Genomic DNA, 144,179 nt, shown 5'->3' on the forward strand with positions numbered 1-144,179 from the left:
TTTTCTGTCTCTGAACTTTTGTACTGGTGATTCTACATGCCAGGAATACACTCCTTTCTCATCTTCAATCAATCAATCAATAAACATTTATTAAGCACCTACTACGTGCCAGGCACAGTGCTTCTTCTAAGAATGCTGCTCAGCTCAGGTGCTACCTGACCCTGACACAAGTTTCTAAGACTATGATTTATTGACAGGTAGAAATCTACATCAGTGAAGAGAGTTCCCATGCCAAAAATATGTCCTTGACACTGGTGTGTGTGCAGAGCACTGTGCCAGGCATCATGGGAGACACTAGTTCCATTCTTCCTTTCCAAGTTTCAAGCTCTTCCAACTTATCTAGAATATACTCCCTCCTCACCTCTACCTCTTCAATTCCCCAGCTTCCTTTAAGTGCTACCTCCTATATTAGGTCTTTCCTTATCATCTCAGTTGCTAATGACTCCCTCAATCCCAAATTATCCTGTATATACCTTGTATTTACTTTTTTTTAATCTACTGAAGTATGTGTACAGTATATTGTTTCCTCTGAATAGAACATAAGCTCCTTGAGGGTAGGGCCTGTTCCATTTCTTTTTTTTGTTCTTGTATCACCTACGTCTAGGACAATGCCTGGGTCATAACATGTACTTAATAATTGTTCATTAATTGGTTATTGAGAGATCAATAAAAGATTAAATGAGACAGGTTACTGCCCAACATTCTACAGTCCTTATGTAACAGTAGTTACCTCAAAACCCTCTTTCACATAGAAAACTATGCTGTTTCTAACAGACAGGAAGAAACAACTGAAATATACACTCTTAAAAAGTCAAGTGATTTAGTATATTAAACATTTGGGTCATGAGTACATTTCTAAATGGGTTAAGTAAAATGGCTAAAGGAATCTTTTCCAAAGAGTTAGGAATTATTTACTAAAACACTAGCATAAGCAATCTTAGATAATTTCATTCAATGGCATACTTCATGAGGGAACCAAAATCCTGATATAGAAGCAACTACTCTTTATAAATCATTAATACCATCCTAAAATCAAGTCAATACTTGACCAAATGCCACCGCAATTTCCTCCACGTCAAGGGAACATGCTGAGTAAGGAGACAGCTACTCACTTTCCTCTGAATGGAAGTAACTTGCTGAGTCAACAAAGTGACAGTTATAATTCTGGCAAACAGAATAAAAAGAAATCAGAATAAACAAAGCATTCTACCTATTAGCCAAGATAGACAAAAGATAAAGGTTTATGACCAAGAATAAGCAACCTATAAAGCTAAGTATAATCCTACAGGAGAAGAAGTGGACCTGTAATGGGGGAAAAACAGATTTTTAAGGATTCCTGATGAGAAAAAAAGAAAAGCAAAAACAATAGCTAAGTGGAAGTTTTGAAGTGAAAACACAGGTGTCAAGAGAAACCTAAAAAGGTTGTTCAGTTGTATCCAACATTTCATGACCTCATTTGAAATTTTCTTGGTGAAGATACTGGAGTGATTTGCCATCTCCTTCTCCAGCTCATTTTACAGATGAGGAAATTGAGGCAAACAGAGTTAAGTGACTTGCCCAGGATCACATAGCTAGTAAGTATCTGAGGCTGGATTTGAACTCAGGGAAATGAGTCTTCCTGACTCCAGGCCTAGCACTCTGGGCATGCAACTAAAAACAAAAAAATGAAAATAAAAATACCAACAAAACATTCAGAAAATAAAAAAAGAAGGTAACAAAATTGGGAGCAACTCTCTTAAATTTGTAAGTAAAACTAGAAACTAATTTTTAAAAAAGGAAAATAAAATAAGTTAACTCATCTAATCTTACTAAAAGAGAAATCTGATGACAAAGATATGAAGGAAATGGATTCAAATATATAAAAAGTCATTATCCAATAGATAAATAGTCAAAGAATAGGTAATTTTCAGAGGAAGAAATCTAAGCTATCACTATCCATATGAAAAAATGCTCTAAATGATTATAATTGGAGAAAAGCAAATTAATGTAACTCAGGTACTACCTCATACTCATCAGATAGGAAGTTGAAAAAAAAACAAAAAGGAAAATATAAAATGCTGGATGGGCTATGGGAAAAAAAAACAAGGACTTAAATGCATTGTTGGTGAAGGTGTGAACTAATCCAGCCATTTTGGAAAGCAATTTGCAACTATGCCCAAAAACCTATTCAATTGGAAAATCAGTGTGCCATAAGAAATGACAATGGGGATGGATTTAGAGAAACTTGGAAAGACTTACATGAAGTAATGAAGAGTGAAGCAAGCAGAACAAGGAAAAGAATTCATATGACTTTATATAACAGTATAAGGAAAAGAATTGTGAAAAGACTTAAGAATTATGATCAGTACAATGACTCATGCCACTCACTTCCTGATGGAAAGGTGCACTAGAGGTGCAGAGAAAGATATATTTTCCAAATGGCCAATGCATGGATTTCTTTTGTTAACTGTGCTCATTTGTTATATGGGAAGGATTTGTTTGTTTTTAATGATCGAGAATTAGAAAAGGGTAGAGAGGGGTTAGTGATAATGACAACCCCTCCCCTAAAAAAGAAAAGAAGGAAAAAAAATAGAACATCATTGAGGCTAAAGAAAAGAAATTTTGAAGGAAGACACAGACAAATAGGGAAGCTTTGAAATTAATTTGTTGAATTTATTTTATACTTTAAAAAATATGTTGCACATAATATAGATTCATGGTTTTATGTATAATTTTTTTCTATTGTTTTTATGGAAATGTCCACAGTCAAATTCTGAATGACAATAAAGAATAAAATGGAAAATTAAAATAAATTATAAACATCATCACTAAGTCCTCCTTTTGTTCACCTTTTGGAGTTACAATTATGTAGCCTTTCCAAAGTAGCTCTAAACTCACAAAGACTCAAATTCGTATCTTAGAGATATTACAATTATCAGTATTCTTGTAGTTCATTTTGACTTCACTTTGAGTCTTCCTGGGAAATATCAAAATATGGTTCATTTCTAGAATTTACATATTGCAAGGACCAAGTTAGCTAGTTGTGGAGCATAGAATAAGTTTATTACACACAGCAAAACAAAACACAGTAGGCTCTTGTATTAAAGCCCACGGTCAATAACAGACAATCAACTGATAAGCAGGTCCCCTTCTTCCTCAGAGGTAGTTGCACCTCACTTGTCTCCTACTATTTTAGGGTCAATATCCAACCCCCTGAAGTGGGGGAAAAAAATAGAATTGCTAGGAGGGGCAAGAAATTTCTCCCCCATAGGTAAGCCTATGGTCTCCAGCAACTTATACATTCACTCCAGATGTAAGCCCCACCCTAGGGTTGAGGTTCCCCCATTTCCCTGCCCTCAGGGAAACTCAGACTTCCAAGAGATTTGACTCCCCTCTGCTATATCTAAAGAGTCTATCTGACTCATAATACCAGAAAGGATCAAGGTCTCAGTATGCTCCTCCATATCATGATTCTGTGCCTAGTTGTTCCTAAGTTGTCTCTTGTAGGGCAGGTAGGTGACCAGACCTGAAGTCAGGAAGACTCATCTTATTGAGTTCAAATGCAGCCTCAGACACTTAGTACTGTGTGACCCTGGGCAAGTCATTTAACCCTGTTTGCCTCAGTTTCTCATCTGTAAAAAATGAACAAGAGAAGAAAATGGCAAACCACTCCAGGATCCTTGCCAAGAAAACCCCAGATGAGGTCATGAGGGATTGGATACAACTGAAAAACAACCGAACAACTGTCTCTTGTAGCTCATGGACTGAATCTAGAATTCTTTAACTTGGTCTAGGATCACCTCTTCTTGTTGTAGGAATCTGTCACTATGATGTTGCCACCCTACCTGGCATCTGCTACCTCCATCTGCTGCTGCTCTTACCTCTGTTGGTGCCATCAGCTTCCCCTGCCTCAAGAAAGTATTGCAGCAAAAGCCTCTGGCTAATTAACACTGCCTACTCTTTTTTTAGGACCACAGTCTTGCCCACTATTGTTGACTAATGGCCTCCAAGATGGTTATGAAGAATTATCCATCCAGACTGAAAGTCCCCAACATTCATATCTAGCTAAGTTAAAGTAATTAACTTCTATTCACATCTTCCCTATGTCAGGGCTCAGTCAGTGTGCTCACATTATCAGCTCCTCACACTGTCTTCTAGAGCAGGAAGAAAATACTCATACCTTTAATTTTATTTTCCAGTTCCCATAATTTCTTCTCCCCTCCCCTCGACCCTTCCCTTCTGACATCCCCAGTGACTAGGGGCTAAGGCAAGCAAGTCATCTTGCATCAAGGATTAAGGTACTGCAAGAAATAATGTTAAGGACAATTTTGAAGAAACCCGAGAAGACTGTATGACCTGATATAGAGTGAGGTAAGTAGAACAAAGAGAATTATTTACCCAGTAACAACATTATAAAGACAAGCAACTTTGAAAAACTTAAGCATTCTGATCAATGCAATGATCAACTGTGATTCCTACTAGCTACCTCTTGATCAATGTTGTATTTGTTTTGTTTGTTTATGAATATTTGTTAAAAGGGTTTCATTTTTAATGGTGTTGATGGTCTGAGTGAGAGGAAGAGAAAATAAATGTTTACTAATGTTTTTAAAAAGGAAGAAAAAACCTTTGCATCTTAGAGAAGCTTCAAGAAAATATTAAAAACACTGTACAGTAAAAGGGCAAAGTTGGTGGTAGCTGCTTGCAACTGAGAATGAATAAGGCTAAAATCCCTATTGCATTTATTTTTCATTGTATCTCTGCTTTGCTTAAGAACATTTGAGGTTTTCTTGAGATGCTAGCGTATCTTGGATTCAAAAATAAAAAATTAAAACAAAATTAACTAGAATAAGAAAAAGCTAGCAAATTGTAAATATCAAGTATCTCTTATAAAAGTCTGATATCAAAAATAAATAGCTAAGTAGCCAGACAACATAAAAGAATCATTTTTAAAAGAAATGGAATTTTTAAAAAGTCTACAAAAAATATTCTAAAATACTAATAAGGTATTAATAAGATAAATGAAAAGTAAAACAACTTTGATGTCTAGCCTCACATCAAGTTAGCATAGATGATAAAGGAGAAAAATAGTAACAGTAAAAGGAGTTATAAGGAGGTAGAGACACTAATATGCTATTGGTAGAGTTATGATTTGGCCCAACCATCATGGAAAATAATTTGGAATTTTTCAAGAAAAGTTGCCCACATTTATACCCTGTGACCTAGTAGTCTCACCACTGGGAATATATCTAAGGATCTAAGTAACAAAAAGGAATTTCCCATATATAACAAAATACTCAATAACTCCATTCTTCATAGCAAAAAAAAAAAGTTTTTAAACAAGTACTCATTGATTGTGGAATTCAAACTTTTTTTTAAATAACTGAAAAGTAAATATTGTGGTGAATCAACAAAGGTCTTTCATCCAAAATTTAAGTGAGAACTCCATCATTCTCTAAGTAGGACCAAAATAACAAGATAATTTGGGAGGAAAACTGAAAGAAAAAAAGGTGAGTAAAAAATCAAAGTAAAAAGTACATTAATAAGGTGATTTACTATCAGATTTAAATCAGGAAATTATAATAATAATATGATTGAAATTAACTGTTCAGTAATCAATAATCATTTCCCCTTAGCAAATGACCAAAATAAGGAGGATTTTTAGGTGAGACTTCATTTATATGTCAAATATGAAAACTACCAGATGAAGTCCAAAGAAAAAATGACAAAGAAAAATTATAAAAAGCAGACTCTGTGACCACACAAACTAGCAGGGCTTTTCCACAGGGTAAATTTAAGAATAAAAGATAGAGGTGGGGTTTAGATAATATGTAAAACAAATGTGCCAGGCACTCTTTTTTTTTCTATAATAGCTTTTTCTTTTTTTCCAATTATATGTAAAGATAGTTATCAACATTCATTTTTATAAGGTTTTGCATTCCAAAGTTCCCTCTCCTTTCCCCAAGACAGCAAGCAATCCTTTTTTTATGATCTCTTTGGGATAAAGACCTAGTAGTGGTATTACTGGAATAAAGGGAATGCACAGTTTTATAGCATTTTGGGCATAGTTCCAAACTGCTCTCCAGAATGATTGGATCAGTTCAAAACTCCACCAACAATGCATTAAGTGTTCCAGTTTTCCCACATCTTCTCTAACATTTATCATTTTCCTTTTCCATCATATTAGCCACCTGATAGGTGTGAGGTGGTACCTCTGAGTTGTTTTAATTTGCATTTCTCTAATCAATAATGATTTAGAGCATTTTTTCATATGATTATAAATACCTTTAATTTCTTCATCTGAGAACTGCTTATTCATATCCTTTAACCATTTATCAATTGAGGGATGTCTTGTATTCTTATAAATTTGATTCAGTTCTCTATATATTTTACAAATGAGGCCTTTATCAGAAACACTGGCTGTAGGAATTGTTTCCCAGCTTTCTGCTTTCCTTTTAATTATGGTTGCATTGTTTTTGTTTGTGTGAAACCTTTTTAATTTAATGTAATCAAGATTATCCATTTTGCATTTCGTACTGTTCTTCATCTCTTGTTTGGTCATAAATTCTTTCTTTCTCCATGGATCTCTCCTAATTTGCTTATGGTATCATCCTTTATGTCCAAATCTTGTACCCATTTTGACCTTATCTTGGTATAGGGTGTGAGATGTTGGTCTATGCCTAGTTTTTGCCAAACTATTTTCCCAGAAGTTTTTGTGAAACAGTGAGTTCTTATTCCAGAAGCTAGAGTCTTTGGACTTGTCAAACAGTAGATTACTATAGTTATTTACTACTGTGTCTTGTGGATCTAATCTATTCCACTAATAGCTAGTACCAAATAGTTTTGATGATTGCCACTTTATAATATAGTTTTAGATATGGTACAGCTAGGCCACATTCCTTTGCATTTTTTTCCATTAATTCTCTTGATATTCTTGACCTTTTATTCTTCCAAATGAATTTGCTATTATTTTTTCTAGCTCTATAAAATAATTATTTAGTAGTTTGATTGATATGGCACTGAATAAGTAAATTAATATAGGTAGAATTTTCATTTTTGTTATATTTGGTTGGCCTACCCATGAGCAATTAATATTTTTCCAGTTGTTTAGATATGACTTTATTTTTGTGGAAAAGTGTTTTGTGTTCATGTTGTTCCTGGGTTTGTCTTGGCAGGTAGACTCCCAAATATTTTATATTTTCTACAGTTATTTTAAATGGAATTTCTCCTATCTCTGGCTGCTGGGCTTTGTCATAATATATAGAAATGCTGATGATTTATGTGGGTTTGCTTTATACCCTGCAACTTTGCTACAGTTTTCAATTGTTTCAAGTGGTTTCTTAGTTGATTCTTTAGGATTCTGTAAGTATACCATCATATCATCTGCAAAGAGTGATACTTTTGTTTCCTCATTATCTATTCTAATTCCTCCAATTTCTTTTTCTTCTTTTATTGCTAAAGCGAACATTTCTAGTACAATACTGAATAACAATGTCGATAATAGGTATCCTTGTTTCACCCCTGATCTTTTTGGGAATGCTTCTAGCTTATTCCCATTATGTATAATGCTTGTTACTGGTTTTAGATAGCTACTGCTTATCATTTTAGGAAAACTCCATTTATTCCTATGCTCTCTAGTGGTTTTATAAGAATAGGTGCTGTGTTTTGTCAAAAGCTTTTTCTGTATCTATTGAGATAATCATATGATTTCTGTTAGTTTTGTTGTTGATATGGTCAATTATGCTGATAATTTTCTTAATATTGAACCAGCCCTACATTCATGGTATAAATCCCACCTGGTCATGGTGTATTATCCTCATGCTAAATTGTTGTAATCTCTTTGATAATATTTTATTTAAAAATTTTGCATCAATATTCATTAGGGAAACTGGTCTATAATTTTCTTTCTCTGTTTTGGCTCTTTCTGGTTTAGGTATCAGCACCCTATTTGTGTCATAAAAGGAATTTGTTAAACTCCTTCTTCATCTATTTTTCCAAATAGTTTATATAGTATTGAAATTAATTGGTAGAAATCACTTGTAATTCCATCTGGCCCTGGAGATTTTTTTCTTAGAAGGTTCATTGATGGCTTGTTCAATTTCTTTTTCTGAAATGGGGTTAAGTATTTTATTTCCTTTTCTGTTAATATGGGCAATCTATATTTTTGTAAATGTTCATTCTTTTCACTTATATTGTCAGATTTATTGGCATACAGTTGGGCAAAATAGCTCTAAATTATTGCTTTAATTTCCTCTTCATTGATGGTGAATTCACCGTTTTCATTTTTGATACTCGTAATATGGTTTTTCTTCTTTTTTTTTTTTAAATCACCAAAGGTTTGTCTATTTTATTGGTTCTTTTTTATAAAACCAGCTCTTACTTTTATTTATTAGTTCAATAGTTTTCTTACTTTCAATTTTATTAATCTCTACTTTGATTTTCAGAATTGCTAATTTGACATTTAATTGGGGATTTTTTCTTTTTTTTTCTTTTGATTTACCAACAATCAATTGATTGGGATTTTTAATTTGTTCTTTTTCTAGCTCTTTTGGTTGGATGCCCAATTCATTGATCCCTTCTTTCTCTACTTTATTCATGTAAGCATTTAGAGATATAAAATTTCTCCTAAGAACTGCTTTGGCTGCATCCCATAAGTTTTGGTATGTTGTCTCATTATTGTTATTCCCTTTGATGATATTACTGATTATTTCTATGATTTGCTGTTTGGCCCACCCATTCTTTGGGATTAGATTATTTCATTTCTAATTAGTTTTTAGCCTATCTTTCCATGATCCTTTGCTACATGTAATTTTTATTGCATCACAATATGAAAAGGCTGCATTTAATATGTCTGCCTTTCTGTATTTGATTGTGAGGTTTTTTTTGCCCTAATACATGGTCAATTTTTGTGTAGGTGCCATGTACTGCTGAGAAAAAGGTATACTCCTTTCTATCCCCATTCAATTTTCTCCAGAGGTCTTTCATATTTAACTTTTCTAAAATTCTATCCACCTTCTTAACTTCTTTCTTGTTTATTTTCTGATTGGATTTATCTAGTTCTGAGAGGGGGAGGTTGAGGTCATCCACTAGTATAGTTTTGCTGTCTTTCTTCCTCACTTAACTTCTCTTCTAAGAATTTGGATGCTATTTCACTTGGCACATATATGTTTAGTATGGATATTACTTCATTGCCTATGGTAGCTTATAGCAAGATGTAGTTTCCTTCCTCATTTCTTTTAATTAGATCTATTTTTGTTTTTGCTTTGTCTGAGATCAGGATTGCTACCACTCTCCCTCCCTTTTTTTTACTTCAGCTGAAGCATAATATATTCTGCTTCAGCCTTTTACCTTTATTCTGTGTGTATCTTTCTGCTTCAGATGTGTTTCTTGTAAACAACATATTGTAGCATTCTAGTTTTTAATCCACTCTGCTATCTGCTTCTGTTTTATGGGAGAGTTCATCCCATTCACATTCACAGTTATGGTTACTGTGTATTACCCTCCATTGTATTCCCCCCCCCATTTATACTTTTCTCTCTCCTTTCACCCTGTCCCTCCTCACCAATGTTTTGCTTCTGACCACCACCTCCCTCAATGTGCTCTCCCTTCTATCAGCCCCCCCTTTTTCACACCCCCTTCCCTCCTACTTTTTCCTTCCTTTCTATCAGCCCCCTCTTTCTCTTTTCTTTCCCCTTTCTCCTCTTACTTCCCTATAAGGTAAGATAAATTTCTATACCTAATTGAGTGTATATGTTATTCCCTCTTTGAATCACATCTGATGAGAGTAAGGTTCAAACAACACTAACCCCTTCCTTCTTTCCCTCTACTGTATTAGGTCTTTTGCACCTCTTCATGTGATGTAATTTAACCTATTCTGCCTCCTCCTTTCATCTTCTCCCAGTACAATCCATTTTTTACTCTTTAATTTTTTTATATCATCACCTCAAAGTCAATTTATACCCATATTCTCTGTGTGTATACATATTATATTACATTATATTACATTATATTATATTATATTACATTACATTACATCACATTATATTATATTGTATTATATTCTGTTCTGTTCTGTTACGTTAGGTTACTTACATTACATTACATCATATCATATCATATCACATCACATCACATCACATCACATCACATCACATCATATCATATCATATCATATCATATTGTATTATATCATATTATATTAGTTATATTATATATCCCTTCTAAGTGCCCTAATAAAGATACAGTTTCCAAGAGTTACAAGTATCATGTTCCCACGTAGGGATGTTAACAGTTTAATCTTATTGAATAACATGTTTTTTTTCTTTCCTATTGACCTTTTTGTGCTTCTCTTGAGTCTTGTATTTGAAGAGCAAATTTTCTGTTCAGCTCTGGTCTGTTCATCAGGAAAGTTTGAAAATCCCCTATTTCAATGAACGTTCATCTTCTCCCCTGAAAGAAAATGCTCAATTTTTCTGCATAGTTAATTCTGGGTTGTAATCCAAGCTTCTTTACCTTCCGAAATATCATATTTCAAGCCCTTCAGTCCTTTATTATAGAAGTTGCTAAGTCCTGTGCAATCTTGACTGTGTTCCTTGGTATTTGAATTGTTTCTTTCTGGCTAATTGCAATATTTTCTCCTTGATCTGATAATTCTAGAATTTGGTTACAATATTCCTTGGAGTTTTCATTTTGGGAATTTTATCAGGAGGTGATCAGTGGATTCTTTCAATGACTATTTTGCCCTCTGGTTCTAGGATATCAGGGCAGTTTTCCTTGATAATTTCTTGAAAGATGCTGTCCAGGCTCTTTTATGGCCTTCAGTCCAATAATTCTTAGATTATCTCTCTCGAATCTATTTTCCAGGTCAATTGTTTTTCCAATGAGGTATTTTACTTTTTTTTCTATTTTTTCACCTTTTTATTTTGTTTAACTTATTCTTGATGTCTCATAGAACCATTAGCATCCACTTGCCCAGTTTTAATTTTTAAGGAATTATTTTCTTCAGTTAGTTTTTGTACCTCCTTTTCCAATTGGGCAATTCTATTTTTAAAGGAGTTTTTTTCTTCAGTGGATTTTTCTTTTTTCTTTGTCTAATTCTATTTTTTAAGGAGTTGCATTCTTCAGTCAATTTTTGTGCTTCCTTTTCCAAGCTGTTGACTCTTTTTTCATAATTTTCCTGAATAACTCTCATTTCCTTTTCCCAATTTTTCTTCTACCTCTCTTACTTGATATTTAAAATCCTTTTTGACCTCTTCCAAGAGGACTTTTTGGACTTGAGACCAATGCATAATGCATATAGGCATTTTGACAATGCTATCCTTTTCTGAGTTTGTATTTTGACCTTCCCAGTCGCCATAATAGCTCTCTGTGGCCAGGGCTCTTTTCTGTTTCTTACTCATTTTTCAGCCTATTTCATGACTTTTAAAGTTGAGCTCTGCTCCTGGGGCACAGAGGGCACTGTCCCAAGCTTCTCATGGTGGGAGACAGAGGTCTCGTCATTTGCTTTCCACAGTGGAGGGCAGATGTTTGCAGCTTGCCTAGTGCACTGGGGTGGCCCAGCCTAGTTATACCTGTTGTGTCAGGGTTCTAGGGCTCATAATTTGCCTTCTGCACTGGGCCACCCCAGCTGACCTGCTGAGCCAGAACCGTGAGGCCTGGGTTGCTCATCTGTGCTACAGCTAAGAGCCTCCCCACTGGCTTGCCCAGACATCGTCTGTGCTGGGCTGCACTTTCCTTTCACCCAAGTGAGACAGACCTTTCCTGAAGTCCTTCTAAGTTATCTTAAGCTGGAAAATTATTTCACTCCATCTCTTTTTGTGTGTTCTGTCACTCCAGAATCTGTTTAGAGGCCTGATTTAATATTGTTTCTGAGGGAAACTGGGGAGAGCTCAGCAGCTTCCTGGCTTCTCTCTGCCATCTTAGCCCCACCAGGCACTATGCTAAGTGTTTTATACAGATTTCATTTAATCTTCACAACAACCCTGTGCTGTTATTATCCCCATTTTATAGTTGAGAAACTGAGACAAGCAGAAGTTAAGTGACTTGCCCAAAGTCATACAGCTAGTAAGTGTCTGAGGCTATTTTTAAACTCAGGTCTTTCTGACTTGAGGTCCAGTGCTCTATCCACTGTACCACCTAGCTGCCTCCAAACAATAAAAGAAGTGAACCAATCTCCTGTTGTATTTTGGCTTGAGTTCGATTGCCCTCAAACTAAACTACTCTCTGGGAGTAACTTTGAAGGACTTCAGAGCAACCTGATCACCTAAAAAGATTCATGCAACACCTAAAGACGCCTTACTTCCTCTCACAAAATATCTTAAACAACTAAGAAAATCTAATTCATTAAGTAGATTTCTCTCTTCTGTGCTTGTGTCTAAAAGATGAAACATACCAGAACAAAATTATGAGGTTATCCAAGGTTATCCATCAAATCTGAGCCATATCCAAGGATAAAACGATATTAACTTCACTACCAACTTAACTGGGCATTATAACAGAGCCAACCCCAAATCTACTCCTATGAAAAGCTTTCGATATATTATCTATAGTCACCAACTCAGTAAGTAATGAGTGCCTTAATCATTTGGCATTGTAAACCTGGCTAAGTGCCTGACTACTTGTGGCCATTAATAATCTCTTAGTAATTTCATCAAGAAAAGCGATATTGATCCTGGCACCCCAACAAAACTTTAACTTGTGAATTTGTAGCTTACTCATCTCAAATTCTCCCAGAATGTGTCATTTTCCACCAGTAAAAGAAATAAAATGCCTAGAATATGTCAGAAGTAGAAGAGTCTCTTTTCCTGAGAGTTTGAGGAAAATGGTAGGCAGCTATCTTTCTGAGTTATCTTGAATATAAATGGGATAGAATAGATGATTTCTCAAGGCTTCTAATAGTTTTATACAATTCAGTTCTGCAACATTGTTAATGCACCTACTATGCCTGAGGCACCATGGGAAGCAGTGGGTATATAAATCTTTAAAAGACATGTTTTGTGATCCCAGCTTACAAGCTAATAAGGAAGATAAGGCAAGAACTATGTAAGGAGCACAACCATTTGTTTGTAAGGGAAAGTAGGAAAAAAGTCATTAGCTCCATTCAACTCTTTTGGGTGTTCTTCAGAGAACCATAATTTTGCACCTTCAGATGAGAAACAAAATTTTTTTAATTCTTCCATGATCCCCAGAGCACATACAGTAAGCTATATTTTCCCCCAACAGCTTCTCTGCAAAATATAGGATGATCCACTTAGAGATCTGGACAAAAAAAAATTTTCCTCTAGTTCACTGCAACACATAGGACACTCCAAAAAACATTTTTTTTAATTTTATTAATTTATTTTGATTTATCAACAATCACTTCCATACGCTTTTGAGTTGAAAATTTTTCTCCCCCTTCCTCCCCCCCACCCTCCCCAAGATGGTGCACAATCTGATATAGGCTTTACATTTACATACCCATTAAACATATTTTCACATTAGTGAAGTTGTAAGTAAAAATTAAAACCAATAGGAGGAACCATCAGAAAGATGAAACAAAACTCAACAGAAGGTAAAAATAAGTGATAGCGATTTGACTTCCATAGTTCTTTCTTTGCATGTGGACAGCATTTTCCATCCTGAGGCCTCTGGAGATGTCTTAGATCCTCGTAATGCTGAGAAAGGTTCAATTTAACAATCTTAGTCATTGCATAATGTGGCTGTTATTGTGTACAAAGTCCTCTTGGTTCTGCTCACTTCACTCAGCATCAGACCATATAAGTCTTTCCAGGTTTTTCTGAAGTCAGCCTGTTCATGATTTCTTATAGCACAATAGTATTCCATTACGTTCATATACCACAACTTATTCAGCCATTCCCCAATTGATGGGCATCCTCTCAATTTCCAATTCTTTGCCGACACTCCAAAAATTTTCCCAAAGGTTCCCTGCCAATGCATAAGGCAATACAAATGCAGTCTTATCTTGTCCAATGATAGGACAAGAAATCCTAGCTCAAAAAAGAAAGAAAGCCATAATGAACCCCTAATGTATGTCAGCCTCCCAAAAAGGGATTCAGTTTTTGAGATTGATAGGAATCATCCCCTCAGGTCTTAGATGAACCCCAACTTGTAACAATGGTTATAGGTAAGAGGTAGGAATTGTTTGGTTTAACAAGAAAGCTAACTATCTGGGATGGTCCCTACACTCAAGGAGCCACCTTTTGCCATTTTCTGAGTGGGAGAGGGGAGGAAGCTCCTTCCATTTTTTTTCCTGTTATACTGTGAAAGAACTCTAATCCCCTCTCATGATAATTTCTAACTTCTAAAAATGTGTCATTTCCCCCATTCTTCTAGGATAAAGGGAGGTTGCTTCTGTCTTTTCAGGAGTCCCATGACTCCAAGAGGCATATATACACAAGGCTTTAAGGACTTTATTTCTTCTAGAAAAAAACTTATCTCCAAAGCACTGCTACAATTAGACATCAATGCTTTTCAATTTTTTTTTTTGTTTTGCTGGCATATGCTTATGCATAGCAGGTCTTAATAGTCAAATACTTAGATGGATTTGTGATTTCATTAATTTGCGTGTTGCCTCCAATGATGCAGATCATGAGCTATACGTGCTTTCCCATCTAGTGCTACTCTTATCCAAATGCTCCCCAAAGTTCACCATAGCGGGTATGAGCAGACTGCTTTCACCTAATACCAACCACTCCAATGATCTCTGTGTGATATTCATTTTCAACTATTCAGAGCCTGTCGCATTCCATGTTTTGCAGCCAAACAACTGGTGGAATTTTGATAATAGAAAGATGGATGGACCTGTGTTTCAAGGAGAAGCTTGGGGTTATTAAATAAGCCTTACAGCTGCCTAAAGACAATTCAGACTGACCTCCTCCTATTTAATTCTTGACCCAAATCATTATCCTTTGCCCTTTCTGGCCTAAGACTATATACTGATTGATAAATTGATTAGGGTGTCTATCCAAATGCATGTCATAATTTGAATAGCAAGCATCCTTCATCTACTTGGTCCTTCCTATGTGGATGGTCAGGCTGAAATCTTTTGAGTGATATAGATCTCTTTCATGAGGTTCTGAAGTGTTCTGGAGCAAATTGTAACCAGTATAGTATCATCCACAAACAAGAACATCTAGTGGACCTTACCATCCATAAGAGATCCCTCTTCAACTTGGACTCTGCACTGAATATCCTCCATCACAGTGGCAAGAACCTCTGGTGACCATACATCTATCTCCCTGTTTTCTGCCTTGTCTGACATTTATCATCAAAGGGTCATGGAACAAAGTTATGTCTCTTATCACATTTTTCATGGAATCCTGAATGAGTTTGATATATGTCTAAATGGGAGACCATGTTGGAAGAGAGTCTTTAAGGTAGCATTTTACTCCACCAAATCAAATGCTTTATCATGAACACTAAACAACAAGCACAGTGGAATCTTGTATTCTCTATGTCTATCAGTTAATTGTATGTGTGATGGTAAAGATGAAGAGTATCACTTATGAAAGCCTACTTATTCCCTACTAATACTTTCATTATGGATGTTCTCAATAAGTAGATGAGTCTCATAAAGATTTTGAATAGATGGGAAAGAGATTTATATATTCTCTAATGTTCCTTCAGAAGATGGCATAAGTCTTTCCAATATAACTTCTCCAACAGTTTGCCCAATTCTTTATTTTCCTTTTGTTTTTATTTTTTTTTAGACTTGTCCAGTTCTGAGAGAGGAACATTAAAATTAGTATGTTACTATCTGTGTAATGCTCAATTCAGTTAACTTTTCCTTTATAAATTTAGATGCTATGCCAGTTGTTGCATGGATGATAATATTTCATTTTCTATGACACCCATAAACATAAAATAGTTTATCTGGCACCAGCATCTTTTGCCCCCACCTCCCATTCTTTTTCCTTTTCTTCTAGTTGTTGGGCAGAACGATTGTCTAATGACTCTTGTGAGGTTAGAGGAATGTCAGTTTGAGTCACTTCCATAAAGAGACTGGTTAAGGACTTCAACAGTTGGAACCTGAAGATTCTTTGTACCAACTGTGACCAGTGCGTGGAATGTATTGGGATATGAGAATGGGGGGGAAGGGGAGGGAAGGGAGAAAGTCCTATTTAAATTGTCTGATGTTGTTGCATGGAATTTTTACCTTGTACAGAATTTATCTTCTCATTTTGTGGATTCATCTGTAGTTATTCTATACCTGGTGCATAATTTCTTTTCCTGGGATTTTTGAGTTAAAGAAATTTGCAGAGAACAAGTACTCCACCATCTTGCTAATCATACATAATCCATAGTGTTTTAGAAATGATTTTGTATTTTCAACCAATGTTATCCTTGGCCACCATGTCTCTCATTTTGGTTAAGTGATTGAGAGTGGTAGATTCCAGGCTTTTTTGACCTCCCTGAGGCAACTATTGTATGTCACTTAAATTTTCCCAGGAACAGTCATAATCAAGGTCAAAACATTGATCTTTGCCATTTCCACTTTCTAGATTTATGCATCAATGGCTCATTTGAATAGGTCAGGTTGAAAGTGTTATAATTATTCAGTTTTCTTCCCATCTTTAGCCTTTTTTCTAATTTTATGTTGATTGTGACTTTTGCTCTAATTAGATGATGGTATGACTGCACACAGATAGTTGATTCTCACATAAGTTCTACATCAAGAATTAGTTACATTTTTGTGATGTTGTTTGAAATCCATTGTATCCAGTGCCTTCCAACTTTCTTTAGGAAAAAAAGTGTTGTTTTTTTTTACTTTTCTTCAGTTATGACATCATAATGACTCTTGTATCTTCAAAGCCATGGCAGTAAAGGACAAGTTCTGGTTGGTCTTGCCTAGCTGGAAAGGTTTCCAGTATAGGCCTAGAAATGAAGATTGTAGGTACTCTCTATACTACCCTATCTATATTGGAGAGGATCATCACTAAAGGGTGTTCAAGAAGGACCAGTGCCTCTGGTGTAAGGGCTTTCTGAGCCCTTTTCAGGGCTACTCATCCATCTTTGGTGTCCACATCACTCAACTCTTATCTGAAAAGCTGTAGCATGCACAACAGCCATATCGTGGTAAAACAATCTCGGAGATGGGCTAAACCATGTAACCAAGAGGCCGCAGACCCATCAGTGAGTTAGGGGGATGTCTACCCCAGGCATGTGAAGACTTCCTCTGGCAGAATAGGCAGATAGGAACAATTTGGTCCAACAGCCATGAGGGCAGCTGAAGCAAGTGCTGTGGAGTGCTTAGAGCTTCGTCAGACATCAAAGATGTCAAGGTTATCCACTGCATCCTGGGCCATCACCAGTCATCTTGACGTTTGTCTTGCCACTGGACTTCAATGACTCCACAAGAGAGAGTGAGGCTGACAACTTTGAGAAACTCTGCTTTACTTAAATCCAATTCACGAGCAAGTCAAGACATCATCCCATGACATCATTGGTCCTCTTCAAAAACAACAACCAGGTGATGTATGTCTTCGGATATAGCAACTCATGAAAACTGTCTGTGGATGTCAGTGGATGGAGTATCAACACTAATGAAATCAGAAATCTTTGAAGAAATTATTTTTAAATATTTGGAGCAAGCCAAAGCATGTTAATTAAATCACAGGAAAAATTCTAAAGCCTGTTTCCCATTAGCATTGTCGTTGTTGTTACTATGTTGTTACTATTGTTCTTCAATTGTTTTTGGGTTGGTTTTTTTTGGCTAGGCAATAGGGTTAAGTGACTTGCCCAGGGTTACACAGCTAGTAAGTGTTATGTGTCTGAGGCCGGATTTGAATTCAGGTCATCCTGAATCCAGAGTCGGTGCTCTATCCACCGCACCATCTAGCTGTCCCCATCCATCATTTTTCAAACTGCCTTCAGCTGCCTCCATGGCCATTGAAACAAATTGTTTTCATCCACCCATTCCACTGGGGAAATTTTTCACGTTTCTATCTTTTGGGCACCTGTTAGCATTATTACTTTCTGAATGTATATACACAGCAAGGTAGTGCAATAAATAGAGCTCTAGGCCTAGAGTCAGGAAGACCTGAGTTCACATCCAGCTCAGATACTTCCTAGCTGTGTGACTCTGGGCAAGCCACTTAGGTTCCTCAAATGTAAGATAGGGATATTCATAGCACCTACCTCCCAGAGTTGTTGTGAAGATAAATGAGATAATAATTACAAAGCACTTAGCACAATGCCTAGCATATAGTAGGTGCTTAATAAACATGTGTTCCTGATGTATATACATAAAAAGCTATGGACATTGTGCTCATTTATGTACACAATCATGGAATTCCATATACTTGCCATATATATCACATGTAATATAGTTACTCTGTATATTCTATAGCTACATATGCTAGACCATCTGGGTACAAAACAATATCACAAAATTATGAATATAATTTTATGAAGAGTATATACAATTATACATTGAATGTTATACATATAACTATTTTCTGAGTACATATGTATCTGGCCAATTGACTTCATATTTCCTTCACTTAACAAATTACTTTCATTAACAAATCCAAAAATAAATCAAAGTTCACATCTGAATTTGGATTTTTTAAAAATAAAAAGTAATATGGGAAAGTGACTACAACTTGTTTCTTCACTAAATTTTTTATGCCACGAAGCATTTAACACTAGTGCAGCTGTCAATACCCACTCATCTGCTATCGGGCAGCTTTTTCCTTTCGTTCACTGTGACATTTTTGAAGTGGTGAAAAATACAGTTTAAAACAACATATTTATCATTTCTTTTCCCTATTGGTGACCTTTTAAGCACTTTAAAAAACACTTTGAAATTGCTTTATGCATACCAAACCCTTTAATTATTACATGCGGATATCACACAATACTACTTTACTTTAGGGTATCACTTAATCAAATTTAAGAAAAATTAAACTGCTCATATGGGTTGCCATTCACTTAAACAGTCAGATAATTATACATAAGATCATCCATTTAACAATAGCTCCTAGCTATGGTAACCATGTAATGTGATTGTAGTTTATATTAAGAGTCAGAGACAAAAGTGTAGCTTTAAAAAAAAATTTCTGAAAGTCAGTAATAACATGGCTACAACTGCAGTTTGGAGGTGCTGAATTCCACTCATTATCCATGTGGAACATTTATTTCTTCATCTTTCTTTTCAGTAAATCAAAGAGCTGTTATAGGTGGAAGATTCACTTAGTCTGTGGTAACAGATGTTACAGGATTTTCCTGCTACATTAGGTAACAATGAAATGTGTAACGCTAGCCAACTGCTTCTTGGGGTACAATATCCCATGCTAACAGTACATACCAGTTTTCTATTTAAAGTCAGTGTCCTTTCTAAATGTGGAAACAGCCGTGCTGCTACATCTGTTAGGAAAAGGGTGGTAATTCTGGTTTTCCAGTCACTTTTTTCTTTGTCCTTGTCTCTTTAGATTCATTTAAGTGATTCTTGGTTTTTCCTTATCCTTTTCATACAGCTCTAGATGTTTAAAATATCTATGATTATATTACCTGTGGTCCAAAGTTGATCTGGAATTGCACAGACTTAAATTTTCTCTTGGAGGCAAAGAAATAATTATTTCTTTGCATCATTTGTTTTGTCCTCACTCAGGTTCTCCCCTGAGAACATAAGGATCATTTCTAGCACCTACCTGGTCTTTAGTTTTCTTGCAAGCAACCCAGACTAACAAGCCATGGAATATATAACTCTTATGCATAACAAAGAATATAGAAAGAATCAAAAAGACTTCCTCAAAGGGACCTATATAGCCCCCAAGAATTTATAGCACCACCCTGGAAGTTGAGTTCTCTCCCACTCTCCAGTTAACTCTAGTTAACACACTTTCTCATAGCTGCACTGTCCACTTGAGTTATGATACAAGTAAGGGGAAAAGTTCATTACTGTGCCACTTCACTGACACCAGCTTGCATTGATGCACCTCCTGGCTTAGCCTGGGAAATCCCTTCTTCAGTCCAGAGACTCCTCACAACTACTCCACTGCTGCCATTTTGCTTAGCAAGCCACTGAGTACTCCTAGGTGCCTCTGCCAGTGACTGCCACCCACTGCCACTTTCACCCCCATCATTGCCAACCCTTTCCTTTTCCTTAGAAAAGTATTACAGTTCTTACAGTGAGATGACTTGATGAGGACATTTTTGCTATTCCTTATACAAGACACCCCATTTCTTGTTATTTTGCCTTTGTATTGGCCCCCCTCTAGGCCTAGAATTCACTTCCTCCTCACCTTGATCTCAAAGAATCCCTTGTTTCCTTCAAAACTCAACTCAAGTGCCACTTTTTTCATAGAGTTTTTCCTGATAGCCTAAGTTCCTAGTGACTCCTTCCCATTTACATTAAATATATATATATATGCATCACATATACATGATATATGTACATATATAGTATCCACATACATATTGTCTCTCTCAATAGAACATAAGCTTTTTGAGGGCAGAAACTGTTTCTTTTTTGATTTTGTCTTTTATCCCTGTAGCCTATCATAGTACGGATAGCATAGTCGTCACTTACTTAGTGTTTGCTGATTGGTTGATTTGCCAGATCTTGAATATCAAAAGGAATGCTGGTAGCAGTTTCTAAGCTCAATCTGCAACCATTTATAGAAGGTAGCATAGTACAGGAATGCCAGAAAGAATCACAGATAAGCAGGATAGCTTTGAAAGTTATATGCTGAATTCATTATATATTTAAAAAGAAAAGCAAGTTGTATATAATACAGTTTCATAGACAATGCTCTTTCTCTGTTCTACTATGTATATATCCTTAGAAAAAACCCTTGATAGCCTTAAAAACAACTTAATATTGACAAGCCCCTGAGTTAACTTCTTCTAGACCAAAAGCAATTAATTTTGTCAGCTTCAGGCCACCAGAGCTGTCAATTTATCAGTGAAATTCATCATGTCAACAAATTTTCCCTTGAACAGGAAGCATGCCAACTGAACCTGAGGGCCAGTGGTGAGATTCTAATTCAATTTAATTCAAAAAGTATTTATTAAGCATCTGATACATTCAGATCACCCTGCTAGGAAGTGGGAAAGATACAAAATTAGAGACGATAGTCCCTACTGTCACATAAAGTAGAATTTAATAGGGGATATGACCCATACAAATAAAAAATTCTAAGGGTATTGTATATACAGAACTTTGGGGTTTTCAGATTTAGTCTTTCTCTGCCCAAGTCTGTTCCCTAGAAGCATCCTCTCCTCCTGCCTCCTACCCCCTTACTCCTGTCCTGCCCCCTTTTTTGGAGTGTGCTCCTCCTGTATCTGTATTTTCTATGTCTGGAAGTTTCCAGGCAAGAAGTTCTCAATTTGCCAGCTGATGTGTGTCTCCTTGTCTCTGACCTCTGGAAAACCTTTGAGATCTGAGCAGAACCACTCTTCCCTCCCTATAAAATAGCTGAGTTTCTGCCCACCAGCTCCAATCCTATAGCTGCCATGACCTCCGGTTGAGTGAGATGTCCTGAAGCACAGACCCAAGGGTCCTAAATCATCATGACCTCCCTTTTCCTGCCACAGCCTTCAGAACATCATTTCCAAGGCTCCCTGGGACACCCCTGGGCAGATCCCTTCTCTAACCCTTCCCAGGCCTTTTTTTGGAGCTCTTCATCCTAGCTCCAATATGAGTAGTTTGAGGGCCTGGTCTGAGAAGTAGGACTTAGAGTCAGAAGGGACATTAGAGATAGTTCCATGCAACTCTTTCATTTTATAGATGAGGATATTGAGGCCCGGGGAGGAAAAATAACTTCTCTGAGGTCATATAATTATTAGAGAACAAAAGCAGGATTTGAACCTTGGTCCTCTGTCTCCAAATGCAGGGTTTAAGTTTTGTGCCTACAGTGTGGGAGTTGAGGGGCTTCCCTAGTTAGGAGTGAGGTATCAGTCCTGGCCCCAGTGGAAAGGAGGGGTCGGTGGGGTGCCCTCATACCCTTCCTTTGATGTCTGAGTCCTCTCGCTGTAGTGTCTTCATCAAAGCTATGTACCCCACTCCGTTGGCCTATCCCTTAAACACATCAGCTAAAGGAGCCTCCTAGTTTCAGCAATGACTGGCGCATCTAATTCTTCTGTGAAGTCCCTTCAGCCCCAGCTGTGAACTTTGTTGTTGTTGTTGTTGTTGTTGAGTTGTTTCAGTTTGTGACCCCATTTGGGATCTTCCTGGCAAAGATACTGGAGTAGGTGCCATTTACACTCTATCCATTGTGCCACCTAGCTATAGATCTTGATAAAGGGAAGGAGGAAAAAAAGGCAAGAAGGTAAGACAAAGAAGTAATACTGAAAATTTCTCCTTACCAACAGACTCTTGACCACACTAAATAGAGATTCCATCCTCACACAATCTTTTTAGGTATTATTTTTGCCATTTTACTAATAGAAAACATAAAGTAGTGGTGAGGTAAATGAACTTATCCAGGGCCATGGACCTAGCCTAAAATCTAGGTCCAAGCTTCACATCTCAGAGCCCCTTGTTCTTCACCTGAAAGAGCCAGGGTCATCTTAGCGCCTGAGGCACCACATGGTTGAATGCATCTAAAAGCACAAAGTGATTTAAGGCGGGACAAGGGAGAATGGTTGAATTCAATCAAACCGTTTAGTTTAGTTGGACTGAAAAAATGCGGGAGTTTTTAGACACATTTTGTATATGTGTGTGCATACAATTTGTTAGTGAGGTGTCTTTTAAGTGAGGCTATATTAAATCATTCAGGACACACAGTGACATTTACAAAATTTTTGTTTTGGTGTAGTAAGAGTTTCTTTTATGCTCTGTCAAATTTATCAGTATCATATCACATCAATTTTAATGCTACTTCTCCTACATATCCCCCACAGCATCTGTTCCAAACCTTCTCCTCTTTCCTCAAGCCCTCTAACCCTCACCCACTTCTCTCAGCAAATGACCTTACCTTCTACTTTACTGAAAAAAAATTGACGCCATCTGTCATGAGCAACCATATCTCCCTTGTCTGAAACTTCAACATCAGCCTATATCAGCACCCATACTCTCCTCCTTTGCTCCAGGCTCTGATGAAGAGATGGCCCTTCTCCTTGCCAAGGTTATGTCTTCTACTGGAGCCCTTGATCTCATCCCTTCCTATTTGCTCCAGACACAATTCTATCCCTGTCTCTCACCCTAAATCATTCCCTTTCAATTGGCTCCTTTCCTACTGTCTACAAACATACCTAGATCAAGCTGATAGATAAAAAGCCTTTACTTGACTCTGACATTCACTCAGACAATCATCCTGTGGTCCCCCCTCACTGACAAGCTCCACGGAGTACTTTTATCTCTTCATTGCCCCCACTTGCTTACCATCCACTCACTTCTCAAATCTTTATGGTCTGGGTCTGTGAAAGACCACTGTAATAAAACTCCAAGTCCCCAGTTCCAAGTCTCCAAGGTTACCAAACTGTTAAACACAATAGCAATAGAAAATTACTTTTCTCGGTCATCCTCCTTGACCCCACTGAAGTTTTTGATAGTGCTGGCTACCCACTGCTCTCTCTTCCCTTGACTTCATTTACACTGCCTTCTCCTGCTTATCTGCTTACCTGAATGAGAGTCCCTTGAGTGTGGGTTTTCCTGAAGGTTCTGTCCTGGTCTCCCTCCTTTTCTCATCTCTCTCAGTGATCCCATCACCTTCCCTCTGTTCAATCAACATCTTTTGCAGATAGGCAGCTTTGTGAATAGATTCTGAACTTGGAATCAGGAAGAGCGAGTTCTAATCCTGCCTCAGACACATACTATGTGTGACCTTGGATGAGGCATTTAACCTCTGTCAGCCTCAGTTTGCTCATTTGTAAAATGCGAATGATAATGGTACCCATCTCACAGGGTCGATGTAAGAATCAAATAAACCTTTTAGTACTACATAAATGCTAGTTATTACTATGACCCCTTTGCAGATGGCTTACAAATCTATATATCTATCTCTAAAAAGCTCTCCTGAATGCTTTCCCATATTACCAGTTGCCAGCTAGATACCTCTACCTGGATGTCCTAATGCCATCTCAACTCAACATGTTCAAAACAGAATTCATCTTTCTCTTGACCTAAACAAATACATGCTATAAACTTCCCTACCTCTGTGAGGAAGTCATTAGCCTTTGTCTGTATCCATAGAGCTTTTCTTGATTGTCTTTCTCCCTATACCCCTACTTGCCATTCAATTACTTACCTTTCAATCAATTGTCATTTCTATCTCAAAACATCTCCCACATCCATATCCTTCTCTCATCTCAAACAATAACCATGGCAGTTCAGTTCCTCATCACCTTTCACCCAGATTGTTTTCACAGCTTTCTAATTGACCTCATTGACTCTGGTTTTTCCCTTCTAATCCATCCTCCCCACAACTGCCAAAATAATCTTAAAACACAGTTGCAGTCTCTTGCTAAAAAAGGTTTAAGTGAGTCCCTATTGCTTGTTGAATAAAATACATTCTTCTGGGGGGTGTATAATTCTTCCCTCAACTTGTCTCTAATCTACCTTTCCAGTCTTATAGCACTTTATTCCCTATAGTACACTCTGTGACCTAATCTCCCACTTCTGTGCATTCGTCCAAATCATTCCCCAAGTCTACAATGCACTCCCTCCCCATCACTATTCAGAATCCTTAGTTTTTTACAAGATTCAACTCATGGGATGACCTCCTATTAGAAGTCCTCACTGATTTCCCCAAGGGGTTAGCACTCTCTCTCCTTAAATTATCTTTTATTATACCTTTCGGGTTACATATTGAATGAATCCTCAAGATAGAATCAAGCTCCTTGAGGTCAGGGACTCTTTTGTTCTCAACTTTTATCACCAGTGTTTAGCCCAGCACAGTACACTGTTTTGTTGTTGCTGCTGAATCATTTCAGTCAGGTCTGGCTCTTATGATCCCATTTGGAGTTTTCTTGATACTGGAGTGGTTTGCCATTTCCTTCTCCAGCTCATTTTACAAATGAGGGAACTGAGGCAAACAGGGGTAAGTGACTTGCCCAGGGTCACATAGCTAGTAGGTGTCTGAGGCCAGATTTGAACTCAGAAAGATAAGTCTTCCTGATTCCAAGTCCAGAACTCTATCCATTGCACCACCCAACTGCCCATGTTGTATGCCGTGGGCTCTTAATACTGGTTAAGTTGAATTATTTTCTTTCATTGAGGCTGATATGCTATGATGGTATTGATAATATCTTTCTTACATCAATTGTAATGTAAGAAACATGTTATAAAAGAATAAAATCATAAAAGATATATATTCTTCAAACACAGAAAGATTATTTCATTGAAATCCAAGCCACATGATGTGTGTGTGTGTGTGTGTGTGTGTGTGTGTGTGTGTGTGTACACCTCCACATTAATGTACAGGTATAATTCAGCTAGGTGGTACAGTAGATAGAGTGAAGAACTTGGAGTCAGAAAATCCTGAGTCAGTTAGTCAATACACATTTATTAAGTGTCTACTATGTGCCTGGCACTGTGCTAAGCACTAGGAATGCAAATACAAAAAAGAAAGACAGCCTCTGCCTTCAAGGAACAGGCTTGGGGAAGTCAATCACACAAAAGGAAGGTGAAGAGAAGGTATAGGGGGCAGAGGGTACCTGATATGAGGGCATGATGGAGAAGTCCCCAGAAGTACCAAAGGGTGCATGCAGCTAGGTGGGAAATGAGGAGATGGATGCCCTGGGCCCTCTCCTTAAATGGAGGTTTTAGAGCTCTTGGCTCCACCCTCTAATCAGAGGGGCAGAGGGTACTGATGTGATGAGTTCCAAGGCTGATTTGCTGCCTCAGACACTTAATAGTTGTGTGACTCTGGACAAATCACTTGATACTTCTGTGCCTCAGTTTCCTCATCTGAAAATGGATTTAATAATAGCACCTACTTCCCAGGGTTGTTGTGAGGATTAAATGAGTTAACATATGTAAAGCTTTTCACGAACCTTAAAGAGCTACAGGAACACTAGCTATCGTTGTTATACTGTCTCTCCACTATGGCTTGCATATATTTCTTTGTTGAGGGAGAAAAATATGGGATTTTTTTCCTTCCATACTACTTCTCACCAGGTAGCTGCTATAATTATCAATGTTGCCATCAAGTTTACCTAGATTTATTTGAGTATTTGACTGAGCCTGCATGGCTTTGGCTATAAGTTAGATAGAAACAACTTGCAAGACATGTATAATCTGAGACTGATTTCCCCACAGGCCACAGGATCACCCCACTAAGGCCCTTCTCCAAAAGTCACTCAAATGTTGGTCCTGATGAGGCTATTTACTCCACTGTAGTTAGTATTGCATTTTACATAGCCTTGCCCATGCTCATGCCCCGGCCAGGCCCCAGCTGGGGATTCCTTTGTTGTTCTGGTCACAGTCCCATTCCACTTGCACATCCATGCCTCAATTCAGCCTCTGGCTATCTTCACTTGATCTCTGTTGGTTCCGAATAGGAATGTAGAATCCTGTGGTTTTCCTGTAGTTATCTCTTCCTTTTAGTGTCTGGTTTATCTCAAGTGTCAAACTTCCAGCCCAAGGGCCCCCAGTCTTTTCTGTCCTTTCTTCCCTGTATCCTTAAGAAAACATGTTTACAAACAATGTATTCTTAAAACAACACTAACAAAATTTTTGCAATTGTTATTGAGAAGTCTTTTGCTTAAAATTTTCAATTACTCCAGCCCAGAGGCAGGTTTACTCCTTTGTTTCCGTAATATTGCCCTACCTTTTAACAAACAGACATACAGTACTTTGATGGGCAGCATGGCAGGGGTGGGGAACCTGCAGCCTCGAGGCCACATGTGGCCCTCTAAGTCCTGAAGCGCAGCCCTTTGACTGAATCTAAACTTCACTTTCTGTGAGGACGTAAAGGGCCGCATGTGGCCTCGAGGCCATAGGTTCCCCACCCCTGGCATATAGGATAAGATATTGGACATAAAATGAGGAAGGTCTGGGTTCAAATCCCACATCTGACACTTAACTGTTGTGTGACTATGCACAAATCACTTTATCTCTCTGAGACTCAGGCAATAAATAGCCTGAGACAGTAATTTCCCAAAAGGCTACATCTGTATTGGTGAAGACTTCCCACAACACCAAAAACCACGTGTCCTTAATGTACTGACATAGCACTTAAAATGCAATAGAATACATATTTTATTTACATATAACTTTAAAAAGAATGTCTTTTCACATAATACTTCATTTGACAAAAGGCAGAGATATAGTAGAATGGGGGATTCAAATCAGGAAGTAATAGGTTCAAGTCCTAACTCTGGTATGAAACATACTGTGTTACCCTGGGTAAATCTCTTAACCTTTCTCTGCCTCTCAGGTAATTCTCTGACATGTTAAGTTACAATTTGATCTGCATGGATTAGAGAATTTCCACTCTGGCATTTTCTTAAACCAATAAAATTAGAGGTTTGGATAGGAAGAAAAAAAGTCACATTCAATCTTCATGAAGGTGAAGCAGATATAACTATCTGAGCTCAGAGACACTAAGTGGCTTGTCAGAGTCACTTAGTTGGGGTCAAAGGTAGGATCTGGACCTGCCTGTTCTGACCAAGCTTTTTGAAGTATCACTAAAGAGAACAATTGTGTTTGGGGCCACCACTTCAGTGGGCAGTGTTCTGGCTTACTTTCGTAGCAGCATTAGTGAAGCAATTGATGATATGATCCAATCTTCTTTTTAGTGGTAAGATAGCTATTTACATGTCTGGTGGTGGGAATATGTTGATAACTCTGCTCAATGGTAGTTCATTCTCTAGCAATATTCTATTGAAAGTGATCTTTCTGAGGAGCCACAGAAATATTGGGAATGGTGATGGCATTCCTAATAGCATATCCCTACCTGCTACTTGTCTGGCTGACAGCCCAAGAGCTTGAGTATTCCCCTAACCTGGGGGTCCCCATCTCAATGGGCATCTTAAAGAAAATAAAGGCTGGAAAGAGTAGAATAAACTTCACCAAACAGAGGGATTTAGCAAGGAAACTAAAAAAATGGAAACACAACTGTTAACCTTGGCTTTTCAAAAATGTCTAGAGAATGAAAGACACAGAGTACACCTGTACCTATGGTCAAGAACAAAATGAGCTAGGTCTAAATAACTGTGTTTCTGGTGGGGTCAATGTGACCAAAAGACTGGTTTGCGCAGGCCACACAAGAAAACCCTACACACCTATACAAATGTGTGTGTGTGTAGGTGTAGGTAGGCGGGTGGGTACTTATATATGTAGAGACAGACAGAGAGAGTCCAAAGGAAGCTTGAAAAATATTTATAGTTCAGAGTCTTCTGTGGCTACTTTTAGACCATATGTCTTTAAAACATAGGTGATTAATTATGTTAAAGTAAAGTAGAGGCATTACCTTAACATTTCTAATCTCAGCTATCTACTTAAAACTGAGTTAAGTCGACAAATACATTTCTCTTCAGCCTACAGGTATTTACAGCAGCCAAAATATCTTCCCGAATGTGGAGTTGTCAAGAAAATATATTAATACTTCTAAATCAAGAACAAAAATAAAATCACTCAGAAATAAAGTTTAACATTCCATATTTTTGGCACTTAAAATACTCTTCTATTTGTGCTATCCTAACACAAGCATATGACTTGCAAAATGAAGTAGCCATAAATCAAACTACCCTAACACCCTCCTCATAGACACTTGTCAGGAGAAATGAGTACACTCACACTAATACAGAAGTACATTTTATTTCATTTGGTACAAGTTCTAAATTTGCAGAGTTCAAAGACATAAGACAAAGGAAGACAAAAAAGTACATATCTCTTGCCCAGTCCTATTAACATGGCTCATTTCTTCACACTGACAGATTCCCTGGTCTGGATTTATATTCTTGGACATGTTAATCCTTTTTCATCTTTGGCAAACTCATCGTACCCAAAGGGAGGGATTGGCAACTTGGCATGAACAGAAAAAACAGATTATAACAATTCAATGCAATTCACCAAATATTTAATGAGTGTATTCTGTGCACTAATCACTGTACTAGTTACTTTGGGATATGCAAGGTTTAGATATAACACAACTCCTGTCCTCATGGAGCTTACAGTCTAGAAAGAAGACAGTCCATATATAAAAAAAAAAGTTAATGCAAAATAATATCTAATTAATGTAAAAAAGAGGTGTAAACAGAGGAAGAATGGTCTTTATTGACTAAAAACATTAGAGAAGACTTTATAAAAAAGGTAGCATTTGAGTAGGGCTGTAAGAATATGAAGGGGATGGGCAGAGCCAAGATGGTGGAGTAAAGGCAGAGACTCGCCTGAGCTCTTCCCCAAACCCTTCCAAATATCTTTTAAAAAATAACTCTGAACAAATTCTAGAGCAGCAGAACCCACAAAAAGACAGAGTGAAACAAATTTCCAGCTGAAGACAATCTGGAAGGTTGACAGGAAAGGTCTACAGCACCAGCAGAGATCCAACACAGGCAGGCTGCACCAATGCAGACAGGGTTCCACCAAACCCAGAGGAGGCCTCAGAGTGACTGAATCACTGGCAGCAGTGGCGGTTTCTAGACCTCTCAGCCCACAGACAGTCGGGAAGAGATTACAGGGGTCTCTTTGCTAGCACTGAGGCAGGACTCTGTAGCTTTGCCTATACTTGGATTGGGGTCGCAGTCCTGGGTGGCAGTTCCAGGGCAAGGAGGAGTACTAGCATAGCAGAGCTTGAGGCAGCAGAGGATGGAGGAAGGAGGGAACTCTCATCACAGTTCCAGGGCAGAAGAGTGCTTGTAGTCACTCATAGACCAGAGCACAGGCCAGGAGAGTAGTAAACACCTCTCCTTAGATCACACCACCTTGAAAGAACTGAAAATGTACAGGTCCCTAGAAGTATTTCTGAAAACAGCTGCACAAAACCCCTGAAGCTTGGGACAGTTTGCCCTCCACCCTGGAAGCAGAGCTCTACATTAACAAAGAGTTAGAAAGTTTAAGCAATAGGCTAGAAAAGAACCCTACCTTGACAAAGAGTTTAAAAGTCAAGTAATAGGTTGGGAAAAGAGGTGAACAATGGGGAAAAAAACTCTGACTATAGAAACTTACTTCAGTGACAAGGAAGATCAAAACACACACTCAGAAGAAGACAACAAAGTCAAAGCTCCTACATCCAAAGCTTCCAAGAAAAATATGAGTTGGTCTCAGGCCATGGAAGAGCTCAAAAAGGATTTTGAAAATCAAGTAAGAGAAGTAGAGGAAAAATTGGGAAGAACAATGAGAGTGATGCAAGAAAATCATGAAAAACAAGTCAATAACTTGGTAAGAGAGACACAAAATTATACTGAGGAAAATAACACTTTAAAAAACATAATAAGCCAAATGGAAAAAGAAGTACAAAAAGCCAATGAGGAGAAGAAGGCCTTAAAAAGCAGAATTGGCCAAATGGAAAAGGAGGTCCAAAACCTCACTGAAGAAAATAATTCTTTAAAAATTAGAATGGAGGGGCAGCTAGGTGATGCAGTGGATAGAGCACTGGCCCTGGATTCAGGAGGACCTGAGCTCAAATCCAGCCTCAGGCACATAACACTTCCTAGCTGTGTGACCCTGGCCAAGTCACTTAACTCTGTTTCCTCATCTGTATAATGAACTGGAGAAGGAAATGGCAAACCACTCCAGAAAACCCCAAATGGGGTCACAAAGAAACTGAAATGACTGAACAATAACAACAAATTTGTACAAGACCAATTTCAATTGTCTATGAGAAGTAATGGGGAAGGAAGAATAAAAATGGACATGGGCTGGTAAGTAATGAGTTTTCCCTTATTAGAGGTCTTCAATCAAAGATTGGGTGAGCAATTGGCAAGAATATTATAGGAGAAACTCTTTTGGGATTATGGGTGAAACCAGATAGTCACTGACATCTCTTTCAAGTCTGAAATGTTGCGATTCTGTGATATCCCCATAGGAGAATGGGTGAAGAGGCAGCTAAGTGGTGCACTGGACCTGGAGTCAGGAAGACCTGACTTCAAACCTAGCTTCAGACACTTATTAGCTATGTGGTCTTCAGCAGACTTAATTTCTTTCTGCCTCAATTTCTTCATCGGTAAAATGGAGATAATAATAACACCTCTCAGGGTTGTTATGAAGATAAAATGAGATAGTATTTATAAAAACCTTTGCAAATCTTAAGGTGCTATAGAAATGCTAGCATAGAGGTGATAGCTGAAGCCATGGAAATAACACGATAACCTGTATGCTTTATCACTTACTATTTGATTTGTTCTACCATGTGTTTCTGGAACATGGAAGGGGTAGAGGATATGCAATACAGAGAAGTCAGACCTAAGGAAGGACTGATAGCCACAGGGAACAAAATAGAAACATCTTTAGCAACAAAAAGGTAAAAGGACATCAAGATTGTGGAGTAACAGTTCACTGTGCTTGTTATTCCAACTCCTGTTAAAGAGCAGTGTTACATAGAAGACAGAGGAAAGGAGGCATTCCTTTTCCAAAGGAAGGAGTTAAGACCAGACTCGCCCAAAGGATCCTTGGGCAGCTTATGGAACAGTCCATTCTTTTCCAGAACAGAAAATTATATTGGTTAATTTCTAAGACTTTCCCAACCTATCCCCAGTTCCTTAATGTTCTTACCCAAGCTCCCACTAACTTTCCATTATCATTTGCCTCTAGTATTAAAAAAGAAAAAAAAGAGAGAATGCACAAATGAAGAATAAAAATTATTAGAAGCTATTTTACCCAATATGTTAATAAAATTGACAGATAAAATGGAAGAATATTTACAAAGCTGTAAAATGCTTAGATTAACCAAGCAAAAAATAGATAATCTAAATAATCCAATCTCAAGGGAAAAATCTTTACAAATCACAAACTCCCAAAGGGATGGGGGTGGGGATGGGGAGATTTAGACCCAGAAACAAAAACTGCTGAAAAAAACTGGAAAATAATCTAGCTGAAATTAGACATAAATAAAAAACTCATGCTAAAATGTTAATACGCATGAAGGGTGTAACCCAGGAAGGAATGGACCAATCCAGGCCTAGGAGGTTCTGCCCCGAATTTAACTGCATAAAAGCACTCTCGCCTTTGTACTCACAGCTCTCCCCTCCTGAAGAGGGGTGGAACCCGCTTCTGGCCAGAAATGTCTAAATCCTCTGGACTTTCTTTGTAACAAATTTTCTTGATACTAAATTTTTGGTGTCTGTAATAAACTTTCTTTGATACTAAACAAACAAACAAACAAACAAAAACCCCTGCTATCTAACAAGATAAGTTCCAAAAGGATGTTAGGATGTTGTTCAACCTTCATTTTCTTTCTTTCTTTCTTTCTTTCTTTCTTTCTTTCTTTCTTTCTTTCTTTCTTTCTCTCTCTCTCTCTCTCTCTCTCTCTCTCTCTCTCTCTTTTTCTTTCTTTCTTTCTCTTTCTTTCTTTCTTTCTTTCTTTCTTTCTTCTTGTTTTTTTTGGTGCTATATCATGCAAGTAAATATACTTTTGTAAAAGCTAATTGACATTAAGTGATTGAATGGAACTGGGACACTATTCATTGGTGGCTAACAGTGGCGGGGGTGGGGTGGAGGGGTGGAGCAGGAATGCAGCCATTGGTGAAAACAGCCTCAAGACAATAACAGTAGAGAAGAGAAACTCCCAAACTCCTCAAGGTACCTTAAGCACCCTATGGAGAAGATGTAGCTTGCCTGGCTTTGTGAGAGCAAACCCAAAGTGTTTTCAATTCTTAAGAAGAGAGGGCCATTGAAATATTTTTTAAAAATTCACAGAAGAGAACAAAAGGAAGGTCAATAGAACATATATTCAAGCAGTATCCGGCTTCAAAAATAATAATTGGGATTTGTTGCATGAAGAAACAAGCTATGTATGTGGTATCTTGAAGTCAAAGACAGAAGGAAAGTTCTCACACGCACAAAAAATATTTATGGCTACACCCTTTTATAATAACAAGACAAGAGAAAAACAAAATGAGTGCTTGCTGATGGAGAAATGGCTGAACAAAATATTTGAATATAATAAAAAATTATTGTGCTATAAAGAATGACAAGTAAAATGAATTCAGAATAATTTGGGAAGACTTCTATGAAACAATGTAGGGAGAAAGAAGCAGAACCAGAAAAACATTTACTCAGAGACCACAATAATCTAAAGGAAAATAATATTGTAAGACTTTATAAAAACTGTGATCGATACTGTGACTAATGGCAGACTGTTTAGGAACGGGCCAAGGTGGTGGACTAATTGTGGAAGAAAGCATCTGTTATCAGACACAGATGATACTGTGGTTTGATTTGCTGAACTGTACTTCTTTGTTCCATGGTGAAGTGATAGAAATGTGAAAAAAAGTATCAATAAAACTTTTTTTTCCACTAAAAAGAAAAGTAGAGAGCGTTTCTTGAGCAAGGGAGAAGAATAATTGTGGATTAAAATTGCACTTGCTTGCACCAACAGTAGCTGCTAGTTTTACTCTGATCCAGTCCACATTGCATGGTTGGACTTGGCCTTTTTCCACTGCCTCCAGTCTACTCCATGGCTTCCATGAAGGGCTTACCCAAAAGATTTCAGTTCATACTTCACTTTCTTGGCTTGTAGCACTCTGTGCTCTGCTCCTTGTCTCCTCAGCATGGAGGATCTTGAGGTGGCTTATTTGTCATCCACTTATGTACCAACCCATAAAAAATCTGGGTAGAAGTCTCTCCAAGGGCAAAGGAAATAGAAACTTGAGGACTCTGGAAAATACATTTCAACACACATCTGCTGGCTCACTGAAGTATAACCATGAATTAGAATTGCCAAGGAGATGGAGCTGTTTCTTATCTTTTAAAACACCTAAGATCAGAGACTCCATTCCTTTGAACAGATTCTATGATTGAAGGAATCACCAAGATTTCCTGGAAGCAAATAAGGCAAAGAGACATTTGGAACCTCCTTAGGCCCTTTTGTGGCTAAGCAGTCAATGGGAGAAAGTTCCTCCCAACCATGTCATAGGTCAACCAGAGGCAGTTACAAAATGTCTACCCATGCTCCAGTCTCTCTAAAGGACTTACTTCACACATCATAAATCTGGAAGTTACTCCTCCCTATTGTCCTGAGCGTGTAGACACCAATTTAGCAAGTTGATAAGGTCATGCACCAGCCCTCCCCCTATTACATATCCATTAGGCAGTGCCCCTGCTGGGCTTGCCCATATAGACTCTGAGAGATGACTGTGGCTGCTGCTGCTGCTGCTATTAACAATGTAATTGATTTTTCTATGATGATCAACTATGAATGATTGAGCTCTTCTCAGCAAAACGATGATCCAAAACAATTCCAAAGGACTTATGATGAAAAATGCTCTCCACCTCCAGAGAAAGAACTGATGGTGTATGAATGCAGATTGAAGCTCCTTTTTTTAAATTTTCTTTTATTATCCTTGTTTGTATCTATGTTTTTTGGTCTATATTTTCTTTTGTAACATGGCTAATAGGGAAATGTTTTGCATGGCTACACAAGTATAATCTATATCAAACTGCTCGCCTTCTCAAGGACGGGAGAGAAAAAAAGGAGAGAATTTGGAACTCAAAATTTTAAAAAACAAATGTTAAAAAAATTTTTTTACATGCAGTTGAGGAAAAAAATTAAAATATTTTTAAAACAATGTAATTGATGTCAGTCAATCAACAACTATTTATTAAGCTCTAAGTAGCTTGGAGAACCTATGACTAATTAGTGTGGTTATTGGACCTGCCTTGATGAGTTCCTCTAACTGACCTTTAGAGATAATATTCCTCTTCTAAGACTCCAAATTAGAGAAGGAAGCAACTGCTCTGACCTCTCTCTAAAAGAGGAAGGTTTTAGAGCATCTAGTTCTGAGCTATAGTTGGAAGCATTCTACCTCCGCTTTCAGGAACACCCACTTGTTGGTGAAGATATCTGTAGAGTTAAGATCTTCCCTCTATCTTACACTCATCAGCAGCATTTTATATTTCAAGTGGAAATGGCCTCCTATGAAATTATTCTGTCTCTCCCAAGAAGACACTGGCTTCCGTGCTGTTGCCAGGACAGAACACTCCACCTCCCAACTCCATGAATTTTCACTAGCTGCGCCCCATACGTGGAACTCTCTCCCTCCTCATCTCTGCCTCCTGACTTTCTTCAAGTCTCAGCTAAAATTCCACCTTCTGGAAATGCTTTTCCCAGTCATTCTTAATCTTAGGGCCTTCCTTCTGAGATTAGCTCCAATTTATCCCGCATATATCTTGTGTATATGTAGCTCTTTGCATGTTGTCTTCTTCATCAGATTGTGACTTCCTTTTGGAAAATGGACTGATTTTGCCCTTGTATCCTTCTGTGCTTAGCACAGTGCCTGTCACATAGTAAATGCTTAATATATGCTTCTTAACTTGACTATTTGATGTCTTATTATGAATGGAGGGACCAGGGAAAAGTTTATGAAGGAAGCATTTAAGTTTAAAGGATGGCAAAATTTCAGCAGGCAAACTACAGACTACAAGCAGAGATGCCAGAGGGAAGAAGGAAGAATATAGGTACAAGGCATGGAGAAAACATTTGCAGTCTAGAGCAGCTCAGGCAGACAAGAGCCAGTAGCTGACAAAGAAGGTATTCCAGGTGTGAAGAATGGTGTAAACAAAAGTAGGAGACAGAGAATCATAGGAAGTGAAGAAATAAACGGGAGTATAAATGGATTGCTCATTCACAACCAATTCTTGGTGATCCCATTTGGGGTTTTTTTTTTACAGATGAGAAAACTGAGGCAAACAGGGTTAAATGTCATACCCAGGGTCACACAGCTAGTAAGTGTGAGGCCAGAATTGAATTCAGGAAGATGAGTCTTCCTGACTTCAGGCCTGGCACTCTATTCTCTGCACCACCTCCTCTTGCCACTCCATTTTACAGATGGAAAAACTAAAACTTGTGGAGGTTAAATGTTAGAACTGCAACTCAAATCCAGGTCATCTTAGTTTTTAGACCCAAGTCCAGGGTTATTTTCACTACATCACATGTAGGAGATAGTGAGTAGTCCAGTTTGGCTGGAGTATAGACTACGTTAAGGGCAATAATATGGTTTGTCTAGATATGGTGGTGATATATTTGGCCTTAAATTTTTTGAACTGCAAAACTAAATGATCCTATGAATTCATACTATATATTTCTCTAAGAAGTTTAGCGGTGATTTTTTATTCCTTCCTAATAAATACAAATGTATCCATCATTTTATCTCTATGAAGCAGGCGAAAATACCTAGAAAGAAGCAACTTCTCATAAAATCACAGAATATTAGATATGGAAGACTCCACATCTAATCCACTCCTCTCCTTTTACAGATAAAGAAACTGAGGCCCTGAGAAGCAAAGTGACTTCCTGAAGATCACTAGGAAGTAAAACTGGCATTGAACCCAGGTTTCATGACTCAAGTCCAGTGGTCTTTCTACTTCCTTCTCTTAGCCCAAGAGTGGGTGACCTTGAATCTTATCTTGGTTTATTTTCAATAGGTTCATTTCACTGCCTATCCCTCATGTGACTTCTGATTCTAACATAATAATAACATGCATTTAGAAAGTGCTTTAAGGTTTACAAAACACTTTTTTCACAACAACCCCATAAGGTAGGTAGTGCAAATGTGACACTTTGGCTCAGCATTGCCTCCCTTATCCATACAGGGAACCAGCTGTCACTGTGTTAATTATCCAAGCAAGGGAGTTTAAATTAGCTCCAAGTGCAATATCTAAGTTAGCGACCAGGTGGTGCTCAAATGCCTGAGCCTCTAAGTCTGTGGGGCCTGTGTCCTGGCTAGTCACTTTCTAGCAGGGTTAGGAGCCTAAGTAAATTGCTGTGGCTGCCCCCTTTTCCAACATGGCAGCAGTAGTTACTCCCTTGGCTCTGAAGTGGCATTTATTTTAACCCCTTGCTGGCCAGGTTCCAATTTAGACTGAGATAAAATGAATTGTTAATCAAATGTTTTAAAATAAAATACATCTTCTACATATTCCTCAGAGCTCTTACCCTTTAGGGGGTCCTTAACATTTTTTTGTGTTGTGGACCCTTAGGCAGTGTGGTGATACCTGTGCACCCCTTTTCAGAATATTTTTAAATGCATAAAATAAAATTCATAGGATTACATATTAAAATAATTACAGAATTTTTCCCATACAAGCTCATGGACTCCCTGAAATCTATCCCTGAGTCCCTTGAAAGTTCCTGGACCCAAGGCTAAGAACCCCTGTTTCAGGGGGTATTCCACTCTCTCAAGTCCCCTCCCACTTCGGAAACTTAGTATGCTGTGATTTCATGTTTTTTAGTAACATGGAATTAAATGCAAAAGAAATATATAAAATCTCACTCACATGCCTGCACACTCCCAGATCCTCACAGATCTCTGGTATGGATAAGATAGCTTCTGGCACACACACCTATGGGTTCATGGGAGGAAGGCTGTTCACTATACTCTCTATCTTCCACTTACCTCTCTCTCAGACTTATAGATTAAAGGGAAAAGTGGGAAAAGCAGGTATATCCCCAATTTAGCAATCTATAAGCCAAAAAGAGACTTGGTGGCTATAAGACTTCAATTGATACTGGGTGATCCTGGTTACAACTCCAATTGTCTTCTAAACCCCACCGTCTCAGCCCAACTGCCCCAAAGTCTCCCATTTATGATAGATGTTCCTACTGCCTCTGCCACTGTCTCAGATCCTGTCACCGTCACCTCACATGAAGACAAAGAGGAGAAAAGGGAGAATATATTTTTTGATCCTGTCTCCCACTTCTGCTCCATTCATATAAGAGAAGATCGCTGAGATCCCTGAAAGGAGAGAAGCAATCTTTTTCCATTTACCATATCATAAGAAGTCACTTTTCTAGTCTCTTGCAAAGAGATAAAAATTAATATTACCTTTGATTGCTACTGTATTGATTTTACAATGTAATTGATTTTATGCTGCATTGATTTTTATAATTGTTTGCATCTGCTTGAACTCATTTCACTCAAAAATGTGGTCTGTGCTAGTCGAAATGAATTTAAAGCCATGGTTGAAAGGGAATGCTGTTATCACTCATGCAGCTAGTACTTGGAACATCCGCTTGCTGTCTGTAAGCCTCAGCCAGTTCAACTAGGGGCATCTGCTTATTGTCTGTAAACCCCAGATAGCTTAACCTGTTGTCATCCCCCACAAAAGACAATTCTTCTGCCCTTGTCTCTCCTTGTGCAGTTAGGGGAGGTTTGATCTCCCCTTGGTAGAGATCAAACTGTGTAGTTCTGGTCTCTTTGCCAAGATCACTAGAAGCAGATGAGTCACGTAGAACAATTAATGTTCCTTAATTGTCAGAGAAGCGCATGATAAGCCACACCAACTGTAGCCCACTGTAACGTTCCCCAACTACCCAGATCCTCTCCTTTCCTGTGTGTCAATAAAAGGGTTTCTCCCTTCTCACAGGGGACACTGGCCTTACTGAGGTGGTCAGTCTTACCCACTTTGTCACCAGCTATATGTGTCACTGCTAATAAACTGATTTTGCTTGGAGAATGTACCTCAATTTATCTTCATTGCAATTTACTCAACACACTCTCTACATCCTTTCCTTAAGCCCATAGGAACGAGATTCACAGAGATAGAAGATCAGATAGCAGTCTGTTCTGGCTGGATGACACAACAGGAGACAGGACCTGACAACAAATAGAGGACAGTGTTGTTAAATTCTTGTTTTCCATCTTTTTTCTCTTTCAAGGAGATGAGAAAAGATACAACAAAACTGGCTAATAAAGAATTCATTGATGTTAAGTTTGATATTATCAATTAATCAACTAATAATATTAATTGACATTAATGGTTATCCAAGATAAATAAGTATAAAGATCTGCTGATCCAGAGGGATTGGGAAGTGCCCTCTCTCACTGAGAAGCCCCATTTTGGGCTCACATAAATTGGATTCAGTCCTGAGGGAGCCTGGCCTCTGAAGAGAGACATCAGGATTTTTCTTGTTGACTCTGCCTGATTATACTCTCACCCCAGAACAGAACTCTGGGGACAATCTCTTAAACAAAGCTTAGATTTGATTTATGTCTTAAGTCTCCCCAAAAGGGATTTTAAAAGTTCTTTTTAGAAAGGCGCTCAATGTACAAAGTAGTTCAGATGTTAAAAATGCTATTGATTTCCTTCACAACAACAGATATACTTAGAGACATAAAAGAGTTTATAAGCATTCACAGACAAATAATTAGAGCATGATACAAATACAAATACAAAGCATGAACATGTTTCTCACATTCACTTTGGATCTGCCATCTGTAGAACTCATTAATGGTCCATATCTTTTGGCCAGCACAGAATGCCTTATTCTCTTGGTGGTCATCTCCTTCGAGAAGCTGTAACTGTAGAGAGTATTTCCCAAAGGGAAGTTGGAACTGACTGTGGAACCAGGAATTCCTGAACTCCTGAGGTTGAAGAATAGAGGTCTCATAATCACTAATCAGTCACCCAAGCTCAGGGAAACACAAGTAATAATAAGTCACTAGGGCCTCTAAATCTAACCTACCTCATCTACCCAGTACCAGCTCTCACTGCCATGAGAAAGCAGCCTTCATGACTGCTAGGGTATCCCCTTCCTCTTTTTCCCCCTCCTTCCCACAATAGCAAATCCAAAGGAGAGAATAGAAGGGTCCAAAAATGCTCAGAAGATGAGAAAAGGGAAAATTCAAGAGGGATTTCACTCCATTTAGTCTACTAAGTGAGCCTCTCTTCCTGGCCCACTGGCCAAACTTTTTACATAGCTCACACCCACTCCCGTCATGGGGGACCAAGGGACCAACAAAGAATTGCTATGTCATAAAATAAAAGTCCTGCCGGGCTAACCAGAGCACATAACACCGTTAAGTGGTCAGGAGAACTCAGCTTAAAACATAAACAACCACTTTATTTTTATCACAGATCCACGCAACTCACTAAAGCTCCATATATTCTGACTGGTATGACATGCATACCTTATACATATGCTCCATTGGGCATGCTTTAGCCAGAGCAGATGGAGGTGGAATGGTGTTCTAATTTCTTCCATTACACTAAGTAATAGGCAAGCACCTAGTTGCTTTTTATGAGTCTAAATCAATTGCTCAAATGAACCATTTTCTTAGGTACCAAAAGAACTGACAGATATGATTCTTGAGCAATTGTCAATCATCTGAAAGATTGGAGACTGGATTGGAGAAAGGTAAAAATCATCCCAAAAAGGTTAAAAATCTACAAACTATAAGCTAGTGAGCTTGACTTCAAATTCTGAGGAAATTCTAAAATAATTCTAGCATTAAAGAGATGGTTAGTGAATATCTAGAAAAGAATGTAATGATCACAAAGAGCCAGTAAGCCATCTTCAAAGATAGGTCAGTCTTACCAGACTAACCCTATTTCTTTTTTATTTAAATTACTAGACTGGCAAATCATAGAGATGCTATAAATATAGTTTACCTAGATTTGAGCAAAGCATTTGAAAAAGTCTTTCATGCTTATAGATAAGATGAAGAGCGGAAGATTAGATCCAAGGAGGTATGCCAGTAGCTTGAACCAGATCATAAGAGCCCAATGTTAGATTTTTCAGTGTGAATATTTATACCTTGGAAATTGGCAAACACGGCATATCAGGGCTGGATTTATTGATTTGTTGATCTGTAGACTTAAAATAACAGTAAAAAATATTAATAATGCAGTGTAAACTTCAAAATGTATTGTATGTCCATTTTTTTCAAAAGCTAGTTTCTTTTTTAAAAAAAAATTTACTTTTAGTTTTCAACATTCACTTTTATAAGATTTTGAATTCCAAATTTTTTCCCTTACCTCCCCTCCCCTCTCCCCAAGATATAGGATGTACATGTACAATCATATTGAACATATTTCCACATTAGTCAAGTTGTGAAAGAAGAATCAGAACAAAAGGGGAAAACCACAAGAAAGAAAAAGAGAAAATAGTATGCTTCGATCTGCATTCAGACTCCATAGTTCTTTCTCTGGATGTGGACAGCATTTTCCATCATGAGTGTTTTGGAATTGTCTTAGATCATTGTATTACTGAAAGGAGACAAGTCTATCAAAGTTGGTCATTGCACAATGTTTCTGTTACTGTGTACAATGTTCTCCTGGTTCTACTCTCTTCACTCAGCATCAATTCATGTAAGTTTTTCCAGGTCTTTCTGAAATCTGCCTGCTCATCATTTTTTATAGAAGAACAATATTCCATTGCATTTATATACCACAAATTATTCAGCCAATCCCCAGTTGATGGGCATCCCCTCAGTTTCCAATTCTTGGCCACCACAAAAAGAGCTGCTATAAATATTTTTGTACATGTGGTTCTCAGAGAGCTAGTTACCAACACACTCCTGGCTAGATCAATCAATCAATAAAGATTTATTAAGTGCTTATTATTTATATATGATAGCACAACTAGGTTAATTCAGAACTGCTCAAATGGCTGGACACAAAGAATTGTCATTTGATGGTCTGGTGCAAAGTTGGTAGGTAGGATATAATGCCCTAGACATCTGTGTCTGGCCCTAGGCTGTTTAAAATTTTTATCAAATACTTACAGAAAGGCATTGATGGTGTTGTGGCAGGAAAAGAAGATCACTGTTCTTTTTTTCTTTCTTCACATGAGTAATGTAATTTTAGAATAAACTTCTATTTCAAATACAAATAGGCAGGCATGTCTAATCCTTATGTTTTGCCTTCCTTTACGCCAGATCTTGTGCAAGGACAAGCAAGAGATCTAAACCACACTATCCTGGATCCCCAAGGTCAAGGACAGAGTATCATTTCCAAGGTCAACAATAGATTATCAGACTAGAAAGTCTGAAACACAGCATACTCCTAGTCTCCAAGCCTAGGGACTGACTAGTTGTGAACGAACCCATGACAAGTGTTTGCTGTATATTACCCACGGGAAATGTATCATGTTCAGAAGCTGACATCCCATAGAAACAGACTTTTCTCATGTCAATATAAAGATGAAGGAATGACCTTGAGTTCATGTCATGTGAAGTTAGGTTAAAGGAACTAAGAATGCTTAGCCTTAAAAACAGACAGTTCAAAGGGCATATAACAGCCACCTTCAAGTATTTGAAGGGCTATCATGTAGAATAAGGATTTACATTTGTTCTCTTCAGTCTAGAGGGCAGAAAGACTTAGGAACAATGTGTGGAAATTACAAAAAGGAAATTTTGGCTTGATGTAAGAAAAATTTCCCCCAAAATTCCAACTATTTCAAAGTGGAAGATTTTCAAGCAAAGGCAAAAAGGCTACTTGTTCAAAGGATAGGAGCAAACAATTCTCAAATGAAGAAGTGCAAACTTTTAACTATCATAGGAAAGAATGTGCCAAATCATTAATAATAGGAGCAATGAAAATCAAAGCATCTCTGAGATTTTAACTCACACCTAGCAAATTGGCAAATATGACAAAAGATGGGGATAGACAATGCTGAGGAGATTGTGGAAAGACAGACATACCTTGTTAGTGGAGCTGTAAATGAGCACAACCATTCTGTAAAGCAATTTAGAATTATGCAAATAAAGTGGCTAAAATGTCCGTGCTCTTTGTCCCAGAGATTTCCCTTTTAGGCAAGTACCTCAAAGAAGGTGACTGACAAAAAGAAAAACTCCATATACAGCATATTTATAGCAGCACCTTTTTTGTGGTAGTAAAAAATCAGAAACAAAGTAAATGTCCACCAATTGGGCAATGGCTAAACACACTGTGGTACATGAGTGTAATGGAATATTACTGAGCTATAAGAAATAACAAATGTGATGAATATGGAGAAGCATGAAAATACTTACATGAACTAATACAAATAAAGTAAGCTGAGACAGGAAAACAACAGACACAATAAGTACAACAATGTAAGTGGAAAGAACAAAAGTTGAAAACAGATGTTGTAAAATCACAAAAAAAAAATTGTCTTGGCCCCCTTCATAAGGTATGAGAAGATACCTCACCGCCACTCTTGTAAAGTTGGAGGAGAGGATCAACAAGTTTGGAACATTTCATATAACAGGGATTTTTTTTTCCTGATGTACTGTATTGATAACCTTACTGTATTTTTCTTCTTATTCACCTTTCTTTTTCTGAAAAATTCTTAGGTTCAACTGAACTTTTATTCTTTTTCATTTTTATTTTTTTTTCATTCTTTGTTATAAGGGATGGCTTTCTGGGAAAGAGAGGGGAAAATCTAGGTGATTATAAAAACAAAAGGTATAAATTAAAAAATCAGTGTTAAAAACGATCAATTGTTGGGTATATTGTAGAAGGTATTCTTTTCAGAAGCTGACATCCCATAGAAACAGACTTTTCTCATGTCAATATAAGGCTGGAGGAATGACCTTGAGTTCATGTCATGTGAAGTTAGGTTAAAGGAACTAAGAATGCTTAGCCTTAAAAACAGACAATTCAAAGGGCATATAACAGCCACCTTCGAGTATTTGAAGGGCTATCATGTAGAAGAAGGATTTACATTTGTTCTCTTCAGTCTAGAGGGCAGAAAGACTTAGGAACAATGTGAATAGTTGAATAGTTAAATAAATAGCCACTAAAGTTTCTTCCAACTTTGAAATTCTGTGATTCTGTAAACAAACACTGAAGCGCCTAATGTGTACAAGGTACTGTGCTGACAATACAGAGACCAAAATTATACAGTCGCTACCCTCAAGGAACTTATTATATTCTCCTGGGAACATACAGCATAAGTTAGGTAACACAGATAAGTAGAGACCAGATAATTTGAAGAGCAAAAGGGTACTAACAACTGGAAGATCTGGAAAGACTCGGTACAAAGAGACAACTGAAGTGAGCCTTGAAGGCAAAGTTTATAAATGCTAGAGATTAGGATGGAGTGAATTCAAGGCATGGGGGGAATATTCATGGAAATGCATAGAGAAAAGAAGATGGCATTATGAGTTTGGGAACAGCCCGTAGGCTAGTTTGACTGGAATATAGATTGAATGAATATGAAATGCCTCAAGCGGTAGGTGGAAGTCTGATTTTGGAGAGTTTTAAATGCCAAGCCTCAAAGAGTTTGTATTTTAATCTAGACGTAATTATGAACCACTGAAGTTTGGAAGTAATGGGGGGAGTGAAGATGGAGAGTGGGGTTGGGACACAGAAGTGCCATATTCAAACCTGTACCTTAGGAGTATAAATTTAGCAGCCTGCCTGGGCTCCAGTCTCTGCAGCAAAGAAGAAGAGAGGAGTGGGAAGAGAGAAGAGAGAGAAAGGGAAAAAGGAGAGTGGATGGGGGAGGAGAAGAAAGGGGAGGGGAGAGATGGTAAACGGATGGAAGAGACAGGTGATGCAAAGAGCAAAGATGCAAAAATCAAAGAGATGTGGAAGGAAGGGGTATGTTGGGGAGGGAAGAGGAGAGGTAGGCAACTTCCACTGTGCCCTGAACATCTTCTGCCTGGTCTCCAGCCTTCTATGAGAAATGCCATTCTATCACACCAGTCTCCCACCCCTGAGGTGAGGGCAATTTCCAGCCTGGTCTCTTGCCTTAGGGAAAGAGAGTATTTCCACTCCTGCTTCAGGTTTTTGTTCCCTCACCTGAATGGAGCAAGGTTCTGAAAGGACACTACCCTGATGTCATAACTCTATTGACTTTAACAATCTCATGAAATTTTTTCACTTAACAAACACATCTGGTCCAAGCCTCCCCATCCCAGTGATTCTGAACCTCCATAGGCCAACATTCAAACTCCATTACCTACCCCCACTATGCAATTCCTTATTCCCACACTCCTCTTTTATTGAATGTATTTAGTGACAAAATTGCCCTCTTCCTCCCAAGAATTGCTTTGGCTAAATCCCCCAAATTTTGGAATGTCTTGTCATTATCTTTGATAACTTTCTATAACTTGTTCTCTAACCCACCTATTCATTCGGATTGTTAGTCTCCAATTAATTTAAATCCTTTCTTCAATAGTCCTTTAGTGAATAATTTTTATTGTATTGTTATCACTAAAGGAAGTCAATATCACTGCACGTTTGTAAGATTATCATGTCTTTACAAACGGTCAATTTTTATTGAAATATCTTTTCCTGAATCTATCTTCTCTCATATCCCTTCTACCCTCATTTCGCTGTTGAGTCAAATCTTTAAAATCAAAATCTACCTCTGTGTGTTCTGCCCTTTGTTGTTCATTTGTTTTTCAGCCATGTCCTACTCTTATTGACTTCATTTGGGGTTTCCTTGGCAAAGACACTGGAGTAGTTTGCTAATTCCTTCTCCAGCTCATTTCACAGATAAAGAAACAGAGGCAAATAGGGTTAAGTGACTTGCCCAGGGTCACGCAGCTAGTGTCTACTCTGCTTCGACTTAGTGAAAATGAAAGCGAAGTTCAAGTGCTTCAGGGTCCTCCTATCTCTGTTCATATAATCTGCTATTTGCACACTCCCAATAATACGAAAAAGTTCTTCCACCCTTTTTCTTTTTTTACTTTCTTCCCTAGCATATTCTTTTTACCCCTCTTTTCCTTTCCAGAACATAATTCCTCTCATCTTCTCCCGTGTGACCCCTGATGATAGGATTCTAAGATGACATATAATAATGTCCCTCTTATTTGACTATAAACACTTCACCTTTGTATAATCCTTTCATATTTCTTGCTCTTATTTACTTTGTTTCTCTTACCTCAAGTTTATATTTCAAATTTTCTACTCAATTCTTGTTTTCTATTCTTTTTTTTTCCATTAGGAATGATTGGAATGCTCTTATTAATGGTCCACTTTTTTCTTCTATAGGATTATACTCAGTTTGACTGGAAATTTTTTTTTTGTAACCCTTTATTATTTGCCCTTTGAGATACTGTTCCAACCTCTCTTCTCCTTTGTAGTGATAACTTCCAAATCATAGTGACTGTGGGTCCTCAGTACCTGAACTCTGACTTCCTGCAGTATTCTTTTCTTTGACCTCATTCCTGGGAATTTTTCATTTTGGGATTTCTTTCAGGAAGTGACTGGCAGGTTTAATTTTCACATTTCCTTCCTATTTTTAACATATCTGGGCAGATTTTCCCCAGATCTCCTTTTGTTTAAAAAATTCAATTTTATTTTACTTTTAGGTCCACATTCTCTTTCTCCCACCTTCCCCCAAACTTAAAACAAAATCCCCATCAGAAAGATGTAGAGTCAAGCAAACCAAATTCCTACATTGGCCATGTCCCCTCCCCCCTACAAAAGTGTGTCTTTCTGCACTGAGTCCATTACCTCTTTGTCAGGAGGTAGATAATGTTTCATCATGAATCCTCAAGAATTGTGGTTGGTCATTGGGTTGATCAGAATTTCTAAGTCTTTCAAAGTTGTCTTTTCAATGTTGCTACATAAGTTGTTCTCTTGGTTCTGCTCACTTCACTTCGCATCAATTCATACATCTTCCCAGGTTTCTCCGCAACCACCCCCTTCATCATTTCTTATAGCGCAATAGTATTCCATCATATTTATAAACCATAGCTTGTTCAGTCATTTCCTAACTGATGGACATCCCCTCATATTCCAATTCTTTGCCACCACAAAAAAAGTTGCTAAAAATATTTTTGTATACATAAGCCCTTTTCTTTGTTCTGTCGGTTATTAGTCCCATTAATGGCATTGCTGGGATATGCACAATTTAGAAGGGTTTGGGGTATACTTCCAAATCCCTTTCTAGAATGGCTGGACTAGTGCACAGTTGCACCGTTGATTAATATACCTTATTCCCCCCCAGTCCCTCCACCACTTGTCATTTTTTTTTAACCTTGCCAATCTGATTGATGTGAGGTGGAACTTCAGAGTTATTTTGATTTACATTTCTCCCAATTACTGAGTTGCAGGCCCACATTTGTTACAAAGCCTGGGAACTAAGTTTGCAATCTTGGACTGGAAAATTACCTATTGTGGCTTCTCCTTGGGTTTCCTAATCACTACTAGTGAAGTCTACCTAAATCTTTGCTGGGAGTTACAGGAGAGAGAAGCTGTATTGCTTCCTTCTTCAACATATTTCCTGGTCCTCTTTTACACGTGTTATCTCATTTGGTTCAACAACTGTGTGATAGGTGTTATTTTACAAGGAAATTGAAACTTCGTGGGTTAAATGGCTTTCCCAGGGACATACATCAATCTCCAATTCACAATTTGAATTCAGGTCTTCTTGTAAGTCCAGCATTCTACCAATTATGCCACCTAGCTGTCTCAACAACACAAAATACATAGCTGAGTACGTAGGTGTGTACTTTTCTGGAAGTATACATATTCAAGGTTAGTTAAAGAGTTGAATCACAAGCGCTTTCTCCTTAATTTTCCCCTTTTGATGAGAAATTCAAGAACAAATACCACACTTTGCGGATGTCCCCCTCCACCCTATCCCTGAAGGATCTAAACCATAAAAGTACTTATTTATCTGTTAAGGATATCTTCTTTCATCTTCCCTTAAACTAGCCAACCTCAAGAACAAGAGCAATTTGTTCCACAAGCAACTCTCAACTAAAGTTTACCAGGATTGTTAAAGTAGAAAGATTCCCTGCCATGTACTGTGCCAATTAATTTCTTTGTATATTATATCCTTTGGTTTCAAGTATATTTTATTGTTCCCATGATTTTAGTTAGGAAACTATTTGTATTAGAATAAGAATACATCTTATGCATGGCATAGTGGATAGACCAGCAGCCCTTAAGATCTAGATTCAAATCCCTTCTCTGACATTAGCTGTAATCATAGGCAAGTTAATTAGACTAAGCCTGTTTCTTTACCTGTAAAATTAAGGGATTAAGAGTAGATGGCTTCTAAGGTTCCTTCAAACTTGAAATCTGATATATTTGCTCAGTCTTTTTGTTAATATACCCCATATTTTCTTCATCATTTATCTTACATTCCTAAGTCTAAAGGGACCCTCCCCATTCACAAAAGTTTTAAGCCTGTAGATGTGCCATCATTTGGAAATTCTTCCCTGTCATCCTTTATCAGTAGACAAATAAAGACTCTCTTCAGTCAACTCTATGAAAACTTTGAAAGTAAATGTGTGGTTTCCTACTCTCACATGGCATAGACTTAGAAAGGGGAAAGTGGGAAACAGAAAAGAAGTGAAAAGAACATCAGACTATATGAGGGAGAACCCTTTATTTTAACAACCAGTTCAGTCAAACTCCTGTTTAAAACCTTTACAGGCCCCATGTCTCCAGAGTAAAATATAAACTCTTTAATCTGGCCTGAGCACCATCTGGCTCTAGCCTACCTTTCTGGACAATTCACAATTCCTTTTACACACGTTCTAAAAGCTCAGCATTCCATTCCCCATCTCTTGTACCTTGATACTTATTATACTCAAAGCCCATACTGAACCTGCAGGGTGTTCCTATCTCCTTGGATAATATAAGTTCTTTGAGGGCAGGGACTATTTCATTTTTGTCATAACCCCAGTACAAAGATATGGTACCCTGTACATAACAAGTAGTTAATGTCTACTGTTGAATTAATAACATGAAGTTTGAGGAGAGGCAGCCTGGTTCAGTGGACAGAGACCCTGAAGACCTAGACATTGACTCTGGTCAAGTTGCTAAACCTCAGTGTCCCAGATAATAGTAAAACTTTGAGTTGCCTGGTGGCTGACCTGCACTAGGAAAAAAAGTTTATACATTTGGGATCTCTATGATGAAGTCAGGTCTAGGCAAAACAACAACCCATGGAGGGTGGGTGCTAAACTTCTGAGTAACTGTAGCATTCAAAATGTCTCAATCCACAAACCTCTACTGACTATTTAATGAAGAACAGAAATGTCTGAGGTACGTACTTGAAAATCATTCTTTGATACCAGTGTAAGAAACAAAATGATCCATGATCTATGGTTAACCATTAATTTGATCAGTTTTCTTCTATTTCCAAATAATCATTTTGTTTTTATATAAGACAAATATTGAAGTACTTTACTAGGTGCTGGGAATTACAGGATTAAGGATTTAGAACACAAAAGGGCCTTAAAAGTCATGTTGTCCAACTCCTTCACTTTACAGATGAGATCACTTTACAGATGAGAAAACTAAGGTTAAGAGTTTTAAGGACTTGCCCAAAGTCACACAAGTATAAATTGATTGCAAAGAAAAAGAAAAACATCATACTTGGGGGTGGAAGTGGGAGGAGGGGAAGGAGAGGGACAGATTATCACATGCAATATATATAAAATAAGATACACAATGATAAATATATAAAGTATATTCATATTATTTTCAAGAGAAATAAAGTTAACTAGAAAATGAGAAAAAACTTGTGTAGCAGATGGCAGCCAAGCTACTTTGAATGAAGGCAGAGATTCCAAGAGGTAGAGTTAAGGGGGGGAAGGCATATCACACACAAAGAACCAGAAAAGACATAAAGGTGAAAACGAAAAGTTACGTATAGGGGACTATATGCCAATTTGACTAGACTGGCAAGTATGTGAACGGGAGAAATGTTTAACAAAGAGGTCAGAGACAGTTAAGCATGTAGGATGCCACTGAAGATTTTGTAGGGAGCCACTAAAAATATATTTGTTTGAGGCACGTCATCAGGATTATCAATGACATAGTAGTCATTTTAGTAGTCAAAAAATTTCTTAGAAATGCAATTTTTAAAACTCTTACAGAGTAATTACCAAACAAGAGATTTACAAATGAAGGGAAAAGAGAGCATCTTTCTTGTTCTAAAGCAATTTTTGTTCCAAAAGATGTTAGTTTCAGGGTAAATTTGGGATTCATTCATTAAACCTTCATTTATTTCTTCCCACTTCCTATTAACCTCCCTTACAGTAGCACTCGTCATACTCTCTACCCTGGGTGTTATGTGTGCACTCGTTTTATCCCTTCCATTAAATTATAATAAGCTCCTTATAGGTATGGAATACATCTCACTCAGCTTTGTATCCCCCTCATAATTCTTATCTGTTGCAACACAATCTTAAACTATGGCAATAAAATTTGAGAGCTATCAAAATGAAAGTTTATTTACAGTTTCTGTTTCATTTCAACATTCTTTCTCCATACGTTTTTTGTTGAGATGTCTTTTTTCCTATTACCTGCTAAGCAGAGGAATTACAAACTGAGAAAGCTTAGTTCAAAAGGCTTTCCAAAAACATATGTGAATTATGTATACTTATTAACTGAATAATTTCAAGTGATCTAGAATAAAAAAGTTTTAAGTATCAACAAAATCTGTGAATACACGAAGTTAGAACCTAGCTTTATTGTTACAACCAGTTTTTATTTACAGAATAGAAATCTCTTCAAAAAGATACATTCCTTCATTTAATCAATGGTAAAAGGATTTTATACAACAAAAACAAAGATTAAACATCACTTACTTTTTAAAAGAAATACAATCAATTCCAATAATAGCTTATGAACATATAGCCAAAACACATAAATGAAGTTAACATCTTAGTTGTCTTCACCAGCAACCCCAATGTATCCATAGAACACACTGACAAATTAACAGTAGTAAAAGGACAAAAATTAAATTTTAAATTAAATGAGACAAAACAGGAAGTATCTTCAATTCCAAACAGATTAACAGATTCTCAGACACGCACATTTCTGAGGCATCAAAACACCTACACTTCAAGTTGAACTCATTTGAGAGGTATCAATACATTTTCAGTGCTGAGACTATGTGTAGCACTTACAGTATATACAAAGCAGCATCACACTACTACAATTCACATTTGATAAATACAAATTTAAGCCTTATGCCACAATTTTGAAATCTAACACAACTATTACAATGACTTTGAATCACTCAAATTTTGTTTTTCCATCTGATTCTAAGGAAGTTGTCATTTAAGCAGTAACTTATCTTCTTCCAAAAATGTGTATTTTAAATTTTAAAAATACTTAAGATAATTATGGAAAGCGACTTTGATATACAAAGGCTTTTGAAATTCAGCACAGTGAAAAAAAAAGTTTTTACCTAGGCTTTGTTAATTGGGCTTTCCTAGAGTTGCAAAACTCTAGGAAACAACTCATTTGGAAAAACTACTTCAGATGATCAGACAATACAATTTCCTGTGTAGCACCACATTAACTACATATGGCAGCATACAACAGATAGGTGCAAAGTGATTTTAAGCATTTTGTTTTTCCATTCCAAGGTCTTTTCCAGGCCACAGAGGTGAGTTCATGACATATACAAGTGAGGTTCACTATCACGGAAAATCTCCTCTCCTAGTCCCCCCCAACCTCCCAAGACTCTAAGATAGTTTTTGCTTTATAATTCACAACCAATGGCCAATAAAGGGTTCAATGTCAAAAGTAGAGAAAGTAATCACAACATGGGATATCTCCTACTTCCCACTGCTAGAATTATTCCATATTGTAAAACAGAACCCTATCACCACCACAAATCATTACATTTTTAACAAGGAAAATAGTGCAAGTTCATGGATAATTAAAAAAAAAAGTTTTTGGTCAAACAAAGTTTTTAGAATCACAACTAAAAGGTTAATGCGTAGAAAGAACACATGTTGTTTCATAATCTAATCCACAGCCTATCATGTGTTTTTAATATGAGGAAAGGATGAAAGTAGAACAGAGTAGAAACAAAAAAAATGTTAAGTTTATATAAGATCATTTTCCACCTGCAATTTCATCATTTTTCTTTCAGAGAATTCTAAAGACTCAAGTAATATTTAGTTACTTTTAAAAAGATCAATGAAAATAAAATGTTCTTAACTAGTAGAAATTTCGGGGTTGTTTTGCCCTGTTTAATACATGTTATTGGTTTCACTTTCAAGTATTTGGGAGAAAAAATTTTTTTTAAATGTCATCTGGTGATATGTCAATTAAGCATGATGAAATAAAATACTTTCATAATAACTCTGCCACCCTAACTCTATTTGCAAGCCAATGGTGATGTAAATCAAAGTATTTTCTTAGACAGCAACAAATTGGAGTCTTTGAGCTTAAAATATCAGGAAAATCTCATGTTTTTGGAAAGTAAATATTGTAGTTGTCTCCACGCATAAGTTTACATGATATATGCAACACACACATATATATACATTTATACATATTCCAATCTTGTGGGAAGTAATTTTTTAAATGACTAATCACACATACTATGAAATGGTTGGCCAAACACTATTCTAATTAACATGCTAATTGCTTTAAAATGTGGCATAGGCTTCCACACAGTCAAATGACATTACAATAGCTTATAATAATAAGAGAAAATGGAAATCAAATGAGAAATACAGTACATAATTCCCACAAAGCAATTTTCAAAAGAAGATATGGCTACTTTAATAACTGTTTGCTTGTAACTCTTGGTTCCTTGAGGAAAAATTATTAGGATTTCCTTTTAATTTAAAGCAATCACAGTTAATGCCACCATCACCCTTCTTTGGACATTTTCAAAAAACTACTGAATCAGTTAGTTTTTCTACCAAATAAAAGCATGGGAAATATTTAATAGTTTAACTATTGTGCCTAAAGCCATATAGATTTAAAATGCTATCAAAGGCAGTGTGTAAATAGAAATTAAGACTAACAAATTATATTTTGTACAAGTCAGGATCTACAAAATAAACCAAAGGGATAAAACCATGCAAAATTTTAAATGCAATGGTTTCTGTTTTACCTGACACTCTAGAAGAGTAATTTATCTTTAAATCAGGTAATACTTTAAATGATTTATTTAGTTGGACTAACATCTTATTCTCTTCTATCATCTTAGAATGAATAAACATACTTAAGAAGTTAAGATAGATGGCCTATAGTTGTAGGGACTTAAAATTTTCTTTTTTAGAGATATGAATATTAAAACTCAGATTCCTTTTGGTGTAGAAGAGCTCAATCCCTCTCAAATAGATACGGGTAATAATATCTTAGCTTTCAATCATTTGTTTAGTATTTTAAACTTAAAATACTACATAATTAAAACTAAAAAATGCAGTTCTATTTGCCTAAGACTGTACTGAATTGAATCACTGTCTCTAGGAATCTTTACTTCACAAAGGCTAAGTGCTAAATGATAAAAGTTAATGAAGGCTACAAATTAGGTACTGAGCTGTTAAATAAATAAGTACTGCCCTTAATGTAACAGTATGCTATAATTTTTTTTATAATTTCTCATAAGTTCCATATTCTTATCTTTCCACTGTATAGACAGGGCCATTAGATATGCCAGATTAACAAACAGCAGCAGCAAAAAGGTTGTGAGGAGATAAGGAGCTTGATTATTTATAGAGAAATTTCTACAAAAGCAAAGAATACAAGGCAATGCACAAGCTCATGAATGTAAGATACAATTCACACTCATTTACATATGTTTATTTACATTGCTTTATATACATGACCAGACCTGGTTAATTAATTTTATGTTCCAAGTAAACAAATAAACATACTAAAAGTATGTGACCTATTGCCACACCTTTTAGGTTTCCAAAGATTGGTGATAAAGGATAAGAAAAAAATTAAACATTAACCAGGTCTGATTTTACAAGTGGTGACAGAAAAAAAGAAAAAAATTTACTCAATGTTGCTTTTTAAAGCACCCAGGCCACTATGGTCTTCTGACTAACATTGTGCATACATGAATGTCACTTACATAACCCTCTTTCTATTTCAATACCAGGTTTACTACAAGTTGAGTTATTATGTATGACATTCAAGCCCCTTAACTTAGCATAGAAAAAAGGCAACAGAATGGCATCTTAGCAAGTCACAAAGAAAATCCTTTATAAATGTTTCTAGAGTTCTGAGATTTTTCTTTTATAATTCCTTCATTGGTTATTGTGAAGGAAATTTTAATTTTTCTAATACAGTAAGCCCTCTCTGCACTATGATCCCATAAACCAGTGGAGTAAAACAATCATAATACCACTCTGCCCACTCCCTCCCCACCCCCAATTCCTCCTCCTTCTCACAGATTTAAACAAGACTATACATGCCCACTCTGTGCCCATTACCTACATACACAATGAGGTGTGAGTTAGGCATATTCTTGTGGCAGAAGTGATTGTCCCCCCAACTCATTGTTCCAATATTAATCCTTAAGAAATAACTAGAACAGAGAAGTAGCCAGCAGCTGAGGCTCTACTAGTTTACTGGCAATGAATGGCTCAGTGAGAATAGTCAAATCTACAATTACCAGCTTGAGAGGAAAATCTGAGAAAAAGAAAAAGCGTTTTCTCCCATTCTCAAGGAACTGAAGGATACAAATTGTTACTCCTTACACAGCCAGAAAGCAAAAAATCAAAGTGTTTTGTATTTTCTCCACAGTATTTAGCAAATATTCCCTATGTAGATGAAAAATTCAACAAAAGAACTTTCATAAACTCAAACATCTCTAATAGCATAGGAAAACTATTTTTCCATTTTCACAGATATTATTTTGAGTAGAATGAACAGAAAGTATTGATTCTACTATTTTGTAGGTTTAAAATAAAACCAAAATGTGACTAATTGTAATAAAATTGAAGGGGAGGTAGAAAGGTGAATCTTGGTCTGATACTGTTATGAAAACAAATTCCTTTTAAGAAGATATTTACTCAATGAATTTTACAACTTTAAATGACCTTTAATGTTTTCTATAAATTGCTTTCAAGAATCTTGAAAAGTGCTTGTCTGAAGGTAAGTACTCTGAAAATTAACATTCTTATAAGAGGGTGTGTGTCTGTGTGTGTTTCCCTGCAATATTTATTTGTAGGATAAGTCTGTGCTTGCACATTCTGAATGTGCAGGCATATCATGTCAACTTTATACCGGCACTTATGTGACCAAAGTGCAAAGCTTGTCAGGATACTTGTTTAAAAAGTTGACTATTAAACTTCACACAGCAATTTCAAGGCTTAAAAACTAACTCCTACCTTATAGAAGTCTTTTCTTCCCTTCCCCTGGGTTACCAGCCCCCACCCTCCAATTTTTTAAAAACTGAACATCCTAAAAAAACAATACATCTCTTCTTTTTTCCTTAATTCATATTTTGGAATTCAAAGATTTCTTGGCATAACAATTTAAGTGTACAATAATCAAATCCTCAAACTTATCTCTAAAATATTTAATTCTTTCACAGCTTCCATATATCACTTTGAACTTTACAGACATTCATCAAGCAACAACCATTTGTTATAAGTCTGTATGTTTTCTGATTTTTTTCCTAGTAATCTAAGTGCACAAACATGAAACCAAGTTAGGAGTACTGAGGCTGAGTGATTAAATGTTTCCTTTCCTTTTCTTCCTTTTTTTGGGGGGATGGGGAGAATGAGGGAGGAATTGCTCACTAACTCAACCTACTTATAGCAAATGGAAGATGTTTTAAAAAGATCATAATGCTGGTTCAATACATAGAATTATATATAATTTAGAAATAATTTCATGCAGCAGTTTTTAAAAATGGGAATAGTGAAAAATCTTCACATTTTAATTAAGAGAACATCTTCTATCATAAAGATTTTGCTAAGATTCAGTCAGCAAATCTATTCCAAGATTAAAAGGGGAACTGAAATTTCACACTGGGTAGCCAATGGAGAATTAAAAAAAAAAATTATTCCCAGGAGCAAATTCATTACAGTATTCAACTCAGAAAAAGTACCATGATGTGAAAGGTTTTACCTCCTAGCCCCAAATTAAAGCAATAGTCTAAATTTATTATACCTGTTCCTGGCATTTCAAGAATAAATGACTCATCTTCACATACAGTACAACAAGATTATTTATAATGAACACCCCAAAAAACATTTACCTAAATTAATCTAATGTGAAAAATTAAAGTTTTAAAAAAATGACAATTTCATTGCCTATACTCAATTCTTATACAGAAATGAAAAAGCAGCAATGGAATCATGTTAAATCTGTAATAAATAATTCACATATAACATAGATTAAATGATCAATGAAAGGATTAAATTGCCATCACTACAGACCTTTGCAGATTTAACAAATTTCTAATCTATCTCATAGTGATAGTAGGTTCATTTCTGAATTACATTTAATATTTAAAGATAAGTTAGCCATTTAGAGGCATCATTTATAAAAGCAAGATAACCAAATTAAATTACAGAATTTTAACAAATATTAGCTGTTCAGTATCTGTTTTCAAAAATGGTTCACAAGGATTGCTCAGCCACTTGAGGTTAACTAAATATCCTTCTTTACTCAGGTAATTTTAATGCAGTGACCTCAGGCTTCATTTTGAAATACTGCTTAAAACGAACAATTGCATACCTAGTGAGAAAAGAGAATTAGGGCAAAATTAGTAAAGGCTAAAAACATGTAAAATCTTTTATTTCAAGAATCTGAAACCTATACAGATTTTAGTTAAAAAAAAGTTTCACAACTTAATGACAGATTTTTAAGTTTATTGTGCCATCTACTGGATTTTTTAAAAAACTACATCTCATTGCTTAGGGGATAAAGACATTCATAAGATTTCTTCACAATCCTGTTTCACATTGGTTCTAAATGTTAGGCACCAAAGCAGTCCTCAACAAAAAAAGAATGCTCAAGTAAATCAAAACTTACCCAAGGAAATCAAAATCAATGGTGGAATATTTGGCTTGAATTAAAGCCCACAATCCCCAAAAGAAATGAGAAGCCTAAGGAAAAGAATAATTTCATGAAATTCAACAAAACACTTTTTATGAGACAAGCAACAAAATGCTAATTTTAACTTTTTTTTTGCCGCGTAGTCTATCATTATACAAATTGTTCCTCTGCTTATTTTTAAATGCCTACCTATACTGTTACCTGTATAGCAACACCTTATTTTTTACATCTTAGCTTTGTCAATGGTAAATCATAAGAGCCTAAGATTATGACTATTATTTTTGTTCAGCACCAATTATGGTTCCCTATGGTGTGTAGGGATGGGGAGCAAAACAAGTGGCTGGGCTATAACTTGGAAGAGCTTTGGACTGGGTTTCAGGAGACCTGAGTTTGAATCCTAGCTCTGACACCTGCTACCTGTATAGTCTTGTATAAGTCACTTCTCTCTGAGCCTGTTTTCTCCTTCTAGAAGGTGAGGGGGTATTGGATTAGTCTAAGATTCCAACCAGTCCTAAATCTCTGATTCTAAATTCTGCTTGTTCCAGGAAATCTTATCCTTCTTTTTCAACTTGGCCCCAGAAGGCAAAACTAGGAGCAATGAATGAGTAGAAGCTGCACTGAGGGCAAATTCCAGTTTCATGTAAGGAGAAATTCTTAACAATCAGAGTTATTCTAACTGGAAATCATCACTGAAGTCAGGACTACTTGTCTAAGATGCTGCTGCTGAAGGATTTATTGGATGTTCTATGAAGTCCCTTCAAACTCATATTCTTAGACTTCAAGGATCTCTCTCTCCTCTTCTTCCTCTGAAGTTGCAACCCTGTCTGCAACCCTCCCACTTAGAGAGAGAAACAGGAGCTAGATGCAGTCAAAAGAGGAGCGAGATGTCAAGTGCTAGGCACAGCTCCGCTACTAACCGTGTGAAGCACAAGTAAATCCATTTCTCTTTCGATATTCAGTTTCTTCACTGGTAAAACAAAGATAATATTTTATCTCTGTGAGAAAGGCGATCTGGGGTAAGTGCTGTTATCATGTGTACATATGTGTGCATGAACAGACCTTTTCTCTGACTCTTTATTTCCAAAAACACATCTTCCAAAACTCTTCTCCTCAAGCCATCTGCACCACCCATCTTCTTCCTTCTCAGCCAAGAACCACAAATTATACTTCACTGAAAAAAGTAAGGCCTCATGTCTCAAGTTCCCTCTTCCTAATTCTACACATAAAAAATCTCAGCACCAATCTCTTCTCCTTCATCCTTCTCCCTCCTCTGTAATCCCATATCCTGTCTCCTCTACAAGCCTGCCCCGTAATCATCCACTCTCTCTAATTTACAGTTTTTCCCCTTATCTGCTGGTTCCTTCCCTGCTGCCTACAAAGATGCCCAGTTTCCATACATCCATTAAAAAAAAAAACTTCATTTGTTCTTAATATTTTCTCTAGCTTTAATCCATTATCTTTTCTCCCGTTTACAGTCAAACTCCAAGGAAAAACTGTCCTTGTCTCTACTCATATACACTTCCTATTCACTTCTCATTCCCTTGAAATCTGGCTTCCAACCCTGGATCTACTGCTCTCTCCAAGGTCACCAATCATTTCTTCATTGATAAGTCCTCATCCTTCTTGAACTCTCGTACCAGCTGACACTGTTAATGACCTCCTCCTCCTCCTAAATACTCTCTTCTGCCTAGACTCTGGGGACCCTGTTTTGTCATGCTTCTCTCCTCTTTCTTGTATAATCAATCATTTACTTTTCAGTCTTTTTTTTTTTTTTAACAGAATCAATACTCCTATGCGTAATCTCAGGGATCCAATCTGGACCTCCTCCTCTCTCTCTCTCTCTCTTTCTACACTCTTAGTGATCCCATCAGCTACCACGGGTTCAACTATTATACAGCTCTATGCAGATGACGCCGAAGTCCAGCTTTCATCTTTCTCCTGAGCTCCAGCCCCACATCTCCTACTGCCTGTTGGACATTTCAACCCGGATATCTTAAAGGCAGCTCCTACTGCAGTATCTTTTCTTTGAAACTCTCCCCTGATCTTAACTTTCCTATTTCTATTGAGGGTTCACTCTTCCAGTGAACCAGACTCACTAGAGTCATCCCTGACTGTTCTTTCTCTCTCACCCCTAGTATTCAATTAGTTGTAAAGTCTTATTTATTCTGTCTTCACATGACTTGCATGTGTTCCCTTCTTTCACTCGTATAACACCCTCATTACCTAATTATATGGACTAGTGTAATAGATTTTTAATTGGTCTTACTATAATCAGTCTCTCCCTTCTCCAATTTATCCTCCACATTCCTAAAGCATAGGTCTAATTATGTCACATCCCTCTCAAAAAAGCTTTGGAGGCTTCCTACTGCCACTAGGATAAAATACTAACTCTTAAACAAAATGATTTCATATTATTCTCCTTCATGCACAATACATTCCAACCAAACCTGTTGTTCCCTACATAACATTCTATGTTCTACCTCTGTGTTTTTGCACAGGCTATCTGTCCATGCCTGGAATGCTCTACCTCCAAACCTGTACATCTGAGAATCCCTAGGTTGTTTCAAGGCTAAGGTCAGGTGCTTCTTTTATGAGCGTTTTCCTTATTCTCCCAGTTATTAGTATGTCTCCACACCCCAAAATTATCTACTTACTCAATTGTGTGCCCTCATCAGAAGAATATAAGTTCCTTGAGGGCAGAGAATGTCTAACTTTGGTATTTTTATGAGAGCCTACTACAGTACCTGTCAATTAGATATTTAGTAAATGCTTACTGAATTGCAACAATAAACAGAATTTGTTCAGCAATGACACTTATAAAGAATTAATAAATATTAAGCTGATTACTTCAAAGGATTTGTGACTCCATTATTGTGGATCCTCATCCTTCTACACTTCAGTGGATCATCTTCCTATGTATCCCAAAATTCATTACCATGATTTTTGGAATATGGTTCATGGTTCTGGAATAAGCTTCTCTATACTTAACTAAGATGGTGTCTGACTAGACACAAACTCTATTGACAAGCTCCAAATCAAAGTCTTTCCAGTTCATACTTTATTCTACTTTAATCTATAACCTTAAAAAACCTAGAATCATTTCCACAATCCAATAAAACATGTTTAATAACTAACTGCTTTTAACAATTATGATAACTGCTAAATATCTTGCTTTGGATGCTGATTCTTATAATGGAATATTGTCAAACACCTTTATTTCCTAGCATAAGCCTTACCCAAATATAAAATGGGATATCAAAATGCCAAAAGCAATGTGCATGCGTGAGTGAGTGGGGGGGGTACGGAAAAGATACGGGAACTGGAATTTCTGATAACTACTTGGTAAAAGCATAATAATTTGTCTTTTCAGGTCACAAAGGCAATTATAAAATGAAGCAATGTAATAAAAAGGATGATCATTTACATAATGCTTCACAGTATACAAAGTGTCGTTCTTGCAACAACGTTGTAAGATAAATCATAAAAAACACTATTATGCCCAATTAAGAGAGGAGGAAAATGAAATTCACAATCACAAAGCCAGTCACTGAAAATTATTTGTCAGAAAAAAAATGGAACTAAGAATTGTAGGGAATAAACCAAATGAATATAAATAGATTGAAAAGAAAGATTATGCTACACAGAGCTACTCAAGACTATAAAAGTTTAAGTTAAGGTCAACTATAACATCTTTATTATTATAAAATCTAACTGATTGAGAAACTTAAGTATCACCTAACAATAACTTTGCTTCTACCTAAAACATCACATTCTAACTGAAATTGAGCAAGCACTCCTACCCCAACAGCAATCTCTTAACATTTTCCTCCACCTTACCTTCTAATTTCCTGTTTCTCTAATATTATATATATCTTATATTTTGCAACTGCCAAAGAAAGTCTCCTCCTCCTCTACCTTACGCCTTTCCTGTTATACATCCCGATCCATGTACTTACCATCTCCCACCCCAAAAAAACAAACAAAAAACCCAACTCCACTACATATTTGATCTTTTTTAGAAGCATTCCTTCCATCTTCAAAATAACTAAAACCTGTTACATCACATCACTTACCAATCCCTTCTCAATGCTATCTTGTTTCTCTTTTTGCTTTTTCTTAGCACTGTCCTTAATGACTTCAAAAACCTTCTCTGGTTTAATCACCTCACCCTAACAGCCCTCCTTGGCTACATGTCTTTCCACTTCATCAGAGCATGCCCCCTTCACTTCTTACTCTGAACCTGTTCTTCATCTTCATCTCAACATCAGGTCCCTTTACTCTGTCCTACTGTTGTTTCTGTACACCAGAATGGTTACAAACATTCAGACATTTAAACAGGTCCAAATTTATCTAATTATTTTATCATGTAGTACCAATCTCCACATCTTTTTTCTACAACAGCATGAAAGTCTTTTGTCAAATGTTTTGCTAGAACCTAGGTAAATTATATCTACTAATCCACCATACAAATAGCATGGAACTCTGAGTTTTCCCTTGGCATGAAGGATTAGCAAGCAAGCTGAAGAAAACAATGGATCTGGAGACTTCAAAAGCAAGAAGTAACTGGCCATCAGGAGAACAAGATGGTGACTCTGGAAAGAACAATTTCAATGAGTGACAAGAATACAAGACAGACTTCTTTAGGAAGCTTCTGAAAGGTTCTATCTTTTCTACACTGACTTCCACTGTAGCATTTTATGTCATATAATCCTGCCTTTATCCTTTCTCTGAATTCTGAAATTTCTAATCAAATCTAGAAGATATTTCTAGAATAGCTAGCTAGCTATGTTCAAGCTTTCTTAACCTTTTCTTTATCAACATATTTTAAGGGAATTATCACTTCCCCCTGCCCCACAAGGTTCCCATCATTTCCAACCCAGCAAAGATTCAGAGGTGGAAGAGACCTCAGAAGTTACCTAATCCAACAGGTGAGGAAACTGAAAGCAGAAAGTGACTTGCTTAGGGTTACCCAGATGGCACAGCCTAGACTTGAACCTGAGTCCTATGGCTTCTAAAAATCTAGCTTTCTTTTCTACCATACCATAAAAAGTTCTCCGTTGTTAATGAGAACTGGACTTACATATTCCCTTGGGTTGATTTCTCCACCCTTTGAACGATGAAATCATTAAGGAAAGTCAATAGCTTCTCTTTGTTAGGCAGAGAAAGCTCTAAGGATTAAAATCGAATCTTTATTACTACTACAATGTGCCTCCATGCCAAGCATGTGACCTGTTTTCTAAACTTGTAAGCTATTGCTACTCTCTGTCCAGGATACCCACAAACATAACCCAATGACAATATAATTTCTATTTTTGTGTCTGCTGATATTCATCCAAATGCTTTCTATGCAGATTACCCTCTTTAGTTCCTGGATTTCCTCACGTAACTGTATATTGTTAATATACAATGCTACCTCATTCTCAATCCCTATTTTACCTATCATGTTTCTTTTGAATTAAGTATGCTCTACCTGCCTGAGCCATATTCCAGTTAATCATGCCGTCTTCATTATCTCTCTCTAGCTCCCTTCCCTACCACCTACAAATATACTCAGGTCTCCACTGCCCTCAAATACCTTCTCTTGACAGTCCTATACTATATTGTATTTCTCACCAATCATTCACTCAACCCTGTATGAGGTGGCTTGATCCCAATGACCTATTTTAAAATACTGTGGTCTTTTCTCAGATTTTCCCTCTTTGCCCTTTTTTTCTACATAACACAGATCTCATTTTAATTTTGTTTTCTCGTCTTTGTTCCTAAGAGACTGCTTTCCAGGTTCTACCCCCAGTGTGGCTGACCACTCTTTTGAGTCCTCTTTGCTGATTCATGTTTAATGGCGCATGAACCACAATTCCCTCTTCCTTCTCTTGCTGTATTCTCCTGCATAGTAATCTCTATGAAGATGGCTCACAAGTCTACATAGGTACCTTTAGCCTATCCACCTAAGTTCCAAATCTGAGTATTCAACTAAGTACTCCACCAGCTACCAAAATTCAAAGCTCACAAGGTCCGGAAATGAAAATCACTCCCCATCCTCCAACAACTTCTACTGATAGTAACAATATTCTAATAATGGAAACACTATCCTCCTAGTCACACTAGCCTAAAACCATATATTTATTTTTGACTCTTTCCTCTACCATCTCCAACTTTTTTCCTCCCACAAGTTACCAAGTCTTGTGGATTCTACCTTGACAGGAGTTCTCATTTGACACCTTCTTCATATTTACACTATTAACACCCTAGTTCAGATACACCATCAACTCTTTCTTAGACTTAAGTCTCCTAATTGATCTCCCCATTTCTAGTCTCACCCCTCTCTAATCCATCCTTCATATAACTGCCAAAATAAGCTCCCCAAAGCACAAGTATGACTATATAACTCTTCTTCTCAAAAGCCTCCAGTGACTACCTTTAGGACAAAACACCAAATCCCTAGTCGGGCATTACAGGCTCTCCATACTCTGGCTGCAATCTACTCTTGTACCTATATTTCATACCACTTCCTCTTCACACATTTTATATTCTCATGAAAATGTACTAAATGTTTCCCAATCTCCCCTACCTTTATCTACCCTCAATATATTCACAAAGTTCATACCCTCAATCAGAGCCTGTTTTCATATCCATAAAATGGACTAATAATTACATTGCTTCCATCTATTCACCATGCCTTCTGTACTCCATCAGCCTTAGATTCCATCACCCCTACATATCCTGGCTCTGAAATAGGCAACTTTTTTTTACCTTATTTTGCCTGGAACCAGGCCTCCATGCCACTTTCCCATATTATCATTTCACACTTACCCCACTCCCACATCCCTTTCCAAGTCCCTTTTATATGTTGACTTCTATTATTAGAATATAATCTCCTCGGGAACAAGGAATGTCTGGTTTGCTTGTATTTGTATCTTTAGCATGTAGCACAATATTAAGTGCTTGAAAAATGCTCTGTCTTTCTATCTCGAGTTGCTCCCCCAGACCTAAATTCTACAATTCACAATTCAAATTTAATTTAGTTAGAATCAACAATAGGTTTTTAAATGTCTACTACACATTGCAAGGCACCAAGAATAAAAAACAAACAAAAATAATTCCTGCCCCCAAAGATATTACATTGCACAGGTGCATAAATCATGTATACCAGAAAATATACATCAGGTGAAACATACAAAGCAAGTTCAGGAAAGGAGTAGGATAGTATGCTAACAAGTGGAAGAAATCAGAAAAAACTTTACTGCCAACCTAAAAGAGCAGGAACTAAAGCTGGGGAGTCAACAGGTTTCATCAGTCACCAGTCAACCACTCAACTGAAAAATACATGGAGATTTCCACATGTCCTTTGTTTACATTCTCATCATCAATCCGATATCATACCAACTCTAAGGAAAGAGGTTGTTAAAATATGAAGCCTTTAAGAATCAATGGAAAGATGCTTCCCAAGTTAATTTTGTGACACCTTGGGTGTGTCAAATTAGTTAATGGATGCTCTAATAACTTTGTTGTGCCCTCAAGAATACTGATTTCAAATTAAATTTATAAAATAAAGGCAGAACTATTACATAAGAAAGAAATGGTTAACTTGGTATCAAGCAAACATTGATTATTATAACTCCAAAGAGGACAGTAATCAGAAGACAGGAAGTAAGAGAGCATCAGATCTACATCAAACAGAAATACTTTGGATTTATAAATCATGAAATCGTATTTCTTTTTCTTGCCTAGATGGGTCAACTCAGTCATAAACACCCAATGCCTTAGTACTTCATTCTATAAAATGAAGATACTAAATCTATCCTGTGATGATTTAAGTTACATCGTGATATATTAAAGTGTTACAGGACAAATATAGCTTGAATATTGTATACTATAATAATGATAAAGGAGAGGCAGTGGGCTATGGTACAAAAAGCACTGAACTGGGAATCAAGTGATCTAGGTTCTTGTCTTAGCTTTGCTACTAATTACCTCTCTGAACCTACTTCTCAGGATTTTAATTTCCCTGTGTGCTAAAGAAAAAAAAAAGAGCTTGGACTAGATGATCTCTTAAGTTTTCTTCTACATCTAACATTCTAGTGATTCTACAGGGCAAAGCCATTACAACCAATTCCTCATTTGTAAAATGAGACTAGATGGCCTCTAAAGTCTCTTTCAATTCTAAATCTATGGTCATATGACCCAAGGGACAGACCAATTGTAACGTAGTAAGTACTGGCCTTCTTCAGTTATATTAAAATTTTCACTACAAAAAGATTAGTACTGAGGATTTAAACCACTTAAGATGCCTTTGTAGAAAAGGGGGAAAATTATGAAATTGTTTCCCTTCAATTACTTTACCTTGTATACTGAATCACTTCCTTATTTACAAAATACACACAACTCAAATGACTAACTGTATTATTTATTGGCAAGATAAAAACATTTACAAATTCTATAAATTGTATCATGAGAAAAATCTTTAGCAACCATTTATACTTAAACTTACCAGTGCAAACTGATTGACTTGAATAAATAGTACTTCTACTTCCTTTTCTGTAACATCTGTCCCAAATCCTTTATATTCCTTATAGGCTTCAAGATAAGACCTCAGCCACTGACCTTGTAGTTCTCTATCTGGATAGAGATTATAGTCTACATCACTTACACCTAAAATGGGGAGGGGAAAATAACATATAAGGTAAACGCAAATTTTATTCTGCCCACCTTAATAGTTCATTCTCTTCTTTTTTCCTCAGAAAAAAAAATTGTTTTTAAAGCTACCGGGATCTTGGTGAGAGTACAAAATATCCAGTTGCATTTAGTGACTGGTAAAACTCTAGAAAAGTTATTCAAGTATCTCATTTAAATTACAGTAATTTATATACTGTGCCTGAATTTCCCTCTTGTGATTCTCTTTTATTCAAATTCTACATATTATTCAAAGGCATCTCTTTCACTAGTCAAGTCTACAGTGATCTCTCCTCTTCTTTGAATTTATGGTGCTGCTAACCATCTATATCATTTATTTAGAGATCAGTTAGGTGAATTCATTTGTAAATGACCTCTCTCTTACTCCAGACTCCAATACCATTTGTAAAAGGCATGTAATGGGTTATACCTGTATCTATGTATGAATTAAATATATTAGAAAATGGGGAAGGTAAATAAATGTGGTGGTAGGAATGCAAGTGAAAGCTGAAAGCCACCAATAAATTTTGCAGATTAAATTTCTCTCTAGATTATTTCCAAACTGATAAGAGGTTAGCAAAAATCAACATATCTGGAGCATATCATAAGTTAAAATTTAATGCTGACAGGGGGCAGCTAAGTGGTGAAGTGGATAGAGCATGGGCCTTCGAGTCAGGAGGACATGAGTTCAAATGTGGCCTCGGATACTTGACACTTGCTAGTGGTGTGACCCTGGGCAAGTCACTTAACCCCAACTGCCTTGCCGCCGCCCCCCCCAGCAAAAAAATTAATGCTGACAAACACGCTGATATTGTCAATTATTTTCAAAGAAATTACTCATTTGGGAGAAACTGTTGGCAGAATATTCTAATCTTCTAATAAAATAAAACAATACTTGTTTCAAGATGTTTAAAGTTCTAAAATAAGTATTTTTATTTGAGGGAAGACAGGCAATTTTTTCTCTTGTACCCAAAACTGAGACCACTAAAAATTGTTTTAGCATATATTTGAAATCATGCTTCAACCTTTGTCCTTTTAGAGATAGGGTTTCCTAAAATAAAAGTTATGCCTGTCAATTTTTAAAATTTTACTCAAGTTCCAAAACTTAGTTTCATAGTGGAAACAAACTATATTTATAATATTTTCCCATAACAGGTATGAAATAAACATGAAATTCTATGTAATCCTTTCTAACTGTAAATTTAATAAGTCCTTTAAAAAAAGGAGGCTGCTGTGTTTTCAACCATTATTATTACAATTACCCCAAAACAAAAGGAAACACACATAAACAGACTGTTGAAGGAAATACAGGGGGAAAAAACTGTTACTCTCTCCAAGTTTAACATTTGGTTTTATATTATACTTTTAATCAAATACTAAATAAGTCTTGTTTTCTGAGGTCAGTAAACTATTCCATCAGTCTATTAGATACTGGTTTTGTTCTGGAAGAATCTGACTTCATAAACGTTAGAAGTTAAATTCAGACTTTACCTGCAAATTCATTGAAATGGTTTCCAATATCATATGCCAGGTAGTTGTAGCCAGAGTATTCATAATCTATGAATTGCACATCACCTATGTGAGACACAAAAACAAAGACATAAGAAGTCACATACCAGAGGTGCAAATCCCTATACTACTTGAGCCTAAGTATCCTCCAATATTTCTGTCTCATTGTTTGTGCTCAGTTACATGCAGCTCTGAGACAATACCAGGGTAAGGCTGTGAATTTTATGGCACTGCGCTTTAAAATTTTTTAAAATCATTTATCTTTTCTAGTCAACAGCATACTTGTTATTATCAGAATTCAATTATGTCAGAAAAAAAGTTCAAATATAAACAGAATAAATGAAATGGCTCTCTATGCTTAAATAAAAATGAAAATTATTTTTCACCACATGAGGGCATCAGATACTTTCAAAGAGCAGCTCTACTCAGAACGTTTAATTCCTTGGATATTGTTACTTAGGAATAATATCCTTTAAATCTATCAATGACCTATAATTTTTTAAAATGTAATTTAATCCAATAACTAAAAAATGAGTTTAGTGAGCAAATTTAATACTAAAAAGTTCAAGAGTCATTTCTGAAAGAAATATTTTTATAATTATTCCAAAACTCTTCTGTCTCTGATTATATCCATACATCAAGGACTTGTGATTTAAATGGTATAGGAATTCCTATTATGCAAACCCTGCGGCAGATCACAGCAAATATATTATTTATGGTCACAGAAAGTCTCTTGGGGCTCAAAGGTTATATGGGCCACCCATGGGTTACATATAGCTTCTAAATATAAGAGGTGGGATTTGATTCCCATGTCTTCTTGTCTCAACTTCAGTATTTTATGTTCTATGCCACACTACCTCTCTATGGGTTTCAATTATATATTTGTATGTAACAATAATTTTTAAACTATGTCCTCCCCAAGATTGAACCAGCAGATCTAAGGCATTAAAGCATCATAGATGCTTAAAGATCATCTAGTCCAACTCCTTCATGCATTTTACATATAAGAAAACTGAGGGCCAAAAAGGTCAAGTGACTTGCCCAAAGTCACAGAAATGGTACAAAGCAGAGCTATGGTTGGAACTCAGTTTCTATGACTCCAAATTCAGTGCTCTTTCTACTGCAGCATAATAACTTCCTAAAATACATTGTCACAAAGCTTTATAATAGTTTAAGTAGGATAATATGTTAAAAGATTTGTATTCTGAGAAGTCTGTTCTATTAAGATTTTGATCTAGAAGTAGCTAAGAATCACTCAGCAATTTTCTACTTTAACATGAATGACTTTGGTATCATTCATTTCTAACAAAACTACATGATATCTGTTGAAGCGCTTTTATACAAGTTTTAAAAGTCTATATGTAGATGTGTTAACGAGTGCCATATTCCCCAAAATTTAAACTTGTGGCACAAGAGCTTTACAAAAGTTAGCTACCCATGTACAAAATAATTATTTAGTTCTACATATTTAATTAATGCTTCTCCATTTAAGAACCCACAAAGGTACTAAGCTCCTAATTAGAAATTTTATTTTTCAATACTGAAAGATATAGTTTTAGGGAGCCCACAAAAGGCTCCTTAATAAGGCCAGGTCAAAAAAAAATCAGCCAACAGTTTGACAATTTAATCAAAACAGTCAAGCTACACTGGCACAAACCATTAACTGGCATTTTCCAAATAGCAATAGATTTAGCAAATCTTGAACAGTATTGTCTTGTTAGAGATTTGTGTTTAATGCTGTGAAGCCTCTCTTATCAAAGCCAACCAGAGAAGCTGAAATGGTATGACGAAAAGTTTCAAGGCAGATGGCAGTCCTTTAAACAAAAGCAGAAAAAAATTTAATTCAAATGCATTTAACACAGAAATTGTGACCTTATTTAAGCAATAGTGAAGTCTAAATTCAATGCTAACTCTGAAAGTAATCTACACTATGAAAATTATCACAATCCATATTAAATACGTACTTTCTAGATTCAATGTATAAAATTCAAAATTCTGTATGACCTTGCTATAATGTACAGAGATTTGTTCACTACCCATTATTTTCTTCACTTAATAGGCTAACTATGTCAGAAAAGGTTGTAATGCTAAGCAAGGCTGGTTTTATAAATATTTTCATCAATTTTTCTGATAAACAAGAGAATGGGTAAGCAAAAGAAGTTCAACAAATCTCTTTTTCTAAAAATATGAAGTCAGTACAGTATAGTGAAGAGAACACAGGACTTGAAGTTAAAAGACCTGTTGTATTTAAGCCCTGCCTGTGAAACCTAAGAGAGCTATTTGACTTTAGACAAATTACTTAATTTCTTTGAGCCTAAATTTCCTCGTCTATAAAGATGTAGAGAATATAACTTAATAATAGTAATAGTACTTTATTGTTTGCATGTCATTTTATCCTAACAACCCTGTAAGGTAGGTACTACACATATTATCATTCCATTTTACAAATGAGGAAACTGAGACTCAGAGAGATTAAGTGACCTGCCCAAAGCCACATAGTAAATGGCAGAACTGGGATTCAAATCCAGGTCTTTTTAGACTCCAAATCTGGTGCTTTTCCAACTACACCACAATGACATGAATATGAACTTTTACTGCCCTACTTCACAAAACTGTTGTGAGGATAATACTTTATAAAACAAAGTGGAGAAATAAATGTGAGCTATCTTTAAAAAAAAAGGCAGGGGGGTGGAGGAGGATCATGATTTAGCTGCCTATTAATGGTTTAAATTAAACCTGATTGTAGTGAAGGAACTAAACAAAATCAAAGTTACCTTTTAAATCCAGCATTCCACAACCCAGATAAGTAAAGTCTTATTTTATCACAAAATTGAATCAACAGGTAAAATAAATGTTATTTTTTATGCAGCTGTTGATTGCTTTAGCTTTCAAAGCACAAACTCTTCTACAGCTCATTTAACTGTTTCATGCCAGTAAAAATACACAGCCCAGTCCTGATGTTTAATTTTGCCACAAGTGAATTAACTAACAAAAACAATTTCATACATGTGCTCAAAACTCGGCATGTAAAGTTTAAAATGGCAGGTAAAAAAAAAAACAAAACAACCCCTGCTTCCACAGTGGACACAACTTAATAAAAACAGATAATTTAAATAAAAGTTAAAATCTATTTTGATATAAAAGTTTTAGTACAGACTTGTTGTAGTGGCATTAATTCATTACAATTAGCCTTTATTTTAAATGCTATGTTGTTTATAATTAATGCAATAAAAAATAAGAAAATGAAGCTAACAAGATACAGATGAGGCTGTTACCAGGCTCCGTGCATGTGAACAAGTGATGCGATAAACCTCCAGTCAGTGCGTTTAAGAAGCACGGTGTACGCCGCCACATGGCAGCAACAATGGCATACCTAATCTGTAGCAGATGAAGAAAATTTGGCAAACTCACATTTTACAAGACACAAAGCTTAAAAGGAAAAAAAATTTAAAGAAAAAAGTCCGCATTAACTATCTTCTTTTTCAAACTGTCACAACCTCAAGTGGAACTCAACTTTAAATTTAATCTTTTGCAACAGATTAAGATTGAAGAAGTCTACTTCCTTGTTTCATGTGCCAGAAAATCAGAGTACTGTACTGGAAAATGTATTCCCAATATAACAAGTTGTACTGGAGTTCTATTTCTTTAAAAATTCAACATCCTTCATATTTCTAAAATTTCAGTAGAAAACACCTATCCTTTTGGAATTTGTACATCATTTTGTTAGTGAGCTAATAATTATTATTTTACATAAAATGGCCAATATTTTGAGATTTTCCCACACAAATGGGCCTAACAAAGGACTACTAATTCTTAATGTTAATTTTTAATTACACTGTATATACTGTATGTTTTGTACAACCTGTTTTAAAAACTCAGGAAAACTCAATTAATTGAACTCGGTTGCTCTAAGAACACTATATCATTTTAAAACACAGAATAATTTTAAAGCTAATAAAATCAGAATTTAGCCATTAACTATATAACCTTTGCTCTAAAAATATTACTTCATTTTAAAACACAGAAGAACTTTAAAGCTAATAAAATTAGAATTTAGCCATTAACTATATAACCTTTTATTTACTAAGGGTGTGTAGTTTATTTGACATGGCTTCAGGTAAAATAAGCCAGTAAAGGACCAAGGGTCAAAAGGAAGTATTATGAATACTACAGCACAGAACTGACAATCATAAGGAAGTATTATGAATTCTACAGCACAGAACTGACAGTCATTTAAGTGTTAGGATAGACTCAGTGGAACTGTAGACTCAAACGAATAAGACAGAACTTAATGAAGCAGCTACGTGAAAACAATAGGCCTTAAAAGGGCCTTCAGTAGACACTCAGTCCAACTCATACCTGAAAAAAGAAGCCTGTCTGTAACATAACTGAAAAGTGATCACTCAGCTTTTGCTTCTAGAATTTAGGCTCAAAAATCAAACTGCATAAGTATGGGGAAAGGGGATATAATTACAAAACAGTGGGTGTTAAAAGGAACTAGGAGTTCTATTGAAATATCAATTCAATGAGTCACACAAATAACCTAATGTCATCTCAGGCTGAGTATTCCATACAAGAGAAATGGTGGTTCTCACTGCATGCCCACAAAAATATAAGGTATTATATCAATAGGTAAAACATTTTAAGGAAAACTCAGAAGCATTTACAGACACAGATAAGCAAAGCAGTATGACTTGCTGAAGGAACGGAAGATTTATCTGGCAAGGAGAAAACCTGGGAGTGTGGTGCGGCACATATGAAGGCAGTATTCAAATATGCCAATGAGTGAAGCCATTCAACTATAGGGAAGAAATATATGGACATTATAGCAAGGCAAATTTTAGCACAATCTAAGTAAAAACTTCTAAACAACTATAACACAAAAATGGAGTGATTACTTTAAAAAATAATAATTTTTCTACCACCAGAAGTTATCTTCGAGAAAAGACTAGATGGGAACTTGTACAGAGTATTGTAGACATGATTCAAGATATGAAGAGAGGTTGGACTAGATACCTTCTGAGCTTTCTCCCAACTCTAAAATTCTGTAATTGTGATTGATAATCAGTCTTAAAAAGGGAAAGGTGTTAAGCTGCTTAGGGATGTGCAGAAGAAAGGGAAGGAAGGGTATAAAAAGATTAATGAGGAAAAAAACCCACAGAAATCATAGTACCTCGTTAGCTAATTACTTCAATTTTCTTACATATAAAGTACATGGAGGGACTATCCTATAGTATGGCGATCTGGAAACAATTATTCTGAACAGGAAAGGTACAACAGGGATATGTTTCTGAACAGGAAAGGTACAACAGGGATATGTTTCCTGGCTACTGCTTCATCAACTAAAAATGAAAGAATATTTTTAAAAGCTGGTAATTACACATTTCAAAATACAAAATAAAATAATTTAGAAATGAATGTTCAATTATAATGAGTCAGATTTGTTAGTAAAGAAGAAATAGGATATTTTGGGGAGACACATTTATAACTCTAGGATTCATTTCACTAGTTTTTAAGTACAAGAATGATATTGTGTCCTTCTCTCTTTTGACTCATTTCTCACTAGGATCAGTCTGCAGATGTTTAAAGTACAAGACTGACACTGCTTTTCTGTTTTATGCTGAATAGGTATTCTAGAATCTTACTGGGAATTCTTATCTTAAGAGCAATTGTGAAATGTAGGTTACCAAAAACAAAGAATAACTTCAGTAAAAATAAAATCATTGTGTTTCTACAAAAGATGGCTCTTTACATTAAGATTTTTTTTTAAAGTTTTAGTAAATGAAAACAGGAATAAGAATTTCAACAGAAGTAAGAGTGCTAAGAATTAGACTTGTAACCCAGAAAAGTGAGTCATTCAACAAGTGTCATCTCCATTTTCTATATACATTGTTAAAACCTAGAAACGAGTGAATATGATCTTTCTTTTCCCAGCAATTTTTGTTTTCACCTATACTTTTCTCTAGCATGAGTGTCTTGTGCAAAGCACGTGCTTCATAAATATTTGTTGGTCTGAAATGAAATTAAAGATCTTTGACCTGATCTTCATCATTAGCTAGACATGGTCTGTCAACAATGAGGTGAAACTTTTTAAAAATACGAGGTTTACAGATCATTTACTAACTGTATCAGAAGCCATCAAGTCATTCTGACGAAATGTTGAGGAGTAAGAGCAATATCCCAAAAGATTAATCAGTTAATTACTGACTTGTTCAGAAGGGAAACATGTTTTTAGTGGAAAAAACTCTGGATTGGGAGTCAGACAATCTGAGTTTGAGCCCAATCTTCCTCATTTATTAGATATGTGACCCTGAGAAAGTCACAAAAGCAAAGATTCAGAGCCAGAAGGAAACTTAGAAATCATCTTATCATTCTACAGATGAGAAAACTAAGGCCCAATAAAAATAAGTGACTTGAAACACTGGCAGTAACGAGCAGACTCTTTTTTACTTTAATCCTCAGTTACTCACCTATAAAACATAGAGAATGCTCTTATACTATCATCTCAGAGTTGTTAAAAGGCTAAACTACTTAGTAATCAAACAATGTAAATCAAACAATGTAAATTCAACTTGGTATTACTGTCAGCAAGCAAGGAAAGGCTGAAAATCAAGGATATTTACTACAGTACGTCTAGTGCAGTGTATGTCTAGAAGGCTCAATACTTGGAAAACTAGGCCGAGAATAAATCAGGAAGCCAATAAACAAAATGATTATATTGGTCTAAATATAGGTTACTTCCAAATGTGATCTAAACACTTAAAGTAATTATCTCCTAAAAAAGGAAAAATAAAATCAGTACACAATAAAAAGTACTGATTTAAAATGGCCTGTTATTTATATAGACTTTTAATGTTTGCAAAAGCTATCATATACATGCACATACACATAAAAATGTGTGTATCTAAATCTCATGATACTCTGGGTTCTGCTGCTCTGGAATTTATTTAGAGCCATTTTTTATAGGTATTTGGAGGGGTTTGGGGGAGAACTCAAGCAAGTCTGCTTTTTCTCTGCCATCTTGGCTCTGCCCTCTCTCATGACACTGTGAAGGGGTGGTTGAGTTATCTCTATTTTACAGAATAGGAAACTAAGTTTAAGAAGTTAAATACTTTGATCAGGATCATCCAGATGAGTAGCCAAGACAAGGTTTGAATCTAGGCTTTCCTGACTCCAAGTCCAACAATCTGCCATCCCTGTATGCCTTGTTAACTATCTCTCAAGAGCTAATCACATTACTTCCTATTCAAGAAGCTTCAGAATAAAATACAAACTGATATTTCAAGTATCTCCCAATCTGGTTCTTGTCTATCCTTAAAGACAAATTTCATAGTACTTCCCTATCACAAAATCTATATTCTGACCAAAATGTTCTTGCTGTGCCCTGTACATGACCCTCTGCTGTCTGCCCTGGTGCCTTTGCACAGGTGACTGTCCTCCCACGCATACAGTATTCTCTTTCCTCACTTCTTGGAATCCCTAGATCCATTCAAGGTTCAGTTTAAGTATTTCCTTCTATACAAGGCCTTTTCTGATTCCCCTAATTGTTAGTGACTTCACTTATAAAATTACTTTGTCTTTACAAATATTTTATAATTACTTTCTGCATCCATGCTGTTTCCCCTAGTAGAATGCAAGGTCCATGAAGTCAGGAACTAAGTATCTCCTGTACTTAGCACAGTGCCTGGTACACTGTAGATACTTAATAAATATTTGTTGAATTAAATTATAGGCCTCACTTTGGTCTTAAAACAGAAATGGTAATATATTTAGAACAACACAGGATTTCTCATTTATTTTGTATTTCTATCATTCTTTAATTTATCGTAATAAATGGATAATTTTATAATAATATATAGTAATATAATAATAACTTGATAATTTTAAGGATGGGTACATTATCAAACTCTAACTATTATTTGGCAAGTGTGCCTATCTTACCTTTTCAAGGAAGAGAATATCATTTACTAATAACTTGCTCAAGTCTTTGGAGGGAAGTCAACCAAATCTTAAATCTTGAAATCTCTTATTACCAGTCTACTGAAAATACATTTTCCAAGGGAGGGAAAAAAGATCTCTCTTTCATCAAATCCAGTCACCATTTTTCATTACTCTTCCTTTTAACCTCTTCTAAAGCACCTGACAGTGTTGATCCTGAGTCTCTCACCCTCAGTTTCCAATACTCTATACTCCCCAGGTTTCCCTCCTAACTTTTTATCCTGTCTTGATAATTTTATAGGCTCTCATCTTCCCAACATAGATTCAATGTCAATGCACCCCTAAGATTCTGTCATTGGCCCTCTTTCCTTCTCTAACTATAAACTCTTCAATTTCATCCACTCAAAAAAATTTTTTTTAAATCAGTGCAGGTGGACTCCTCAACCTCTAATTAGAACTGCTACACTTGTATTTATTTTAACTGACTCCTTCAAACTCAACTCTTCTTTCCCCCAAACCACAACTTCTCTATTGTTAGCACTACCAACCAAACTAGAAGTTTCAAAGTCACCTTTTGATTATGTCTTCTCTTAAGAACTCATACCACAAATCCAAACAGTTGCCAAGTTCTACAAAAGCTTGGGAGGCAGTGTGGCACTGGATTTAATATTAGAGCACTTGGCCTTGAAACCTAACTTATTTGCCTATGTGATGTTAGACAAGTCACTTGGCCTCTGTGGGCCTTAGTTTCCCCATCTATAAAATAAAGGTTAGGATCCAAGGACCTCTAAGGCCCTTTACAATTCTACAGCTACAATCTTAAAATAATCCTCCCTCCAAGATCACCTTTTCTGATTCCGCCCTCCCTAGCTGCGAGTGCCTCCCACATGTCCAAAACTTCTTTGTCATTATTTTGTACCTATACTTCTATTGGTAGATGTTGTCTCCCCTAACATAATGTTAAGTTCCTTGAAAGAACTACTTCACTCATTATGTCTTTGTATTCCCCAGCACCAAGCACTTACTGATTGGTTCTCCTTTTTATCATACCATTTTAACCACTTTAATTTAAGCTCGATCTTCATGACTAGGAGAGATCAAGGCAGTGTGATTTAGCAAAAAGAACACAGCAGTCAAAGTCTTGAGTTTTATAAGACTTGGATAAGACTTGGAGTTCTGGCTCTGATGCTTCCCCCCAAGTAACTGTAGTACCCGGTAATGATAATTATATGATCTGTGCTACAGAGTCTACTTGTGAGGAAAGTGCTTTGTAAACCTTAAAAGCTTTATATGACTGCAAACTATTATCATACTTACCCTGAGAGCTACACCCCAGACCAGCCCACTACTTGAGGGCAGAGCCACATCTACCCGGTGCCAATTATTTATCTATGCCAGGCCATCTTCCTTTCTTCTTAAAAGCATTAAAAACCTGGTTCAGTCTTCATCTCTATCCCCAACTCCCTTTCTTACACTAGAAAAATTCAACATGCATGTTCATGTTCTCCCAAACATCATAATCTCTCAGTTCCTCCATCTCACCAATACCCATTACCTCATATTCCTCCATTCCACCTCATCCACACATCAGGATAGTAAGCTGCTTGATCTCACCACTACCCACAAATGTTCCACTTCTAAAATCGTAGTCTCTAATTCTGTTGTCAGATCATAACTTTATTCCATCTCTTTCTCTGCCTTGCTACTCCCTAAACTAGGGGCGAGGAACCTGAGGCCTCGAGGCCACATGTAGCCTTCTAAGTCCTTAGGTGCGGCCTTTTGACTTCGTCCAAATTTCATAGAACAAATCCTTTTTTATTAAGGGGATTTGTTCTGTGAAGTTTTGGATTCAGTCAAAGGTCCACACTTGAGGCTACATGTGGCCTCGATGCCTCAAGTTCCCCACCCCTGCCCTAAACCTATTTTTTAATCCTCACTGTGACTTTATTCTGTCATTCTCTCATGACTTTCAAGCCATTACCCCTGCTGACTTCTCTTTCCCCACCTCCCAATCCTACAGTTCAGGGCTTCTTAAACTTTTTCCATTCACGAACGACCCCTTTAGAGCTTCTTAAACTGTGGGTCAAAACCCCACAGTTTAAGAAATAGTTCATCAGTTCAAATCAATACTGTCCTCTATCCTCAAATCCTTTAACTCCTCAACCTATCACCGCTAATGCCCTTCAAAATGATCCACATTTGATGCTCCTCCTTACATCCCACTAAACAACTAGAGGAAACCATGCCACCAAACTGAGTAGGTCCACTAAAATTTGTTACTGAATCTCACCTGGGCCTTTATTACAGTAAAGCAATCCTTTCACTCCTCTCTAATTGATTCTCTATCCCACTCACTGCAATGGCTGTTTAAAACCTCCACCAAATCTCTCACACAATCCTTTTCTTCAACCTGGAGCTGAGGATCTCTCTTTTACTGAGAAAATAAGACAGTTTTCTCTTCTGCCCGTGTCTCCAAACTCCTATTTGTCTAAGCCCTTCCTAATCTTCCTCCAACCTATCTCTGTCGATGTATACTTCATTATTTCCCTACACGCACTCTTTATTCCAACTACACTAACCTACTGACAACATCCTACATCTAACATTCCATCTTTTGTCTTGGATGCCTTTGCACAGAAGAATATCCCTCATGTTTGGAATGATTTTCCATTTTACCAAGTATGAACTCCATTCAAGGCTCAGATTAAGATCTATTTCCTAATGGAAATCTTTTCTGTCCTCTTTCCTCCTGCTCACTCCTCCCCCCCTCCTTGTTACACTCCCCCATGCACTCCAACTAAAATTACTTGGTAACTGTTTTGCGTATGTTTTGTATTTACTTATATAACTGTACATATGTTGCTTCCTCCTAATAAGCTCCTAATTTTGCCTTTTTAATTCCTAGAGTCTCACATAATAGCTGGCACAAACTAGGTGCTTAATAATAGCTTGCACTGGTCTCACAGCTACTACTTTCTTATTTTAATCTATAAATTTATCACACAGCATATAGAAGATTAAGAATTCTATAAGGTACTCAGTCATTCCTAGTATTTAGAATTCCATGAATACTGTGACACTATGTTCAGGAAAAAGCAGACATACCTTTAGATGCAACTCATAAAGACACCCACAAAACAGAAGAGTTTAAGGGACAACTTCTGTAAAGCAGGAAGGTGGGAAGGAATTAAAAAATGTTTAACTACAGTTCTGTTGCTAGTTGTATTCTGGAAAGCTTTACTGCTATATAAAACAATAAGTAAGCAAAAGTATTAATCTGGAGTCTTTTGCTTGTGGGAGTGTTCTCATGCCACTGATCCTGAAATCCTTCCTAACGGCAAAGCTTTAAGTAAACCTTCAGAGTGGCTCCTAAAGGAAACTTTGTTTAAATATGAGTGTTTTTGTATTATTTGGCAAATAAATAGGGGATAAGAGAGTGTTTAAAAAAAAGGGAAAACAACATTTTAGTACATAAGAAGAAGTATTCTGATTTTTTAGTTCACAGTTATACTTGATTTTTTTTTAAAGTTTGTTTTGTGGAAAGAACATGCAGCACAAGAAACTTGGAAAATAAAAATATGGAAAGGTTAAAATAAACCTCTATTTAGAAACAAATACTCACTTTTTTCAGTTAACTTGTAGTTAAAAATAAAGCTGAGTTTCCACTTCAAATGTAAGATGAAGTCCCCTTAATGTAAATTCTACTATGTAAAGTATGGGTTAACAGGCCTTGCACTAAATTTAAAAGATAAGACACTGCTTTCATTGCATACCAATGTTTTCATTTGCAAAGAGCATTGAGATCCGGTCATTAGCATAATGTGTAATATATGTGTATTACAACTATTATACATAGTAAAATACAATTTTAAAGAACACTGTCAGGTTTTCATATGCATGTATATGTATATTCATATGTTAGGAACATCCCCCCAAGTAATACTATAATTTTATTTTCCCATAAATACATAAAACTAGTTTATTATAACAGCTACCAGCATATTTTTAAAAGCTAAATATATACCTCCCTCCCCACAGGGAAAAAAAACACCTCTCCTGCAAGTTTAGAAGGAAGCAAGAGCCAAACAACTATTTTGAAAACTATGTGACATCAACTAACCTTGACAGTGTTCCTTTGATTTGCTTAAAGTCATGTAACAGAACATCTTTTAAACTTTTGGATTACTACATTCCCAACTTTAAAATGACAAGTAAGAGATGGAAAGAAATATTTTTAAATTGGTGGCTTTTTGATATATGATTAAGAATATCTTACCAGGAGGGTCCCCTAGGTTGGCATTTTCCACTAATTTTTTTCTTCTAAAATATTATTGCCAACTAAAAAGCAAAGTAGCTATCTTCAAAGACATTCTTTTTTAACTGAAAATGCAGCCAACTGCATCATTATGCAATATAATGAAAATATGATCACAAGAGATTCTTTTGCCCAAAACATTTTATTTTAAAATACTAACCCCAAAACACTTGGTCTGAACTATATAATACAACTAAGTCTTAGAAGTTTTATATTCAAACTTGAAACTAGTTTTTAAAATACAAATATTCTAGGAGTTGGTTTCTATGACAAAGTATAAGCAACAACCAAAATATCCTACCAAGTATATCTGTCTATCTCACAAATGCCTCAAAGGAAAAAAAAACTATCAAACATCTTTAATGAGAATATGCCTATATACTACAGAAGATGGGAATAAAATGATCAAGTGCAACAACCATTAGCAAATTACTTTCATCACTGGGAACTCTTCTCTGGCATCAAATTATCTGACAAATCAGAATAAAAAACTGATAACAGGAAACCTAGAGAAACATTTGCTCCTAAGTTAATACCACACAACACTATATTAAAAAAAAAACCCTCTTTACAACCAGGGACACTTCTAAACCATGCATCCAACAAGTTTTACAATTAAATTTACAATATTAAAAATTTAAGTACCTCTTAAATTTTTAAAATCTGAGAGTTTCTAAGATGCAAACTATTTAATAACTCAGTTCAATCCTGATTAACATATTATATACAAATAGAGATAGAAATATGCTAATTAACCTCAGCTATTTCCATTTATCAATTACATAAGACTTCATATGTTTTATATCCGTGCATTTCAATTAAAATCATGTGCACTGGCAGAAAGCCAAAGAGTCAGACTATAATGTATGTAATATTACTTACTGCTAGGTCAGATACCTACCTTGTTTCTCATTGTAGATTATATTCTTACACAACAGGTCATTGTGACAAAGAACAACTGGTGAGCCCAGGTTTGAAAGTATCTCCTTCATCCATGCCATCTCCTCCTGAAGAACATGGGGACTTGGCACGTCTTTTAGGAACCTTCCAGGTTTAAAAGATAATTTGATATTTTATCTTTTTTGTCCTTTTTCAAAATTTAAATTTTTTTTAATAATCATAAAATCTATTACTGAATTAGCATTTTTTGTATAAGCACACATGAAAGTGTACTGAATAGTAGTTTAGCTACTCGGAGTCTAAGACAAGTATAAAGGACAAGAAAAACAGCAGAAGTCAGTATGAAATACAGCATAATTATAAAATTATACTAGATGGGATGGAGTGTTAAATGATAGAAATATCTATGAAACAAAAAATATTTTAAATCCTATAGCTTATATTTATACAGAAATATGAGGGATGTAAAGTGTTTTTATATGATATCGTATTTAAGCCTATTAACAACCCAGTAAAGAAAGTCCTGAATTCAGCTATTATTATCCCCATTTTATAGCTTGTCTCTGAAGTTATTGACCTTAAGGGATGAGGAAACTTGGACTCAAGCAGGCTAAGTGACTTGTCCAACATACACAAACACCCCCTCCAAAGGGTTTCTGAAGATGTGAAAAATATCATAAAGGTCTTCATCAAAGCGATTCTAAAATAAATAAATACATACATAAAGTGGCACAGAAAATGTTTTAAAAAATAGATTTTACAAAGCTTAGTTTAGTGTCCTTCATTTAGGGCCAACAATTAATTTTGTTATTTGCTGAATTTTAAAACTCCTGGCTTGTTTCATATTTATATTGTATTTTGCACATACAGTATGTCTCTACTCAATTCTAATAATTTTGTTCTTTTTCTCTTTTTTTCCTTTTTGGTGAGGCAGTCGGGGTTAAGTGACTTGCCCAGGGTCACACAGCTTGTAAGTGTCAAACATCTGAGGCTGGATTTGAACTCAGGTCCTCCTGACTCCAAGGCCAGAGCTCTATCCTCTGCACCACCTAGCTGTCCCAACTCTAATAATTCTGAAAGATGAAATCTATTTCTTGCTTATCTTTGCTGCTATTGACCAAAAAGGGTACTCTAAAGCATTGCAACATAAATCCCTAAATGCACCTGCAGATTTAAATTCAATGTAAACTTTTCTAATTTAATGTTACTATTACTCAGAGTCTGTCATTAAAATATTTGTATATTATAATCTATGTTCTAAAACTTGACCAACAAAAATAATAAAAATATGCAGAAAATGTGCTTTTGAGAAGAATATTTTAATTCTAAAAATCATAGTTCAACTGAAGATTAAAGAAACATATATCACAGTGATTGGGTACACTCCCAGTAATTAAACCAATATGGAAAACTCTCCATTATTAAAAATCCTAATTTTCATAAAATACTGGTATTTCATTATTATTATATGGTCATGACACACTTACTTCTAGTACGCTGTAGTATTTCTAAATTAGGTCAGGGCACCTAAGTCAAAGCAAATGATAGTGCAGCACATGTTGGAGGAAGATCTGACTGATAAATAGGATGTGGGTTTCAGATTTCCCTGCTGATGGGAATCTCAAGAACACATTCATCACTACTCCCCTATCCACCTTTTCTTATTAATTAGGTCTCTTCAATACCATCTAGCTGTCAGCTATTATCCCTGATTTTTCTTAAATGCAAAAGCAAAATCCTATAAAGATTTCCTCTGTAGGAAACCTAATGCTTAATTCTGAAACTCTGTCTGCTACAGGAAGTCAACACAAAAATCAAAGAATAATTTCTAAAACTTTTAAGTGCATCAGTTTTTACCTTTTATTAATATCTTCGTCAGCAAATTCTGTGGGAATAAGAGAGAAATATTTCCCCATCTTTAGCCACAGATTAGATTTGGGGATCCAGCCATTATGTGCATGTATAGCATGAATTTTAGCAAGGTGACGGGCAATTAACCTGTTCATAAACAAAACAAAATAAATTACATATAAATATTACATATAAGTATATAAGCTTAATTGTTTACAGACCAGTTACCAAAATACCCACAGTTTTTATGCTTTTCCAATGTGCCTATTAAATATCTGCACAAACCCACATGTTCTATGGGCTAAAGCCCCGTAAGGACTTAGTAGTCATGGTGTACGGCTGGTTAAAAATAAGTGACATATCCTCTCACAAGTCAAAATTTAAAAAATTTAAAGCATTTGTGGAAATAGGAATTTTTATTCATGAAAATCTATACAGCAATCCCAAAATGGTGTCTTGATACAAGGCCCACAGACAAGTATACAGACCCATAGATCAGGCCTGACTCCAAAGACAAAGTCCAGGGCTGGTGGAAAAAAGCCTTTTTAGCTATCTCTAAGGCAGGTATTGTTAAGGGAGGCAGTGTAGTATCAGTGAAAAAGAACACTGCCGTAAGAATCAGGAGACCAAAGTTTGAGTTCTGCTCTGCCATTAACTTGATATATATATAGATATATATTCTTAAGGGGTATATGGGGTGTTCATGGAGGGCAGCACCTCCAGGATGAGGGCTTGCAAAGCCCTTTTCGGGGCTGCTTACCCACCTCTGGTGTCTACCTTTCACCCAACTGTCACCTTTGGCTTCTAGAACCTGTAGCCTATGTGCAGCAGCCACATCCCAGTAAAACCATTTTGGTAGACAGGCTAACCCAAGTTAACTGACAGGCCTCCCACCTGTCAGTTGAGTTAGGAGGGTTGTCTACCCCAAAAAATGAAGTCTACAACCAGCAGAATGGGCAGATGAGACCAATTTGTTTCAGTAGCCAAGAAGGTGGCTTAAGCAGGTGCTGTGGAATGCTTAGAGCTTGGTCAGACAATGAAGAAGCCGAAGTCATCCACTGCATCCTGAACCATCATCAGTCATCCTGACTTTTGTCTTGCCACTAGACTTTGATGACTTTGGAAGACAGAAGCTGATGACTTTGTATGACTCTACCTCACTTAAATACATTTCTTGTGCAAGTCAAGACATCACCCTGTGAAGTCATTGGTCCTCTCTAAGTGAAGGATAAACGACAATATAATCTTAAGCAAGTCATGAAAGAGCTATGGGCCTTAATTTTCTCAACTTCTAAAAAAAGAGGATTAATTAGATGATCTCAAAGATTCTATGGTTGTAATATACCTTTTAGATGTTTCTCAAAGGTACAACTTGAAATTAAAAAGATCCTTCTGAGCTGAGTCACTGTGACTAAAAGGCAAAGAAGGCCAAACAGAAATTTTTAAATTTCACTTCTACATCATTTCAAAAATAGCTACTTTAAGTGAATTTTGCATTTGGAACGCCACAAATTTTCAGCAACACACACAAAAAATGTTTAATTCATAATATTACACATTGCCACAAACACAGAAGGACCAAATACAGACTAGTAAAGACAAAAATTGTCATCTCATCTTGCAGTGTTTATGATTAACATAAGCAGACTATTACGAACATCTACTGCAAAGGATGAAAAACTAGAAAAAGTATATGAAGAGAAAGAGTCCCCAAACTGAGTCAACATTAACCTTGATATTTAGTAATATCTATGTGAAAATGAACTAAAGTGAAGGGATGAAGTTAGAACATATGATTCAGGATTAAGAAATGAAAGAGGGAAAAAAAAGCCCTAAGAAGCATTACTCCTGTGAGTTGTAAATACTTTTTTCAAGGAGTGAGCTGGAATGTACTGGATGTGGCAAGTACCTAACAATATCATAAAAAACGGCTTAAAGAGAATAGCTAGACCTGTATGTACAAAAATATTTATAGCAGCTCTTTCTGTGGTGGCAAAGAATTGGAAATTGAGGGGATATCATCAATTGGGGAATGGCTGAAAAGTTGTGGCCTATGACTGTGATGGAGTACTATGAGAAATGACATGGGATTCAGGAAAATATGGCAAGACCTATGTGAACCGATATAACGTGAAGTGAGAAGAACTGGGAAACCACTGTGCCCAGCAACAGCAATGTTATAATGTTAATCAACTGTGGAAGACTTGGCTACTCTGATCAATAACAGTGATCCAGTTCCAAAGGATACATGATAAAAAAAAATGCTATCCACCTCCAGAAAGAGACTGATGAACTCAGAGTACAATTTTCTCACTTTATTTTTCTTGCTTTTTATGGAAATATGCCAAATATGGAAATGTTTTGTATTATTTCACATGCATAACTGATATATTGCTTGCTTCCTCAGTGAGTATGGGAGGGATGGAATTTGGAACTCAAAATTTAAAAAGAATGTCAAAAATAAATAGTAAAAATTTTAAAACAGGGAGAAATTTTAAAAAATGTCTAAATCGGCTCTGTGAAGTCAAATCATCAACTTGGTAAAGCAAAGGTAAAAATCAAAACCAGATTAGAATCTTGTCTAAGACTAGAGAAAATCCAAGAACTACTAACTGGCCCTCTATTCTTAAGCTGAAAAATTAACAACCACCAAAAAAAACCCCTATGATCTGCTCTGAAAACTTTCAAGTGGTTATCTAGAGACAATGAGATTTTACAATGAGCACAATTCAGTTAAAGTACAACACCTGTGTATTCCTAATTGCTACTTGTCAAAAAAAAACACATTCTTTCAAAACCCTAATTTATAAGGTTTTGCTAATTTGTAACTTGTAATAACTTGAATAAGGCTAGGTTGAAGAATATATTTTCATGACATATGAAAAAAAGGATGTGTCAGGAAACTAAATGATGAGGCTGAAAGGGAGTTTAGGCTACACAAAAGAACAAAAATGCCTCTCTCCTCCCTCAACATGCTTTGGTCCATAGCCCTTCATTAAAGTTAATCCCCCAAGATGTTGCAGTCTTTTCTAAGTCATTTATGTTTGTTTATATATATATATATATATATATATATATATGTATGTATGTATGTATGTATACATATATACATATGTATACATATATATATGTATACATATATACATACTATATATATGTATACATATATACATATGTATACATATATATACATACTATATATATACACATATATATACACACACACATATGTGTGTGTGTGTGTAAAAGCATACATGAATTAATGAATGAATGATTGAACAGGCATTTATTATGTGTTTACCATGCACTACGCACTGGGGATATAAATGGAAGACGGTCCCTGCTCTCAAGGAAATAGGCATAGAGGTCAGAATGGTGAAGGGATTATAGAGTGGTGATATTTAGCCAGGAGGGCAAAAGGATAAAGAAAGGGACATTGGCAGAAAGACTGTGAGAGTGGATGTTAGTTTCGGTTGGGAATTAAGTTAATAAAATTATTATTTGGAATGGGGTTTAAAAATCTCTTCCCCCTCAGTTTCCTCCTCTAGGAAAAAAAAAAAGGTACAGAATTAAATGTTCTCCAAAATCCCTTTCATATCTAAATACTATGATCCTATAACATAGATTTTTTTGCTAATGCAAGCTAGCCTTCCCCCAATTAGTCTTAATAAGGAAGGTTTTAGTGTACTATCAGAATGGTACCTAGACAAATGCTGCTTATAAATAAATGTTTAGTCTCAGCCCTGTGATTGCCATTGCCACCACCCAGACATTGCTGAACCCCACCACCCTCCTGTCCGCCGCCACTCACTCCAGGCACAGAACATTCAATCATGGATAAAAATGAACTGGTGCAGAAGGCCAAACTGGTTGAGCAGGCTAAGAAATATGATGACATGGTAGCCTGCATGAAATCTGTAACTGAGCAAGGAGCTGAATGAGGAGAAGAATCTCTCTGTTGCTTACAAAAATGTTGTACGGGCCAAAAGGTCATTTTGGAGGGTTGTTTCAAGTATTGAGCAAAAGACGGAAGGTACTAAGAAAAAAAAGGAGATGGTCTGAGAATACAGAGAGAAAATTGAGACCAAACTAAGAGATTATCTGCAATGATGTACTGTCTCTATTGGAAAAGTTCTTGATTCCTAATGCTTCACAAGCAGAAAGCAACGTTTTCTATTTGAAAATGAAAGGAGACTACTACCATGATTTGGCTGAGGTTGTTGCTAGTGATGCCAAGAAAGGAATAGTGGATCAATCACAACTAGCATATCAAGAAGCAATTGAAATCAGCAAAAAGGAGATGCGACCAAAGCATCCTATTATAAGATTGGGTTTAACCTTGAACTTCTCTGTGTTCTATTATGAGATCCTAAACTCTACAGAGAAAGCCTGCTCCCTTGCAAAGACAGCTTTTGATGAAGCCATTGCTGAACTTGATATATTAAGTGAAGAATCATACAAAGACAGCATACTAATAATGCAATTACTGAGAAACAACTTGACATCGTGGACATCAGACACCCAAGGAGATGAAGCTGAAGCAGGAGAAGGAGAGGAGAATTAATCACCCTTCCAACTTTAATCTGCCCCATTCTAAAATTTACACAGTAGACCATTTGTCATCCATGCTGTCCCACAAATAGTTTTTGTTTATGTTAATTCTATTTGGATGTCTATTATTTCCCGTGTGGTTTTTATGTTTAATATTAGGGGAGCAGGGCCAGTTATAACATTTGGAGAGTTCTCTGTTTTCATCTGAGATGGCCAATATAGGGATATGGAATTTTTATACATGTTTTACAAATTTGGCATAGTACTTCTGGTACACTGTGATTTCACAAGGCCAGTGTTAAAACAGCTTCTATGTCTAAGCAAAGGAAACTGCACACATATTGGTCTATCATGGTGGGGGGGATAAAGGGATAATTGGTTCCAGCCACAGGTGTAGTTATTGTGGGTACTTTAGGGTTCAGCACTCATGGCTATGGTAGAAACAGATGTTCCATAGATATTACATGTCATTCCATGCATATATGTGAAATACACAATCTCAACGCGTACACCTTTATGATTGCAGTTGCAAAAGTGTTTTTTAAGACAAAGTTTTAACCCAGTCAATTTACTCTGGAGAAGGTCAGAAACGGTTCACATTCTATTATTTGTAAAGTTCCCTGCTGTTTGCTTTCATTATTTTTGCTACACTCATTTTATTTGTATTTAAATGGTTTAGGAGACCTAAGAACAAATGTACAGGATGCATGAAAAAATGAATTGCTTGATATTCATAAAGTCACTGTATATCAAGCACAGCCATAAAACAAAAACCCATGTATTTCATTTTTTTTTAAGGTTTTTTGCTTTTGTGATTTTTTTGATACTTACCTAACATACATGTGCTGTAAAAATAGTTAACAGGAAAATAACTTGAGATTAAACTTTGTTTAATGTCTTATGAAATTTTCATGAACAATCCAAGCATAATTGTTAAGAACATGTGTATTAAGTTGATATAAGTGGAATAAAAGTTTTATGAATGGACTTTTCTGAATAAATAAATGTTTAACTAAAGTTAAAAAAGAAAAAAAAGAGGGGCAGCTAGGTGATGCTGTGGATAGAGCACTGGCCCTGAGGTCAGGAGGACCTGAGTTCGAATCCCACCTCAGACCAAACACTTGACACTCACTAGCTGTGTGACCCTGGGCAAGTCACTTAACCCCAACTGCATTAAAAAAAAATTGAAGACCTCTCAAATTAATCTAAAAACAGCTTCTCTGATTTTTAATTAAACTTCAACCTGAATTTCTAGTAACATTCAAGCTTTAAAAGAAAGCAGTGGTGGGTTGCCAGGAAAATTTTTTTAAAACATCTTCAAAGTTGTATAAGATTATGCCATGACTTTGTTGCACTAATTTATTCTAAGAATTTCATTTTACTATCAAAATTAATCATAAGCATTAGGTCTACTACAATCAAAGCTAGAATTTTAAAAAATAATTAAAATATTCTGATTTTAAAACTATATTCTTAACTATGGTCACAAATGACCTGCAACTATGGATAAATAGGCTACCTGAAATCTCAGTACTCCTTTCTGCACTGACAAATATATTGTACTTGGATTGGTTTGAGGCCAGAAGCTGCTATCAATAAGCCAATAAGCTTTTATTAACCCTTACTATGTGCTATGTACTGTGCAGAGTGCTGTGGACAAAGATAATGAATCCTTGCTCCTCAAGCAGCTCAGTGAAGAACTAGCCCATACCAGGGTAGCCTATCCAAAATAACTGTTTCTTGGGAGATCATAGCTTAAGTCAGTCAAACGTTTATGTAGGAAATTTTCTAACAGCTCAAAAGAAAACATTTACCTCATGAAGATGGTGACAAGTGTACCTTAAAAAACAAATCTTATCTACATTAAAAATTACCACGCAAAACGATTCAATACAAAGAGGGAAGTAAATGGTTTCTATGCACCTTTCATTTCTATTACCTAGAGCATTTCCATTTATACAGAACACAAAAAGAAGTTTATACATAAAACCATCAATCTCCATTTCATACACCTGCTTAAAAAAAAGAGATAATAAATCCCACAATTTATTTTCAAAACTGTCCAACCTTCTGAATTTCCTTCAGTTCTCTTCTGGGCATTTAAAAAAAGTGTTTCAATTATCTTTTGGGTTTGGTTTTTTTCTTTTTTTTTTTTTTTGGTATCACTATTCCTAACCTGTTCTCAAACCCTCAACCCCATCCTCCAATATAATGCAAGAATAAGCACAGTTAAGCAAAATGAATCCACACAACGGCCGCGTCCAAAAATGTCTCTTTATGCACCTTTCTGTCAGGAAATAAAATGCTTCATCACAAATTCACTGGAGAAATGGCTGGTCAGAACTCTTAAAGTCTTTCAAAGTAGTTTTTATATACAAAGTTGACCTTATATAAACTGTACTCCCAGTTCTTTCTGCTTACTTCACTCTGCATCAATTCAAGAATTCTCTGCTTGATGTGTAAGTACTGGAACCCAGGCTATTTCTATATATTACAGGCAGTATGGCCATATTATAACTTTTTACTATTTTCATCTGAAAGCCTAAAACCTTCTCATGACCACAAATACAAAAATAAAAAAGGTAAATTTTGGAATACATTAGACAAGTAAACTTCACTAAACTGCTTAATAGTCCTATCATGATCCTAAGTTCCCCTCTCTGGAATACTTACCAATATCCTTATCAATATTATTCCTAAAATGCTGAGCAAAAAACTAGACTACTCTAGATTTGTTTCTTCTAGGACAGAGTACAGTGAAATGATTATCTCCCTTAGTCTTGGACAATATTATGTCCTTTAATGTAGTCTAGGATCAAACTGATTGTTTCTGGCTTCTACATGACATTCTTGATTCTTTTATGGCACTTGCAGACCATCAAAGGTTATAAAGCCATACCTCCTTCCCATCTCTTATTTGTGTGGTTCATTTTTCCCCAAATGACAATACTACCTAAAATAACTTACATCAATCAAAGTACCAAAGGAGTATTTTACAGACCTAGAAAAAAAAATAAATTTCATATGGAAGAACAAAAGGTTAAGAATCTCAAGATTTATAATTTTTAAAAAGCAGAAATAAAAGAGGAAGAGGGAAAGAGGTTAATACCTGATCCTAAGTTATATTACAAAATGGCAATCATTACAATGATTTGGTACTGACTAAAAATAGAGCAATCAGTGGAAGAGATCAGGCATACACCATACAAAAGCTAATATACACAATAGCATAGTGTTCAATAAATCTAAACATCCCAGTTACTAGGATAAGGACTCACTTATTTGACAAAACTGCTAATAAAACTGGACAAGAATTTGGTAGAAAAAAAGGTTTAGACCATCACCTCATACCATATACCAAGACAAGCACCAAATGAAAACATGATCTAGACACAAAAGGTCACATCATAAACAAATTATAAATTTTTTTTTCAAATCTGTGTAAAGGGGAAGAATTCATGACCAAACAAGGAAAAGTATCATAAAAGATAAATGAATAATTTTAATCATACAAAATTTAAGCAACATTTTTAAACAAACAAATCCAACGCAATTAAGGTAAGAACAGAAACTGGGAAAAAAATCTTTACAGCAAGTTTCTCTGATAAAGATCTCATTTCCAAGATATATAAGCAACTAATTCAAATTTATAATAAGTCATTCCCCAACTGATAAATAATCAAAGAATATGAACAAGTAGTTCTCACGGGAAGAAATCCAAGCTAGCCATAAGCTATATGGGGAAAAAAAAAACCAGTTCCAAATCACTAACTATTAGAGAAGTGTAAATTAAAATAACTCTGAGGTGCTACCTCAAATTCAACAGATTGGCAAAGATGATAAATAGGGAAAAAGACAAATGTTGGAAGGTCACGGGAAAAGATGCACACTGACTCACTATTGGTGGAACTGTGAACTGATCCAACTTTTCTAGAAAGCAATTTGTGACTATTTCCCAGTGAATACTCCTTGGGGATCAGTATGGAAATACTAAGCCTATATCCCAAAGAGATCTAAGAAAGGAAAGTCTTTTGTGTACAAAAAATTTTAAGACAGTTCTTTTTGTAAAAACAAAAACTGCAAACTAAGGAAGTGTCTATCAATTTGGGGAACACCTAAATATGGCATATGAGTGTTACATAATATTATTATGCTGTAAGAAATAATGAAAAAGGCTTTTTTCAAAGAACTCAGACTTGTATGAACTGATACACAGTTAAGTCAGTAGAACATGGAGAAAAAACTTTATAATAACAATCTTATAAAAATGATTCATTTTGATAGACTTAAGGAACTCTGGTAACACAAAAATCAACCATAATTACAGAGGACACACAGTGAAGAATAGTAACCACCACCAGGCAATGAGGTAATGGACTAATAGGCAAAATGAGACAAACTTTTGGACATGGCCAATATAGACATTTGTTTGGCTAGACTATGCATATTTGTTACAAGGTCATTTCTCTGCCCACACCCCTGCTTTTTTGTGGGGGAGAAAAACTAAAGGTCTAATAGTTGAAAAAAAAAGAGCATAAGAAATACTATTCCAAAAGATCCATTAGAGTTAAGGCAGAAGTGCCTTCCAAATATTGGCAGGACGCTTATGCAAAGGCAGAAAAAATGAGAGGTGGAGAGAGTGCAGAGAGAACAGAAAATTGGCATTTGTCTGAAGGGTGTTTGTAGGCAACAAAGAGCTACTGAAGCTTCTTATGTAGGGGACTGACGTGGTTTGACTGTACTTTAAGAATATCAATTTGGCAGCTGAATGGAGGACAGATTACAGCAGAGAGACTGGAGGGCAGAGAAACCAATTAGAAAACTACTGCAATGGTCCAGGTAACAAATAATGAGTCACAGAAGAGTGGTGGTCATATGAAAAAAGGGAACGCATATGAGAGCTGTCATCAAAGTACAACAAATAAAACTTGGAAACTGACAATATGTGCGGCAAGGGAAAATTGGGAAACAATTACTTCAAGATTACAAACCTGAGTATAGTGGAAGGATGAGTAAAAGCGGCAGGGAGATGTTGTAAGACAGAGATAACTGGTAATGTCAGGCAATTTTGAAAAACTTGGGAAAGTCTTCTTGATGGGACTTGAAAGACTGTTCAACACAATAATCAAACAATTCCAGAGGATTCATGATGAAATATGTTTCCCACCTCCCAATATAGAGTTGATGGGCTCAGAATGTAAATGAGGTTTTTTTTTTAAAAAGGGGGGTGGGTGGGACACATATCTATATATCTGTATACACACATATAAACGTGTGTGTGTGTGTGTGTGTGTGTTAACAGGTTTAGCTTTTTTCCTTGCTTTCTCAATGGGGAATGGGGGAAGCAGAAGAAAGAGAATTCATAGCTGAAAATGAAATAAAATTAAATTTTAAAAATACAATGAGTGTTCTTTAGATATGATGAATGAGATGCCTATGGAAACATCCAGCAGGCAACTGGTGGTGCAGGACTGAAGTTTGGGCTGGATGCACTTACCAAGGAAGAAAGGAAAGAGAAAGAGAAGGCCAAAGGATAGAGTACCACAGTACTTCAATATAAAGGAAAAGAAACACAGATGATAACCCAGCAAAAAGGATTGAGAAATAATTGTAATAGGGATAAAAAAAGAACCAAGGTAAGAGCAGATGCATGAAAATCCAGAGTACAGACTATCCACGAGAAGTGGGTAGTAAAGTGCCAAACACTGCAGAGATCAAGAAGGATGAAAAGAAAAGGCCATTGGATTTGGCAACTACTAGACTGTTGGTAACTTTGGAGAGAAGCTGGAGTCAAATTGTAAGGGACTGAGAAATGAATAGGAGATTAGTAAGGGGAGTGAATGAGTTTTTCTTAAGAATTTAGCAATAAAAGGGAGAAATATAAAATGACAGCTTGAGGAGAAATGATTAAGTAAAGGTTTCTCAAGGTGGAGGTTGACTGGGGAGGGGGAAGCCTCAAGCCTCCCGTAGGGCCTATTAGTCCATGCATACAATGCAAGGCTAGCTGTTCCCTGAGTGCCTTTAAGCTGTCATGAATATCATACTGCTCCTTTTCTATGGCTCAAAGATGCTAATCACTGCCTTCCCCAGTATGGACACATATGAAGTACAAAAGGGTCAGTATGCCTAACTCACTAGCGAGTCTTCACATCCCACTTCATATTCCCCTTGTGCCCTGGCCTCACTAGAGGTAAATATTCTCAGGTAGGTTACACGAACAAAGGGTAGTCCCACCCCTTCATTACCCCATGGACACATTAGGTACATCAGACCCTTCTTTCCTCCACTATCTCCCAAAGTCTATCGAAGCTCATGTTCATTTCTTCCATGATACTATCTATCCCATCACCTGCCATCCTCTTTTCCTTTTGCCTTCAATCTTCCCCAACATCAGGGTCTTTTCCAATAAGTCCTGTCTTCCCATTATGTGGCCAAAGTGTTGAAGCTTCAGCTTCAGTATTTGTCCTTCCAATGAGTAGTCTGTACTAACTCACCACTCTAGCTACTTGGCCAGGCTATGAAACTTTTAGGTGTTCACAGTTAAAACAAGTGGATTGAATAGTATGGTTAGAATAAGCAGTAGATTCTAGGAGCTAGGTGACTTAGGTAACCTAGTTTTAACATGTACCTTTTTTAGCGCTGGCATTTGGAGAATGTCTTGACCACAAGGAAGCATCTTCTAGACCAGAACTTCTTAAACTTTTTCCACTCATGACTCCTTCAGTGCTTCTTAAACTATGGGTCATTACCCTATATGGTGTCATGACCTAATCTAGACCCAGTAGGAGAATTAGTTCCATATCCACATCAGGACAGAGTTATTCATCTAGCTTTCATCAGGAGCTATTTCATTGTATCACAAGTTTGAACAAAATTTTTTTTTCTTTATAATGCTCAACAATTTTGCTTAGCACCTATACAACTCAATGATGAGTCTTCAACGAACAGTTTTCTAAAGAAAATTTAAAAAGACTCAGCAGGATGTTTCCTGGTTTTTGATAGTTTGGAGGCCACCATCCTCTTACAGTCACATACCTAAAAAAACCTGATCTCAACTGAGACACTGCAGAAATAGAAAGTTTTGCCACTTTTAGACATGTTGCTCCAATAAGCTGGAAAAAAAAATGGTACCAAAGTCTGATGGAAAATATTATCCACATCCAGATAAAGAACTATGGAGTTTGGATGCAGATCAAAGCATACTATTTCTCTTTTTTTCTTCTGTTTTGTTTTCTCTCTCTTGTGGTTCTTCCTATTGATTCTAATTCTTCCTTACAACATGACTAATGTGAAAATACATTTAATAGGAATGTATATGTACAGCCTATATCAGATTGCACATCATCTTGGAGAGGGAGGTGGGGAAGGAAGGGGAGAAAAATTAAAAACTTAAAAGCTTATGGAAGTGATTGAAAACTAAATTAATTAATAAAAAAGAAAAAGAAAAAAATGGTACCATGAGCATGTATCTCTTAGATTTAGCAGCTGCTTTTGTTCGCAAAAATGCATTAACTTGCATTTGTCCTTAATGGAACTCATCTGCTTAATTAAAATTCCACCATTTCAGAATTCATGAAAACTAAGGTGGCAAAGTTTACCTCTGCGCTATGAAATGTGATTTCAGAAGGCATTCAACCTATTCAAGAAACCACTTTCCAGAAAATTAGCAGGAATAATTTTGTGAAATGACTGCTACTTGCACAGATTCATAATCAGCTAGAAGGGGAAAATATCTAAGTCCTATCCTTTTATTTTCAAGATGCAAAAGCTGGGGCTTAATGAGGTCCAAATGATTTGTCCAAGTTCATACAATGGGGCAAATTAAGGTTTAGAACCTAGGTCACCCAGTCTCCTAGAATCCACTGCTCATTCTAACCATACTTTTCAATCTACTTTGTTTTAATTGTGAATACCTGAAAGTTTCATAGTTTAATGCACAGTCAACATGTTGCATTCAAATCCATACAATATAAAGGGATACAGAGTAAAAGTCCCCTAGTACATTAGGTAGATACCCTCTTAGAGCATTTATGGAAGGAATGGGCAAAAGTAGCACAGAATTAAATCATAGCGCAAAGTGTGGTATACATTAAAGTATACTACATTTCTGTTTAATCTATAACTCTTTTCCTTTAATTCATGACATGCTGAATCTAAGATGATAAAATTCAATAGAAACAAATGTGTAGTCTTACACATGTTTAAAAAAAACCCTTCATCAATACAAGATGGGTAAGGCACGGTTGACATTTTATTCACTGGGGGTGTGGAGGGTGGAGAGGAGTGATGAACAGCCAAATTCAATGAGCCAGGAATGTGTTACAGCAAACAAAAAAAACTAATATGATCTTAGGCTGTTTTGGGAGGCTCAACTTCTAGGCTGGCATGACTGTGCTAACAGACTACGTTCAGAACACTGCTGGACAGCACTGAAGAGGGCAACCAGGATGGTGGTCTCAAGTTCCTGTCAAATAAGCAGCTGCTGGATAAGGATTCTTACTCTAGAAAAAAAGACCCAGAGGGACATGACAACTCCCTTTAAGTACGTAAAGAGCTGTCATCTGTAAAAAGGAAGTAGATTTGTTGGGGCAGCTAGGTGGCGCAGTGGATAGAACACTGGCTTTGGAGTCAGGAGGATCTGAATTCAAATCTGACCTCAGACAACATAACACTCACTAGCTTCGTGACTCTGGCCAAGTCACTTAACCTCAATTGCCTCATCAAAAAAAAAAAAAGAAAAAGAAAAAAAAGTAGACTTCTTATGACTGGCTCCAAAGGCAGAAACAGAAGCAATAGAAATAAGGTGCAAAAGGCAAATTTAGGTTTGATGTCAGGAACTTTGTAACACCTAGAGCTGCCCAAAAGTGCAATCAGTTGCCTTAGGAGGTAGTAGTTTTACTCTCACCAAAGGTCTTTAAGTGGAAGTTGGATGACCATTTGTCAGGTAAATTATAGTAGGAATTCCTCTGCGAGCAAAAGTTATATTGGATGGCACTGAGGTCCTTTCCAGCTCTAAAAGTTTATGGTTCCAGAATAAGACCAGTATGTATATGACCATTTGCCTTTCAAACAACATTTCAGTAATATTCTAGTTAACTGTATGATACATTTTTATATATAGAATTGGTAAAGAATGACAAAATTTTCTTAGGAAAAAGAAATGTAATATATTGAATTTCACTAAGGCTTTTGATTCTACCACTATTTTTTATCTCAACTTTATGTCTATTAGTGCTTATATGATATCATGCTTTACACACAAAAGGCCATGATAGATGTTTGTGGAATGAATTTCCTTTTCTCATTACTAAATATAAAATATATAGGCTGAACCAGGGTTGGGCAGACAGAGTTATCATAAAAGCAAAAAATTAGAAAGATTTCATGCTTCTAACACCCAGGTAATGATTTACTAAATTATAGTGGATGAATGTAATGGAAGAGTACTAGGCCTAGGAAACAAAAAGTATAAATACCAAAAAATATGAGAAAACATATTAAGAAAAGAAAAAAAACAGAACAAAAATCACAATGACAGCAACTACTTAAATAAGAACAATTCATCCACATATCTTTTTTCTTTGATCTTAACATACTGATACTTCTTGGGATTAATTTATGCCAGTAATTCCCCAATATATTCCTCTTCTCCCTTCTTCCCCTTTGAACTAAATCCTTCTTTGTAATAATTTTTTTTTAAAGTTAAGTAAAACAGAGCAATTCTGACTCCATAGTCCCCCATACCTCCATACTGAGAAGAGGTAAGTATTTCATCATTTGTTCTCTGGGACCAAGACTGGTAAGTGCAATTAATCTGAGTCTAGTTACCTTTTAGTGTTGCTTTTGTTTACATTATTATAGTCCTTGTATATAATCACTGGTTCAGCTTAATAATAATAGCTAACTTTCTGTCGTTTACAAGGAACAGGAAACAAAGCAGATTCCTATCAACTGAACAACTGATAAACTAAATGTGATACACATGAATAGATATAAAGGAATATTAGTATCATAAGAAATAATGAAAGTGAAGAATTCAAAGAGGCATGGGAAGACTTAGATGGACTGATGCACAGCAAAGTAAACAGAACCAGGAAAATAACATACACAGTGACTATAACAGTATAAAAAGAAAAAACAAAAAGAAACTGAACACTATGTAATTGTGATGAGCAAGTTTGTCTAGGAGAAAAAATAAGAAAATGCACCTTCCTCCCTTCTTCGCAAAGGGTAGGTTTGGGGGCCTACAGGTATGAATACTGAATATACTGTCAGACCCAAGTTTCTGTGTTAAGTTTTGCTAAACTGCTTTTCTTCCTCCTTTTATTATTTATTGAAAAGGTTCAGGGGAAGGAGGGAACAAGGTTATATATTTTCAGAAATGTATGTAATACATAAATATATCGATAAAAATTTATTTAAGAATTCTATTTAGCCAAGAAGTGCTAAGAAAAAAGGTCAAGTTAAATTAACCCAAGGAAGGAAAAGCATTTTTTTTTTTTGCTAGGCAATGGGATTAAATGACTTGCCCAGGGTCACACAGCTAGTAAGTGTTATGTGTCTGAGGCCGGATTTGAACTCAGGTCCTCCTGAATCCAGGGCCAGTTCGTTATCTGTTGTGCCACCTACCTGCCCCGGAAAAGCATTTTTTAAAGAAACATGTATATAGCATGCTTTGAAATATCCTTGACAAAAATTTTGTGACAATCTTTATCCTTGACAAAAATTTTGTGACAATCTTCTGAAACCAAAATCTTGAATTTTAAAAAAATAACCTAGTTGGGAAAAATACTTCCTTAGTCATTTAACTCTAACAATAAAGCATACCTGAATATAGCTGGATTACAAACATGCTTTGGATCCAAGGCTTCTCCCTGTATGAACTCGTAGCACAGCCCATTATTGAATGTACAGTACAGTTGTGGTGCACAGCCATGAGCCTGAAGCACTCGAAAACTCTTGACTTCCTCATCTCGATCAACTAACAATTCTGTTTTATTGCCATAAATTCTCACCAGGACCACATCCTCCATTGCGTTGCCCACGTAACAGCCAATAAGTTTATTTGTGATCCCATCTGTAAAAAGCTGCAATATAAGACAAAATTATCATTACTGTTGTTATTTTTAACAACTGTACCACTAAGGGTAGGATGGAGGTTACAAATGAAAAATGCAAAGAAATTAACACAAATCTGAAGGGGGAAATCAGAAAAATTAATTTTTCTAAATATTCTAAATCTAGTGTAGGAAAAACACTTTTAAGAATACAGCTTTAGGGCTAGATGGGCCCTGTCAGCTGGTCCAACCTCATTTTTGAGATGAAGAGACAAGCCCAGAGAGGTTAAGCACCTTACCTAAGAGCACACAAGCCAGAGTGCAAAGCTTTAATTTGAATACAGGTTTTCTGACCCCAAATTAAGTTAATTTTCCACTGCATCATACCCTTATTTGGGGATAAATTCGTCCACCATATTTAAAGTATTAGCATCTATATTTAACTAAAACAGATGTTTAAAGTTTATCAAGAATTTATCTGTCTCATAAATTCCCTTTCTTCCTTTCTGCAGCTCAAGCACCACCTTCTGCATGAAGCCTTTCCTGATTCTCCCATCTGTTACTGCCTTCCCTCCAAACTACCTTTTATATATTGCTATTCACCTTATATTTATATATGTACTTATCTTCCCCTCATTAGAATACAAACTTGCAAATAGGAATTATTTCATTATTTGTACCTATATTCCTAGTGCCTAGCATAGTATCTGGCACATAAATAGGTGCTTAATAAATAATTACTAATTGCTGAAGAGGGTTAATGTATAATGATATATATAATGCGGAACTGACCATCATCAACTCCAAAACACTAATGATGACTAATAATACTGTCTGAAAGAACATGATCTAAAGAAATATCATATGCAGAGATATTTTACAAAATCTAACAATCTTTTTAAGGGTATTATATACACACAGAGGGGTATTTCAAAAGTGTTAGTGCAGTTCTAAGTTATTATTTAAAATGCACTAAGATTTCTGGGACACTCTTTACATATAGCCATATACACAGGTACATGTTTGTACACAAATTTACCATTAACAGATTAAATACACATATAATAACATACATTGTTTGTTGAGGGAATTTTTATACAGTTCTAAGGAGGTTAATTAAGGAAAACAGATCTGAGTATTATCTTCCTGTATTCCACCTCACCCCAACAAATTAAACGCTGAATGTGGAAACTGACCAAAAACAAAGTGAAATGCCTATCAGCATTTCAGTAAACCCAATGTTCCAAGTTTTTTGTCTTTCCATAAAATGTTTCAACAATTTCTGCCCCCACAAAATAAATGAATCTGCAGATGATATATGGTAAAAGTACTTTAAAACACTATTAAAAAGAAATATTTTGTTATGGCATTCATAGTACTTTAATAGGGCTAGATTCAAGACTATTAAAAGAACTAATTACCAGGAAACATATATATGTGCGTGTATGTATATATATGTAGATGTATGCATGTGTGTATATATATATATATATATACATACACATATATATAAAAACAAAATTTATTTTAAAACAAATTAGTTTACAACACTTCTGATAAAAAAAAATGCATTCCTGTTAGTAAAAACCACTTAAATCTAAGGACAAATGCCTATAGTATTCCTCTATCATAAGTAAATTATTTTTGCACTCTAAGTAATAAGTCTCTAATTTTAAGCAGTTAGAAACACAATATAAAGCCATTCTTCCAATCAGAACAAGGTTAATTTTGCATGAGTATTATTACAGTCTGTTAAATTTTAATCCTCAGAATCCTTGAGTTAATGAATTTAGTTATTCAGTACCTCAATCTTCTAATAACTTGTTTAAACATTAACAACTTTAAAATATAAGGTCAATAATTTACCGGTTTTTAACATTTTTATGTTAGGTCATCAGGAGGTAAAGAAAATACAGATAAAAATCCAAAAGATTCCAAACTAAGGAGGTTAACATAATTTTCTGCCTCAAAAATGTGTTATGTACTTGATCAAAGTGCCAACAAAAAACTAACAACTAAGTGGAATTAAAAAGCAAAGAGTAAATGAATGGATGAAAAAACAGTTATTACTAAAGTGCCTACTGTGTGTACAAATAAAAAGGCAAAGTAGTGCCTGTTCTCATGGAGTTTACATTTTAATAGGGCAACAACACTAACAAGGGAGCAAGGGAATAGTTTGGCAAGTCACAGGGATAGTGCATGAAATGAGCCACCCTCAACCGTCTGACATGCATTGATTTGATTCAGATTCCAGAACCGAAAAGGGAGGTATAAACAGAAGGACAGCAGTATCAGTAGGGTGGATAAGCAAGAAGGTAGCCAAGATGGCAGAGTGTGAAACATGGCTGTGACCACCTAAATCAAATATTTCAATATAATTGGTTTGTTTAAATTCCCATGTATTTTATTCTATACATTTAAAAATATTACTTGAGGGAGTCCAAAAGGTTTCACACCAGACTGCCAAAGGAGTACACGACAATACTTTTACTCATCAAGCCCAAAGATCAGAACAGGTTTGAAATCAACTTTACAAGCAACAGAATAACATGAAAGAAAATTAATATGTTTTCAGCTATGGTGCACAATTTTCCCTTAAACTCAAACCAGTAGTCTCTGTTTTTTAAGCCCCTATTCTTGGGTACTGAGTACTACAAGGGGCTCATTGTTAGACACCGCCACACACAAACACACTATAAGATGGATAAAACCACCTTACTACCCATAAACTTTGCATTTTATTTTCCCATGGGTTATACTCAAACAGGAAAAAAGATATTTCATGTAGAAAAATACTACTTTAGTGAAAATTTCCACTACAGTGACAGAACACAACTATGGCAGTGGTTTCTAAGAATTTATAGACTTTGGGCACAAGGATTACACTGAACTAAAATATTTCAGTTCACAATACTGTGATGCAACAGCTTCCCGTTATTTTTAAGATGCTTCTTTTCAAAATGTTGCATTTTGAAAATTGTATTTTTAATATTCTATCATTTAATTTCTATATTCTGAGATTATTTGCAACACAGTTGCAACAATCTAAGACATTCTTGATGATCTCTAATTCCTGGACATGAGAATCATTAAACTTGCACATAACCATTTATTCACTCAATTCAATGTTTATTAAGTGTCCCAGGGAAAAGAAACAAAGTACTTAAAAGCCCCTTCTCAATCTAGGTTGACACAATAGAAATTGTGACTCAGCAAAGTGAAATATTTTTCCTAAAAGCACAGTTAGTCACATGGTTGTAAACAGGCTTAAGTTCCCCTAATTTCCAATGCAGTACTCTTTCTACTATACCTCTTTGGACTCTCCTAAATGTATATAAGAAACAATAAGTTATATATCAAAATGGGCCAAAATAATACAGGAATTTTATAGAGACAGACTTAATTGAAATCTTAAATTGAAATCCTTTATAGAAAGGGATACCTGAAAAAAGGAAATTTTAATAGGACTAGTTGAAGGAGAAAAGAGAAAAAAAGGGAATTAACTATTATTAAGAGGGAAACATGGGGGGGTAGAATAAATTATATAAACAGATAAAAGTAAGAGAGAAAAAAGAACTAATGAGCAAAACCCCAAAATGAAAGATGTAAGAAATATGAGCAGGGAATTGGGGTGAGAAGAAGAGAACAATGGGAACACAGCCACCTTAAAGAAAGACTAAGGTAAAATAACTGAAGGAACATAGAAATAAGTAGAAAGGGGAAAATCATAACTTAAAACTATTAAAGACAGATGGAGAAAAACAGAAATCTCTAACAACTTTAAATATAAATGGATTAAATAATCCAGAAGACTGAAAAAGACAGATTAGATAAGACAAATTCTACAATCCATTGCTTACAAGAAACATTTAAAAAACGAAGACATATAAAACAGAGGATGAAAAAAATTTACTACGCATCAAGTGAATACAAAAAAGCAAGGACTGCAACCATATTACGTGACAAACCAAAAACTACTCCTCAAAAAAAATAAAAAGGGAAAAACAAGTTAACTATATTATGCTGGCTAAAAGGAATGATAACAAACCAGTATCAGTAATAAAAACCTATACGCTTGGGCAGCTAGGTGGCGCCTTGGAGTCAGGAGGACCTGAGTTCAAATGTGACCTCAGACACATTACGCATTAGCTGTGTGACCTTGGGCAAGTCACTTAACCTCAACTGCCTCACCAAAAAGTAAAAACCAAAACAACAACAACAAAAAAACCCAATACACTCCAAATGCCTTAGTATCCAAATTTATAAAGGAAACATAGATAGTAACACAATACTGACAAGACACTCAATCACTTTTTGAATAAGTCAAACTGAAAGATAAAAAGGGAAAATCTAGAACTGAACTAATACCTGAGGAACCTTCAAAGATTTGTGAACAAAGGTTTTTTGACTGAATCCAAACTTTAAAGGTTTGAGAACAAACATCTGTTCTGTGAAGTTTGGATTCGGTCAAAGGACTATACTTGAAGACCTAGAGGGCCACAGGTTCCCCATCCCTAACCTAGAATTTTAAAACTTCAGTTGTCTTCCAAATGGGACAGTAAAAGAATAGATATTTTTCTCAGCAGCCCATGGAACTTTTTACAAAAATTGTCCTTATCTTAGGGCACATATATTGTGAAAAAATGTGAAAAGGCAGAAATAATTAATACAGCCTTTACACACTAAATATATATAAACCATACAACTGACCACAAACAAAGGGACCACAAACAAAAGACAAAGACCCAAATGCAGATTTAACAATGAAACTTCTAAAATGAGGTCAAAGAACAAATCACAAACATTTAATGGCTAAGCAAAACAAAATTATAATGATGAAACACCATACCAAAATTTCTGTGGTGCAGCTAAAGAGTTCTCAGGGGAAAACCTATCTTATATCCATTAACAAAATTGAAAAAGATAAGATTAATGAAATGAACATGCATTCTAAAAAATGAGAAAGCCAACACATAAACCTAAAATAAGCACTAATGAAGAGATACTAAAAATTAGAGGGGAAATAGATAAACTGGAGACAAAAAAAATTGAAACGATAAAACCAAAAGCTGGTTCTTTGAAAAGACTAATAAAATTGATAAAGCCTTAGCTAAATATGATTAAAAAGAAAGAGCAAATCAAATCAATAACCAACAAGAAAGCTGGTATCATAGGAAAATCAGAAGAAATAAAAGGAATAAGCAGAGCCTATTATGCAGTTACAAACTGAGAAGGCCAAAAACATAGAGGAATATCTCAAAAATACAAAATCTCAAACTATATGATGAGCAGATAGAGATCTTAACTCAATTTCAAAAAAGAAAAGAGATCTAGATGTAAAGGAACTACCAAAGAAAAAAACTCCCGGTCCTAATATATTCAGAGGAAAATTCTATCAAACATTTAAAAAAATAGTACCCATACTCAAAAAATTAACAAAGAAATCCTTTTATGGGCCCAATATAATCCTAATACCTTAACCAGGAAAAATAAAACAAAGAAAATTATCAGTCAATATCACTAATGAACGACTCACTTTTTAAACAAAACTCTACTCAAAAATTTTAAACAAAATCCTCTCAAACAGATCACAGCAATCTTTAAGAAATCATTCATGACGACCAAGCGGGATTTATACCAGGGATACAAAGATGGTTCAATATTAGGGAAATTATCATCATAATCATATTAAAAACCAAAACAACATGACCATCTCAAAGACTAATCCAACCATTCTGAAGGGCAATTTGGAACTATGCCCAAAGGGCAACCAAACTGTACATACCTTTTGATCCAGTAATACCACTACTAGACCTGTAATCTCAAAAAAGACCAAGCAAAAAAAGGGGGAAAAGACCTAAATGTACAAAAATATTTATAGCAGCTCTTTCTGAGGTGGCAAAAAAAAAAAGGAAATTGAGGGGATGCCCATCAATTGGGGAATGGCTGAACAAGCCATGGTACATGAATGTAATGGAATACTATTGTGCAAAATAAAAAATGATGAATAGCCAGAATTCAGAAAAACCTGGAAAAACTTATAGCAACTTATGCAAAGTGAAATGAGCAGAACCAGGAAAACACCATACACAGTAACAGCAATCAGTTACGATGATCAGTTACGAATGACTTAGCTCTTCTCAGCAATACAATGATCCAAGACAGTTACAAAGGACTCACGATGAAAAATGATATCCACATCCAGAGAAAGAAGTGATGGACTCTGAATGCAGACTGAAGCATACTATTTTCAGCGGGTTTTTTGGGCAATTTTTCCCTTTTGGTCTGTTTCTTCTTTCATAACTATGATTAATATGGAAATATGTTTTACACGATTGCACATAACATATCAAACTGCTTACCGTTTTAAGAAGAGGGAAGGGAAGGGAGAAAAATTTGGAACTCAAAATTCTGTAAAATTGAGTGCTAAAAATTGTCTCCACATATAATTGGGAAAAAATAAAATACTATTAAAAAATAAAAATATATGCCAAGGGGGAAAAGAAGTCCACAAAGAACACAGAAGGATCTGTTTTTAACAGAAATGGTGTCTACGTAAAACCAAAAGTAAACACCATATATAATGGGGATACATTAGAAGCTTTTCCAATAAAAACAGGAGTAAAGCAAGGGTGTTCATTTTCCTCACTAATACTTGAAATAATTCTGGAAATGCCAGTAACAGCAATAATACAAGAGAAAGAAATTAAAGGCATAAAGATAGGTAAAGGGGAAATAAAACTATCCTTATTTGCTGATGATATGATGGTTTACTTGGAAAATCCTATAGAATTAGCAAAACTACTAATTGAGAAAATTAACAGCTTCAGCAAAGGTGCAGGCTACAAACCAAATCCTCAAAAACAACCATTTTTCTATATAATAATCACAAAGCCCAAGAAGCAATAATAGAAAGGGAAATACCACTGCAATTTAATTACAAAATATATAAAATATCTAGGCATTGACCTACCAAAGCACACAAAAGACTTGTATATATATATAGTCAATTATAAAGTGTTCCTTAAAGGAATAAAGAACAACTTAACTAGATGGAGGACTATTCAGTGTACATGGCTAGGCCACACAATAAAAATGATATTTCAAAATTTAAACTTTTAATGCTATACCAATCAAATTACCAAAGTGTTATTTAAAGAACTTGCAAAAATAATTTTTAAAAATTCATTTGGAAAGGCAAGAGATTTAGAATATCAAGGGAAATGGCTGAAAGTAGTAGGGATGAACTACCATATTTTAAAGCAGCAGTCATCAAAACCCATCTTCCATTGGTTAAAAAAATAGAGATAGCTCAATAGAACACACTAGATAGACAAAGAAGAATTGGGGAAAATAGAAAGAACTCAAGAAACCAGAGTCTGATAAAACAGAAAACATAAACTACCTAGGAAAAAAATCCTTATATGATAAAAACTGCAGAAAAAACAGAAAGCAGTCTGGCAGAAATTAGGCTTAGATCAACACCTTATGTCATGATCCATAAAACATTCTAAATGGATACACAACTTTAATATTTAAAATCACATTTTTAAAAAAATTAGAAAACAGATCAGGTACCTCTCATAGCTACAGGTAGATGTATTTTTTAGAATTTATTTATTTAGTATTTTGTTTTTCCCCAGTTATATGTAAAAACAACTTTTAACATCTGTTTTAAAAACTGAGCTCCAAATTCTCTCCCTTCCTTCCCCACCCTAAGAAGGCAAGCGATTCGATGTTATACATGTGTAGTCATGCAAAACATTTCCACAAAAAAAAAAGAACTGCCAAGAATTTATAACCACATCATTAGAGAAATGCAAATCAAAACAACCCAAAGGTTTTACGTAACACTCTACAAATTGAATGATAGGCACACTAATACAAGCTGGGAGAACTGTGAAATGGTACAATTTTGGAAAGCAATTTAAAATTATGTGAATAATGTGACTAAGATGTCCATACCATTTGATCCAGAGACTAACTTATAAGTCATCAGTAAGAAGATATAGCAAAATATTTAAAGCAGCACTTTTTGTGATAGCAAAGAATTGGAATCAAATTAGATGCCCATCAATTGGGGAATGGCTAAACAAAAGTGTGGTATATGAATGTAATGGAATATTACCATGCTATAGGAAATGATGTATGTGATGAATACAGAGAAGCATGGAAAGATCTATATGAACTAACTGATACAGAGTGAAGTAAGCAGAGCCAAGAAAACAGTAATACAATAACTTCTAAGAACGTACCATAAATAGAAAGAACTACCTACCAAAAAAAAATCAAAAGTGAATGTAACAAAATTTAAAAGATTAAGCAAGATTGGAATGCAGAGATGAGATCACCCCCCCCACCCCCAAACCCCTTCTTCTCCCTTGGAAGCAGGAAGCTCACAGGTGTTACACACTGCATGTTTACAGCCTTTTTCAATGTACTGATCAATAATAAGTTTTTTTCCCTCTCTAAATACACACACATACACACACACACACACACACACACACATTCTAATAGGCTGGAAAGAGGAATTCTTGGGGTAACTGTGATGATGAAAGAAACAGAAGTCATGTCTAGTAGCTTGTAGATGGGATTCCCTCTTCAAGTCCCTTCCAACTCAAGATTTCTGGTAAAGTAGTTAGCTTTATGAAGAAAAGACATTTCTTCACCTCCTCTTTCCCTTCTGGTATACAGAAAATAATGGACTTCATCTCACTGAAGATCTTCACATAAAAGATGAAAACTTGCTGGTGATGTTAAAAGTCCAAATTTTTATTCAGGTGTGGCTTGGACAAGATAACCTGAGGTCCTCTCCAGCTAATAGATTCTGTAATGAATAATCTGCATAAGGTTGAACAGATTCAGCAATAGTGAAAGGGTGGGAGTATTAAGAGGCTGAGTTCAAAATCTTAAAGTGAAAATTACAAATGACAATGACTACAATGTGGCTAAGCATATGGATGGCTAAAGGTGAGTGAAGATGAAGGTCAAAGGAATTGTAAAGTTGTAAAGTATGATATGTTGATCTCTGTTTTAGGAAAATTAATCAGCATTAGTTGTCAAAATAGATTCAAACAATATTATAGAAACCAGGGACTGGGTTTTTGTGCTTGCACCAGGTAGTAGCACTAGAAAAAGAAAGGGAGCTACACCTCTAAGACACCTTGACTCAACAGAATCTGGTGACCAATTAGTAAAAAGGAAATCAAATAAATGCTGGTTTCATTTAACTTTCTACCTAAACACAGAGAGAAAAAAATCTGGTGAATAAATAAATTATGCTTTCTCTCCAGACTTTGTTGTTGTTGTCATCCAGTTGTTTCATTTATGTCCAACTCTTCATGACCCCATTTGGGGTTTTCTTGGCAAAGATACTGAAGCATTTTACCCTTTCCTTCTCCAGCTCATTTTACAGATGAGGAAATGAGACAAAAAGGGTTGAGTGAACAGCCCAGTCTATTAAGTCTTCCTGACTTCAGGTCCAGCACTCCATCCACTGTGCCACTTAGCTGCCCTGTTGTCCAGACATAGTATGTAATTGGACAACCAACAGTGCTGGTCCGTCCATACATATACCTCTCAGACAAAACCCCACAGATGGACAACAAAATGAACCCAGAACTGAATAAAGAAGAGAGTGAGCTTAACTGTTTTTGGGAAACTGGGGAACACTTCTAATGAATACAAGTTTTTCCTTGAAACCAAGACCCATCTTAATTAATATTAAAGTTGTTCCACTGATGCCACATGGCTGCAATACATAGAATGTCACAGTATTGGAAGGTTTCTGGTTGAAAGTCATCCAAAGGGCAATGGAGAAGTGTACCCCAGACATAAGTAGGCCATAAATGTTAAAACTGAAGAACTTGTGGGAGAAGCATCAAGGATATAATCAAAGAGACATGTGACCAAAAAAGCACACATGCTAATTACAGTGGGCACAAGTAATAACTAAATGGACAGTCTACATTGTGGTGCAAGTAATAACTAAATGGACAGTCTACACTGTAGGGAACTACGGCCTTGAGGCCACATGTCACCCTCTAGGTCGTCAAGTGCGACCTTTTGACTGAATCCAAATGTCACAGAACAAATTCCGTTAATAAAAGGATAAATAATAAATTTGTTCTGTGACGTTTGGATTCAGTCAAAAGACTGTACTTGAGGGCATCGAGGCCACAGGTTCCCCACCCATGGTCTACACTAATCTTCCTTTGCATTTATACGTCAAGAGATCTCAAGAAATGCCCCTATCATATTGGATGGATTCCCTGGGATTTATGGGAGGACATGGACAAGACAAACTAGGTGACACAGTAGATGGAGTTCCTGAACTGGAGTCAACTAAGACCCAAATTCAAACCTAGTCTCAAACACTTCCTAGCTGTGTGACCCTAGGCAAGTCACTTAACCTTTTTTGCTTTGGTTTCCTCCTCTGTAAAATGAACTGGAAAAGGAAATGGCAAACCACTCCAGTATTTCTGCCAAAAAAACCCCAAACAGGGTCATGAAGAACTGGACACGACTGAAAATAACAAAATGGATAAGAAACACAATGAGAATTCCTGGATGAGCTATTATCTGTACTACTGGAAGAAGTACCAACATCAATGAGATTATGGATCCTTCAACACATTTATTTTTTAAATGAAGGGTTAATCTGCTGGTAATTTAAGCATGCTCATTAAAATGTTTTGCCCTTCTAGGGTTGTGATGACATCATTAGGAAAGTTCAGTTTCAAGTAAAATTTTAGTTCAAGGTACTTCTTTTGCTAAGTTTCAATCACATTTCCTATGTCTTACTATTAAGCACACTGCCTCCTTACCATGGTTTACAAAAATTAATGGCTCATATTGGCATTTCAGTTAACAACTCTCTACAGGCGAGTAGTATCTCCATAGTTACCAATCAATTCAGTAACACAGAAAGAAACAAAACCAATGAATAAAAGACTTCAGACTTCTTATACCCTGTTCCTATCAAATGACTATAAGCCCTTCTCCAACTTCAACAGTATTATGTTCCTTGGCAGGATGACTTACTTTCTCCAATAGTTGTTACTTCAGATATAATCTTTGCTTAGTAATTAATCCATCCATTAATTAATAAAAATCACAAAGAGCTAGCATTTTGATTTCATTTTTGCAACATCTCACAAATATGATTCCTTCTCTCCTGACACTGACTCCACTCTAGTCCAGGTCCTCAGCACCTCAAACCTGGACTAGTGTAATAGCCTGCTGGTGAGTCTGTTTGCCTCAAATCTCTCTCCACCCCAAGCCATCCTCCATTCAGCCACTAAAGTGATTTTCCTAAAAAGCACAGCTCTATGTCACATTTCTTCAATGAACCATGTCATGTTTACTCAAAGAACTCCAAGGGCTCTCTATTGCATCTAGGATCAAATACAAAAAACTCTTGTTTGGCATTCCAAGTACTTTCTAACCTAGCTCCCTCCTCCCTTTCCATTCATCTTACACTTTATTCCCCAACACTCACTCTTAGATCCAGTGACATTGACCTCCTGGTTATTCTACAGACAAGATGCTCCCAATAATTGCTCAGCTCTGGGCATTTTCTCCTATCCCCCACATGCAGAATGCTCTTTCTCCTCCAGTCTGCTTACTGACTTGCCTGGCTCCCTTTGAGTCCCAAATAAAATCCTATCTTTTACTGGAAGCCTTCCCCAACTCCTCTAACTTCCACTATCTTTTCTCTGTTAATTACTTTCATAGGTTGCTTTGTATATATATTTCTTTGCATGTGGTCTCTCCTCTTCCACTTTAGACTGCAAGTTCCTTGAGGGCAGGAACGGTCTTTTGCATCTATCTGCAACCACAGTACTTAGCACAGTGCCTAGCATAAATGTTTTTTTGATTGACAGTATTTATATGTGTCTATGTAGAGGTAACGGACATATAAAAACCATACATATTTACTTCAAAGACACTTTTCTGAACCTAAGTAGGTGAAACAGATATTACTGACCCCCCCCAAAGATTTTCCATATTCAACAGCCACTCCAGTTGCTATCTCATAAATATATACATATCCTCCTCCCCAGCAAATTACATAGACACCTTATGATTTCCAATATGACCTTAAGTGCCCAAACTCTTCCAAACCTTTATCAATCTAAGAGACAAAGACAAAATCAAAAAACAGGAAAAGGAAAGAAAGACCTGTCAATTCAACACCATATACCCAAATGTATCTAAATACAGAGGTATGGCCAGGTCATATTTATTTAGGATTTAGCCAATGTTCCTTTAAATCTCAAACTCCTACCACAATCAAAATACTATTCTACTTAGAAAAATTTAATTTGTGTGCAAATTTTCAGAACTTCTATACTTTAAAATTTACAAAGTTCTTGCCTCTGAACAGCTTTTCAAGAAAGGTAGGCCAAGTATCTATATCCATTTCACAAAGTGAGACTCAGAGATATCCAGCTATAGAGGCGCAAAACTTTTAAGTGTCAGAGCAAAAACTTGAACCCAGGTACAGAGCTCTTTCCACTGTATCACACTGCCTCTCCTTTTTTAAAAAAAAAAAAGGGCATCAAAGTACAGTATAAGAGACTAATTAACTAGGAATGTTTGACCAAGAGATATTGTTTCTCCATTTTGGTCTAATAAAGTGAATTACATCAAAAGATATGCAACCAGGTTTCAAAAAAAATATTTCTTGAACTATTACTGTTATTGAGAAAAATACAGACCCATGAAAATGGCTACAAAAGAATTTATGAGATCAGGTTGTTTAAATTCTTTACTCTTTTGTTCTGTTAATCTAGGCATTTTATATTTTTAAAAATATTCATCCATTTCATTTAAGTTGGTTTTATCGACACATAGTTGGGCAAAATAACATCTAATAATTTATTATGAATTCTTTTTTCATTTCTGATAGATGATCTGCTTTTCCTTTTTTTTTAAATCAGATTTGCTAATGGTCTCTTTATTGTTTTCAAAAACCCAGCTCCTAGTCTTATTTATTATTATTGTTATTGTTTTTTGCTTTCTATGTTGTTATTTTTTATTTTTCAGAATTTCTATTTTAGCTTTTAACTGGAAAAAATATTTTGGGTGTTTTCCAAATTCACTGGTATGTTTACTTAAATAAATCTCATCCAACCCTTAGTTGGTTTTGAAACAGCCTTAGGAAAAGTGGGAAAAGGGGGAACAGGAAAGTTAGCTCCATAGCAACAACGTTTATACTCACCCAACAGGCAACATAATGCCACCAAAGAGATGTTTAAGCAACCTGGTGAAATGGAGTCTTCGAGTCAAGAAGACCTACTATAAACTCAAGTCCCACAGCTGACACATACTAGTAGCAGTGTTACTAATGACAAGCCATTTCTCAATAACCCTGGCAACTAAGACTACAAGTTACAGAGAAGTTAAAATCAATAGCAAAGACCTAAGGCAAAAAAGGCAGACTGATAGTCAAGAGACTCTATGAAACTTAGGACCACTTTTCATCTTGGGAGATTAGCTAAAAGACAGTAGTCATGTTGGGTTTAATCATAAAGTTAAAATAACGACAATAAAATGATAGTAATCAGAGAAATACAACATTCATTTTGTTGTTTAGTTTAGTTGTGTCCAATTCTTTATGACCTCATTTGGGGTTTTCTTGGCAAAGTGTAGTGATCTGTCATTTCCTTCTTCAGCTCATTTTAAAGATGACGAACTGAGGCAAACAGGGTTGAGTGACTTGCCCAGGGTCACACGAGTAGTAAGTGTCTGAGGCCAGATTTGAATTCAAAAAGGTAAGTTTTCCTGAAGCCAGGCCCAGCACTCTATCCAATGCACCACTTAGCTGAACTGAACAGTACCCATACTATCTAGCAAAACAATGATTATTTTGCAAAGTATACAATTTACTGTGCTTCCAAAACAATGGTATATGAAAGATAAGTTCATCTTGTGATGATAAATGTTATATTTATAATAAATTTTATCGTATGTTTTGGCATTATCTTTTCATATGGGCAAAAGGCTCAATATTCATGCTAAAAATAATTGCCCTTGCTAGTATCCACAGACACTAAGTCTTTGAAGACTTAAGCCTTAATACTTATAGTAGCATACTGTCACTCTCCTGGGATCTTGTACAATGACAAACTGATGAAAGGCCAGCAACAGTATCCCCATACGGCATACAGAGAAACCCTAGTACTGAAAACAAGTGGAATTACAAACCATAATCTACATGTTGCTGTTGGGGAAAGAAACAATACATTTTGTGGTTTTTATACATACATACATATGTATGTATGTATGTATGTATGTATATATGTATGTATGTATGTATGTATATATGAATTTTGGACAAATGACCTGTAAATAAGAGTTATTATAGGAATATGAATTAAATAATAAAAATTATATTTATATTTATTCATTTAGAAATCAAAGAGGGTCTCCAAAAATGAAAGGAATAAAAGGACTAAAACAATTTCCAGAGGTTTTGGAATTTCAATATGCTAACCTTTGATTTGGTAACATACCTGATCCTCCTAAATGTACCATCATGTTGCATGTTTTGTTTTGTGTTTGACGTATTTTAATTAAATGAAATTAAAATTAATTGCTTTGAGAATTTCTGGATTCCCAGTGAGATCACTAAAAATCCCTAGAGTACTTAGTACAAAAGGAGGAAAAGGAATAAGGAAGCACTACTACATACCAGGCACTGTGCTAAGATCTGATTAGAAGAAAAGTCAAAGTGGTTAAGACCAGACCTGTAGAAATGTGATGGATGATTAATGATAGCTAGAATCATTGACTGAAAAGTTGATGTTTCTTTGATCCAGGTTTTGATTGGTCATAGAGGAAGTTTAAGATTATTTCTCAAGTTTAAGTAAAAATCCTTTTTATATAACAAGAGGGTAGCAAGCAGTTGTCTTCATTTGCAACATGATTTCTGAACTTTGACACTTTTATATTGCTTATATAGTTAAGGAATTCCACTCTGCATTAGTTACCGTTGAATATACGTTTACAACTAGTCTAGTCCCAGCTAGACTATTCCTTCAAATTCAAGGTATTGATTTACTTTTGTTTTACCTTCCTTAGTACCTAAAATAATGAGACATACATATTGTTGTTTAGAGAATCAATAACATGCCCCCTCCCCCACCCGGCCTGACTTGCGCATGAATTGGGTTTAAGTGAACCACAAAACACAGAGGCAAGACAAAAGTGAAGACAACTAGCAATGCCCTGGGATGCACTGGATGACCTTGGCATCTTTAATGTCTGACCAAGCTCTGCTTCAGTTGCCTTCATGGCTACTGCAACAAATTGCTCTCATCTGCCCATTCCACCAAGGAAGTCTTCACATTCTTGGGGCAGACACTGCCCTAACTCACTAATGGCTTGAGGCCTGTCACTTATCCTCAACCTGGTTTAGCTTTACCTCCTTTGGAGTGTGACCGATGCAAAAGCTACAGTTCTAGGAGCCACAGTAAGAGTATGGTAACAGATGGACACCAACAAGATGAGTAGCCCTGAAAAGGGCTTCGCAAGCCCCCATACCAGAAGTACTAGTCCTTCCTCAACACCTCATAAAAGGACTGGAAAGATGAAATGACTTAGTAGGAATCACATTACTATTTTCAAATATAGCACCTGAGAGGCTCTCATATGTTAAGAGAAATCAATATAGATTTACATATAAAGCTATATAAATTTCAGTTTATTTTAAAAAAACCCACTTAAAAAAAAGTCAGAATAGTAGTTCTATCCCAAAGTGGAATAGGGAGGGTTAAGGAAGCACAGTGGATTTCCTCTACCCCCTTCCCCCCCCCCCCGAGATTTTCAAAAGGTTCAGTTAACCACTTGTTGAGGATATTGTACTAGGGATTCCTGATTAGGAAGTAGAAGAGACTGGGTCATTCCTGCAACAAGATGTTGGTTGATTTTTCTGAAGATTCAAAAAATGCTGGATGCTCTTTTTTCCTATCTGTGCTTACTTTATTCTTCTACATTCAGATATAAAGCCCATCTATGATACACAGATTCTATGATAACCATATACTGAAGAGAATACCAGTCTAGAGTTTTCAATCCCTGAAGCCAGTACTTAAAAGATTAAGGTGCTTTCCCTTATTACCAGCTCCAAAGTTTACTGTACACTGGAACGATAAAATTTCGATTTTTTTCTGTATGATGCCAAAATTATGTTAACAACTTAAATCCCCAACCCCACTCCACAGACAAGAATTGCTCATCTGCAATTATGAAAATAATTTCCTTAACTAGAAGGAAATAATGCGCTTATTTAACAAAATGTCTAAAGTGGGGGAGGTTCCCGCTTCTGGTATTTGTCCAGAAAACTTCGATAAGCAATACTCCATCAGACTTAATTTTTTTTTGGGGGGAGGACTGGTATTTTGTTGCAAGACATTAATGGGTTCAGCTATCTGCTAGGGACTTTCAGCTCTCCTGGATATACCTACCTATTACTCTTATATTTATTGAACTTTACAATACAAAATACCAAATGTTCTTGGAACTTAAAAATTAACATTTTAACATTTATCTTTGTTTACCATGAAACATTCTCGTAAACTTAAGACTTAAAAATGAATCGTGGATTAAAGAAAAAGCATGTTGGAGAAATCATTTTCCAAATTTAGTGCTTCTATACAGAAAACTATTTCTACTAATAAGACGAATGAGAACTGATATTAATATAGCCTCAAAGTCTACAAAAGGAAGTTTAAAAAAAGAGTCAAGTAGATTAGGGAGAAATCAACATACATTCAGTCATCCTAAAACTAACTACTATATTACCAATGTAACACATTTTCCGGAAAACTTACACCAAACTAAAATAAAACAAAATCTCAGTTCTATGTATGGACCTAACTGAAGTAGGCATTATCATAAAGTGGGGTAGGTACACACCCCTTTCCAACGGAATACTGATCACGCCGGGCAGGAAAAGAACTGCATGAAGCATCACAGACACGGGTGGAGGTGAGGGGTGCGGGACAAAAAGGCTAGAGAGGATTAAATCCCGTAGCGTTATTCCGTAAAGGAGATGAGAGAGAAGGTGTTACTCAACTAAGGGACAGAAATGGACGGAAAGAAATAACGACAGGAAACTCCTAGGTAACTGGGGCTGGGAGGGGAGGAGCGGGTATTATTTATCCGACCGCTTCAGACAAGTGTTAAGTTTGTGTTTCTCCACAACAAACCGAGGGGGGGAAGGGAGCTTCAGGCGAAGCCACTTCCCCGATGTTAGGGGGCAGGGGGAGAATTACAACTCGGGTCGGAAAAAACTCGGGGTTTATTTCCCGAGTGACCGAGGGGCAGGAGGATGGTAACCGGGCCCCGGTGACCAGGCAAAAACGATTCGGTCATCTCCGGCCGGAGAGGGGCGAGGGGCACGGAGAGTGGGCCGATGGGGGTCCCCGCCGCCTGGGGGATGGGCGTTACCTGCAGGGTCACCTCCTGGGGGTTCCAGTGCGGCCGCAGGTGGCGGAGGAGGCTTAGGGCCCCCTCCCGGCAGCGCTGCTCCTCCTGCTCCTGCACGGTGACGTTCAGCTTCGGGACCTCCGGGGACCCAGGGGGAACGTGGATGTAGTTGGCCATGGCCCAGAGGGCAGCGGAGACGACCACGACGGCTACGGCAACCGCGACGAGGGCAGTGGGGGCCGACAGGCTGAAGCCGGGCGGCGCTCGAGGCTGAGGAGGGCGGCGGACGGAGGGGACGGGTGAGCGGTCGTAGGGCAGCGGTTGGAGCCTGACTCGAGGCTGCCGGGGAGGGGGGCAATAAGAAGGGGAGGGAGGGTCTCGGATACAGCGGGAATGAGCAGGGGCGGGTAGCTCGCAGGGAAAATTCCACTTCGCTGTGCTCTACTACCGGCGGCCCCAGTGCATGCCGGGACTGGCGTGACTCTTGCGTCACGGGAGGGGATGGGTCACGCACGTGACGTCACAAGCCGAGGCCGCGCTCGGGCTCCGGGCTGAGGGTGTCGGGCCGCTAGGTGAGGTTCGCCGCCCGGGGGAGGGTCGTCTGTGCCCGCGCTGCAGTTAACCCCAACTTTGGCTGGACTTCCGCCTTGGGGCAGAGGCCCAAGATCGTGGGCGGGGCTGCCGAGCCTCCTTAGCGTTAGAGGCCTTTTAGGCTGAGGGTCTTAACTCTTAGGAGATAGGAAGCTGTGCTTGTGACCCTGGAGGGACCCTATGGCAGTGTCAGCTGAAGGCCTGAAATGTGTTGGAGAATGGTTTACAGGAGGCTCTCTGAAAAAGAAATGTACGTGCCACACACTTTTAAGTTTAATCGGCATTGACATTGTCTTCATCGTTTTCTTAGTCTTTAGTCAACAAAACAATAAATCAAGCCCTGATATGTAAATAGGTTTTCCATTTTCTGAGTTGCTCACATTGAAAATTTAACCCCTGGCTTTCTACAAGTTGGATCGAGCCAGTTCCAGCACCGCTGTTAAAAGGAACATTGATCATTAATTATCTAACCCAAGCCCTCCAATTTTACAGGTGAGGAAAGAAGTCCAGGGAAGTGAAATCATTTGTCCAGAGTCACCCCTTGTTATGCTCAACATAACATCTATAAAATAAGATATAACAACCTCTGTAAAATAAGGTGGTTGGACTAGAGATCAAAGGTCCCTTCCAGTTCTCACATTCTGCCATTCTTTGAGCAAGGGTCTGCTGACGCCAAATCTAGTGATCTTACCTTTGCACCACATTGTCTTCCATGACTCATTTTATTTGCCTTATACTCAAAACAGCTGTGTCAAGGAAGACTAAAGTGATTATATTTTCATCTGTGCTCCAAGAATAGTTGCTGCTAGGTTGTAAACTTAAGGTAGGTGTATAATGGAGGGGGGGGAAGTACTGGCCTTGGAGTCTTGGTGTCTATTTGCTGCTAGCTGTTTACTTAGGCAGTCAATTAACAAGCATTTATCAGTGTCGACTTTGTACTAAGCCACTTCACTAAGCTCTGAGAATACAAAGACAAAATCAAACAGTCTCTGCCCTGGATGAGATTCCATTCTAATGGGGAGGAAGACAGAAGGGACATACTGTATCTAGGTGATATGCAGATTGTATAGCAAAATGAAGAGCTGGTAGTTGGGGGGTAGAGAACATAAGCAGAGGAAAGGATAAGCAAAGGATGCTACATGTGGGAAGGAGCTGGGTTTTGAAGGAAACCAAAGATTCCAGGAGATAAAGGTGAGAAGAAAACATTCTGGGCACACGGGGGACAGCGAGTACAAAGGTACGGAGACTGAAGGTGGAGAGTCATATGTGAAAAACAAGTAGGAACAGTCTGGTTGAAGTTTGTGGAAGGGAGTAATGCGTAACAAGTTTGGAAAAATAGGAAGGGCTAGGTTATAAAGAATCTTTAAATTGCCTGAGTTTATATTTGATCCTAGAGGTAATAGGAAGCCACCAAAGTTTACTTCAAGTCAACAAGCATTTATTAAACGTCTACTATGTGCCAGGCACTGTGCTGAGGACTAGGAGTAAAAGGAGTAAAAGAAAGACAAAAAGCAGTCCCAAGTTTTTATGCCCAAAGGCAAAAATCAAACCAAAACAAAGGCAGAGCTCACAGTCTATTGGGGAAGATAGCAGTGCAAAAACAATGTAAGTAAGCTACATACCAATAAATTGGAGATAATCTCAAAGGGAAGACACTAAGATAAAAGAAGACTGGGAAAAATGCATCTTGCAGAAGGTAGGACTTTAGGTGAAACTTGAAAGAAAGTAGGAAATAGAGATGAGGAGATAGAGAATGCCAGTCATAGGGGGAAGCCAGGGAAAATGAGTTGGGAGATGGAGTGTCTTGTGAGAAGAGCATTAAGGATGCCCCAGTATCATTAGTTTACAGAGTACAGGGAAGGGAGTAAGGGGTAAGAACAGGGGAACGATAGAAAGGCTAAGAGGCCAGGCTATAAAAGACTTTAAAAGCCAAAAAAGATTTTAGTGTAACTTGATCAGATCTATGCTTTAGAAGAATCACTTTGGCAGCTGAGTGGAGAATGGTTGAAGGAAAGAGTCTTGTCAGAAAGCAAATAGGCGGGAACTGATAAGCACCTAAACTAAGGTGTTGACTTTATGAGTGGAGATATATTTGTGATAGATTGCGGAGATAGAAACGAGATTTGACAACCTTTTTGATGTATAGGATGAAAGTACAAAGCATAGCTGGGTGGCATAGTCACTAGTGGCTGGTGTGAAGTCAAGGAAGATGATTCTTCCTGAGTTGAAATATGCCCTCAGACACCCACTTGTGTGACCCGGGGTAAGTCATTTAATCCTATTTCCCTCAGTTTCCTCATCTGTAAAATGGGCTAGGGAGGAAATAGCAAACCTCCAGTATCTTTGCCAAGAAAACCCCAAATACAGTCACAAAGAGTCAGACACAACTGAAAAATGACTGGAGAGAAGTTAAGAGGACAAGGCACTGAGACTCTGAGCCTCAGTTTCTTTATCTTTAGTGTCAGTGATAAAACTTGCAATACCTGTGGTCAAGAAATTGTAAATTCCAGTGTCTCATATAAATATCAGCTATTGTTACCAAAATCATGTTGGGGCAAACTTAAACAAGGTTATTTTTAATTAGCATCATAAAAACCTTGTCGAAGTTTATCCTATTAATAAATTTGGTAATAACGTAATTCCATGGTCAGATTGTAATAGACCATATTTCTCACCAACCAATGTAGGGCAAACAAGAGGGGAGAGAGCAAGGCAAGTGAGAAAAAGAAAATAGTCTTTCTGATGTGCTTGGCTTGGTAAATAGATTGTGGTTACTGGCCATTGTGTAACAGTATATTGGAGCAGGCACCCAGGGAGCTCAGCCCTGAGGTCAATATTGTGTGACTGAATTTTATAAGATTTCCTGGCAGTCACAGAGTTAGGGTCACTATAGCAATTGTTTCCAGAAGCTACTGGGCAGGACAGGGCAGAGGTAAGCATTCAAGCATTTATTAAGACATACAGATTTTTAATCATTTTTATGAAGGAATGTAGGACAACTCCTAAACTTAAATAGCCTTCAAAATTAAAAATGTTAACTTAATGGCATTAGGTTCAGTTCTGAGTGTCTAAAAACCCCCAAACAACATTTTCAGAAAGGACCTTGCCTTAGAATCCATCTATAAAATAAATACCTCACCATAGGTAATGTTAAACTTCTTCAGTGAAAAAAGGAACAAGGCAAGATCAATCAATCAGCAAATTTATATCAACTACCCTAAATGTATCAGTCACTAAGCTAGGCAAGGGTGACATGGGAACAAAAATGAAATGGTCTTTGCCATCTAGGAATTTACATTCTACAGAGGGAGAGAATGTCTACATGAATAAATGTGGTATCCCCTCTGGGAGCTACCTTCTCAGCTTTCTAATTACTAGTTTGCATATTGGGTTCCTCCAGAGGGATGATTACTTTTGTAGTACTTAAGGAGTACTCTGTAGATCCTTGTTCCTAAAACTATATAGAACACAAGTGTGCTTAGCTTTCTTGGCAGCCACTAGATAAAATTAGCCAAAAGAAACTAAGATGACATACTAAAATCAGTAGTTATAAAACATTCTTCCTTTAAACCTAGCACACAAATTAGCTCTCATAAATACAGTATCTTTGGGAAAACTGAAAACAAACTTTTAAAATGCACTGGCAGTGAAGTATATACATACACACACTAGTGTATATTTGTATATACCCACAGTGCATGTGGCCAAGGCAATTCATGCCTCTAGTACTATAGGGAATAAATATCATTTCTCTTTTTGTGGCATCCTCATTCCCCACCTAGGTGCACCTTTTTTGCTGGACAAGTTGTCCTTCCAGGCTCTTTGTTTTTCCATCCTGCTGATTGAAGGACCACTGATACAGTCTTTCAGCTAAGGAACTTAAAGGAGCTTACTACCTAGCTACAACTTCTCAGAAGAGCTCAGAGAAAAACAAATGATGGTTTGATGCCCATGTTCATTGTCAGGATCTTTGACAAGGAGAGAGTTTTGCTGAGAAATCCTGATATTCATGTGACACACAAGTGAGCAGATTGATGGAAAGCTATTCCATACCTACTTTTAGAGACTGGTCAACTTACCCATTTACACAGGATAACTTTGGAGACTGGCAGGGGCCTGGTAAAGACAGTTCACTGCAAACATTACTTATCTACAGGAGAGTTAGTTGGACTCTGTGATGAGTAGACAGAGACAGTTGGACACTTCTCAGCAGAGGCTAACCAAAAGATACTATTTACCAACAGTTTTACAAAGACTATATGAGCCAGACGGTGGCTCAGAAACAGATTACTTGAAGTGAAGAAGACATTGTCTACTGTAACCTAACAATTCAGGGGAAAGGATTGTACTCAGTAGTTAACAACATTCCTATATAGAACTTCAGCTAAAGGGATTCTTAGAGAACAGAGATATGTGACAATACTAGCCAACCTAGGCCCTCTGTAAATTTAGGATTAGGTTTGCAGGGTTATAGATCTAATGAAATTATGATTGTGCCACAACAATCAGTCAACAAGCTTTTATTAATTGCTTATTTTGTGCCAGGCACTGAGCTAAGCCTTGGGTATACAAGGAAAGGTGAAAACATGATCCCTGACCTCAAGGAGTTCATATTCCAATGAGGAAGGTTACCTGCAAAAATATATACAACGTAATAAAAAAAGACAATATTACCTAAATTAATTTACTTATTCAGTGTTGTACCAATGAAACTACCAATGGAATATTTTATAGAGCTAGAAAAAAAATAATGAAATTCATGTGGAGGAAAAAAAGGTCAAGAATCTCAAGGGTTATAATAGTAATGAGTGGAAAGAAAAAGAGGTCTATCAGTACCTGATCTCAAATTGCACTACAAAGCAGTAATCATTAAAATGATTTGGTATGGATTAAAAATAGATCACTTGGTCAAACAGATTAGGTACACACCTTACAGAAGCAAACAAAAGTAGCATAGTGTTGGATAAACCACCTGAAAAAAACTGGGAAAACTAAACATCAACTTGACAAATGCTAGGTTTAGAATAACACTTCACAGTACACACCAAAATAAGCACCAAATGGATACATGACCTAGTTATAAAAGGTCACACCTAAACAAATGAGGAGTAAGGGAGAGATTACCTTTCAGACTTTTGGATTAATTTTTATTTTTTTAAGGTTGACCAACCATTTTATTTTCCTCTGATCAGGATTAATTCTATAAAAGTTAAAGGTTTTCAAACAAACTAATATAGTTAAAATTGGAAGAGAAATAGGTTAATGACGGAAAACATCTTTGCAACAAATTTCTCTGATAAAGATCTGATGTCCAAGATATATAAAGGAACAGATTGAAATTTGTGAAACTACAAGCAGTTCCCCAATAGATAAAGAGGAAAAGATGTGAGCAAGTAGTTTTTCAAAGGAAGAAATAAACTATCAACAACTATATGAAAAAATGCTCTAAATCTAACTAATAATTCAAGAAAGGCAAAGTAAAGCAACTTTGATTATGACAGATGTAAGAAGGGCAGCTAAAAGATTGGTACACTGGTACATTGTTGGTGGAGAGGTGTATTGGACCAGTCATTCTGGAAAGCAATTTGGAATTTTGCTCCCAAAGTTGTGAAACTGTGAATATTCTTTTGACCCAGTGATATATACCACTACTAAGACCTATAAACCCCAAAAGATCGAAGAAAGAGGGGGGAAAAACTCAGGTACAAAAATATAGCAACGATCTTCACAAAGTCTTATAGAAATGGAATGAATAATGAGTTTAATAATCACCTTGATTTACTTGAGCTCCCTTATTATCCAGGAGAAGATTAAATAATCTGGGAATCAAATCAGTCAGAAGTTGGAATGAGTGTTGCTCAAGTTTGACATACCAGTGATCCTTTGCAGTGTCCACTGGGTGATCCCGGATCTGCTGTGCCAGCAACCACAGTATCATCTCAGATTGGTTCATAATGGCCCCAAATAGACAGTGCTTGCAATCCTGCTTCTGGGTAGTCTGTATTCCTTCTTTTTTCCTGCCTCCCTTTGTTGTAAAACCCTATAAACCACTTCCTTAACCTCCAATATTTAGAGCAGCAGATTACGTTCTACTATTCTCTGCACCCATGTGGTATACTTGCCCAATAAATACTTCTGGCTTTGCACTTGAACCATGCCTGCTTTCCCTTTGTTCAGGCAGACACTGTGCCTCAATTGATCAAACTGCCAAGTAATCAGTCTCTAAAAGTTACAGGCTATCATATAGAATAACTACATAAATTATGGCATATGAATATAATGGAATATTGTTATGCCATAAAAAAGATGAAATAGACAATTTCAAAGAAAACGGGGGGGGGGGACCTCTATGAACTGATACAGAAAGGAGTGAACAGTCCTAGAACAATTTATAAAATGATGTCAATAGAGAAAAATATCTTTGAAAGACTGATCAGTACAATGATAAACCATAAGTCCAGAGGACTGAAGTTAAAGATACCATTCACCTCCTACTAGGGAGGTGACAATCTTTAAATGCAAAGAAAGACATTTTCTGGTATGGCCAATATGAGAATCAAATGATCAACTTCTTTTGCTGGATTGTGTATGTTTATGATGAGGATTTTATATTTCACTTTTTGGGGGGTTTTTTGTTCAATGGGAAGAGGTAGATTATAAATATATGTAAATGTATGTTAAATAAAGAAGTTTTTGGGGGGGTTGTGTTTGTTTGTTTTTATGAAATCTAATCCAAGGAAAACATAATTTACTAAACTGGTGGAGGGCCACTTCATACCAAATAGCTCAAAGTTAGAGCAATTTGCCGATCTATACGGTAAATCCAGAGCAGTTAAAGCCCTGCATTAATAATATATAACAACTGTCCATTGCCTGTTTGATAAATTCTGTACTTTCAAAACTGTCCTGTTGTGGACAGGCAAGGATCTATGCTTCCTTCTGAACTTCCATCTGTTCTCTTCTGTACATTTTAAAAAAAAAACATAACAGCTCACTTTTTTGGCATCATTTCTAGCTCTTCATCCCTTTATCCCTCCCCATTGAAAAACAAGAAAAAGAAAACTACAAATGTAATTGATAAGCATAATCCAGCAAAATAAATCTACACTGTGGTCATATCAAAAAATGTTTCCATTGCCTCTTTGTTAGAAATTGGGGAGGCAATATGCTTCATCATAGGTCCTCTAGAGAATCATGGTAAATCAATTCTCAAGTCTTTCAAAGTTGTTTTTCTTTATAATATTCTTGTCCTTATTTAAGCTGTTCTTACAGTTCTGTTCATTCAGTGGCAGTTATACTGTCCAAGATGCTCTGAAATGGTCTCATTATTTCTTTTAGTACAATACTATTACCTTGCATAAGCTATCTAAGGTACTGCCTTAGATTCTTAGTTCCTTTCTTTTCTTTTGCCCTCATTTATGAGAAATAGTAAGTTCTATTCCCTTATTTTTCCTCTTTATACCAGTGTGTTCCTTTTACCCTTCCCTTTCTTTCTTAAGTCTTCAGAAAAGACCCAGTCCACACATACCCTGCCTTGTCCTCTATTTGGAAAAAAAAATTTTTTTACTCAATACCCTTTGAAGATGTTTTTGAAGATCCCTTTTGGAAAGACACTTGTTTTTTCTCCCCCATTAGAATGTTAGCACTACATCATCATACGGCATCTGATTTCTCAAATAAATTTGTCTTTTTGGTTTCTCTGTACTCTTGTGTTGATATTCAGAATTCCTACTCTGCTCTGATCCTTTCATCAAAAATGTTTGAAAGTTGTTTGCTCCATTAAAGATCTATTTTTTTCCCTGTAGGATTATACAGTTTTTTCTGGGTAAGTTATTCTTGGTTGTATTTTTGATTGGTATTTTTGGTTTCCTGTCTCTTTTGCCTTTGTATTTCAAGACCTCCTCTTATTTATAGTAGAAGGTACCAAGTGTTGTGTGGTCCTGACTCTAGTTCCTTGCTGATTGAAGTACTTTCTAGATTCTTGACATTTTCTTTAATGCGGGAGATCTGGATTTTGGTTGTGACATTCCTGGAATTTTTTCCTTTTGGGCTTCTTTCTATCTTCACTTTGCTCTCTGGCTCTAATAGATCTGGACAGTTTTTGTTTATAATTTCTTGAAATACAGCATTCAGATTTGTTTCTTTAAATTATAATTTTCAGAGAGTTCAGTGATTCTTAAATTATCTCACCTTGACCTATTTTTTTATGTCAGTTGTATTTGATCACAGATTTCTTAACATTTTATTTTTTTTTAGTGTTTTGATTTTGCCCTAATATTTTTGTCTGATGGTGTCATTGATTTCTGATTGGACTATTCTAGTTTTCATGGATTCCATTTCTTGGGTAAGTTTTATCACTTTCTCTTTCAGGCTATTTTTTTCCTAATTCTTTTCTTTAGAACATTTATTTCCTTTTTTTCCCCCTCTTGCTTCATTTCCTCTGGTTATTCGTGGAGTCCTGCTGAAAATTCATTTTTTTAAACTTTGTGTATGCTTGCAATTTTTATGAAGTTAATCACTACTTGGAGTGGGGGAAGGGATTTTTAGATTTGCAATAATTTTTTATACTAGGTGGTATCTTCTTTGGTTTACTCATCTCTCCATCTTTAGTTCCTAAATTGGGATTTTGTGCCAGGACCAGCCTCTACCTTCTACGGTGTTTTTTTTTTTAGTGGAGTGGTTGACCCAGATGTCTTTGCCCTTGTTTCCTGTATTCTTGGACTCACCTTCACCTCTTTGAGTTAGCCCCTCCATACATCTTTTTTTTTTCTTTAGGCAGTTGGGGTTAAGTGACTTGCCCAGGGTCACACAGCTAGGAAGTGTCAAGTGTTTGGTCTGAGGCCCTTCATACATCTTTGAAGTTCAAAGTGCTATATCTTCAGGTCCCTCTCTGGCATCTCAAGACAGAATGTTATGAACGTTAGAGTGACTGGGCCAACCCCTAGGCTATTCTATTGAGTACTGTAGTATCACAGTCAGTCTCTGGTCACTGTCCACCACTACTCCCCAGGGTTTCCAAAATCACCTCTGTTGAGTTTTCTAACCACTCTACAGCTTTCTCAGGGGAGCCTTCTGCTCTTGTCTTCAGACCCAAAGTCTTTCAGGCTACATGTGTCTTGTCTTTGTTCACTCTAGCTCTCAATTTGCTGGAAAGGAATCTTTTCCTATTGCCCATGGGCTTCTAGCTGACATTTTGTGCAGTTCTGGAGTAGAAAAAGTAATTTTTTATAGTTACTCATTGGATTTCTTGATCATTGTTTGGTCTGGTTTGAACTTTTGGTTTTTGCTGAAGTAGGTATGTGAAATAACACTTGGCTAGCACATTTCTCTGAAGAGTCTAAGTAGAGCAGTCTGTAACAGGGTAGTCTGATATGAGGTATGCCCTGATCCTTGTCTTCTTACTGTGAGCCCTCCAGGCTCCCAAACCCTGTTCCTGGTCAGTGCAAAACAGATTCAGGCTCTGGGCACTCTTGGTCATACCCTGGTCCAAGCTGCCATCCTCTGTTCCTGTACAGGGCTACAAATTCTAGACTTCATGGCTTGCCTGTTCCCTGAACTTGAAGGCTTGTATATGTTGTATTTCTGGTGCTTTTCTGTCTGGACTCCTTTCCTATAGTCCAAAATCTTTTTATCTCTTTCTGTGGTCCTGAGCTGGCAAAATTGAATTCCTGTAGTTTCTCCTTGGATGTATTGATGATTACTTGGTTTAGCAATTTTTTTCATCTTTTGAGTAGTTATTAGAGACCTGAGCTATTTTGGTTGCATTCACTCCACCATCTTGAGAAGACCAGGCAAAAGTTATAATGTCTCAGGAATAACAAGAGGGCAGTTTTCACATGTAGCCAGATGTCCTTTGATGGCTTGTATATGAAGTGTTTTTATGTAACCATAACACATGGTATTATGTGATATTTATGATGAATGTTTTAAGAGTATTTTTTTTCTGTATTATACACTTTACTATACATATATTGATTTATATGAATATATTATGTTTCTGCATGTTATAATTACTGTATGCAGCTCTGATGTAGAAATACTATATGTCATGAAGTGATGAGACATATTGGTCTAAAGCATGGAATTTTATTGTATGTGCTTTATGTGCTATGTATTCTATGACTATATATGCTTATGTTGTTGCTTGTAAATCTCATGTGGATAGGGTGTTGGCATAGGAGTCAGGAAGGCTTCAGTTCAAGTCTACCTGTGATAATATATTGGCTGGATGACCCTAGGCAAGTCATTTAACATCTCAATGTGCCCAGGAAATTCTTTGAGACTATAAATTACAGAGCAGGTGCAAATCTGAACTAGAAGGATTTTCCTCATTGGGAGGTCTGTATACCAATAAAATCACAGGTCTGGTTTTAAAAAAAAAAATGCCAAATTTATATGTTTTTGGTATATATTTACAGATGTCCCTATACAGTTTGCAAAGATTGCCAAAATCTGCCCAAGTGGAAGAGAAAAGGGGTGTACCTAGTCCCTGCCCAGTGATGAAATCATGTTATTCTGGAGACTATATCCCCCAGAATTCTATACAAGTATTAAGCAGGTGATGATGTAACCTAGAAAGTTGCTCAGGAGACACAAAAGTTGAAGAAAAAAGAAGGAATGAGGGAGTCAGGATAAGGATGAGGGAAAGAAATGAGGCTATAGAGCCAGTGGACTTCCTCTGGGCCATGTTTTATCCCACTGGCTTCTACACTGAGACTTCCCCACCCACCTCAATCCTACCAATGCTAGACTTTAGTACACCACTGCAGCAAGCCATTCCAGCTCCCCCATTCCTGCCAATTCTAGAGTTTTAACTTGTACTTTTACTCTAACAGTCCCTATAGGCCTCACCTCTTCCATGACAGGAAACAGCAGCTAGTTCAGTACCTGGTAGTAAGAGACAATTTAGACAGTCAGACAGCATCTTTGGTGGTTATCTAAAGGTCGTTTTAAAAAATTAATTACTTATTTTTAGCATTCTTTTTTTTATTTTGAGTTCCAAATTCTCTCCCTCCCTGTTGCCTTTTTCCTACCTATTGAAAAGGCAAGAAATGTAATATCAACTATACCTGTGAAATCATGCAGAACATATTTCCATATTAGCCCTGTCGCAAAAAAAAAAAGGCAAGAAAAATAAACTGGAAGAAATATTTTTCAATCAGCACTCAGACTTCATCAGCTCTCTCGTTCTCTCTCTCTTTTTCTCTCTTTCCCAATCTTTTTCTCTCTCTCGAGGTAGATAGCATTTTTTCATTACAAAACCTTTGGAATTATCTTGAATCATTGTCTTGATCAAAGTAGTTAAGTCTTAACACAATTGATTTCTTATCTTGGTATGTGGTGTGAGATGTTGGTCTAAAACTAGTTTCTGCCAACCATTTTCTAATTTTCCTAGCAGTTTTTATCAAATGGTGAGTTCTTAACCCAATAGCTTGGATCTTTGGGTTTAATCAAATACTAGATTGCTGTGGTCATTTACTACTGTGTCTTGTGTTCCTAATCTATTCCACTGATCCACTACTCTATTTCTTAGCCAATACTGGATTGTTTTCATGATTACTGCTTTGTAATAGTTTGAAATCAGATACTTCTAGGCCTTCCTTCACATTTTTTTTCATTCATTCCTTTTATATTCTTGACTTTTTGTTCTTCCAGATGAATGTTGTTATTATTTTACTCTAGCTTTATAAAATAATTGTTGATAGTTTGATATGGCATTGAATAAGAAAATTAATTTAGGTAGCATGATCATTTTTATTATGTTGGCTTGGTTTACTCATGAGCAATTAATATTTTTCCAGTTGGGTACTTTGTTAATTTACCATTTCCCCTAGATTGGGGGCTGAACTGATAACTGCAGCATAAGGCAGGGTCATGCTGGATTTGCAACTTTTTATCCCTAGAACTTGGGAATTGGTTGTTTTGGAGAAGTAGAAGAAAGAATATATGCTATTTAATATATTCTTCCTGCTATTTGCCTTGACTTTTTTATTTTAAGTAATCTTTCCTTTTGAATTGTTCTAATGTGAAGTTGTGATTAACAATGACTGGTCTGAGGGAAGATTTAGAGGGGAAAATGTTGGTCAAGTAACTAGAGTAGATATACACAAATTAGTTTTGGGTAACTAAAGGTAGCATTCAGGAATGCTGATATAATCACCTTTACCAACAGGCAGCTGCTCTCTTTGACTGAATAGGAAGAAATTAATTATTACATTTCATACCTACTGCTTATACCTATCTTAAAATTAAATTTCATTTTACTTTAATAGATCTAATAAAATGTTTTGGATATTATTTAACATTTTTCCAATCAGAAAGAAAGCATTTTATTTCTACAGGTATCATGTTACTTCTTGATACACAATGGAATATAGTAAAGGGCTTTTATTGAGGAATATGGGTAGATTTCTGATATCTGATATTCTTTTGATAGAAGTCTTCAAAGACCTGTTTTTGTCAGTTGTGGGTTTTAATAATCTATCCCAGACATTTTGAGAGTCTACATGCTGAAACAAGTAACCTCAACTCATGTTACGGGTCACAAGTGATCACATCCCACTGCCATCTGCTTCTTCTATCCCCAGTGTTCTTATCTGTCTTTTACTTTCTAGCCTACTCGTCTTACTCCTAGCCTTGGATCTAACTTTAAGCACCTTCACACTATTCTTAATTCTAGCCCTTTTATTCAGTCCTCTGAGAGAATTTGTGAGCAAGGAACTAGGAGGTAGAACAGTTTGTCTTAGAGGAGGAATGGAATCATAGAGTCAGAAGGGATTTTAGAAATCACCTAATCCAACCCAGACCTGAAGTATGAATCCCTCTTTGCCATACTTCCTACAAGTAGTTGACCAACCTCCATTCAAAGACTTCCAGTGATGGATACATCCACTCACTACTTCCAGTGGCAACTCCATTTCCAAATAGCTCTATTGGCAAGATTTTTTCTTTATACCCAGCTGAAATCTACCTTTGCAACTTTCACCAGCTGTTTCTAGGTGTGTCTTCCAGAGTCAAGCAAAATAAGCTTAATTACTGTTCTATGACTACCTTTTAAATACTTGAAGACAGTGATTATGTCCTCTCTAAATTTCCTTTTCTCTAGGCTAAAGTATTTAGCCTAAAATATCCCCAGTCTCTTCAACTAATAATTGTATGGGATGCTTTCTTTCTATTTGTATTATTTCAGTAATTGTATATACTGTCTTCCTAGTTCTACTAGGAAGCACAGTGGATAGAATGCCAGGCATAGAGTCAGGAAGACTCATCTTCCTAAGTTCACGTATGACCTCAGACACTTACTAGCTTTGTGACCCTGGGCAAATCACTTACCTCTGTTTGTCTCAGTTTCCTCATCTGGAAAAATGAGCTGGAGAAGGAAATGGCAAACCACTCTAGTATCTTTCCCAAGAAAACCCCTAATGAGGTCCTGAAGAGTCAGAAATGACTGAACAACAAAGTTCTACTTCACTCTTTATCAATTCATGTCTTTCCATAATTCTTGATTCATATTCACTATTTCTTATGGCACAGAATTTTTCCATTACATTCATATATTACAATTTGTTTAACCATTCCACATAAAAAAGAAATTGACATTGTTTCTGATTCTTTGCTACTATGAAAAGCACTGCTCTGAATATTTTGGTGTATATGAGATCTTTCTATCTTTGACCTCCTTGGTCTGATCATAGTTCTCTCTCTATCTCTTTCAATGTGTCTCTGTCTGTCTGTTTCTCTGTCTTTGTCTGTCTCTGCCTCTTTCTGTCTCTGTTAGCTACGGCAAATATTTACTCCATTGGTATAAATCAAATAAACAAACAGCATAATCCAGTTTCCATAGGCAAGTGGCCTAGGTCAGTTTGGAATGGAATGCTGAAATAGTGAAGCCCCCTCAGTGTAGCTGAGCCTTCCCTACATTTCTCAGAAGCTGCCTCGATGAGAAAGCAGGGTGTCACAAGTAGATCAGGTGACAGAGCCACATCCTGTTCACCTGGATTCTATCCCTCCTCAGACCCCCTCCCTAGTTGTTGAAGCAAACCTGTTTCTTGCCCTTGTCCTTGGTGCTGGGGAGAAGTTTCCGTGCTTAGACTGTGAGCTCCGAAGCCCAGCCAATGGGAAGAAGAGCCAATAGGTGAGTGGGGGGATTGCTAGGGTCTGTATCATCTGCTGAGCTGAACACGCTTCTGTTCTCTTTGGTTGGCTCCATCTTTTGGGTGCTCTGAGGGAGCCCTTTCTTAAGAAAGCCAATAAACGAACTATTCTTTTTGCTAATATCTCTGAGTCTCCAATTTATTGGTAAGGGTCTTTGTACCCCACACAGTTTGAATGGCTAAGAACAATATGAACTTTTCTACTGGACAATAGCAATCTAGTGATGCCAGATTTCTCACATTAAAGTTCTATCACTACTTGTACAGGACTCAATAATAGAGAATGTATTAGTACATCAATACTTATATACAGAATTCAATTATACAAAAAGTTTCAGTCAAGCTATCAACAAATGAAGTTTGCAAAATTATGTCAATGGAACTAACTTGTATAGTAATAAATAATTTATAAAACAAACAAACAACTTAGCTTGGTTCCTTCCTATTGAGCACAGTTCCAGTTCCAAGCCCAAAACCCACCTTGGACTCCAATTTCAAGAACCCTGGCTTCTTAGGACTTCCCTGCCAGGCTAGCTGGCTGCAACTTTCCACCTAGACTCCTAGCTCCAAGGTCATCATGGAAAGATAGAGCCATAGTTGTCTCTTAAAAGAGGCTTGACATTTTTTTTGTCAATTGCTTAGAATAATTTTTCTGGTAGAGATATGGACTCCTCTTTAAATATTTGGAAGAATTCATTTGTAAATCTGTCTGGAGTAGAATTTTTTAGGTGGGGTTAATTCATTCATAGCTGCTACAATTTTACTTTCTGAGATTGAATTAAGATCTCTATTTCTTCTTGTTTTTTTTAAGATGGGTATTTTATGCTTTTGTAGGTAATCGTTTCCTTTAAATGGCCAGTTTTTAAACATATAATTATGAATGTGTTCTGGTTAATTTTTTGTCCTCTATATTGCTTATTCATTTGATGCATTTTTCATTTTGGTAAAAGTTGTTTTCGTCTCTTTTTTAAAACACTCTGATTAACTAAAGGTTTATCAAATTTGTTAGGATTTTTAAAATACTGGGCTCATTTTCTGCTTTCCACTTCTTTCTTAGGGATTTATAATCAAATAAAAATTACCTTTGCCAAAAAAGACCAGATAATTTACTGTCCTGTGGTTCTCCTCAAAATCCCTGTGATTCTGAGTTGCAGGCTTGCTAGGGTAAATTCCATTTCCCTGACCAATCCTTCCTTTTCCATATTAGTCCCACCCCTTGGTGTACTTATTCTTCCCTATCCTTCCTATTTGTCTTTTGGAATTCCTGGGTTTCATGGGTTTTAATCACAATGACTTGAGCACCTTAATAAAACTTCTCTGAGCTAGATTCACATTTCCCAGGAATAGCATCTAATGAAATCCTCCCTTTGGAGAACCTGGGTATGTCCATTGGTGCCTGGTAGAGGGCTGGGGATGACTTCTGATTGGGTTCCAGGGATTGTGGCTATTTCCAAGATTGTCTGCTTAGTACCGAGGAGGATGTACTTCTCTCAGAGGAGGAGCCCTTCTTTGTAAATTTGAGCTTTTGTGCAGAAAGGGCGATTTCCTGGGCAGTGCCAACTTTTTTTTTTTTAGGCATTTGGGTTAAGTGACTTGCCCAGGGTCACACAGCTAGTAAGTGTCAAATGTTTGATCTGAGGCCGGATTTGAACTCAGGTCCTCCTGACTTTAGGGCTGGTCCTTTATCCACTTTGCCACCTAGTTGCCCCCCATGCCAACTTTTAAGGTTGCCTCCTGGGTAACCTCTATTTTTAGAATCCATTCTGATAGGGGAATTTCTAGATAGTATAAAGCTAGCTTTTTAGCCAAAGAAGGGAAATGTGTCAGGCAGCATCAGCCTTGAGGGTTGTCTTTTGAGTAACCCCAAGTTGAAGATTTGGGGGATCAAATCTTCCAGAGAGAAAGAGATTTCCTGAGCAGTGTGACAGATGAACTCTCAGAAGTGAAGCCTCCTCAGGGGGGTCAGTGGTTCTTGTTAAGTGGGATGAGGGATCCTGCGAATACTTCTTAAAAGAATAAATAGAAGTTGTATTGTGACTCAAGGCAGGCGTAGCAGCCTGACAGGCCTAAGTGTCGATTTGCTAGAAATCACCTGATTTATGGGAATCCAGCCCCAAGTACCCCCCCACTTCTATGCCATTGTTATCTCAGTAGTTAAAGTTTGCCAAGCCTGAAACCCTTGAAAGCCCCCCTGTATTTTGTTGTTATACCTGTTGCTATATTCCTGTCACAGTGTAACCTTGCTACAACAGCACAGCGTCTAGCTTGACTGCACATTTTTAATTGCTTCTTTGGTATTACTTCAGCAAACTAAGGGGCTAAATATAGATATGTATATGGTTTCTTTCTTTTGTTTTCTGTTTCTATGGTATTGTGAGTCAAACATTGGCCACTTGGTGGGAGGGGGCTTTTGCCGTCAGGGTTATTTAATCTGGCTTTTTGCTTCTATAATTTGTCTCCCCTCCCCAATCAGGTGGAGGGACACCTGATTCTTGAGAATTTAAATAATAAACTTTTAACTTTCTGTTCCTACCTTGAGACATCTCTCAGTGTTTTTTAAGTTGAGTTGCATCCCACACAGTTTTGGTGCATTGGCCGGGAAATTAAGCCCCTCAGGAGTCGACCCTCTCCAAGGGCTGAGAGCAGGCACCCACCGACTATTTTCTTGGTGGCTCTCAGACTTGGGAATTGGTCTCCCTCTGGGCAGCAGACATCCTGAAGAGAGGAACTCAGAGGAACAGAAACTACCCTGGGAGAAAAGAAAAAGAAAAAGAAAAAGAAAAAAGGGAAAAGCTCCGGTAGTGCTGTGAGTGTAAAACTCCGGCAGGTGGAGAGAGAGCAGTCAGGTAAGTTATACACATATAACCTGCGGACATGCCAGAACTTGTAGGTCTTTGGGATAGATCCCTGGAGCCTGAGGGCCTAAGGTGAGGTCCTGAAAAATAGATGGATTATCCCTGGAGAGAAGCCAACAGGTGAGCACTCAGGTGACTGAGGGAAGGGGGTGAGGGGCGACCCCTCCCTGAGGGACTAAGGTGAGGTCCTGAAATATTTGTAGGTCACTGACCTGGGAGGGTCTGGTGAGGAACCTTCAAATAAATGTTAGAAATGGGTAATGAGCAGTCTAAACTTGGCACCACGGAGCAGAAAAAGGTATACCAGAAAATAGTCCCTCAGGTAATAAACTTCAGAATTGGAATGAATCACCAAAATATAAAGAGAAAGATAAAAAGAAAAAGATTAAATATGATTTGAGGATTCTACAGCAATTTGTGTATGTTTACTTTCTGTGTTTGTGTCTGTGCGTGGTATGATTGAGCGTCCGTTTGTGTAATCTGATATCCTTTGCAGCCAGATAACAAGAACAGCATTCTAAGGGCTGAGCCTGGACTCTGGAATGCCACTTTCTTTCTCTCCCCCTCTTCCTCCCTGGTAACAGCAGCCTCAGAGGAGTGGGTGGATGGGAGAGAGAAGGACAGAGAGAGAGAGAGAGAGAGAGAGAGAGAGAGAGAGAGAGAGAGAGAGAGAGAGAGAGAGAGAGAGAGAAATCAGATCAAAGGGAGGCAGGCTAAATAAGCTTTAACCATTCCCTGCCTTACCTAAAAGAGAAAAGTTTTTGTGTTTTAAATGAAATGTGATGTTCTTAATTTCAGAACTTGTTATACTGTTTGGCACTAAGGTAAATTGGGAAAATGTAAGGATCTGAAATTTGTTACCTCAGTTTATCTCACATGACTGGAAGGTGCCTAACACAATACCTAGCAGAGGGCAGACACTAAAAATGTTAACAACTATTCCTTAATTAGATGTGATCAGTTGGAAATGCATTTAACAGGATTGGAGCCACCTGGTTGGTAATGTGTTTATTTCAAGTTTTAAAACATCTAGTATTGTTTCAAATTGGTAAACTTTTGTATCAGTTATGTCAAGTAGCTTCTCATAATTTGAATGTTATTAAAGTAAATTGAAAGAAACTAAAAAATAGTGGAAAAATTGTGTAAGAAGAGTGAATTGTTTAGAATGCATAGTAAAGTTGTAAAAGCAAACTGCTTTTACAGAGGAGGAGGAAGAGCCCTATTCAGTTATCTCCCTTCAGAAATGCAAAAGAAAGCTGTGTAGTAGTCTTGGTGAGTGTAATTTGGGTGGGGATCTTAAGTTCCCCACCGTTGGATGGGGATATAACTTTATGTGGATTTTCTTTGATATGAAGTTTATGTCAGTGGTGATGAGATGAATGATTCTCTGTGTAAGGCAATTTGGGAACATATCTAATTAAAATAAAGCCACCAGAGTGATAATTAATTGGTTTTAGTTTTAAAGTTTTAATAGATGATAGTTGTTTTATGGTATTATTGTATTTCTAAAATTTTCCTTTATTGCATAATTTGGTAAGTAACTGTATCATCTGTGTTGTCAGAAAAGCAATTTCTCTTATAATCTAAATGTTGTTAGGTTCCTTCTTAAGGCTAACAACCAGGTTTGTTGGGGGATGGGCAGTATGAGCCAGGCTCTTAAGGCAGGGACTGGTGGTTGTGGGGAAGTCTAGGCTTTGAAGTACCTTGATTGGGAGTGGCATTGAGGTCAAATTGGGAATCTGGATGTAGCCTGGGGCTATCAGACCAGTAAAAGACAATGATGGGCTAGCATAGATAAAAAGAAGTCAGTCTATAGGGGTGGGAGTGGCCCCAGGAGACTGTTGGACCTGGTGAAGGGGTCTAGAAAGAAAAATATTTTTTATTGGGTCTCTTTTAAGTTTTTAATTTTCTTATGTGAGGTAATTTAGTAAGAAACTGTATTAGTTATGTTGCTGGAAGGGCAATTTCTTTTATAATCTGGAATGTTAAATTAATTGTGCCTTCAGAGAAAGGAGAAAAAGGAATGAATCTGGATGTTGGGGCATACCATATGATCCTGTTTGGTAATATTTCCTTTTTAAGTACTGTAATTTAAGAAGCATAAAATTTAAGCCAAATTTTGTCCTTATTTAAAGGGAATTTTCAGTTAAAATTGTTTTGTTATCATTTATGAAATTTGTGAGATTGTTAACTAAGTTATTAGGGGTTACTGTTTTAATGCTAAAACCTAGAATTGTTAATTGATTACTTGTGTGTGAAAAGGAGGGGCACAAAGCAATTCCCCATATTTTGTAAACTTGCCAAGGTCCCTGGAAACCATCTGTGTGGGCAAGGTCATTTGCCCTGAGAAAAGAAACAATGAACTTGACTTGCTGAGAAGTTGCAAGGTTATGAACAGTGGATAGAAATGATTTCTAATGATTGGCTTTTACACTAGGGCAAGTTTAAATTTGAAAAGGAAAGATGTAAAATGAAATCTCTTATGTATGTGAGTCTTGGTAAATCTATATTGCTTATTGCAACTCCATGAGAGTAAAATTAATTGTATCTGGCTTTAAGCTGTGATCAGTGAGACTTACTGTTTGAGGTAAAAGGCTCTTGAGACTATAACTAATTTTGTTTTGAGTTTAAATTTGGGTATAGTTGTATGCATTAAAGCATTATCTGAGAGAGATGCTTCAAGAACAGGTGGAGGTCTACTTAGAGGAAATGTGATTCATTTGGGAAAAAGCTGAGGGGACAATCAGCCTTAATCTAGGATGGGATCCTCCTGGCTCAGTTTCCCCATTGTGTTCCTTTGAGAAGGAATGTTTCCCATCTGACTATGCCTGAGTCTGGCTATAAGGAGAAACAGATACTGCAAGATAACTAGAACATGTGCAGAAATTTATGCAAACTGCTTGAGACTCACCTTAAGATGTTCCCTTTGTTGAGATCAAACAAATGGGAAAAGGACCCACATGTACAAAAATATTCATAGCAGCTCTTTTTGTGGTGGCAAAGAATTGGAAATTGAGAGGATGCCCATCAATTGGGGAATGGCTGAGCAAGTTGTGGTATATGAATGTAATGAAATACTATTGTTCTATAAGAAATGATGAACAGGCTGACGTCAGAAAAACCTGGGAAGACTTATATGGTCTGATGCTGAGTGAAGTGAGCAGAACCCAGAGGACTTTGTATACAATAGCAGCCATGTTATGCAATGACTAAGAATGTTAAACTGAACCCTTCTCAGCATTACAAGGATCTAAGACATCTCCAGAGGCCTCGGGATGGAAAATGCTGTCCACATCCAAAGAAAGAACTATGGAAGTCAAATCGCTCTCACTTATTTTTACCTTAAGTTGAATTTTGTTTCATCTTTCTGATGGTTCCTCCTATTGGTTTTAATTTTTACTTACAACTTCACTAATGTGAAAATATGTTTAATGGGTATGTAAATGTAAAGCCTATGTCAGATTGTGCGCCATCTTGGGGAGGGTGGGGGGGAGAAAAAGGGAGAAAAAATTTTCAACTCAAAAGCATATGGAAAAAAAATTAATAAAATAAAAAAACCCTAAAAAAAAAAAAAGAAGTACTATAGCTCCCACATGTTTGGAATGAGTTGACCTGAACTTCCTTTTTCCCCCTTGCCCAGGAAGATCCATCCTAGGAAGTTGCCTAGGTGCAAGGGAGATTAAATGACTTGTCCCTAGCCATGCAGTTAGGAAGAGTCAGAGGTGGCTTTGAAACCAGCTCCTCCAGACTCCAAGTCCAGCTTTCTGTGCATCTGCTTATGTCTCTCTCTGTGCCTGTCTCTTTTTCTTTCTTTCTTATATCATGCCACTTATTAGTGATACAAACATCTGAATCACCAGGTTTCAGCTGTGCTTGTGATTGCATTTACTAGAACAGAGAGGCTGGGTCACTCAAAGGGATGGCATATTCCAGCACACTGAAGTCCTATGCATCAAGAATCAATCCTTACCTTAGAATAGCCTTTAATCTATGTTGTTAAGAACTTTAATGAATTTGGACAAATATTAATAGACTTAATTGGAGATTTCTTGGTAGGTCGATGAGAGTCAGGTGGCCTGAATCTGAGCTAGTCAGTCTTCGAAAGACAGTGATAATCGGATGCATGATGTGTGGCTTTAAGAGAAAGAAGGAGTAGGGACACAATCCAAGAGTTACCAAAAAGAAATCTATCTAAATTCCTAGCAACATGGTGATGACTTCCCTGAAGAGAGAATCAAATAAAGTGTCTAGTGCTTTGAAAAAAAGCCTAAATCACTATGTGAACGTCAACTGTAATGACTGCTCTCTCCTTCACTATTTGTAACCATTCACTGATTCAAGAACCCTTTGTGAAGGTCTAATTCTGTGCAGGCCAGTCATGCCAGTGCTGCTTTTCTGCTCTTCTGCTGGCTATCATTGCCACCAAGACACTCTTACACCATCTCTGGAGCTATTCAGAGGATTTAAGGATAGGACTTTATGCAGTTGAATAAAATTAAGTAAAGCTTCAAAAAAAAAAAAAGATGTTCCCTTTGTTTAAAAGGATTCTAAGAGCAGTAGTATTTTCCCTGTAATCAGGCTCTTGTTGTTACCAATGTGAGATTCTATTACAACACCTTTTGACTAAGGAACTTTGTGATATTTTGATAATGCTCTGGAATTTGTGTTACTTAAGGACTTTTGCACCAACTTGGTAAGATTTTATGGACGAGAGTGGAAATGCATGCAAGCTATTTAGGGCTCACTTTGGAGCAATGTGGTATGGAGACAATTAGGGGATTGTGAGAATGTTACTTTGTTATTTGGTTAATATCATACTTGTCTAAAGTTTTGTTACAATTAATAATGTTAAAAGAAGAATGGCTTGTGATTTATTTTGTAAATGCCATCAAAGAAACAAGGCATGACTAAAAGTTTAAGATCCTATATGTACTGTGTTAAAATTGATTATTTAAGATATTTAGGTATGTACTAGAGGCTGTTATTAATCCCTTAGTGAAATCACATCCCCCCTGGTGAGGAAATTAATAATGGATTAATGTAAAGTATAAGACACTGGGTTCTGATGTGAATTTCTTAAACATGACAATTGGCCATGATTCCAATTTTGAGTTTGTAAAAATGATCAGGATTATAAGGATTAAAAATAGTCATTTAAAATTGTGCTAAGGTCATTTTTGTAGGAGAATGAACAGAAAGCTGGTTCCAACAAGAAGACAAGAAGAAGAAGATGCTGAGATGCTGTGCTGGAGATGGCTGGAGCAAATACCAAGGACCAGAGGACTTCACTGATGATGTTCCCTGCCAGACAGCTGTATAAGAAAAGACTTTTTGAATCTTAAAGGGACAATTGCATTATTGTGTTCTTTTGGGTCTCTGTATGGGCATTTATGAAGGGGCTGCCCCTTTGATTTGTCAATGCTTAGATCAATCCTTCCCATATTTACTTAAAGGGGTGATGGTTAGAGAGAGAGAAGAAAAAGAGCTAAGAAGGATTTGAATTCAGATTTAATAATATGGAAATGCAATTGATGTTATCTGAAGTTTATTGTTTGTCTTAAAAAGTTATTACTGTTTCTAAATTGTATGGTATTTCTAAAACTCTTAGATTGTAAAATATGAGGGGAATTATTGTCCTACTCCCGGTGTGTCTCCCCTGTATGCAAGACTCCTTGTCCACCTTGGTTAAGATAGAAGGGAAAGGAGAAATCAAGCTGATGGTTCTGAAGAGTCAGGGTTGAGTGCCAGTCCGAGACCACCCTGATGGTTATTAAGATTTAGTGGGGTGTGGGGAGGCTTCAAATTGTAAGAAATGAGAGGGGGAATTGTGAGAGATGGACTCTCAGAAGTGAAGCCTCCTCAGGGGGGTCAATGGTTCTTGTTGAGTGGGATCAATGGTTCTTGTTAAATGGGATGAGGGATCCTGCCAATACTTCTTAGAAGAATAAATAGAAATTGTATTGTGACTCAAGGCAGGCGTAGCAGCCTGACAGGCCTAAGTGTCGATTTGCTAGAAATCACCTGATTTACGGGAATCCAGCCCCAAGTACCCCCCCACTTCTATGCCATTGTTATCTCAGTAGTTAAAGTTTGCCAAGCCTGAAACCCTTGAAACCCCCCCTGTATTTTGTTGTTACACTTGTTGCTATATTCCTGTCACAGTGGTAACCTTGCCACAACAGCACAGCGTCTAGCTTGACTGCACATTTTTAATTGCTTCTTTGGTATTACTTCAGCAAACTAAGGGGCTAAATATAGATATGTAAATAGTTTCTTTGTTTTGTTTTTAGCCATTTATACTGCTCTTTTTTTTTTCACCTGCTTTGGAGTGAATTGTTTCTTATTGGTTTATAATTTTATTTAATATATACAGGTATAATGTCAATAACAGTAAATATTTTATTTTACTTCTGCCACCTCTCCCTTAAAAAAAAAAGGATTAAGAGAGAGCTTGGAAAAATAGAACACTAAATTTGGAACAGGAAATCTGAGTTCAAATCTCAGCTTGGACATTTAGAAGCTATGTACCCTTTGGCAAGTCACTTAAGGGGCAGTTTAGAGACACAGAATTGAGTGAGGAGTTCCTGATGAAATAGGCCTTTTTCTCCAATTCACTTTGCTTGCTCTGACTCCATATATTCACCACTTGATCTTGTTATATTAATTTGTTTTCTTAAGTAATCTTCCCTACTAGAAAGAGATAATTCTCATTTTAAATTACTGCATTTGCATTCTGGTAATGTAGTTCGTGCATAAAGATTATAGAAACCCTAAATTTTAACCAACTAGTATATTGTTCCTCCCTGAAGAGATAGTGTATATAGAAGATACAGAACTAGCCCCAGAGCCAAGAACTGGTTTGATGTCCAAACTCTTGACCCATATGAAGTATGTTCACCTAGGCAAATCAATTAGCCTCTCAGTATTCTAGGCAACTCTCTAAAATTAGAAATTGCGGAGAATGTGCAAACCTGCATTGTTAGGGAGAATTTTGTCATCTGAAAGTCGCCTATACCAATGAAATCACAGTCCTTATCCCTTTTCAAATTAAAACTTATGGGAATCAATATAAATGATGAGTTAAGTCATCTGCAGAATAATTTGCCCTAAGAATTAATTTGTAAATAAATTGCTAATAAGACTAGGATTTTCCCAGGATCTTAGCTCATAGGTCTAAGTCTTGTGAAGCCAGAACTGGTAAAAAAAAATTGACTCATGTCTCAAAAATACACAATAGGTTCTGTATCTGTTAAAGTGGCTTTTTGTTTTTTGTTGTTTTAAAGAGGTGACTGAATGCTCAGGAGATTTTTCAATAAAATAAAATCATGATAAACACATTAAAGATATGTAATCCCACCTGTGCCTCCACATCTGCCTCCAATGACTACACAACAAAAGTCTTTGCAGCCTTAGTAAATAGATTTCAGCAGTTGCTAAAGCTCAAAAATTCATTGAGTTAGATTCAATATGAGCCAAATTTAGCTAGACTAGTTCATGACAAACAGGTATGTATGTATGCATGTGTATATATATCTGTGTGTGATTTTCATATATATATATATATATATATATATATATATAGAGAGAGAGAGAGAGAGAGAGAGAGTGTCTGTCATTGGGTCCATATCTCTACTGAAAGGAAAGCACTGGTTTAAAATTTAACTGAATGTAACATAAACATTAATCTTTTTGTCACAAGGACCTGTTGCAATGATACATCTTTTCAATGACTTGTACGAAAAAAATTAAAAGTCAGATTCAATGTAAGAATCTGTCATTGTTCATCTTGTTGTTCAGTTGTGTCCAACTCTTCATGACCCCATTAGGGGTTCTTGGCAAAGACACTGGAGTCGCTTTGCCATTTCCTTCTCCAGCTCATTTTACAAATGAAGAAACTGAGGCAAATAGGGTTAAGTGACTTGCCCAGGGTCACACATCTAGTAAGCATCAGAGGCCAGATTTGAATTCAGGAAGATAACTCTTCCCTACCCCAGGTCTAACACCTTGTCCACTATGCCACCTAGCTGTCCATCTAGAGTTGTTAAAGGGAGAGGGTGTCTTGACCAGTCAACATGAGCATAATAGCAGAGGATAACATCTTTTAAAGTTTCTCTTTACCAGCAACTTTCTAGTATTTTTTTTTCCAGTAAACATTCCTGCTAGGGAAAATGAGGTATTAACTAATAGACTGAGTATTCTAGTCATATTGATAGTTCTGTTTCTTATCATAAGTTAGTATATTTTCATTTCTTGTTAATCAACAATCACTGTTGATAGTTGTATTTCTTATTATGTTAGCACGTTTTCATCATGGCTTGTCAATATGTCTGCTCTTCTGGTTTTGTTAGGAAGAGTCAGTGTCCCAGTACTTGATCACCATTGGATGGACTGACTTGCATTGATAGAAGGAATTTTTTCTTCTCTGAGTTCTTTATACCAATGAAATTGCAAGTTCAGTCTCTATCCTGATATATGTTATATTACACATATGTTCTTTCTTATACACATTAGCTGGCTAATCAAAGCGCTCAAGTCATGGAGACACACAATTTTATCAATTTAATTGACACTTAGTGGTCCCTAGCCATGGTGGAGAAAATAATTATCTGTATTGTGGTCCTAAAAGATCATATATAAATTTTAAAATCAGAAGAGAAACATAGAGAATATAAGCTCTCCCAGAACAGAAACAAACTCTTGAGAGCATTTTTCTCTGTTAATAAAAAAAAAATTTTAGAGTAAAAAAATGATAAACACAATGGGATCTTGTATTCTCTGTACCGTTCAGTCAATTGTATGATTATAAGTATGTGGTCTACTTTAACAGATAGTTTCTAAAAACCTTCCTGTTCCTTTCATGTGTACTTCAAGAAGGAAGCAAATTATGGTAGATGAATATTATAGAATTTTATTGTGCCTTAAATGATTAAATGGAGGGTTTCAGAGATAACTGGGAAGATTTATATGAACTGATATAGAGTGAAGTGAGCAGAATCAGGAGAACAATTTATATAACATATATATTTAACATTATATAACATTATAAAGAAAAAGAACTTTGGAATATTGAAAATTCTGATCAATTCAGTGACCAACTACAATTCTAGAGGACTGATGATGAAGCATGTTACCCACTTCTTGACAGAGAGGTGATAGAATCAAGATACAGAATAAGACATATGTTGTTGGATATAGCCAATGTGGGAATTTGTTTTGCTTGCCTGTGAACATTTATTACAGGGATGGTTGGGTTTTTTGGTTTGGTTTGTTTTTACTAATATGGGGGTAAAAGAATTGCAAGAGACTGATGGGGAATAGGAATATGGTAGCTAAAAAACAAAAAGAAAGAAATAAGAGGAAGGTAATTGAATATATCTTTTTAAGAATGGAGAAGAATAAAAAAGAAGGAAGGCCAGAGAGATGTACAGACAATACAGGCACCTTTAAAGGCAACAGATTAAACTTTCACACTTAAAAAAGAAAAACATGCTGAACAAAAGAGATCTGTAGTTGCATGTGCCATCTGTTTCTATTCAACTGTGTATATGGAAATGTCTGTTTTACTTGGTATTTGTCAACTTCATAATCAAATAAAACTTTAAAAAAACTTTATAAATTATAAAGAAATCTTTTTTAAGTTTTTTTTTGTCCTTACAACTTTATATGTAAATGTTCTTAGGATGACCCGATTTAATAAGGTTTTAAGTCCAAGCTTTTTGTTAACTCATTTTCTTCTCCACTACTTCTTAACATTTTACAAGGCAATAATGCATATTATCTTTCACTATCTACTTATTACAATTTGTCAAATTAACTTATATTCTAAATCAGGCCTGTGCTGCCAACATGTCTCTACCTGACAGAGATATCAAGTGTTTGCTGAAACTATTTCTAGGCTTTTTGGCCTTAATGTGGAAATTGCTTTATATTGCTAAACTTCTATAGGAAGTGGTGATAGCTCATATCGATGTCTGTTTCTTTATCCATTCCCCATTTTGGGGATATCAATAGCTATTTTAAATGGGTCAGGCTGAAGCTATTTTAAATGCATGCCTTCTTATTTTTATTCTTTCTTCTAATTCATTGTCACTTGTAGATCAGGGGATCCCTCCCTTTCAGGAGAGTGTGGATCCCTTTCACTTGGACCAAGTGGACTCAGATTCAGTTCTGAGAGCTATCTGACCATAAAAAGAGAAAGAGTCATGTTTTTTTCTTGCACTCTTTGGCTCATTACGCTTCACCGTGGCGTTCTGGGGAAAATCTTTTAAGGCTTATGTATGGCTCATTTCTAGGGTCAAAGAGAGATTAAAATGTATGAAATAGTTCTTGAAAATAGGACAGCCACTTTTTTTCAACTTCTACCAAAAAGTTGCTTAAAATACAAATGATTCAGAAGCATTACTACATTAATGTAATAAATAAATATGTTAAAATGTAGTAAAGAATAATAATGTGATATTTAAACATAAAACAATTACCTACTATACTATTACAAGGTAAAGATAATTTTTAGAACTGCTAAACAGATATTTCACAATAACCTTGGATACTTCCTGTCTGTAACTCAGAAAGCTCAGCTCTTCTAGCTAGCTAGGAGTCGGTTCTTTCAGCCACAGAGGTACCCTTCCTTCTCTGAGTTCTCACAGGAATCATCTCTTGATGAGCAGCTAGTGTCTGATTTGGGAAATTCTGATGTTTCAACTTCTTGAGAGTAACCTCAGGGCTGGAATTATTAATTTCGTAGGATTGCTATTTGTACCTTGGGCTCCCATAAGCAAATGCAAAACAAAAGAGGAGCCAGAGACTTGTAGTCTGATCTCAGGCTCACTTAGGTAAGCACATGTTCTCATTGCCATGTGTTTGTAACTGCTGTGTCTATTGCTGGGGAGGGAAGAGAAATATCCTCTCTTCCTTAATGGGACCATAAGAGAGAGCTGCATCTTGAAAGTAAGGATCCAAAAGAGAGAGACATGGAGATGTTATATATTTCTTATACCTTACTGAAAGACTGACTTTCTAGTCCAGTCACCAAACATCTTTGATAGAGTCCTTCTCCACTCTGCCCCAAGTTAGGGTGACATACAGGGACCAATCAAGAGCCATTGATTTTGCATGTTCTTCAGCAAGAGGCCAGATCATATGTCTCACCAGAAAGATCCAAAGCACATACCCCAGCTTCATGGGAACTACTCAAGTCCACACTCTGCCATAAACAAATCATCAAGGGATAGGAACAGATATTTTTCAAGTTTGGAAAAATTCCAAGATAACAACAACATAATGAAAAATTGCTCCAAATCACTAGTAATTAAGAGAAATGTAAATTAAAGCAACTCTGAGGTTCTACTTCACATCCATCAGATTGACAACGATGACAAACAAGGAAAATGACAGTTGCTGGAGGGGTTGTGGGAAAAAGGCATGCTGTTGGTGGAACTGTGAATTGATCCAGTCATTCTGGAAAGCAATTTGGAGCCATGTCCCAGTGTTACTAAACTTCATAGTATTTGGCCCAGCAAGACCATTACTTGTACTATGCCCTAAAGAGATGAAAGAAAGAAGAAAAGGACTTACATGTTCAAAAAAATAGCAACTCTTTTTTTTTATAGTAGAAAATAACTGGAAACTAAGGGAGTGCACATCTATTAGGGAATGAATAAATTATAGCATATAATTAATGAATGGAATTGTACCATAAGAAATGATAAAATAGACAGCTTCTAGGAAACCTGGGAAGTATGAACTGATTCAAGGTAAAGTGAGCAGAACCAGAACAATTTATATAACAACAACATTATGTAGAAAAACCATTTTGAAAAGCTTTAAAATGCTGATGAATGCAATGACAAACAATCATTAATGAGGACTCAAGATGAA

General features: G+C 36.5%; 1 protein-coding gene and 1 pseudogene across 1 annotated transcript; one reads left to right on the forward strand and one right to left on the reverse strand.

Moving 5' to 3' along the window:
• Nucleotides 1-50,141: 50,141 nt before the first annotated feature.
• Nucleotides 50,142-115,142, reverse strand: ETNK1 (ethanolamine kinase 1). Its single transcript, XM_020994198.2, has 8 exons — nt 114,725-115,142; nt 97,035-97,294; nt 81,663-81,803; nt 79,807-79,949; nt 66,635-66,718; nt 64,962-65,122; nt 56,450-56,523; nt 50,142-56,152 (listed from the first exon to the last, which is right to left on the reverse strand). Exons 1-8 carry the CDS (start codon nt 114,878-114,880, stop codon nt 56,080-56,082), a joined length of 1,092 nt encoding a protein of 363 aa, XP_020849857.1. The 5' UTR covers nt 114,881-115,142; the 3' UTR covers nt 50,142-56,079.
• On the forward strand, nt 85,490-86,220 carry LOC110213750 (14-3-3 protein zeta/delta pseudogene; annotated as a pseudogene).
• Nucleotides 115,143-144,179: the final 29,037 nt, after the last annotated feature.

The sequence above is a fragment of the Phascolarctos cinereus genome, unplaced genomic scaffold, assembly GCF_003287225.1.
Source record: "Phascolarctos cinereus isolate Bilbo 61053 unplaced genomic scaffold, phaCin_HiC Scaffold_1;HRSCAF=81, whole genome shotgun sequence".
Classification (NCBI taxonomy): Eukaryota; Metazoa; Chordata; class Mammalia; order Diprotodontia; family Phascolarctidae; genus Phascolarctos; species Phascolarctos cinereus.

Coding starts and splice junctions, on each gene's coding strand:
- ETNK1 (XM_020994198.2), bottom strand. CDS start 114,880: ATGGCCAACTACATCCACGTTCCCCCTGGGTCCCCGGAGGTCCCGAAG. Junction 81,804..97,034: donor TGTAATCCAGCTATATTCAG/GTATGCTTTATT, acceptor GTTTATGAACAG/GTTAATTGCCCGTCACCTTG. Junction 56,524..64,961: donor AAGTCAATCAGTTTGCACTG/GTAAGTTTAAGT, acceptor TCTTTTCCTTAG/GCTTCTCATTTCTTTTGGGG.